The 144,179-nt window shown below is 46.8% G+C and overlaps 3 protein-coding genes across 4 annotated transcripts in view; 2 read left to right on the top strand and 1 right to left on the bottom strand.

Moving 5' to 3' along the window:
• cfi (complement factor I) overlaps nucleotides 1–51,343 on the top strand; it is an 85,037-nt gene extending 33,694 nt beyond the window's left edge. For both annotated transcript variants that reach the window (XM_078407351.1, XM_078407343.1), the window contains 7 exons: nucleotides 9,968–10,075; nucleotides 18,075–18,104; nucleotides 21,559–21,683; nucleotides 33,802–33,905; nucleotides 44,770–45,053; nucleotides 47,821–47,922; nucleotides 50,738–51,343. In XM_078407351.1, the coding sequence (XP_078263477.1) occupies nucleotides 9,968–10,075; nucleotides 18,075–18,104; nucleotides 21,559–21,683; nucleotides 33,802–33,905; nucleotides 44,770–45,053; nucleotides 47,821–47,922; nucleotides 50,738–50,955 (971 nt within the window). In that variant the 3' untranslated portion in view covers nucleotides 50,956–51,343. The remainder of the gene's footprint in view (nucleotides 1–9,967; nucleotides 10,076–18,074; nucleotides 18,105–21,558; nucleotides 21,684–33,801; nucleotides 33,906–44,769; nucleotides 45,054–47,820; nucleotides 47,923–50,737) is intronic.
• A 4,741-nt stretch (nucleotides 51,344–56,084) lies between these two features.
• On the top strand, nucleotides 56,085–84,810 carry LOC144600950 (caspase-6-like). Its single transcript, XM_078412853.1, has 7 exons — nucleotides 56,085–56,186; nucleotides 68,201–68,237; nucleotides 70,030–70,179; nucleotides 72,474–72,550; nucleotides 74,224–74,399; nucleotides 79,388–79,550; nucleotides 83,163–84,810. The coding sequence occupies exons 1-7, from the start codon at nucleotides 56,168–56,170 to the stop codon at nucleotides 83,402–83,404; spliced, it is 864 nt and encodes a 287-aa protein (XP_078268979.1). The 5' UTR covers nucleotides 56,085–56,167; the 3' UTR covers nucleotides 83,405–84,810.
• A 2,981-nt stretch (nucleotides 84,811–87,791) lies between these two features.
• Nucleotides 87,792–143,186, bottom strand: LOC144597768 (calcium uniporter regulatory subunit MCUb, mitochondrial-like). Its single transcript, XM_078407329.1, has 8 exons — nucleotides 142,873–143,186; nucleotides 113,860–113,935; nucleotides 110,924–111,094; nucleotides 108,900–109,004; nucleotides 106,282–106,442; nucleotides 103,700–103,903; nucleotides 100,179–100,295; nucleotides 87,792–89,948 (listed from the first exon to the last, which is right to left on the bottom strand). The coding sequence occupies exons 3-8, from the start codon at nucleotides 111,048–111,050 to the stop codon at nucleotides 89,871–89,873; spliced, it is 792 nt and encodes a 263-aa protein (XP_078263455.1). The 5' UTR covers nucleotides 111,051–111,094; nucleotides 113,860–113,935; nucleotides 142,873–143,186; the 3' UTR covers nucleotides 87,792–89,870.
• Nucleotides 143,187–144,179: the final 993 nt, after the last annotated feature.

Below are 144,179 nucleotides of genomic sequence, written 5' to 3'. Positions count from 1 at the left end.
CACCGCCATTCAATGTGATCAAGACTGATCATTCACAATCAGTACCCCGTTCCTGCCATCTCCCCATACCCCTTGACTCCGCTATCCTTAAGAGCTCTATCTAGCTCTCTGTTGAAAGCATTCAGAGAACTGGCCTCCACTGCCTTCTGAGGCAGAGAATTCCACAGATTTACAACTCTCTGAATGAAAAAGTTTTTCCTCATCTCAGTTCTAAATGGCCTACCCCTTATTCTTGAACTGTGGCCCCTGGTTCTGGGCTCCCCCAACATTGGGAACAACGTTGGGAACTTGGCATCCATTGCCTTCTGTGACAATGAATTCCACTGATTCACCACCCTCCGATGAAAGAAATTCCTCCTCGTCTCCTTTCTAAAGGTATCATAGAAACATAGAAACATAGAAACATAGAAAATAGGTGCAGGAGTAGGCCATTCGGCCCTTCGAGCCTGCGCCGCCATTCAATATGATCATGGCTGATCATCCAACTCAGTAACCTGTACCTGCCTTCTCTCCATACCCCCTGATCCCTTTAGCCACAAGGGCCACATCTAACTCCCTCTTAAATATAGCCAATGAACTGGCCTCAACTACCTTCTGTGGCAGAGAATTCCACAGACTCACCACTCTCTGTGTGAAGAAATGTTTTCTCATCTCGGTCCTAAAAGACTTCCCCCTTATCCTTAAGCTGTGACCCCTGGTTCTGGACTTTCCCAACATCGGGAACAATCTTCCCGCATCTAGCCTCTCCAACCCCTTAAGAATTTTATATGTTTCAATAAGATCCCCCCTCAGTCTTCTAAATTCCAGCGAGTATAAGCTTAGTCTATCCAGTCTTTCTTCATATGAAAGTCCTGCCATCCCAGGGATCAATCTGGTGAACCTTCTCTGTACTCCCTCTATGGCAAGAATGTCTTTCCTCAGATTAGGAGACCAAAACTGTACACAATACTCCAGGTGTGGTCTCACCAAGGCCCTGTACAACTGCAGCAGAACCTCCCTGCTCCTATACTCAAATCCTCTTGCTATGAATGCTAACATACCATTCACTTTCTTCACTGCCTGCTGCACCTGTCCTTTTATTCTGAAGCCCTGGCCTCTGGTCCTGGACTCTCCCACTTCTGGAAACATCCTCTCCACATCCATCCTATCCAGGCCTTTCACTGTTCGATAAGTTTCAATGAGGTCCCCCCTCATCACTTCTAAATTCCAACAGGCTTAGTGTGTGCAAACTCTGATCATATGTTAAACCAATCATTCCTGGGATCATTCTCATAAACCTCCCCTGGACCCTCTCCAACGCAGCACATCCTCAGTTAAGGGGCCAAAAACAGCTCACAATACTCCAAATGCAATCTTACCAGTGCCTTATAAAGCCTCAGCATTACATCCCTGTCTTTATATTCTAGTCCTCTCAAAATAAATGCTAGCATTACATTTGCCTTCCTTACTACTGTGTTGAACTTGCAAATTAACATTTTGGGAGTCCTGCACCAGGTCTCCCAAGTCCCTTGGCACCTACGATTTCTGGATTCTCTCCCCATTTAGAAAATAGTCTACGCCTTTATTCCTACAACCAAAATGCATGACTCCATAATTTACTACACAATATTCCATCTGCCCACTCTCCCAACCTGTCCAAGTCCTTCTGCAGAGTCCCTGCCCTCTCTACACTACCTGCCCCTCCACCTACCTTCCAATCATTTGCAAACTTGGCCACAAAGCCTTCAATCCCCTCGTCCAAATCATGAATATACACTGTGAGGAACAGCAGCCCCAGCACCGAGCCCTGCGGAACTCCGCTAGTCACTGGCAGCCAAACAGAAACAGCCCCCTTTATTGCCACTCTTTGCCTTCTGCCATCCAGCCAACCTGCTATCCATGCCAGTATCTGCCCTTTGGTACCATGGGCTCTCATCTTCCTCAGCAGCCTCACGTGTGGCACCTTATCAAAGGCTTTCTGAAAATCTAAGTAAACAACATCTACTGGCTCTCCTTTGTCTGTCCTGCTATTTACTTCTTCAAAGAATTCCAACAGGTTTGTCAGGCAAGACACGGTACGGCACGGCACGGTACGGCATGGGCGGCACGGTAGCGCAGCGGTAGAGTTGCTGCTTTACAGCGAATGCAGCGCCGGAGACTCAGGTTCGATCCTGACTACGGGTGCTGCACTGTAAGGAGTTTGTACGTTCTCCCCGTGACCTGCGTGGGTTTTCTCCGAGATCTTCGGTTTCCTCCCACACTCCAAAGACGTACAGGTATGTAGGTTAATTGGCTGGGTAAATGTTAAAAAAAAAAAAAAATTGTCCCTAGTGGGTGTAGGATAGTGTTAATGTACGGGGATCGCTGGGCGGCACGGACTTGGAGGGCCGAAAAGGCCTGTTTCCGGCTGTATATATATGATGATGATGATGAAGACCTCCCCTTCACAAAGCCACGCTGACCACAGCCTATTTCATCGTGTGCCTCTAAGTACTCACAAACCTCATCCTTCATAATGGACTTTAGAACCTTACCAACCACTAAAATCACACTAACCGGCCTATAGTTACCATTCTTCTGCTTCGCTCCCTTCTTGAACAGCGGAGTGATATTTGCAATTTTCCAATCGTCTGGAACCACTCTTGCTTCTAATGATTCTTGAACGATCACTAATAATGCCTCAACAATCTCTAAATCCACCTCTTTCAGAACCCTGGGGTGCAGTCCACCCGGCCCAGGCGACTTATCCACCTTCAGCACTTTCAGCTTCCCAAGCACCTTCTCCCTGGTAATGGCCACTCCAGTAACTTCCACCCCCTGACTCTCATGAAATTCAGGCACGTTGCTGGTGTCTTCCACTGTGAAGACTGATGCAAAAAGGTTATTCAACTCCTCTGCCATTCCTTCATTCCCCATTATCACTCCTCCTGCATCATTCTCCAGCGGTCCAATGCCCACTCTTGCCTCTTTCTTGCTCTTTACTGGATAGACTCGGCTTGTACTCGCTGGAATTTAGAAGATTGAGGGGGGATCTTATAGAAACTTACAAAATTCTTAAGGGGTTGGACAGGCTAGATGCAGGAAGATTGTTCCCGATGTTGGGGAAGTCCAGAACAAGGGATCACAGTTTAAGGATAAGGGGGAAGTCTTTTAGGACCGGGATGAGAAAGTTATTTTTTCACACAGAGAATGGTGAATCTGTGGAATTCTCTGCCACAGAAGGTAGTTGAGGCCAGTTCATTGGCTATATTTAAGAGGGAGTTAGTTGTGGCCCTTGTGGCTAAAGGGATTAGGGGGTATGGAGAGAAGGCAGGTACGGGATACTGAGTTGGATGATCAGCCATGATCATATTGAATGGCGGTGCAGGCTCGAAGGGCCGAATGGCCTACTCCTGCACCTATTTTCTATGTTTATTTTTCTGAAGAGACCTTTGCTATCCTCTTTTATATTATAGACAATAGACAATAGACAATAGACAATAGGTGCAGGAGTAGGCCATTCAGCCCTTCGAGCCAGCACCGCCATTCAATGCGATCATGGCTGATCACTCTCAATCAGTACCCCGTTCCTGCCTTCTCCCCATACCCCCTCACTCCGCTATCCTTAAGAGCTTTATCCAGCTCTCTCTTGAAAGCATCCAACGAACTGGCCTCCACTGCCTTCTGAGGCAGAGAATTCCACACCTTCACCACCCTCTGACTGAAAAAGTTCTTCCTCATCTCCGTTCTAAATGGCCTACCCCTTATTCTTAAACTGTGGCCCCTTGTTCTGGGCTCCCCCAACATTGGGAACATGTTATCTGCCTCTAATGTGTCCAATCCCCTAATTATCTTATATGTTTCAATAAGATCCCCCCTCATCCTTCTAAATTCCAGTGTATACAAGCCCAATCGCTCCAGCCTTTCAACATACGACAGTCCCGCCATTCCGGGAATTAACCTAGTGAACCTACGCTGCACGCCCTCCATAGCAAGAATATCCTTCCTCAAATTTGGAGACCAAAACTGCACACAGTACTCCAGGTGCGGTCTCACCATGGCCCGGTACAACTGTAGAAGGACCTCTTTGCTCCTATACTCAACTCCTCTTGTTATGAAGGCCAACATTCCATTGGCTTTCTTCACTGCCTGCTGTACCTGCATGCTTCCTTTCATTGACTGATGCACTAGGACACCCAGATCTCGTTGAACTCCCCCTCCTCCTAACTTGACACCATTCAGATAATAATCTGCCTTCTATTCTTACTTCCAAAGTGAATAACCTCACACTTATCTACATTAAACTGCATCTGCCATGTATCCGCCCACTCACACAACCTGTCCAAGTCACCCTGCAGCCTTATTGCATCTTCCTCACAATTCACACTACCCCCCAACTTAGTATCATCTGCAAATTTGCTAATGGTACTTTTAATCCCTTCGTCTAAGTCATTAATGTATATCGTAAATAGCTGGGGTCCCAGCACCGAACCTTGCGGTACCCCACTGGTCACTGCCTGCCATTCCGAAAGGGACCCATTTATCCCCACTCTTTGCTTTCTGTCTGTCAACCAATTTTCTATCCATGTCAGTACCCTACCCCCAATACCATGTGCCCTAATTTTGCCCACTAATCTCCTATGTGGGACCTTGTCGAAGGCTTTCTGAAAGTCGAGGTACACCACATCCACTGACTCTCCCTTGTCAATTTTCCTAGTTACATCCTCAAAAAATTCCAGTAGATTTGTCAAGCATGATTGGCTAGCCTACCTTCGTATTTCATCTTTTCTCCCCCTATTGCCTTTTTAGTTACCTTATGTTGTTTTCTATAAGCTTCCCAATCTTCCAGCTTCCCACTAATCTTTGCACTGTTACGTGACTTCTCTTTTAGTTGTATGCTGTCCTTGACTTCCCTTGTCAGCCACGGTGGCCTCTTTCTCCCCTTAGAATCTTTCCTCCTCAAAGATCCTGCAACGTCAGAATTATTCCCAGAAATTCCTGCCGTTGCTGGTCCTTTCCAATCAACTTTAGCCAGCTCCTCCCTCATGCCTCTGTAGACCCCTTTGCTCAACAGTAATACTGACACATCCGATTTCAACTTCTCCCTCTCAAATTGCTGGTTGAATCTCATCATCTTATGGTCACTACCTCCTAGTGCTTCCTTTACCTTAAACTCCCTAATCAAATCCGGTTCATTACACAACATTCAATCCAGAATCGCCTTCTCCCTAGTAGGCTCATCTACAAGCTGCTCTAAGAAACCATCTCGGAGGCACTCCACAAATTCCCTCTCTTGGGGTCCAGATTTTCCCAGGCTACCTGCATATTGAAATCCCCCATGACCACCGTAATATTGCCTTTTCCATATTACAGTCAATTATATATCTCCTGACGCTCCTGCACTTCCGGGCCTTACTCTGCTGAGTCCCACTGCTCCTCCCCCTCCTACAGGCAACCTCAGTAGTGATGGGTCTTCCCCTTCCCCCCCTTTTAACCATGTTACCCCGACTACCCCACACCCGTACAGTAGTCCTCACGGCCCCCCCTCCTCTCTGAACACCCACCATCCCACCCCACAGGCCCTTGCCTCAACCTCCGTCCGCACCCCGGCCCTCCACCAACCCCAGCCCCCCCACCCTTGACGTGTCTTCACCATCCCCCCTGACCTCCCCCTTTCTGTTGCGGAACGGTCTGCCCTCAGCAGAGGCCTCACCTTCGTTCCCCTCCGCCCCCACCTCAACGAGTTCCGGGTCCGCCACCACGTGGAGCTCTTCTTCCGTCGCCTCCGTTTCCATGACTTTATCTATGGGAAGGAGTCCTCAACCCCCAGTGATGACCCCCTTCTCCCACCTACACCGATCCCCCTCCTCTTGGACTCCCCAGAACGGCCCTCTACCCTCTTTAGACCTCTTTATTTCTCACTGTCGGCGTGACATCGACCGTCTCAACTTTTCCACTCCCCTGACTGACTCCAACCTCACCCCCTCTGAACGTACAGCCCTCCACTCACTCTGCAGCAACCCCGACATTATCATCAAACCCACCGACAAGGGAGGTGCCGTGGTAGACTGGCGCACTGACCTCTAACGGGCTGAGGCCAGGCGACAGCTCTCACACACCCCCTCCTACTTATCCTTGGTCCATGGACCCCCACAGATGACACCAGGCCATTATCACCCCAGACCATCTCTGATTTTATCACTTCCAGCTGTCTGCCCCCCACAGCCTCCAACCTTATCGTTAGTCGTCTGAAGAAGGGTCTCGAAAAGGGAGACGTCACCCACCCTTTCTCTCCAGAGATGCTGCCTGGTCCGCTGAGTTACTCCAGCATTTTCATTTCATTTTCATTTAGAGATACAGCGCGGAAACAGGCCCTTCGGCCCACCGAGCCTAAGCCGCCCAACGATCCCCGCACATTAACACTATCCTACACCAACTAGGGACAATTTTTACATTTACCCAGTCAATTAACCTACAAACCTGCACGTCTTTGGAGTGCGGGAGGAAACCGAAGATCTCGGAGAAAACCCACGCAGGTCACGGGGAGAACGTACAAACTCCGTACAGACGACGCCCGTAGTCAGGATCGAACCTGAGTCTCCGGCGCTGCATTGGCTGTAAGGCAGCAACTCTACCGCTGTCTGTGTCTGTCTTCAGTGTAAACCAGCATCTGCAGTTTCTTCCCACACACCGATAAACCATAAATTGTTTTCATGCCTATCTTGCTTAACGTTTGCAAATTCAGTTTGAGCTTATAACATATAACATATAACAACTACAGCATGGAAACAGGCCTGTCCGGCCCTACCAGTCCACGTCGACCATTCTCCCTGACCTAGTCTCATCTACCTGCACTCAGACCATAACCCTCCAATCCCCTCCTATCCATATACCTATCCAATTTACTCTTAAATAATAAAATCGAGCCAGCCTCCACCACTTCCACCGGAAGCCCATTCCATACAGCCACAACCCTCTGAGTAAAGAAGTTCCCCCTCATTTTACCCCTAAACCTTTGTCCCTCAATTCTGAAGCTATGTCCCCTTGTTGGAATCTTCCCCACTCTCAAAGGGAAAAGCCTACCCACATCAACTCTGTCCGTCCCTCTCAAAATTTAAAAAACCTCTATCAAGTCCCCCCTCAACCTTCTACGCTCCAAAGAATAAAGACCCAACCTGTTCAACCTCTCTCTGTAGCCTAAGTGCTGAAACCCAGGCAACATTCTAGTAAATCTTCTCTGTACCCTCTCCATTTTGTCGACATCCTTCCTATAATTTGGCGACCAGAACTGCACACCATACTCCAGATTCGGCCTCACCAATGCCCTGTACAATTTCAACATTACATCCCAACTTCTATACTCGATGCTCTGATTTATAAAGGCAAGCATACCAAACGCCTTCTTCACCACCCTATCCACATGAGATTCCACCTTCAGGGAACAATGCACAGTTATTCCCAGATCCCTCTGTTCCACTGCATTCCTCAATTCCCTACCATTTACCCTGTACGTCCTATTTTGATTTGTCCTACCAAAATGCAGCACCTCACACTTATCAGCATTAAACTCCATCTGCCATCTTTCAGCCCACCCTTCCAAAAGGCCCAAGTCTCTCTGTAGACTTTGAAAATCTACCTCACTATCAACTACTCCACCTATCTTAGTATCATCTGCATATTTACTAATCCAATTTGCCACACCATCATCCAGATCATTAATGTAAATGACAAACAACAGTGGACCCAACACAGATCCTTGGGGCACTCCACTAGACACTGGCCTCCAACCTGACATACAATTGTCAACCGTTACCCTCTGGTATCTCCCATTCAGCCATTGTTGAATCCATCTTGCAACCTCACTATTAATACCCAACGATTTAACCTTCTTAATCAACCTTCCATGTGGAACCTTGTCAAATGCCTTACTGAAGTCCATATAGACAACATCCACAGCCTTGCCCTTATCAATTTCCCTGGTAACCTCTTCAAAAAATTCAAGAAGATTAGTCAAACATGACCTTCCAGGCACAAATCCATGTTGACTGTTTCTAATCAGGCCTTGATTATCCAAATAATTATATACATTGTCCCTAAGTATCTTTTCCATTAATTTTCCCACCACAGACGTCAAACTAATAGGTCTATAATTGCTAGGTTTACTTTTAGAACCTTTTTTAAACAAAGGCACAACATGCGCAATGCGCCAATCTTCCGGCACCATCCCTGTTTCTAATGACGTTTGAAATATTTCCGTCATAGCCCCTGCTATTTCTGCACTAACTTCCCTCAATGTCCTATGGAATATCCTATCAGGACCTGGAGACTTATCCACTTTTATATTCTTCAAAAGTGTCCATACCTCCTCTTCTTTAATTCTCCTAATTTCCATCACTACTCTACTTGTTTCGCTTACCTCACATAATTCAATATCCTTCTCCTCGGTAAATACCGAAGAAAAGAAATTGTTTAATATCTCCCCCATTTCTTCCGGCTCAGCACATAGCTGTCCACTCTGACTCTCTAATGGACCAATTTTATCCCTCACTATCCTTTTGCTATTGACATATCTGTAGAACCCCTTGGGGTTTACTTTTACATTACTTGCCAATTATTTTCATAAAGTCAAATTTTTGGCGATTGCATGAGCATTTCAGAGATGAATGTCAGAGAAAGGAGAGTTATTATATTTGTGTCTTTATATGGTTCCCTTATGAGGAAGGATATTCATCCCATTAGAAACATAGAAAGATAGAAAATAGCTGCAGGAGGAGGCCATTCGGCCCTTCGAGCCAGCACCGCCATTCAATATGATCATGGCGGATCATCTAAAATCAGTACCCCCGTTCCTGCTTTCTCCCCATATCCTTTGATTCCATTAGGCCTAAGAGCTCTATCTAACTCTCTCTTGAAGACATCCAGTGAATTGGCCTCCATTGCCTTCTGTGGCAGAGATTTCCACAGATTCACAACTCTCTGGCTGAAAATGTTTTTTCTTCAACTCAGTCCTAAATGGCCTACCCCTTATTCTTACACTGTGACCCCTGATTCTGGACTCCCAACATGAGGAACATTTTTCCTGCATCTAGCCTGTCCAATCCCTTAAGAATTTTAGATGTTTCGATAAGATCCCCTCTCATCCTTCCAAATTCGAGTGAATATAAGTCCAGTCGACCCATTCTTTCATCATATGTCAGTCCCGCCATCCCGGGAATTAACCTGGTGAACCTACAATAGCATCATCAATAGCAAGAATGTCCTTCCTCAAATTAGGAGACCAAAACTGCACACAATTCTCAGCCAGGTCACAAATACTTCCGACACTCCTCCCTTTCCCATCATCTACCCCCAAATTCTGCTGCCCACCTAGACTACAAGGGTAATTGATAGTTGCCAATTTCAGCTAACAATTTGGGGACTTCGGGCATGTGGGGGGAAATCAGAGCATATGGAGCAACCCCACACAGTCACAGGAAGGACATGCTGATTCCACACTGTCAACAGTAGAGATCAGCATCAAACCCAGGGCACAGCTTTGCTATCTGATCCACTGTGCCGAGAAATATCTCCAGTGCAATTAAAATGTAACCAAACAGCGACTGAACGCCATCGTTTAGTTTAGTGATACAGCACAGAAACAGGCCCCTACCGGCCCATCAAGTCCGCACCGACCAGCGATCCCCGCACACTAACATTGCCCTACGCACACGAGGGACAATTTACACTTATACCAAGCCAATTAACCCACAAACCTGTGCGTCTTCGGAGTGTGGGAGGAAACCCGAAGATATAATATATTCCTTTATTCGTTCCCACACCGGGGAGATTGACAAGCAGATCTCGGAGAAAACCCACGCGGGTCACGGGGAGAACGTACAAACTCCGTACAGACAGCACCCGTAGTGGGGATCGAATCTCTGGCGCTGCAAGCGCTTTAAGGCAGCCGGTTTCTCCCGCTGCGCCACCGTTGCCTTAAGCTTGATACCTTTTTTCTCTATTGTTCCAATAGCATGCAAAGGTTCTTACCACTGCAAGGCAGACATATGTATTCCAAACTTTTCCGTCTGTGACGGTGAAGATGATTGTCTGGATGGAAGTGATGAAAAGAACTGTAATGGTAAGAAATAATCTTCAGGATTATTGCATTTTTCAGTAGTTAATATTAGTGTGGTCGTTAGAAATGTAGGCATTCTATCTATTTATCCCCCAGGCTGTTTACTCATGTAGACCCATTCAGCACATCATTGAATTAGCCTTGTACATACAAATGCCTCACTTTTAATCTCCGGTTCTAGCGATTTTAAAGTGGTCTCTCCATTCATAATCAAGTCAAGTCAAGTTTATTTGTCACATACACATACAAGATGTGCAGTACAAAATGGTGGCGCTGCCCTAGCAGCTGCGGCTTACCTGCGGTCCGTTTGTCTGTGTGTTTTTGTTGTTTTTATTGTCTTAATTGTAGATGTGATGTCGTGTTTTTTTGTCGTTGTGTACTATGTGTGTGTGTGGGGGGGGGGACACACTGTAAAATTGTAAATTTGTCCCTTCCGAACGGAGACCCGACCTTTGTTTTCTGGGTGTTGTCTCCGTTCCTGCTGCGGCCTACCATCGGCCAAACTCCTGGAGCTGGCGGCCTCCAGGGCTCTGGTTCGCAGAGCCCGCGGACCGGACACACCAGCAGCGGAGCCGGCCGTCCTCGGAGGCTGCGGGAGCGGCTGCGACTCACCTTCGGCTCGGGACGCGTGGATGCCGACATCGGGAGCTCCGGCAGCGGCAGCGGCAGCGTGTTCACCCGCCCCAGATCGCGGGGCTTGGGTTGGCCCGCCGCGGACATTTCACCATCCGGCGCGGCCTGAAATAGGCCGCGGGATTTTTCTCAGCTCAGTGGGGGCTTCAATGTCGGGAGCCACGACCGCCCCGACGTGCAGCGGCAGCGGCAGCGACAGCGTCTATGCCCACCCCGGATCGCGGGGCTTGGGTCGGCCCGCTGCGGACCTTTCACCGTCTGGCGCGGCCTGGAACGTGGCAACCTCAACAGCCTGACCGCGGGAGAAGACGGCAGGGGAAGAGAAATGACATTCTGGCCTTCCATCGCAGTGAGGAGGTGACTGGAGGAGACTCACTGTGATGGATGTTTCGTTTTGTGTTGGTTGTGGTTGTGTAATTTGCTTATTTTGTTGCTCTTATTGTTGGACTGTGGGTGACGAAATCTCGTCCAAAAAACATGTTTTTTGGATGTCAAATAAAGATATCCTGAATCCTGAAATGAAAGGTCCAGCAATAGAGCAATAAAAATAAACAATTTCACACACAATCACAACCAACACAAACAAAAACAAAAAGAAACATCCATCACAGTGAGTCCCCTCCAGTCACCTACCTCCTCACTGTGATGGAAGGCCAGAATGTATTTTCTCTTCCCCTGCCGTCTTTCGATGCTTTCGAATCCAAAATGCATCCAAAATGCTTTCGATGGTTGAAATGTGAAATAGGGTTAAAACATCGTCTCAATCATCCTTTGAGTGAACCTCTCCTTTCCAGCTTTCTCTCCCCTCTCCCCCCTCCACCCCCCCCCCACCCCCACTCCATCAATCCGAAGAAGGACACCACCTCGAAACACTACCTGTCTATTCCCCCCCAACATACTGGAGTGGCTCAGCGGATCAGTGTCTGAATCGTTGTGTTCCTCCAGCACTTTGGGTTTTTTTCTTCCCGATTCCAGCATCAGCAGTCTCTTTGTGTCTCCCCCCTGCTCTGATGAAAGGTCACTGCACTGAAACATTAACTCTTTCTCTCCCCACATATGCTGCCAGACCTGAGGATGCCTCTGGTTTTACAGCTTTAATTCAGACTCTTGAGTTGTTAGATGGTGACCAGACTCCGCTATCCTTAAGAGCTCTCTCTAGCTCTCTCTTGAATGCATTCAGAGAATTGGCCTCCACTGCCTTCTGAGGCAGAGAATTCCACAGATTCACAACTCTCTGACTGAAAAAGCTTTTCCTCATCTCCGTTCTAAATGGCCTACCCCTTATTCTTAAACTGTGGCCCCTGGTTCTGGACTCCCCCAACATTGGGAACATGTTTCCTGCCTCTAACGTGTCCAACCCCTTAATAATCTTATACGTTTCGATAAGATCCCCTCTCATCCTTCTAAATTCCAGTGTATACAAGCCTAGCCGCTCCAGTCTTTCAACATATGACAGTCCCGCCATTCCGGGAATTAACCTAGTAAACCTACGCTGCACGCCCTCAATAGCAAGAATATCCTTCCTCAAATTTGGAGACCAAAACTGCACACAGTACTCCAGGTGCGGTCTCACTAGGGCCCTGTACAACTGCAGAAGGACCTCTTTGCTCCTATACTCAACTCCTCTTGTTATGAAGGCCAACATTCCATTGGCTTTCTTCACTGCCTGCTGTACCTGCATGCTTCCTTTCAGTTCCTTCTGACAAGTTGTGTTTATTCAATGTCCATTGCCCCTGTCACTAATTCTAACTTCAGCAGACACACTGCAGAAATCCTGGCTGAATTGCAAAGACCACCAGCATCTGAGAAATCAAGACCTCCTATCCTTACTGGCATTTGCAAACTGTGTCCACTATAAATTTTAAGTGATTCTCGAGTACCTGCTCTAAATCTTCTTATAGCCAATTCGGCCTGCATAATATAAGTAGTGATCCCCAATGTATCTCTTACAATTAATGTTAAGGAAACACGTAATGTAGCAAAAGCTATCTGAACGCCATACTCTGAAAAAAATTGTATGGGTTTATATAATTATTTTCTCCCTATTTTACTGTACTGCAGAGAATCTAGTGGGAGAGCTAGTGGGAGAGTCTAGTTCTAGAGGTCTTAGCCTCAGAATTAAAGGACGTTATTTTAGGAAGGAGATGAGGAGGAATTTCTTTAGTCAGAGAGTGGTGAGTCTGTGGAATTCGTTGCCACAGAAGGTTGTGAAGGCCATCAGTGGATATATTTAAGGCAGAGATAGATAGATTCTTGATTAGTGCGGGTGTCAGGGGTTATGGGGAGAAGGCAGGAGAATGGGGTTTGGAAGAGGAGATAGATTGGCCTTGATTGAATGGTGGAGTAGACTGGTCTAATTCTACTCCTGTCACTTATGATCTTATGATCTTATGAATCTAGGCCAGGTCACTCTAACCTCTTAAAATCAAAAAGAAAAACCTGCAGGTGCTGGAAATCTATAATAAAAGCACCCGTGAAATGGGATCCAGCCCATTGTTTTCATAGCTACTTTTACCTCTCTGTGGCTTTAACCTTGCATCTCAAAGGCCTGCTTGCAAAGGTTAAGGAATAAAATGCAATATCTCCTGCCTTCAAACAATGCTTGCCCTCTCCAATTATGCACCTTTCCCTTCTACATGCGAAAGTCTTTTAAGTTATGGGCCACATTACATTACTAAATGGTGACATTAGTTATCCCATTTGCATTAAAATGTTCAGTGAAAACTTTCCATGGCTTATAACCAAGTAACTAGGGTTGCCAAATTTCTCACTCCCAAATAAGGGACAAAAGGTGACGTCACCGCCCCGCGCCCCACGTGACCTCACCCAGCCAGCGGTCACATGCTGCTACTCCACCAATGGCGGCCGCCAGGGCCGGGAGGCGGGTTGTTGCGCAACCTCCGTTAGGCTGAGCCCGGGCCTTCGGGCCTACACTGTCCAGGCATACACTGTCTGGGCCAACACTGTCCGGGCCTACAGCGGCCCCCGGGCCTACAGTGTCCGGACCAACAGTGTCCGGGCCTAATACGGGACAAGGGTGGCCTCGTACGAGACAAACCAATTTAGCCCAATCTACATGATGTCCCGGCTAATACGGAACAGTTGGGCAACCCTACAAGTAACTGAAGAGGAACCCGCCAAATTAATTTCCACTGTACCTCGTACTGAAAAGCTTTTCACTGTACCTCGGTACACGTGACAATAAACTAAACTAAACTAAACAATTTTTGCAGCGATTTTCTGAATACACTACAGGTAGTTCTGTTATAATAGAATCGTGTCATTCCTAAGAAACCTTCTGTTGTAGAAAATTGTGTTGTGAAAGAAGATGTGTCAATGGGGAAAAGGGGGTTAGTTTCAGACTCACAATAACGAAAGGATTTCCAAAAACATATGCTCCTTTAGTAGTGTAGGAAGGAACTACAGACGTTGGTTTAAGCCGATGATAGACACAAAAAGCCGGAGTTACTCAGCAGGTCAGACAGGAATAGGTGAAAAGGAATAGGTGACGTTTCGGGTCGAGAAGATGTGTCACACTTGCCACGCCTCCGGACACTTGAGAGTCTTTGCTCACTCCTTCCCTCAGCTACCGGGAGTTAAACCTGCATTTAATCCCCCCTCGAAACCTCCCCCCATTCGTAACAACGACAGAATCCTCCTCGTTCTCACCTTCCACCCCATCAGCCAGCGTATCCAACAGATTATCCTCCAACATTTCCGTCACCTCCAACGGGACCCCACTACTGGCCACATCTTCCCATCTCCTCCCCTTTCTGCATTCCGCAGAGACCGTTCCCTCCGTAACTCCCTGGTCCACTCGTCCCTTCCTACCCAAACCACCCCCTCCCCGGGCACTTTCCCCTGCAACCACAGGAGATGCAACACCTGTCCCTTTACCTCCCCCCTCGACTCCATCCAAAGACCCAAACAGTCTTTCTAGGCGAGACAGAGGTTCACCTGCACCTCCTCCAACCTCATCTATTGTATCTGCTGCTCTAGATGTCAACTTCTCTACATCGGCGAGACCAAATGCAGGTTCAGCGATTGTTTCGCTCAACACCTTCGCTCAGTCCGCCTTAACCAACTTGATCTCCCGGTGGCTGAGCACTTCACCTCCCCTTCCCATTCCCAGTCTGACCTTTCTGTCATGAGCCTCCTCCATTGTCATAGTGAGGCCCACCAAAAATTGGAGGAACAGCACCTCATATTTCGCTTGGGCAGCTTGCAGCCCAGCGGTATGAACATTGACTTCTCCAACTTTAGATAGTTCCTCTGTCCCCACCCCCTTCCCAGTTCTCCCACTGTCTTCCTGTCTCCACCTATATCCTTCCTTTGTCCCGACCCCCCCCCCTGACATCAGTCTGAAGAAGGGTCTCGACCCGAAACGTCACCCATTCCTTCTCTACAAAATGCTGCCTGACCTGCTGAGTTACTCCAGCATTTTGTGATACCTTCGATTTGTACCAGCATCTGCAGTTATTTTCCTGCATTTAATCTGCTCCCCTAATCTATCACGGTATAAATACCTGAGATCATCACCAAATGGTGCTGATTCATCAGTTCTGCATCCAGTCGGTTTGATAGCAGTTCTGCGTTCTCCGTTCTGAATTCTGAGTTCTGGGTTCTGTCGGTTCCAACTCCATCTCTTTAGTTTCCATTCGAATTTGGATTTTGGGTTTTCTTCAGTACTTCTCAGTGAGCCTGCATTCGAGTCCTTTCCATTTCTGAGTTTAGTTTAGTTTAGAGATACAGCGTGGAAACAGGCCTTTCGGCCCACCGGGTCCGCACCGACCAGCGATCCCCTATTGCACATTAACACTATCCTACATGCACTAGGGACATTTTTTACATTTGCCAAGCCAATTAACCTACATACCTGTACGTCTTTGGAGTGTGGGAGGAAACCGAAGATCTCGGAGAAAACCCACGCAGGTCACGGGGAGAACGTACAAACTCCGTACAGATGGCGCCCGTAGTCGGGATGGAACCCGGGTCTCCGGCGCTGCATTTGCTGTAAGGCAGCAACTCTACCGCTGGGCCACCGTGTCGGTGCTGTGCCTTCTGACAAGAAGGGTCTCGACCCGCCACGCACCTATTCCTTTTCTCCAGAGGTGCTGCCTGACCCGCTGAGTTACTCCAGCTTCTTGTGTCTATCTTGATTCACGTGCTCTCTCAGAATGGAGCGCCTGTTTCTCGAGTCTGGCGACAGGTGTGGGAGTTAGTGCTTCATGAGGAAATGGTGCTTGAAGGTGGAAGGTGGAAGGTGGACAGACAGCAGCTACAACAGTGTAGGTTGCAGCTCCTGCAGTTGCACAGCAAGGTGCAGGTTAGGTTTTCAGGTTAGGTTCACAGGAATAGGTTTTCCAGTTTTAGTTTCTCAGTTTTAGTTTATTGTCACGTGAAATGTGGAAAACCTTTTTTGTTGCGTGCTAACCAGCCAGCGGAAAGACAATACATGATTACAATCGCAGCCATTCACAGTGGACAGATACGCGATAAGGGAATAACGTTTAGTGCAAGGGTATTGGCGTGAATAGGCGTTGGTGGAGGTAGAACTGTGAACCAGAGTGGCCAGGAGGAAGGCTTCTGAAGGGTGGGACGGAGGGGGATGGGATAAGGGAGATGGAAAGTGAAGCCATGGGTGACACTGAAATGAATGTAAAATTAAGAGATGTGTAAGAAGGAACTGCAGATGCTGGTTTAAACCAAAGGTGGACGCAAAACTGCTGGAGTAACTCAGTGGGACAGGCAGCATCACTGGAGAAAAGGAATAGGTGACGTCTCAAGTCGAGACCCTTCTTCAGAGCCTGGAGACAGGGTTCCAAAGAAGGGCCAAGACCCGGCATGTCACCCATTCCTTCTGTCCAGAGATGCTGCCTGACCTGCTGAGTTACTCCAGCATTTTGTGTCTACCTTCGATTTAAGCCGACATCTGCAGTTTTCTTTCTTACATATTTGTCAGGTTAGTTGACCGTGAATGTGCAATCGAACTGAAGAATCTAGGTAGTTCAACAATGTGAGGTACACAATGCTCAAACACTGGTCAAATAAAGCAAAATGGCCTGAATATATTTGTCAAGGTGTTAGCAGAGAAACCAGACAGATTTAACATTTAATTAATCCATCCGAAATAATCATTACAGTTCTCTGTAATAAACACATTGATGAATGATAGTCATGTAGTGATGCTGATTTTAACTCAGTTAGGTAAACACTATTACTAGCTTTCCCTCTATCATTAATGCAGTTTCTTTGTTGTTGGACAAATTATTTCTTAGCAAAGAATGCATCAATTAATTAAGTGCAAAGTGAAACTGCCGGAGGGACTAAGCGAGTCAGACAGCATCTGTGGTGGGAAATGGGCAGACGATATTTCGTGTTGGGATCCTTCATCTATCAGACTGGAGTAGGTCCCGACTCGTAAGACCCCCTGTCCCACTCAGGCGATGTTTTAGGCGACTACAGGTGACTAGGCTGTCGCCACACGGTTGCCGGGGTGTCGCCTGTACGGTCGTGAGTCGTCTCCAAAGAGTCGTTTTTCTGGTCGCCGCTGTATAAAACATTTTCGCCGACTGTTGGTTTGACGCCAATGATCGTAGCTTGACGTCTCCTGACGGGGGCGCTGTCGTAGGTTGGCTCCATGTTGTCGCCAGGTGACGTAGGTTTTCGCCGGTGCTGACTTCGGTGAATTCCATTGGCGACTACCTACGTCAACCCGGCGACAGGTGCCGGCGCCAAAACCGGAGGCCAAAATGAAATGAATTGTCTTCAGTTGTCACCGACACGGTCGTAGCTTGTCGTAGCTGGTCGCGGGTGGACGTAGGTTGACTTCGGTTGTCGTAGGTTGTTGCCTGTGCGGTCGTAGGTTGTCGTAGGTGTGGTCGTAGGTGGACGTCCTAAGTCGCGACGATTGGGTCGCCGGTAGTCGGTAGCTTGCCGTAGCTTGACGCCGACTAGGTGGTAGGTTGTTGTAGCTTGTCGTGGATGTTGTCGTGGGGGGGGGGTCCAGTCGCCGGTTTTTCGGTGACCTGCCTCGACTATGACAGTCGCTGGCAGACGCCTAAAGAAACCCCTAAGTAGGACAGGCCCCTAAGCCAACCTTTCTTACCATCTGAGTTCCTCCAGCAGTTTTTTTTATTTTGCTCAAGATTCCAACTGCAGTTTCTTGCGACTACATCAATTAAATGAAGTATTTGGCAACTTCAGTCCAACATTACGGACTGTTTCTGATTTGGCATTCCGTTCATTGTGTTTGTACCTTTATGTTGTAGAGGCTGTTGTAAATCAGCGTATCTATATTAGAAGTATAAAAAGGCAGCAACTGCACTGTGCTTACCATTAATATATTTATGTTCTTTGTTTTATATAGAAACAAACTCAACAAAAGACCACACAACAGGTAAGCAGAATTACCATTCGTTTTCCAGAAAATGGCGTGAATAATTCCGGTTTTCTTCAGGATCAATTTTTAGTTGAGTTTTTAGTCAGTGACTCAGATAATGTTTCTCTCAAATGAATGACATTATTAGATGCCATAAATCTTGTGCCATGATCTATTGCATTTGTTTTTATTTCAAGTGGCATTTAAAAAAGCTTTTCTGCAATTAGTTTGAGCATAGTTAGCAAGAGATAGATCATCAGCAATGAAGGATTGCAGCTCCAGGTGGGAGGTTCGGCATGTCTCCTACAACTCTCACCAACTTCCACAGATGCGGCATAGAAAGCATTTTATCAGGATCCACCACAGCTTGGTTTGGGAACAGCTCCAACCAAGACCGCAAGAAATTGCAGCGAATTGTGGACGCAGCCCAGACCATCGCACAAACCAACCTCCCTTCCGTTGACTCCATTTGTACCTCACGCTGCCTCGGCAAGGCCAGCAGCACAATCAAGGACCAGTCGCACCCTGGCCACTCCCTCTTCTCCCCTCTCCCATCAGGCAATAGGTACAGAAGTGTGAAAACGCACACCTCCAGATTCAGGGACAGTTTCTTCCCAGCTGTTATCAGGCAACTGAATCATCCTACCACAACCAGAGAGCAGTGCTGAACGACTATCTACCTCTTTGGTGACCCTCAGACTATCAGTCCGAAGAAGGGTCTCGACCCGAAACGTCACCCATTCCTTCTCTCCTGAGATGCTGCCTGACCTGCTGAGTTACTCCAGCATTTTGTGAATAAATACCTTCGATTTGTAACAGCATCTGCAGTTATTTTCTTACATTACTCAGACTATCCTTGATTGGATTCTGCTGACTTGACCTTGCACTAAACCTTATTCCCTTATCATGTATCTATACACTGTGAATAGCTGGATTGTCATCATGTATTGCCTTTCTGCTGACTGGATGGCACGCAACAAAAGCTTTTCACTGTACCTCGACACACGTGACAATGAACTAAACTGAACTAAACTAAACTGTCCCACTGCAACACAACACAACATCTGGCCGTGAGAAGAGGAAGGATGCTAGTGAGCATGGCTTCCATCCTCGGCTTAGAGAGAGCCTTTGTGTTCTTCTGTAACATGGCCTCAGTATAGGGTTGCCAACTGTCCCGTATTAGCCGGGACATCCCGTATATTGGGCTAAATTTGTTTGTCCTGTATTAGGCTGCTGTAGGCCCAGACACTGTAGGCCCAGAGGCCCCTGTAGGCCTGGACACTGTAGGCCCGGGGTCCGCTGTAGGCCTGGACAGTGTAGGCTAACGGAGTGTGTTCGGGGAGCGGGGCCGAGTGTGTTTGCCTAATGGAGGTTGCGTAGCCCCGGGCGGTCACCATTGGTGGAGCGGGAGCACGTGGCTGCTGGCTGGGTGAGGTCACGAGGGAGGGAGCGAGGGAGGGAGGGAGGGAGGGAGGGAGGGAGGGAGGGAGGGAGGGAGGGAGGGAGGGAGGGAGGGAGGGAGGGAGGGAGAGGGGGAGGAGAGGGGAGTAGGGAGTGGGGGAGTAGAGGTTGCTGCACAAATGCAGGAGAGGTTTGGGCCCAACGGGTTCACTTGGTCTAGTTAACTAACTAAATATCCTCATATAGACAATAGACAATAGACAATAGACAATAGGTGCAGGAGTAGGCCATTCAGCCCTTCGAGCCAGCACCGCCATTCAATGCGATCATGGCTGATCACTCTCAATCAGTACCCCGTTCCTGCCTTCTCCCCATACCCCCTAACTCCGCTATCCTTAAGAGCTCTATCCAGCTCTCTCTTGAAAGCATCCAACGAACTGGCCTCCACTGCCTTCTGAGGCAGAGAATTCCACACCTTCACCACCCTCTGACTGAAAAAGTTCTTCCTCATCTCCGTTCTAAATGGCCTACCCCTTATTCTTAAACTGTGGCCCCTTGTTCTGGACTCCCCCAACATTGGGAACATGTTATCTGCCTCTAATGTGTCCAATCCCCTAATTATCTTATATGTTTCAATAAGATCCCCCCTCATCCTTCTAAATTCCAGTGTATACAAGCCCAATCGCTCCAGCCTTTCAACATACGACAGTCCCGCCATTCCGGGAATTAACCTAGTGAACCTACGCTGCACGCCCTCCATAGCAAGAATATCCTTCCTCAAATTTGGAGACCAAAACTGCACACAGTACTCCAGGTGCGGTCTCACCAGGGCCCGGTACAACTGTAGAAGGACCTCTTTGCTCCTCAACTCCTCTTGTTACGAAGGCCAACATTCCATTGGCTTTCTTCACTGCCTGCTGTACCTGCATGCTTCCTTTCATTGACTGATGCACTAGGACACCCAGATCTCGTTGAACTACCCCTCCTCCTAACTTGACACCATTCAGATAATAATCTGCCTTTCTATTCTTGCTTCCAAAGTGAATAACCTCACACTTATCTACATTAAACTGCATCTGCCATGTATCCGCCCACTCACACAACCTGTCCAAGTCACCCTGCAGCCTTATTGCATCTTCCTCACAATTCACACTACCCCCCAACTTAGTATCATCTGCAAATTTGCTAATGGTACTTTTAATCCCTTCGTCTAAGTCATTAATGTATATCGTAAATAGCTGGGGTCCCAGCACCGAACCTTGCGGTACCCCACTGGTCACTGCCTGCCATTCCGAAAGGGACCCATTTATCCCCACTCTTTGCTTTCTGTCTGTCAACCAATTTTCTATCCATGTCAGTACCCTACCCCCAATGTGTTCAGTTCTTGTGTTTAGTTCAGGGCACCATGTTATAGGAAAGATGTTGTCAAGCTGGAAAGGGCACAGATGAGATTGACGAGGATGTTGCCAGGACTAGAGGGTGTGAGCTATAGGGAGAGGTTAAGTAGGCTGGGACTCGATTCCTCGGAGTGCAGGAGGATAAGGGGCGATCTTATAGAGGTGGATAAAATCATGAGAGGAATAGATCGGGTAGATGCACAGAATCTCTCGCCCAGAGTAGGGGAATCGAGGACCAGAGGACATATGTTTAAGGTGAAGGGAAAAAGATTTAATAGGAATCTGAGGGGTAACATTTGCACACAAAGGGTGGTAGGTGTATGAAACAAGCTGCCAGAGGAGGTAGTTGAGGCTGGGTCTATCCCAACATTTAAGAAACAGTTAGACAGGTGCATGGATAGGACAGGTTTGGAGGGGAATATGGACCAAACACGGGACTAAAGTAGCTGGGACATGTTGGCCAGTGTGGACAAGATGGGCTGAAGGGCCTGTTTCCAGGCTGTCTGACTCTATGACTCTTTGACAATGGAAATTCAATGAAAATTGGAAGAGTTGTAAAAATCGCCACACATAAAAATTACATTGGACCCTGTCCCTGCTAAATTGTTTGTAGGAATGGACTTGCATTTCATGTATTACATTGCTGGTAAACAACATGTTAACGTTACCTTTAGATAGGAGCCTACTCAAGTCATCACTCTCCAAACTATCCTGTGGGATTTCAAATTACACAATTGACATGGCAAACGGTGCCCCAAGGAGATCCAAGAGGCTTCTCGGAGGTCTGGAGGCAGCAAAGGTAAAATTAGAAATCTTTATTTTGCTTTAAATTTTCTTTTTTTTTTTCCTCTTACTTTCTGTTCTTAAGATCTCAAGGTAGACAATAAACAATAGGATCATGTGATCCTATTGATAGTTGTGAATCTGTGGAATTCTCTGCCTCAGAAGGCAGTGGAGGCCAATTCTCTGGATGCTTTCAAGAGAGAGCTGGATAGAGCTCTTAATGATAGCGGAGATCTCAAGATCTCGATGATAGCGGAGTCAGGGGGTATGGGGAGAAGGTAGGAATGGGGTACTGATTGTGGATGATCAGCCATGATCACATTGAAAGCATCCAGAGAATTGGCCTCCACTGCCTTCTGAGGCAGAGAATTCCACAGATTCACAACTCTCCGACTGAAAAGGGTTTTCCTCATCTTTGTTCTAAATGGCCTACCCCTTATTCTTAAACGGTGGCCCCTGGTTCTGGACTTCCCCCAACATTGGGAACATGTTTCCTGCCTCTAGCGTGTCCAATCCCTTAATAATCCTATATAATAAGGTAGGTCTTGACTATAATGCAAAGGTGTAAAACGAGACAAGATGAGTTGTCACCCGTGGATGTCACAAGATGAGTTGTCACCAGTTGGACAGTTGTATCATTGTTGCCTCCACTGCTCTCTGTCGCCTCATGGTGGAAGGGAAAGAGTGGTGCAACCAAGGGAACCTGCCTCCCAAAAACGGGATGTAAGCGCTAACATTTCAATCAACTCACCATCGTTGTCAAGGTGCCAACTCTATCCTCTTATTCTGAACAAACCACCACTACTACTGGACTCACTTTTCTCCCTCCCCCCCCCCCCCCATCATTTCTCCACATTCTCCTACATTCGAGGCAAAATCCCACTTCTTTCACCAGACCTACATCAAACCTTACCCTCTTACACCACAGATCAATAATAGTATCACAATATATTATCTGTAACAAGGATACATCGCGATCTTACTTCCATTTTTCTTGCTGAAGATGTTTTACACGAAATTTGTTCCAGGAGACAAACAATATGTCAATGTTGCCTATGGAAAGGAGCCTACTCAAGCATCACTCCCTAAAATATCCTAAAATATCTCGGGTGGCGTAGCGGTAGAGTTGCTGCCTGACAGCGCCTGTGACTCGGGTTCGATCCCGACCACGGGTGCTGTCTGTACGGTGTTTGCAGGTTAATTGGCTTGGTCTCCCCGTGACCTGCGTGGGTTTTCTCCGTGATCTTCGGTTTCCTCACACACTCCAAAGACGCACAGGTTTGTAGGTTAATTGGCTTGGTATAAGTGTAAATTGACCCGAGTGTGTGAGAGATAGTGTTAATGTGCAGGGATCGTCGGTCGGTGCGGACTCGGTGGGCTAAAGTAAACTAAACTAAACCAGAGATGGTTACTGAAGGAGCTTGAGTTTCTCGGCATAATCTTGCCGTTGGCAAACCACAGCACAAGAGGCGGCCTGGTGAAATGATTGGTCCTGATTTATTGGGCGGCACGGTGGCGCAGCGGTAGAGTTGCTGCCTTACAGCGAATGCAGCGCTGGAGACTCAGGTTCGATCCTGACTACAGGCGCCGTCTGTACGGAGTTTGTACGTTCTCCCCGTGACCTGCGTGGGTTTTCTCCGAGATCTTCGGTTTCCTCCCACACTCCAAAGACGTGCAGGTATGTAGGTTAATTGGCTGGGCAAATGTAAAAATTGTCCCTAGTGGGTGTAGGATAGTGTTAATGTGCGGGGATCACTGGGTGGCGCGGACCCGGTGGGCCGAAGGGCCTGTTTCTGCGCTGTATCTCTAAATCTAAATCTGTTACCTTCTCATATATGAAGGTGCAGTGAAAAACGTTGTTTTGCATGTTGTCCAAAGAGACCAGATTTACGATACATAAATACAATGAAGTCATGCACAAATGCAATATGTAGTGCAAATGAAAAAATACAGAGTGCAGAAAATACTTCTCAGCATTGTAATGCAACGGTTCCATGGACTTTATATCCTCAGTTGGGTAGAGGTGAATCGGGCAGAACCCAAGCATATGGAATGACCATTTAGAAGCCAGATAACAGAGGGGAAGAAGCTGTCCCTGAGCCTGGTGATGTGTGCTTTCAAGCTTCTGTACCTTCTGCCGAAGCAGAGAGAAAGAAGGAGTGACTGTCGTGGGACAAGTCTTGGATTATATTGGCTGCGTTTCTAAGTGAATGTGAAGTATAGATGGCGTCAATGGTGGGAGTCTTTAGTTTAGAGATACAGCGTGGAAACAGGCCCTGTCGGCCCACCGGGTCCGCGCCAACCAGCGATCCCCGCACACTAACACTATCCTACACCCACTAGGGACAATTTTTACATTTACCAAGCCAATTAACCTACAAACCTGCACGTCTTTGGAGTGTGGGGGGAAACCGAAGATCTCGGAGAAAACCCACGCAGGTCACGGGGAGAACGTACAAACTCCGTACAGACAGCACCCGTAGTCGGGATCGAACCTGAGTCTCCGGCGCTGCATTCGCTGTAAGGCAGCAACTCTACCGCTGTGCCACCGTGTCGCCCTTGGTCTGGTCTGTGCGACGGTGACGCAGCGGTAGAGTTGCTGTCTTACAGCGCTTGCAGCGTCAGAGACCCAGGTTCAATCCCGACTACGGGTGCTGCCTGTAACGGAGTTTGTACGTTCTCCCCGTGACCTGCGTTGGTCGTCTCCGAGATCTTCGGTTTCCTCCCGCATTCCAAAGACTTACAGGTTGTCAGGTTAATTGGCTTGGTGTAAGCACAAATTGTTCCCAATGTGCGCAGGATACTGTTACGGTGCTGGTCGACACGGACTCGGTGGGCCGAAGGGCCTGTTTCCGTGCTGCATCTCTAAACTAAACTAAACTTTACAGGGTACCTTTATTCAAGAAAAGCACCTGGGGTAAGCCAGGTAATAACAGATGTGGTTTTATAATTTTGTGTCATCGCACAGCTGATTGCCAATAGCGAGCAAATGTTAGTGCCAGGTCGTTGGGCTCTGCAAGATCCTTTACAGTGCGTGTGTCATGCAGCGTGTCACAGCTCAGGAGATGTTCCATAGTCTGGAGGCCCCGTCCACACTCGCAGTCTGCCGTATCGCCAGTGTATCCCCACTTCAGCACGTTCGGTTTGCTCCTCCACATGCCTGTCCGCAGTCTGTTGAGACGGCGCCAGGTTATCCACGGCTGGTCAGAACCTGGTGGGAGTTTCTCAGAGGGATCGATTGCCATGTGAGTGTCTTCCGGAGATTTCTCTAGTCTCTCTTCCCAGAGTTTGAACCTTCTGGACGATGCACTGCAGTCCAGGGGATGGACAGAAGAGAGGAAACTTCTGCGTGGTTTCAAACGCTGAGGTAGCAAAGGGCGGTCATGTAGGGAGGGGGGGCTTTCAGCCTCTGATTGTCTGAGGCGTTCTTTTTGACTGGCTATAGCTCTTCTGATTCCAGGAGGCGCAATGCCAGAGAGTAGGTAGATGTTGTCAGTCTTGGTCGGTTTCATGCAATACAATATAATACAATACTATGGCGAGTCCGGAAACTTGTTGGTTGTAGAAGAAGTTTATTGCAGCCGCAATATTCGAATACAGAGTTAAACAACAAGGTAAAGGACAACCATCAAAAACTTACTGTCTTCTTCGAAGACTTCGCCGAACTAACTATTTCGGGCGCCAAACGCGCACATGACATCGCTGGCCAATCAGCGATGTCGCTCCCTGGACCAATCCCCATGGCCGCGTTCACACGTGACCTCGCTGGCCAATCCGAGGGTTCAACGACCTGGACCATTCTCTATGGTCGCTACATGACCTCCCCCAGAACCCGAGGTGCGGAACCTAGCAGGGAGCCGGATTTCGCGACCATAACGAGTACGGAGAGGGACAGCCTGAACCACAGGAGCCGGGGGTTCCGGACTTGGCGGAACAGCCGGAACGGGAGGTCCTGGAGGAACTACCGGAACGGGGGGTCATATCATATCATCATCATATATATACAGCCGGAAACAGGCCTTTTCGGCCCTCCAAGTCCGTGCCGCCCAGCGATCCCCGTACATTAACACTATCCTACACCCACTAGGGACAATTTTTCACATTTACCCAGCCAATTAACCTACAAACCGGCAGGTCCTGGAGGAACTGCCGGAACGGGGGGTCCTGGAGGAACTGTCAGAACGGGGGGTCCTGGACTGAGCGGAACTAACGGAGGTCGGCCTCTCCTAGGGGTTTGACCGACCAGGACTGGTTGATCCGGATCCAAATGTGCAGGTTTGAGCCGGGACACCGAGACGAGCTCACTCTTGCCGCACATGTCTAAGGTGAAGGTAGCCGTTCCCTTACGCAAAACCCGGAACGGCCCTTGATAGACCCTCTGCAACGGGGCGCGATGGGAATCTTTTCGCAGAAAAACGAACTCACAGTCCTTCAGGGAAGGCGGTTCATGTACCATGGGACACCCATGACGTGAAGTCGGAACTGGAGCCAGGGAGCCCACCCGTTCCCGGAGAGATGCTAACACTGATGGGACTGTAGGCAGCTGGTCTGAAGGGTCCGGAAACAGATCTCCGGGTACTCGAAGTGTCGAGCCATATACTAGCTCTGCGGACGACGCACCGAGATCTAGCTTAGGAGCAGTCCGGATGCCCAAAAGAACCCAAGGGAGCTGGTCTACCCAGTCCGGGCCTTCAAGCCTTGCACTGAGGGACGCCTTAAGTTGGCGGTGGAACCTTTCTACGAGTCCATTTGCCTGGGGGTGATATGCAGTCGTGGGTTGTAACTTGGACCCGTACAGTTCTGCGAGCGCGGCCCAGAGGGACGAAGTGAATTGTGGGCCTCTGTCAGTGGTAATAACTGCCGGGACCCCGAAACGAGCTACCCAATGAAGGGCCAAAGTCCTAGCACAAGACGCTGACGAAATATCAGACAATGGGAAAGCCTCTGGTCACCGGGTGAACCGATCCACTACCGTGAGGAGGTGGGTGTAGCCCCGGGAGGAAGGCAAAGGACCGACCAAATCCACGTGGATGTGGAAAAAACCAACAGCCGGGACCTCGAAATCCTGTACGGGGGGCTGGACATGGCGCTGGACTTTAGCGGTCTGACAGGGAACGCAGGCACACGCCCAACCCGCTACCTGTTTCCGTAGGCCATGCCAGACAAACCGAGCTGCTACCAAAGCAGAGGTGGAGTGGATGGACAGGTGCGCCAGCCCATGAATGGCATCGAAAACCCGGCGCTGAAGGGAGGGCGGTACTACCGGCCTGGGACGGGGAAGAGAAACATCGCACCAGACTTTTGTGCCTTCTGACCCACAAGCTACCTGGGCCAACTTCAATCCCGAAGTGGTGGACTGGTATGCCGAAGCGGTATCCGCTAGAAGCTGTGCCTCCGCAAGCTCTTGGGGATCCACTTCGCAGTCCACCGCCGAAATAGGGGGAAAAGCAGGTCTAGACAGGGCGTCAGCAATGGCATTAAGCTTACCCGCGACATGACGGACATCGGTGGTGAATTCGGAGATAGCAGTCAGGTGCCGCTGCTGGCGGGCCGACCATGGGTCAGACAATTTGACAAAAGCAAATGTTAATGGTTTATGGTCCGTAAAGGCCACAAATGGGCGGCCCTCAAGGAAGTACCTGAAATGACGAACAGCTAAATAGAGGGCCAAAAGCTCTCGGTCAAATGCGCTATACTTCAGCTCAGCCGAATTTAGTTGCCGGCTGAAAAACGCCAAAGGCTGCCAACGGCCACCGACCTGCTGCTCCAGAACCCCGCCCACCGCCACGTCAGAGGCGTCAACCGTCAGGGCCGTGGGGGCGGAGGGGCTCGGGTGGACCAACATGGTGGCGTCTGCCAAAGCTGCCTTAGCTGCTGTAAAAGCCGACTCTGCGGTCGGGGGCCATCGCCGACGAGGCGTCGGGTCCCTGCATAGTCGGTGATCATCCAGTTCACGTCGGGGTCACCAATATGGCGAGTCCGGAAACTTGTTGGTTGTAGAAGAAGTTTATTGCAGCCGCAATATTCGAATACAGAGTTAAACAACAAGGTAAAGGACAACCATCAAAAACTTACTGTCTTCTTCGAAGACTTCACCGAACTAACTATTTCGGGCGCCAAACGCGCACATGACATCGCTGGCCAATCAGCGATGTCGCTCCCTGGACCAATCCCCATGGCCGCGTTCACACGTGACCTCGCTGGCCAATCCGAGGGTTCGACGACCTGGACCATTCTCTATGGTCGCTACATGACAATACAATATATCTTTATTGTCATTGTACAGGGGTACAACGAGATTGGGAATGCGCCTCCCATACGATGCAATAATTTAATTAAACAATAGACAATAGACAATAGGTGCAGGAGTAGGCCATTCAGCCCTTCGAGCCAGCACCGCCATTCAATGCGATCATGGCTGATCACTCTCAATCAGTACCCCGTTCCTGCCTTCTCCCCATACCCCCTAACTCCGCTATCCTTAAGAGCTCTATCCAGCTCTCTCTTGAAAGCATCCAACGAACTGGCCTCCACTGCCTTCTGAGGCAGAGAATTCCACACCTTCAACACCCTCTGACTGAAAAAGTTCTTCCTCATCTCCGTTCTAAATGGCCTACCCCTTATTCTTAAACTGTGGCCCCTTGTTCTGGACTCCCCCAACATTGGGAACATGTTATCTGCCTCTAATGTGTCCAATCCCCTAATTATCTTATATGTTTCAATAAGATCCCCCCTCATCCTTCTAAATTCCAGTGTATACAAGCCCAATCGCTCCAGCCTTTCAACATACGACAGTCCCGCCATTCCGGGAATTAACCTAGTGAACCTACGCTGCACGCCCTCCATAGCAAGAATATCCTTCCTCAAATTTGGAGACCAAAACTGCACACAGTACTCCAGGTGCGGTCTCACCAGGGCCCGGTACAACTGTAGAAGGACCTCTTTGCTCCTATACTCAACTCCTCTTGTTACGAAGGCCAACATTCCATTGGCTTTCTTTACAGCCTGCTGTACCTGCATGCTTCCTTTCATTGACTGATGCACTAGGACACCCAGATCTCGTTGAACTCCCCCTCCTCCTAACTTGACACCATTCAGATAATAATCTGCCTTTCTATTCTTACTTCCAAAGTGAATAACCTCACACTTATCTACATTAAACTGCATCTGCCATGTATCCGCCCACTCACACAACCTGTCCAAGTCACCCTGCAGCCTTATTGCATCTTCCTCACAATTCACACTACCCCCCAGCTTAGTATCATCTGCAAATTTGCTAATGGTACTTTTAATCCCTTCGTCTAAGTCATTAGCTAGTCAGTATTAATTTAAGGAACCCAACGAAACAAATTGTAACAGTTTTAAAACAGAATAAAGTGCAAGTAGGTCTGTGCCGGTTCACTGTGCGATGTGACCATCCGGCTCAGCAGGACCGGTTCATAGCAGCTATGGCCCTGGGGATGAAGCTGTTCCTGAGTCTGGAGGTGCGGGCGTAGAAGGCCTTGTATCGTCTGCCCGATGGCAGAAGTTCAAACAGACTGTTGCAGGGGTGCGAGGAGTCTTTGTGGATGCTGGTGGCTTTTCTGAGGCATCGTGTGCGGTAGATGCCCTCCAAGGCTGGTAGCTGTGTTCCGATGGTCCTCTGAGCTCTATGGACTAGCCGCTGAAGAGCTTTCCTCTCCGCCTCCGTGCAGCTGAGGTACCACACAGGGATGCCATGTGTTAGGATGCTCTCTATGGTGCAGCGGTAGAATGTCGTCAGCAGCTGCATCCACTGATGCAGCGACAGCTTGTGTTTAGCACAGGATCAATCTTCCTTGCATGAGCTGAGCGCTCCACACTGTGCAGGCATACTCGACAGTGGAGAAGCAGAGAGCCAGAGCTGTTGTTCAAATGGTTTCAGAATTTAGAAAACTATTGACGTGGTCACATCAATGGTATTGAAAACACATTCTCAGGCTGAGCAATAATTAAATTAGCAAGGCAGGGATTGTTTTCCAGAAAGATCCCGTCTGACCAATTTGAATGAATATTTTGAAATAACAAAGTGTATAGATGAGGGAATGTGGTTGATGGATTGGGTAAGGCCTTTGACGAGGTCCCACATGAGTGACCGGTGCAAAGGTTTAGTGTCCAAGTTGGCGGTTGAATTCAAAACTGGTCTTGGAATAGAAACCAGAGATACTGCAGCTTCTGCGATTGGAAGCCTGTGATCACAGGGATTGGTGCTGGGAAGGTTAGCATTTGTCATATGCATTAATGATTTAGAAATAAATGTAGGAGCTACATTTATGACTATGATAGCAACCAGTGGTCATAGATAGTCAGAGAGTGATACAGTGTGGAAACAGGCCCTTCGGCCCAACTTGCCCACACCGGCCAACGTGTCCCAGCTACACTAGTCCCACCTGCCAGCACTTGGTCCATAACCCTCCAAACCTGTCCAATCCATGTTGCTAAATTAATTATAAAAAGCCTTGGTGGAGTCCAGGTAATAATTATAAAAAGTCTGAAGAAGGGTCTCGACCCGAAACGTCACCCATTCCTTCTCTCCGGAGATGCTGCCTGACCTGCTGAGTTACTCCAGCATTTTGTGATGTCCAATCCATGTACTTGTCTAACTGTTTCTTAAATGATGGGATAGTCCTAGCCTCAACTACCTCCTCTGGCAGTTTGTTCCACACACCCAACACCCCCTGTGTGAAAAAATTGCCCCTTGGATTCCTATTAAATCTTTTCCCTTCACCTTAAACCTATGTCCTCTGGTCCTCAATTCCCCTACTCTAGGCAAGAGACTCTGTGCATCTACCCGATCTATATCTCTCATGATTTTATACACCTCTATAAGATCTCCCCTCATCCTCCTGCGCTCCAAGGAATAGAGACCCAGCCTACTCAACCTCTTCCTATAGCTCACACCCTCACACACCTGGCAACATCCTCGTAAATCTTTTCTGAACCGTTTCAAGCTTGGCAATATCTTTCCTATAACATGGTGCCCAGAACTGAACACAATATTCCAAACGTGGTCTCACCAACGTCTTATACAACTGCAACATGACCTCCCAACTTCTATACTCAATATTCAGATTGATGAAGGCCAATGTGCCATAAGCCTTTTTGACCACCTGCTACTCGACCTTTAAGGAACCATGCACCTGCACTCCTAGATCCTTCTGCTCTATAACTCTCCCCAGAGGCCTACCATTCACTGTGTAGGTCCTGCCCTTGTTCAACGTCCCAAAATGCAACACTGCGCATTTCTCTGTATTAAATTTCATCAATCATTCCTCAGCCCGCCTGGCCAATCGATCCAGATCCTGCTGCAATCTTTCACAACTATCTTCACTATCTGCAAAACCACCCACTTTTGTATCATCTGCAAACATGCTAATGTTCTCAACCAAATCATTGATGTAGATGACAAACAGTAGCGGGCCCAGCACCGAACCCTGAGGCCCACCACTAGTCACAGGCCCCCAGTCCGAGAAGCAACCTTCCACCATCACCCTCTGCTTCCTTCTATGGAGCCAATTTGCTATCCATTCAGCTATCTCTCCATGGTTCCCGTGCGATTTAACTTTCCAGAGAAGCCTACCATGGGGAACCTTGTCGAATGCCTTACTGAAATCCATGTATACAACATCGACAGCTCTGGCCTCATCGACCTTTTGGTCACGTCTTCAAAAAAGTCTATCAGATTTGCGGTACACGACCACGACTGTGAGACAGTAACATTAGTGTTACTCCATTCCAGTACTGAAAGATTTATTTAGTTTATATCAAGTAAATATTACATAGCCGACACATACTGAAGAAGGGTCTCGACCCGAGACGTCACCCATTCCTTCTCTCCTGAGATGTTGCCAGACCCGCTGAGTTACTCCAGCATTTTGTTGACCTTGGCATGGAATTCTTACCCTCTCACTTCAAGAGAACGATACTCAAATGCGGATTTTAAACATAGACCACAAAATGATGACATATATGATTCACGGCTTTTTTGTCGGAAAAGCCAGGAAACTTTGCCTTCTTTACAAGTCTCAATGTGACATCTGGTAGTTTCATTGCCTTAACCAACCTGATCTCCCGGTAGCTGAGTGCTTCAACTCCCCCTCCCACACCCAGTCTGACCTTTCTGTCATGGGCCTCACTATGACACTGGAGGAGGCCCAAATTGGATGAACAGCACCTCATATTTCGCTTGGGCAGCTTACACCCCAGCGGTATGAACATTGACTTCTCTAACTTTAGATAGTTCCTCTGCCCCACTCTTTCCCCTCCCCCTTCCTTCCCAGTTCTCCCACTGTCTTCCTGTCTCCAACTCCATCCTTTCTTTGTCCCGCCCCTCCCCTGACATCAGTCTGAAGAAGGGTCTCGACCCGAAACATCACCCATTCCTTCTCTCCTGAGATGCTGCCTGACCCGCTGAGTTACTCCAGCTTTTTGTGATACCTTATTTATTCCTATATTTATCTATTCCCACGATGCTTTTGCAGAACATAGCCAGTCATCCACCCATGACAGTGTCAGTTCTCAAACTGTATGTAGAATATGGCAAGCATATACCTGTGGGAAGCATAGTATAGGATGGATCGCAAGTTGGTTTATATTGATGAGCCAAAACATCATGACCACCTGCCTAATATGCTGTTGGTCCTCCGTGTGCCGCCAAAACAGCGCCGACCCGCCGAGGCATGGACTCGACAAGACTCCTGAAGGTGTCCTGTGGTATCTGGCACCAAAGCATTAGCAGCAGATCCTTTAGCAGCACGCCACAAGCCTTGCCGTTTCAGAGATGCTCTGACCCAGTCGTCTGGCCATAACAATTTGGCCCTTGTCAAAGTCGCTCAGGTATTTACCCCTGCCCACTTCTCCTGCATCCAACACATCAACTTCAAGAACCGACGACTGTTCACTGTTCACTTGCTGCCCAATATATCCCACCCCTTGACAGGTGCCACTGTAACAAGATAATCAATGTTATTCACTTCGCCTGTCAGTGGACATAATGTTTTGTGCCACAGTGCAAACATGCTGGATAATGCGGTGGTCTTCTTGTCTTGAGATTGGCAGTCGTTCTTTTTTTTCTTTTTTTCACACAGAGAGTGGTGAATCTGTGGAATTCTCTGCCACGGAGGGTAGTTGAGGCCAGTTCATTGGCTATATTTAAGAGGGAGTTAGATGTGGCCCTTGTGGCTAAAGGGATCAGGGGGTATGGAGAGAAGGCAGGTACGGGATACTGAGTTGGATGATCAGCCATGATCATATTGAATGGCGGTGCAGGCTCGAAGGGCCGAATGGCCTACTCCTGTACCTATTTTCTATGTTTCTATGTTCAGACGTTGACGTGAGTGGACAATTAGAAGATTCCCATGGACGTTGAGATCTGAAATGACCTATCATGTACGAGTCTTGGGAAGGTGGTGCAACCTCACAGAGCCCAAGCTCGACACTGATCTGAATGTTCTCCCTGAGCCCAGGTGCTCCGGTTTCCTCCCATGCCGGAGATGAGCTGCTTGCCTCCTATAAATCTCCTCCAGCGTAGAAAGGTGGCAGAACAATTGTGTGGAGTTGGGAATGCAAGAAGACCAAATTGTAATTAGTCTCGGATTATGTAATTGAATGTTTGATACTCACAGGGAGCCTTGCTATTCTTGCTATTGAGGGCGTGCAGAGTAGGTTTACTAGGTTAATTCCCGGAATGGCGGGACTGTCATATGTTGAAAGACTGGAGCAACTAGGCTTGTATACACTGGAATTTAGAAGGATGAGAGGGGATCTTATTGAAACATATAAGATAATTTCCTCCCACACTCCAAAGACGTGCAGGTTTGTAGGTTAATTGGCTTGGTAAATGTAAAAGTAAAAATTGTCCCTAGTGTGTGTGGGATAGTGTTAGTAGGCGGGGATCGCTGGGCGGCGCGGACCCAGTGGGCCGAAGGGCCTGTTTCCGCGCTGTATCTCTAAATCTAAAGGCAGTAACTCTACCACTGCGCCCCTGATGCGCAAAGTATTCAGTTCGTTTGAAACACGGCGTGATTTAAATAATTGGATTTTGCTAACTTTCTTTTTTTTTCAGATTAACTGTTAAAAAAAAAAAACAAGGAAATTATATTATTTTGTTTCCACAGCGTCAATTTCCATGGCAGATAGCTGTGTATAGCCACAACGTTTTGAATTGTGGGGGAATCTTCATTGGTGGCTGTTGGGTTCTGACTGCTGCACATTGTTTAAGGTATGAAATCCCACCTTCACTTGATCACTCGTTTCATGGAATGGAACACTGGATTGTCACATGCGACAGGGCACAGTGAAATTCTTTGCCACATATAAAAGGGCACTGACATAAAGGGAGCTGACAATGGTACAAAGTACCTCCGCTCCGGCTCCACCTTTGTTCCCTCCCCTCCCCTCCCCTCCCCTCCCCTCCCCTCCCCTCCCCTCCCCTCCCCTCCCCTCCCCTCCCTCCCCTCCCCTCCCCTCCCCTCCCCTCCCCTCCCCTCCCCTCCCCTCCCCTCCCCTCCCCTCCCCTCCCCTCCCCTCCCCTCCCCTCCCCTCCCCTCCCCTCCCCTCCCCCTCCCCCTCCCCCCTGCCCCTCCCCCTGCCCCTCCCCCGCTCCAGCTTCTCTATTTTTAAATTAGCTTCATAACATTTTTTTTTGTACATTACTTTTTGTACATCTCCAACAAGGTGACACCCATTACATCTACCTTTCCAAACGTGATGTCCTCAGCATTCTCCCTGGGTTTCATATGACTGACTTATGGACCCTAACCCTAACCCTAACCCTAAAGGGCGGCACGGTGGCGCAGCGGTAGAGCTGCTGCGTTACAGCGAATGCAGCGCCGGAGACTCAGGTTCGATCCCGACTACGGGCGCCGTCTGTACGGAGTTTGTACGTTCTCCCCGTGACCTGCGTGGGTTTTCTCCGAGATCTTCGGTTTCCTCCCACACTCCAAAGACGTACAGGTATGTAGGTTAATTGACTGGGTAAATGTAAAAATTGTCCCTAGTGGGGTGTAGGATAGGGTTAATGTGCGGGGATCGCTGGGCGGCGCGGACTCGGTGGGCCGAAGGGCCTGTTTCCGCGCTGTATCTCTAAATCTAAATCTAAATCTAAAACCTCAATATACAAACGAGCTCCATAATGGTAGGGCGTTGACATGGATAGAGAATTTGGTTGGCAGACAGGAAGCAAAGAGTAGGAATAAACAGGTCCTTTTCAGAACGGAGTGGAGTGCCGCAATGGCTCGGTGCTGGGACCGCAACTATTTACAATATACTAGACCAAGAGGACCCGTTGGGCCCAAACCTCTCCTGCATTGCTGCAGCACCCTCTCCTCCCCCCCTCCCCTCTTTCCTCAACTCTCCTCCTCCTTCTCCCCACTCCCCCCTTCCCCCTCTCCCTCCCTCCTCCCCTCCTCCCCTCCCCCTCCCCTCCTTTTAAACTTTAAAATGTGAATAACTTTAAAAATATAACACCGATTTCAATTAAACTAAAGTGACAATGGTGAGTAAGGTGGGCCTACAATTGTTGCGCTATCGTGTACCGTTTTGGCTGAAGTTCAGTCACAAACAAGATCAACAAACGAGAGTTTTAGTTTATAGATATTAATTATTTGGATGAAGGAATTAGAAGTAACACTAGCAAGTTTGCAGATGACACAAAGCTGGGTGGCAGTGTGAACTGTGAAGAGGAGGTTAGGAGGTTGCAGGGTGACTTGGACAGATTGAGTGAGGGGCAGATGCATGACAGATGTAGTATAATAATGTGGATAAATGTGAGGTTATCCACTTTGGTGGCAAAAACAAGAAGGCAGATTCTTATCTCAATGGTGGCAGATTAGGTAAAGGGGAAGTGCAACGAGACCTGGGTGTCCTTGTACACCAGTCATTGAAAGTAAGCGTGCAAGTACAGCAGGCAGTGAAGAAAGCTAATGGCATGTTGGCTTTCATAACAAGAGGATTTGAGTACAGGAGTAAAGAGGTCCCTCTGCAGTTGTACAGGGCCCTGGTGAGACCACATCTGGAGTATTGTGTGCAGTTTTGGTCTCCTAATTTGAGGAAGGACATCCTTGCTATTGAGGCAGTGCAGCGTAGGTTCATGAGGTTAATCCCTGGGATGGCGGGACTGTCGTTTGAGGAAAGATTGGAAAAACTGGGCTTGTATTCATTGGAATTTAGAAGGATGAGAGGGGATCTTATAGAAACATAAAACTATAAATTGACTGGACAAGCTAGATGCAGGAAAAATGTTCCCGATGTTGGGGAGTCCAGAACCAGGGGCCACACAGTCTAAGAATAAAGGGGAGGCCATTTAAAACTGAGGTGAGAAAAAACTTTTTCAACCAGAGAGTTGTGAATTTCTGGAATTCTCTGCCACAGAAGGCAGTGGAGACCAATTCACTGGATGAATTTAAAAGAGAGTTAGATAGAGCTCTAGGGGCTAGCGGAATCAAGGGATATGGGGAGAAGGCTGGCACGGGTAACTGATTATGGATGATCAGCCATGATCACAGTGAATGGCAGTGCTGGCTCGAAGGGCCAAATGGCCTCCTCCTGCACCTATTTTCTAAGAATATCATTCAATGTGAAAGTATTTATTCACAAAATGCTGGAGTAACTCAGCAGGTCAGGCAGCATCTCAGGAGATAAGGAATGGGTGACGTTTTGGGTCGAGACCCTTCTTCAGACTGATGTCAGGGGGGGGCGGGACAAAGGAAGGATATAGGTGGAGACAGGAAGATAGAGGGAGATCTGGGAAGGGGGAGGGGAAGAGAGGGACAGAGGAACTATCTAAAGTTGGAGAAGTCAATGTCCATACCACTGGGCTGCAAGCTGCCCAAGCGAAATATGAGGTGCTGTTCCTCCAATTTCCGGTGGGCCTCACTATGGCACTGGAGGAGGCCCATGACAGAAAGGTCAGACTGGGAGTGGGAGGGGGAGTTGAAGTGCTGTGCTACCGGGAGATCAGATTGGTTAAGGCGGACTGAGGGAAGGTGTTGAGCGAAACGATCGCCAAGCCTGCATTTGGTTTCGCCGATGTAAAGAAGTTGACATCTAGAGCAGCGGATACAATAGATGAGGTTGGAGGAGGTGCAGGTGAACCTCTGTCTCACCTGGAAAGACTGTTTGGGTCCTTGGATGGAGTTGAGGGGGGAGGTAAAGGGACAGGTGTTGCATCTCGTGCGGTTGCAGGGGAAAGTTCCCGGGGATGGGGTGGTTTGGGTGGGAAGGAACAAGTGGACCAGGGAGTTATGGAGGGAACGGTCTCTGCGGAACGCAGAGAGGGGAGGGGAGGGGATGGGAAGATATGGCCAGTAGCGGGATCCCGTTGGAGGTGACGGAAATGTTGGAGGATGATTTGTTGGATACGCTGGCTGATGGGGTGGAAGGTGAAATCGAGGGGGATTCTGTCCTTGTTACGAATGGGGGGAGGGGGAACAAGAGCGGAGCTGCGGGATGTAGAAGAGGCCCTAGTGAGAGCCTCATCTATAATGGGAGAGGGGAAGCCCCGTTTCCTGAAGAATGAGGACATCTCTGATGCCCTAGTGTGAAACACCTCATCCCAGGCGCAGATGCGGCGTAGACGGAGGAATTGGGAGTAGGGGATAGACTTTTTGCAGGAGACCGGGTGGGAAGAAGTGTAGTCCAGATAGTTGTGCGAGTCAGTGGGTTTATTCAATGTGAAAGAATGTTGAGCATACAAATGTTGGCTTCTACAAATGACAGAACTAGTTTAGTCTCCCTCCACTTTCAGTCAATATTCTTGCTTATCGTTCTTTGTCACTGTTAATGCCATTTAAAGATGTTGTTAAGTTGGAAAGGGTGCAGAGAAGATTTACAAGGATGTTGCCAGGACTCGAGGGTCTGAGCTATAGGGAGAGGTTAGAAATCAGTCCACAGCAGAAGAAAATAAAGGAAATTAAGTAGATGTCACTAAAGTGTTTCTATAAAAACGGAGGCCATGTACATCCAGGAACTACCTTTAGTTCCTTTATTTCCTTTACCCTTCACATGGAATGTTACTGGAGTATTGTGTGCAGTTTTGGGCCCCCATATCTGAGGATGTACTAGCGTTGGAAAGTGTCCAGAGGAAGGTTACGATAATGATTCCAATAGACAATAGACAATAGGTGCAGGAGGAGGCCATTCGGCCCTTCGAGCCAGCACCGCCATTCAATGTGATCATGGCTGATCATTCTCAATCAGTACCCCGTTCCTGCCTTTTCCCCATACCCCCTGACTCCGCTATCCTTAAGAGCTCTATCTAACTCTCTCTTGAATGCATTCAGAGAATTGGCCTCCACCGCCTTCTCAGGCAGAGAACTCCACAGATTCACAACTCTCTGACTGAAAAAGTTTTTCCTCATTTCCAATCATTCCAGGGATGATTGGGTCAACAAGCAGAGGGCACAGCCTCAGAATAAAAGGACGTACCTTTAGAAAGGAGACAAGGAGGAATTTATTTAGTAAGATTTCTTTAGTCAGCGAATCTACGGAATTCATTGCCACAGACGGCTGTGGAGTGCAAGACATCGGGGGTCTTTAAGGCGGAGATTGGCAGATTCTTGATTAGTAAGGGTGTCATGTGTTATGGGGAGATGGCAGATTGGGGTTGAGAGGGAAAGATAGATCGGCCCTGATTGAATGGCGAAGTGGACTCAATGGACTGAATCGTCTAATTCTGCTCCTTTGACTTATGAAAGCTATTAATTCCCATTTCAATAGCCACACTTCCTTATGGAGTGCTCTTTAATAGTTTGTGGGTATGCGTACCGTGTTCTTTAACACTATTTCAGAGTAAGACAGATATTAGCAGCAAGGGGAGAATCTGTGACAAGGAAGAAAGTGGGACTTCACAGTATTACACTCTTCCTAAATCTTACTGCTTCAAAATTTTATCAATTTTCTCCTGAAAGTCATTCTGTGTGACTGCTAAAGCATTCATCTATGTAAAATACCATTTAGAAATTTTGAATATTCTATAATTTCTATGTTGGTAAAATGTTGTACTGATTCTCAAACCTGATCATCAGGTCAGGCAGCATCTAGGAGAGAGGGAATGGGTGACGTTTCGGGTCGAAACGTCACCCATTCCCTCACTCCTAGATGCTGCCTGACCTGCTGAGTTGCTCCAGCATTTTGTGATGCCTTCGATTTGTACCAGCAACTGCAGTTATTTTTCTGCTCAAACCTGATCAAATGCTTTTAGTCTATTACTTCATCAAGACATCTACTTAATTTCCCTTATTTTCTTCTGCAATCCAACGGTGGACTAATTTCCAACGCGATCTATTTCTTCTTTCTGATCACCCCTCTTCTTTCTGCACTCCAGTAGATAGAGTCCCAGGCTGCTCGAAGTCTCCCTTTGGCTCTGACCCTCGAGTCCAGGCAACAAAGAGTAGGAATAAACGGATCCTTTTCAGAATGGCAGGCAGTGACTAGTGGGGTACCGCAAGGCTCAGTGCTGGGATCCCAGCTATTTACAATATATATTAATGATTTGGACGAGGGAATTGAATGCAACATCTCCAAGTTTGCGGATGACACGAAGCTGGGGGGCAGTGTTAGCTGTGAGGAGGATGCTAGGAGGCTGCAGAGTGACTTGGATAGGTTAGGTGAGTGGGCAAATGCATGGCAGATGCAGTATAATGTGGATAAATGTGAGGTTATCCACTTTGGTGGCAAGAACAGGAAAGCAGACTATTATCTGAATGGTGGCCGATTAGGAGAAGGGGAGATGCAACGAGACCTGGGTGTCGTGGTACACCAGTCATTGAAAGTAGACATGCAGGTGCAGCAGGCAGTGAAGAAAGCGAATGGTATGTTGGCACTCATAGCGAGGGGATTTGAGTATAGGAGCAGGGAGGTTCTGCTGCTGTTCCTCCAATTTGCGCTGGGCCTCACTCTGACAGTGGAGGAGGCCCAGGACAGAAAGGTCAGTGTGGGAATGGGAGGGGAGTTAAAGTGTTTGGCAACTGGAAGATCGCTGACTGAGCGGAGGTGTTCAGCGAAACGATCGCCGAGCCTGCTCTTGGTCTCGCCGATATATGGGAGTCCACACCTGGAACAGCGGATACAGTAGATGAGGTTGGAGGAGGTGCAGGTGAACCTCTGCCTCACCTGAAAGGACTGTCAGGGTCCCTGGACGGAGTTGAGTGAGGAGGTATAGGAATATGTGTTGCATCTCCTGCGGTTGCAGGGGAAGGTACCTGGGGAGGGGGTGGTTTGGGTGGGAAGGGGCGAGTGGACCAGGGAGTTGCGGAGGGAATGGTCTCAATAGACAATAGACAATAGACAATAGGTGCAGGAGTGGGCCATTCGGCTCTTCGAGCCAGCACCGCCATTCAATGTGATCATGGCTGATCATTCTCAATCAGTACCCCGTTCCTGCTTACTCCCCATACCCACTGACTCCGCTATCCTTAAGTCTCGGCAGAAAGCAGAAAGGGGTGGAGATGGGAAGATGTGGCTGGTGGTGGGATCCGTTGGAGGTGGCGAAAATGTCGGAGGATTATGTGCTGCATGCAACGGCTGATGGGGTGGAAGGTGAGGACAAGGGGGACCCTGTCCTTGTTGCGACTAGGGGGAGGGGGAGCAAGGGCGGAGCTGCGGGATATCGAGGAGACCCTTGTGAGGACCTCATCTATAATGTGAGAGGGGACCCCCCTTCCCTAAAGAATGAGGACATCTCAGATGCCCTGGTACGGAACATCTCATCTTGGGCGCAGATTTTTTAAAATATTTAGAGATACAGCGCGGAAACAGGCCCTTCGGCCCACCGAGTCCGCGCCGCCCAGCGATCCCCGCACATTAACACTATCCTACACACACTAGGGACAATTTTTACATATTACCCAGTCAATTAACCTACATACCTGTACGTCTTTGGAGTGTGGGAGGAAACCGAAGATCTCGGAGAAAGCTCACGCAGGTCACGGGGAGAACGTACAAACTCCGTACAGACGGCGCCCGTAGTCAGGGTCGAACCTGAGTCTCCGGCGCTGCATTCGCTGTAAGGCAGCAACTCTACCGCTGCACCACTGACGTAGACATTGGAATTAGGAGTAGGGGATAGAGTCTTTGCAGGAAGCAGGGTGGGAAGTAATGTCGTCAAGATAGCTGTGGGAGTCAGTAGGTTTATACATGACCTCCCAACTTCTATACTCAATACTCTGACTGATGGAGGCCAATGTGCCAAAAGCCTTTTGGACCACCCTATCTACATGTGACACCACCTTCAAGGAACCATGCACCTGCACTCATAGATCCCTCTGCTCTACAACACTCCTCAGAGCCCTGCCATTCACTGTGTAAGTCCTGCCCACGTTAGACTTTACAAAAAGCAACGCCTCACATTTCTCTGTATTAAATTCCATCATCCGTTTCTCAGCCCACCTGGCCAACTGATCGAGATCCTGAATTGTTCAAGCTTATCTCCTGCCAGGCTTGATTTCAGGGAAGTCCCTAAGATAGAGGGTATGCCACTTCAGGCACCTTGGTGCGGATGAATGCAAAATCAAACATTCTGATGCAAAAGAGAACTAAATGTATTTGAAACATAAGAAACATCAATTCAAAATTGCCTTCTGTTGTTTGTACTTTCCATTCAATAAATTTGTGAATGCTCAATTATTAGACCAAAGGTATTTATTCACAAACTTGAAAATCAGGTTGGGCCAGAAATGGGCCGATCTGTGGCACCAATGAATCAGGAAGTGAATGTCTTATTGGATGTGAGGATGTGATGACAGTCTGCCTTTTTATTCACAAAATGCTGGAGTCACTCAGCAGGTCAGGCAGCATCTCGGGAGAGAAGGAATGGGCGACGTTTCGGGTCTGAAGAAGAGTCTCGACCTAAAACCTTGCCCATTCCTTCTCTCCTGAGAGGCTGCCTGACCAGCTGAGTTACTCCAGCATTTTGTGAATAAATACCTTCGATTTGTACCAGCATCTGCAGTTATTTTCTTACAATTATTAGACCAAAATACTTATTTGGCGCCTGATGTATCTGATACCTAACTCACGCTGAAGTTTACTCAGTATTCCACACACTCATACCCTCTACTCGATATATCACAACAATTCACTCACAATGGGGATTGAGCTGCTGAATATCTGAAGGTTGTTGCCAGGTTGTTTAGTTTAGTTTAGTTTAGAATTACAGCGCGCAAACAGGCCCTTTGGCCCACCGAGTCCGCGCTGACCAGCGATCCCCGCACATTAACACTATCCCGCACACACTAGGGACAATTTACACTGATACCGAGCCAATTAACCTGTAAACCTGTACGTCTTTGGAGTGTGGGAGGAAACCGAAGGTCTCGGAGAAAACCCACGCAGGTCACGGGGAGAACGTACAAACTCGGTGCAGGCAGCATGTGTAGTGGGGATGGAACCCGGGTCTCTGGCGCTGTAAGTGCTGTAAGGCAGCAACTCTACCGCTGCGCCACCGTGCCAAGTTGTGTCAGTTTCCTTGAATTCGTGTCTGCGGAAATAATCAAATTCTGTCTCATATGGATGACATCCTCCACTAAAAATACATTCTGCTCAAATATTTAATTTGCCATAATTCTTTGCCACTGGCATTTTCTCCATCAGTTTTTCATTCCGTTAATGGAGTAATGACATAATTTATACCAGCTATCTGGATGCATAGCTGCTGAAGAAGAATGAAAGAATTGATTTTTGCTAATGGAATTAGCTCATGAAGAATATGCATTCATCCGAGCTTTACCATGAACATCAGTCCCATAACTGCTGGTATGCACCGATCAGCCAAAACATTACGACCTGATGAGCCAAAACATTATGACCACCTGCCTAATATGCTGTTGGTCCTCCGTGTGCAGCCCCATACTCAGCAGGGTGCGATGCACTGTGTATTGTGACACATTCCTCCCGTGACCACCATTAACATTTACTGTGACTTGTGCCACAGTAGACCTTCTGTTGGTTCGGATTATAGATTACCCCATTACTGTCCAAATCGATGTAACTCCTATCTCGAATTATTCTCTACAATATTTTCCCTACCACTGGCGTGAGATTCACGGGCCAAAACTTTGCTGGATTCTCTCTACTTCACTTCTTAAACAAAGGCCAGTCAACACCGGCCACTCTCCAGTCTGCTGGGCCCACCCCTGTGGCTAGAGAATAAACAATAGACAATAGGTGCAGGAGGAGGCCATTCTGCCCTTCGAGTCACCGCCGCCATTCAATGTGATCATGGCTGATCATTCTCAATCAGTACCCCGTTCCTGCCTTCTCCCCACACCCCCTGACTCCGCTATCCTTAAGAGCTCTATCTAGCTCTCTCTTGAAACCATCCGGAGAATTGGCCTCCACTGCCATATCTACAGAAGATACAAAGATCCTCGTCAAAGCCCCTGCAATCTCCCCTCTTGCCTCCTTCTATAACCTGGGATACATCGCCATCTGGCTCTGGGGACATATCCACCTTAATGCCCTTCAAGATCCTCAGCACCCCCTCCTTCTCAACCACAAACTGCCCTAACGTATTTGGATTCTCCACACTGTCTTCCAAGTCCTTCTCCTTGGTGAATATCGATGCTAAGCACTCATTTAGCACCTCGCCTACATTCCTTGCCTCCGAGCATAGATACCCATAGAGTCATAGAGTGGTACAGTGTGGAAACAGGCCCATCGGCCCAACTCGCCCATACCGGCCCACATGTCCCAGCTACACTAGTGCCACCTGCCCGCGTTTGGTCCATATCCCTCCAAACATGTCCTATCCATGTACCTGTCTAACTCTTTCTTAAACGTTGGTATAGTCCCAGCCTCAACTACCTCCTCTGACAGCTTGTTTCATACACCCACCACCCTCTGTGTGAAAAAGTTACCCCTCAGATTCCTATTAAATCTTTTCCCCTTCAACTTGAACCCATGTCCTCTGGTCCTCGATTCCCCTACTCTGGGCAAAAGACTCTGTGCATCTACCCGATTTATTCCTCTCATGATTTTATACACCTCTCCTTGTTAAACCTAACGTGCGCTTAATTTTTCTGTATGACTCAGTTTACAACCTCCTCAGTTATCTATGGTTCCCTTACCTTTCCATCCTTATCCTACCTGTGCGGCACGGTGGCGCAGCGGAAGAGTAGCTGCCTTACAGCAACGGAGACCCGTGTTCCATCCCGACTACGGGCGCTGTCTGTACGGAGTTTGTACGTTCTCCCCGTGACCTGTGTGGGTTTTCTCCGAGATCTTCGGTTTCCTCCCACACTCCTAAGACGTCCAGGTTTGTAGGTTAATTGGCTTGGTATGAGTGTAAATTGTCCTTAGTGTGTGTAGAATAGTGTTAATGTGCGGGGATTGCTGGTCAGTGTGGACTTGGCCTGTTTCCGCGCTGTATCTCTAAAGTGAACTAAACGTAACTAAACTAAACTCAATTCCCCCTTACTGGAACACGCTGATCCTGCACTTTAAATGGCTTCCACAGGTCGCCTGCAAACCTACCCGATAACAACTGCTCCCATCTGTCCTCCCTCGTTTCTGAACTAATGACATTGTAACCTGCTTTGAAAGGTAGACACAAAATGCTAGAGTAACTCAGCGGGTCAGGCAGTACCTTGGGAGAGAAGGAATGGGTGACGTTTCGGGTCGAGACCCTTCTTCAGACTGATGTCAGGGGACGGGGTGGGACAAAGGTAGGATGTAGTCGGAGACGGGAAGTCTAGTGGGAGAACTGGGAAGGGGGAGGGGATAGAGAGGGGAAGCAGGGACTACCTGAAGTTAGAGAAACCAATGTTCATACTGCTGGGGTGTAAACTGCCCAAGCTGTTCCTCCAATTTGCGCTGGGCCTCACTCTGACAATGGAGGAGGCCCAGGGCAGAAAAGTCAGATTGTCAGATTGGGAATGAGAGGGGGAGTTGAAGTGCTGAGCCACTGGGAGATCAGGTTGGTTGAGACAGACTGAGCGGAGGTGTTGAGCGAAACTTATTTTGCTTCCCCCCCCCCCCCCCCCCCCCAATATCCAGACCTATCCCTGCTCAAAAAAAAATCTTAAAACTTATGGGGTTGTGCTATTGTTGATATTACTTTTATTCTTTTTTTTCCACCTTTGTTCTAGGCCTTATCAATTATCCAACTACGTTGTAAGAATCGCAAAGTACAATAAAAGAGATATTTCAAAGAGAGAAGAAATTTTACCAGTTGAGGAGATCATTATACATTATAACTACAATCCCAGGACATATGAGAATGACATTGCTTTGTTAAAAGTAGTTCACGTCTTTAAAGATGAAGAATGTATTCCACTAAGTGAAGATGTCCGACCAGTGTGTGTTCCCTGGTCCAATTACCTATTTACACCGAACAAGACTTGCATTGTATCAGGTTGGGGAACAGCTGAAGGTAAATTTATATCACAGCGTTATATGCTAAAATATTCTGAAGGTTTTCCTTCTAAGAAAATGATCATTAATTATTATTTATTTACATCGGCGAAAACAAATGCAGGCTTGGCGATCGCTTCGCTCAACACCTGCGCTCGGTCCGCGTTAACCAACCTGATCTCCCGGTGGCTGAGCACTTCGACTCCCCCTCCCATTCCCAGTCTGACCTTTCTGTCATGGGCCTCCTCCAGTGCCATAGTGAGTCCCACCGGAAATTGGAGGAACAGCACCTCATATTTCGCCTGGGCAGCTTGCAGCCCAGCGGTATGAACATCGACTTCTCCAATTTTAGATAGTTCCTCTGTTTCTCTCTTCCCCTCCCCCTTCCCAGTTCTCCCTCTGTCTTCCTGTCTCCACCTATATCCTTCCTTTGTCCCACCCCCCTGACATCAGTCTGAAGAAGGGTCTCGACCCGAAACGTCACCCATTCCTTCTCTCCTGAGATGCTGCCTGACCCGCTGAGTTACTCCACCATTTTGTGGATTAATTATTGTAAAGCTCTAATTAACAAACCTTCTGCTCGTGCTTTTGTTTCTGAAATATTTCTGATTTTTGCTCCTTCCCTTCAAGCTTACCAACTGGTTTTAAGACGTGTACATCTGAAAGGTTGGGCTTGGTAGCCTTCGAGTCTTAGTAGTGTGTCTCCAATAGAGTTGCCAACTGTCCCGTAATAGCCGGCCCATCCCTTATTTTGGGCTAAATTGGTTTGTCCCGTACGGGACCGCCCTTGTCCCGTATTAGGCCCGGGGGAGGGGGGGGGGCTGTAGGCCCGGGGGGTGCTGTAGGCCCGGACGCTGTAGGCCCAGACAGTGTAGGCCCGGAGGCCCGGGTGCCGCCTAACGGAGGTTGCGTAGCAACCCGCCTCCCAGCCCGGGCGGTCGCCATTGGTGGAGCGGGAGCACGTGGCCGCTGGCTGGGTGAGGTCACGTAGGGCGCAGGCGGGTGACGTCACCTTGGCCCTTATTTGGGAGTGAGCTGGCACCACTCGTCTCCAAGGCTTTATGGTTAACTTTCATTTACGACTTCTGAAGTTGTTCAAAACTTATAAAAGCAAGAGAATTTTAACTTCTTCAGGCTTTACTTCCACAAGCAAGAAAACAGTGTCCCCAACAATAATCTGAAAGTTTACATACAAAGAAAATCACAAATGGTATTCACTGACACTAAATGATAGAGATTTGTAAAAATAAATTAGTTTCTACGCTATATTCTTCTATCAAATCTCCTCTGATTGCCTGCGTTCAGTTTAGTTTAGTTTAGAGATACTGTGCAGAAACAGGCCATTCGGCCCACCAAGTCCGTGCCGACCAGCAATCCCCACATAACAACACTATCCTCCTCTGACTGATGAAGGCCAAAGTGTCAAAGGCCTTTTTGACCACCTTAATTCCAAATGCGGTCTCACCAACGTCTTATACAACTGCAACATGATCGCCCAACTTCTATTCTCAATACTCTGACTGATGAAGGCCAAAGTGCCAAAAGCCTTTTTGACCACTTTATCGACCTGTGATTCGACCTTCAAGGAACCATGCACCTGCACTCCTAGATCCCTATGTTATTCCACTTTCCCATCCACTCCCTACGCACCAGGGCCAATTAGCCTACAAACCTGTACGTCTCTGGAGTGTGGTTGGAAACCAAAGATCTCAGAGAAAACCCACGCAGGTCACGGGGAGAACGTACAAACTCCGTACAGACCGCACCCATAGTCGGGATCGAACCCGGGTCTCTGGCTGTAAAGCAGCAACTCTTCTGCAATGCCACCATGCCGCCCTTCGCTCTTACATACAAAGTACAACACACATGTTCACTCCCGCACACGTGTGTACACACATGCAACATTTGCCCACACACTTTAACACTCAAAAGCACACACACACCGTTGAATGTAGACTGGCCAGCATAAACAAAATCACCCAATAAGCACATAACAAATGTACACACTAATATTCACAAGTGCATAAGCACATTCCAACATACACCGATCAGCCAAAACATTATGACCACTGACAGGCGAAGTGAATAACATTGATTATCTTGTTACAATGGCACCTGTCAAGGGGTGGGATATATTAGGCAGCAAGTGAACAGTCAGTTCTTGAAGTTGATGTGTTGGATGCAGGAGAAATGGGCAGGAGTAAAGATACGAGCGACTTTGACAAGGGCCAAATTGTTATGGCCAGACGACTGGGTCAGAGCATCTCTGAAACGGCAAGGCTTGTGGGGTGCTCCCAGTCAGCAGTGGTGAGTACCTACCGACAGTGGTCCGAGGAGGGACAAACCACAAACCGGCGACAGACAGGGTGTTGGGCGCCCAAGGCTCATCGATGCGCGAGGGCAACGAAGGCTATCCCGTCTGGTCCGAACCGACAGAAGGTCGACTGTGGCACAAGTCACAGAAAATGTTAATGGTGGTCACGGGAGGAATGTGTCACAATACACAGTGCATCGCACCCTGCTGCGTATGGGGCTGCACACGGAGGACCAACAGCATATTAGGCAGGTGGTCATAATGTTTTGGCTCATCAGGTCATAATGTTTCGGATTATCGGTGTGTACACTAAATTAAATAAACTATAGGACAATTATTCAATATTTTCTTAAATCCATTTAAAATAGTTCAGGTATTAAATTGGGGGAACTATTAATATGCACAGACTGTATTAAATAACATGTAATATTTAATTGTAGCGTTGTCATATTGCTCTGTTTTCCACATATAGATGACGTTACGGTAACGATTCTTCGTTACGCCGAGATTGAAATTATTGGAAACTGTTCGGCAATTTACAAATCAGCATTTTTTGAAGGAATGCTATGTGCAGGTAAGATTAAAACTTGAAAATCAGGTTGGGCCAGAAATGGGCCAATCTGTGGCACCAATGAATCAGGAAGTGAATGTCTTTTCGTGCGTAGGATGTGATGACTGTCTGCCTTTTTATTCACAAAATGCTGGCGTAACTCAGCAGGTCAGGCAGCATCTCGGGAGAGAAGGAATGGGTGACGTTTCGGGTCGAGACCCTTCTTCAGACTGAAGAAGGGTCTCGGCCCGAAACGTCACCCATTCCTTCTCTCCTGAGATGCTTGCTGCCTGACCTGCTGAGTTACTTCAGCATTTTGTGAATAAATACCTTCGATTTGTACCAGCATCTGCAGTTATTTTCTTACGCAGTCTGCTTTTTGATTCCTTTGAAAATCCAGCTCCACAGCAATATGTTCACACCGAAACTGCTTCCTGAAATGGCAGCAAACTTTTCAGTTGAAGGATCTAGGGATGAGGAATAAATACTCGTCGAGTTGATGCTGGTTCAGTTGATGAGAATTTTTTAAAAGTTAAAGAGCAAAGATAACGTAGTATAGCAAAAGGGATATGGTCATAGAGTCATAGATTCATAGCGTCATACAGTGTGGAAACACACCCTTCAGCCCAACTCGCCCACACCGGCCAACAATGTCCCAGCTACACTAGAGTCATAGAGTGATACAGTGTGGAAACAGGCCCTTCGGCCCAACTCACCCACACCGACCAACAATGTCCCAGCTACCCTAGTCCCACTTGCCTGCGCTCAGTCCATATCCCTCCAAACCTGTCCTGTCCATGTACCTGTCTAACTGTTTCTTAAACGATGGGATAGTCCCAGCCTCTACTACCTCCTCTGGCAGCTTGTTCCATACACCCACCACCCTTTGTGTGAAAACGTTACCCCATTGCCTATTAAATCTTTTCCCCTTCACCTTGAACCTATAACCTCTGGTCCTCGATTCCCCTACTCTGGGCAAAAGACTGTGCATTTACCCGATCTACACCTCTCATGATTTTGTACACCTCTATAAGATCTCCCCTCATCCTCCTGCGCTCCATGGAATAGAGACCCAACCTACTCAACCTCTCCCTATAGATCACACCCTCTAGTCCTGGCAACATCCTTGTAAATCTTTTCTGAACTGTTTCAAGCTTGACAATATCTTTCCTATAACATGGTGCCCAGAACTGAACACAATATTCTAAATGCGGTCTCACCAACGTCTTATACAGCTGCAACATGATCGCCCAACTTCTATACTCAATACTCTGACTGATGAAGGCCAAAGTGCCAAAAGCCTTTTTGACCACCTTATCTACCGGTGACTCGACCTTCAAGGAACCATGCATCTAGATCCCTATGTTATTCCACTTTCCCATCCACTCCCTACACACTAGGGGCAATTTACAATCTACAAACTCGCACATATCCCAGAGAGAACATGCAAACTCCACACCGATAGCACCCAAGGTCAGGATTGAACTCATGTCTCCGTGAGGCAGAAGCTCTACCAGCTGTGCCATTGTGCCACACTAAACATTTTTACCACTTTAAACATATCTTGTACACTTGGACTGGGCTTCAATGAGAATTGTTCCTCAAAGTTAAAGCCCTGATGTCAGCACATGATTGTTCCCTAGTTGAGTTTCAATTTGATCTGTTCTGCTTCCCTTGCATGCAAATGTTTTACTTTAGTTTAGTCTAGACATACAGCACGGAAACAGGTCCTTCAGCCCACCAAGTCCGCACCGACCAGCGATCCCCGCACACTAACACTATCCTACACTTTTACATTTATACCAAGCCAATTACCCTGCAAATCTGTACGTCTTTGGAGTGTGAGAGTTCTCGGAAAAAACCCACGCAGCTCACGGGGACAATCTCTGTACAGACAGCACCCATAGCCAGGATCGAACCCTGGTCTCTTGCGCTGTAAGGCAGCAACTCTACCGCAGCGCCACCGTGCCGCCCCATTGTTTCCTGACCAAATGTGCTAGTACCTTTACACAACGGCTGTGCTCTAAAGCCCTTTGCAATAGAGCTAAATATGCCTGGGACCATCACACAACTACAGAGCTTTTGAGCTTTAGCCACATTGGCCTAACTATAATATATACATTTTTGGGGGAAAAAATCCTTAGAAATCCAATGAAACTGTGCTATCAGACTGAACGGGATCAAAATGGAACGTGCAGAGTTTCGAGAGCCATGGAGTTTCATAACATGGAACGAAGCAACAAATTTATCAAATTTGGTTTCCTAAAAGCACTACCTACTTTGCTTCTACACAAAAGTTTACAAAGTGCTGGAGTTACTCAGCAGGTCAGACGGGCATCTCTAGAGAATATGGATACAGTGACGTTTCGGGTCGAGAACCTTCTTTTGTCTGAAAGAGGCCCAAAACTTCACCTCTCCATGTTCTCCAGAGATGCTGCCTGAGCTGCTGAGTTACTCCAGCACTCTGTGTCCATGTTCTCCAGAGATGCTGCCTGACCCGCTGAGTTACTCCAGCACCCTGTGTCCATGTTCTCCAGAGATGCTGCCTGAGCCGCTGTTACTCCAGCCACTCTGTGCCCTTCTGTAGTTCCTTGTTCATCCTGAGTTTGCATCCCTGATTCATATATTGTTGTTAATATTCTGCAAATGATTTAATGCTTGCAATTCAGTCTGAAATATCCAGTCACTCAAATTGATCCCGATGTTTCGAAATTCGCCACTAAAAATGAAATATACCATTTTTACTTTAGGTCACCCAAATGTGAGCAAACTTTTGAGTTTAACCTTTTTTAAAGTTTAAGATCTTTACATTTGTTTAAATTTAAATTTTATTTTCTAGGAAAATTGGAAGGAAAAGTCGACTCGTGCAAAGGAGATTCTGGAGGTCCTTTAGTCTGTACCGATGAAAGAAATAACGCCTATGTGTGGGGAATAGTTAGTTGGGGAAAAGAATGTGCTGCACAGGGATTTCCTGGCGTTTACACAAAAGTGTCCCACTACTTTGAGTGGATAGCCAGACATGCTGGTAGACATATTATTAGTAAATATAACAACTGAATGTCTTGTGTCAACTTCAGTTACAGTGGCACATGTTTCCTGCATCTAATTCATCCAGTGTGACTCATGTTTTCATCTGCAAGATTATTAGAACCATAATTAAAGACCATTCAAAAAACGGTCACAGTCACAATCGGTTCTGTGACATTAGGAAGGAGAAAAGATATTGAGATACAGAGGAACTGCTATATATTAACCTTCAGCACTGCTAATAAATACCTGTCCTCACAACATCTTAGTGTCATCTTGCAAAAAAAAAATCAATATTTTCAATATTAAGATGGCTCGGAAATAAAATCTCACCAGATTGATACAAATCAAAATCAAAATCCACTCAACAAAAGTTGGATCAAGATTAAACAATAAACTTGCAAGCTTTCACTCGCTCCCTCTTCGTTCTGTGTGTCAAGTGTATTTTGGTGAATGGTGACTGACCAGAGAGTTTTGAATTGGTAACAGGCCTGAATGTTCATCCATGCAAAGCTTTTGACAAATAATGTTTTCAGTACAAAAGCAAAAAATACTGCAAGCATTCAACAGGTCAAGCCCCATCGGTGAAGAGGGAACGAGAACCAACGCTTCCATTCATGAACCCTTCATTAGCACAGTTTCCCTGGGGATAAGGGCGGTCACGGTGGCGCAGCGGTAGAGTTGCTGCCTTACAGCGAACGCAGCGCCGGAGACCCGGGTTCCATCCCGACTACGGGCGCTGTCTGTATGTAGTTTGTACGTTCTCCCCGTGACCTGCGTGGGTTTTCTCCGAGATCTTCAGTTTCCTCCCAAACTCCAAAGATGTGCAGGTTTGTAGGTTAATTGGCTTGGTAAATGTAAAAATTGTCCCGTGGGTATAGGATAGTGTTAGTGTGCGGGGATCGCTGGTCGGCGCGGACCCGGTGGGCCGATAGGGCCTGTTTCCGCGCTGTATCTCTAAACTACTCTGCCTATGCCTCTCATCTATATACTAAAACTCTCGTTTGTTATCTTGTTTGTGACTGAACTTCAGCCAAAACGGTACACGATAGCATGACAATTTTAGGCCCACCTTACTCACCATTGTCACTTTAGTGATAATGCAAGTAGTTTTATTGAAATCGGTGTTATATTTTTAAAGTTATTCACATTTTAAAGTTTAAAAGGTGGGGAGGGGGAATAGGGAGGAGGGAGGGAGGGGGAAGGGGGGAGTGGAGGAGAAGGGAGAGGGGAGGGGGGGTTGAGGAGAGAGGGGAGAGGACAGGGTGCTGCACCAATGCAGGAGAGGTTTGGGCCCAACGGGTCCACTTGGTCTAGTAGTCTTATATATTTCTATCAGGAGACCCATCAGACTATTATGCAGCAAAAATAAGCCCACCCTTTTCAATCTCCCTCCATAACTAGAGACCCCCATCCAATTAACAAGCTGATGAATCTTCTCTGCATTCTCTACAGCATAGTGTGGTGACCAGAACTGCAGACAACAATCCAAGTGTGGCCTAGCCAGCGTTTGGTAGTTTTTCTAGTTTAGTTCAGCTTTGAGGTACAGTATGGAAACTGGCTCTTCGGCCCACCAGGTCCGCGCCAACCGGTGATCCCTGCACATCGGCAATATCCTACACGAGGGAAATTGTTTTTTAATACACCAAGCCAATTAACCTCCAAACCACGTGGGAGGAAGCCGAAGATCGCGGAAGAAACCCACGCAGGACACGGGGAGAACGTACAAACTCCGTACATACAGCACCCGTAGTCGGGATTCAACCTGAGTCTCCGGCGCTGTAAGTGCTGTAAGGCAGCAACTCTACCGCTGTGCCACCGTGCCGCACGACTTGCGGCCTATATTCAATACCCCGACCTATGAAGGCAAGCTTTCTATGTGTCTCCAACTGAACTGTTTAGTTTAGATTTAGTTTAGAGATACAGCGCGGAAACAGGCCCTACGGCCCACCGGGTCCGCGCCGCCCAGCGATCCCCGCACACTAACACTATCCTACACACACTAGGGACAATTTTACATTTACCCAGTCAATTAACCTACAAACCTGTTCGTCTTTGGAGTAAGGGTGGAAACTGAAGATCTCGGAGAAAACCCACGCAGTTCACGGGGAGAACGTACAAACTCCGTACAGACGGCACCCGTAGTCGGGATCGAACCTGAGTCTCCGGCGCTGCATTCGCTGTAAGGCAGCAACTCTACCGCTGCACCACCGTGACTGCCCTGAGCACTGTATTGCCACTTCCAGGGAACTATTAACTTGGACCCCTTGGTTTCCCTGTTCAAGGATGCACCACCTTACACTTCTCACGATAAAATTGTATTTTCCAATGCTTCGTCTAACTTTCCGTCCAATCTATATTCTGCCTCAGACGTAGATCACTTTCCCCACAATCCACCACACTATCAAATTTCATGTGAAGACAGACACAAAATGCTGGAGTAACTCAGCGGGTCATATCATATCATATATATACAGCCGGAAACAGGCCTTTTCGGCCCTCGAAGTCCGTGCCGCCCAGCGATCCCCGTGCATTAACACTATCCTACACCTACTAGGGACAATTTTTTACATTTACCCAGCCAATTAACCTACATACCCTGTACGTCTTTTGGAGTGTGGGAGGAAACCGAAGATCTCGGAGAAAACCCACGCAGGTCACGGGGAGAACGTACAAACTCCTTACAGTGCAGCACCCGTAGTCAGGATCGAACCTGAGTCTCCGGCGCTGCATTCGCTGTAAAGCAGCAACTCTACCGCTGCGCTACCGTGCTGGAGAACATGGACACAGAGTGCTGGAGTAACTCAGCGGGTCAGGCAGCATCTCTGGAGAACATGGACACAGAGTGCTGGAGTAACTCAGCGGGTCAGGCAGCATCTCTGGAGAACATGGACACAGAGTGCTGGAGTAACTCAGCGGGTCAGGCAGCATCTCTGGAGAGAAGGAATGGGTGACATTTCGGGTCGAGACCCTTCTTCAGACGGAGAGTCAGGGGAGAGGGAAACGCGAGATATAAACGATCCAGAGAGGCATATAACAAATGAAAGGAAGACATGCAAAAAGGTAACGATGATGAAGGACAAAGGCCATTGTTGGCTGTGGACTAGGTGAGAACGAGTAAATGTGAACATGGTCGTAGAGTCAGAGAGCAGGTGGAATCACGGAGGGGAGCAGTGGGAGAGTATTTTAGTTTAGTTTAGTTTAGTTTAGTTTAGAGATACAGCACAGAAATAGGCCCTTCGGCCCACCGGGTCCGCGCCGACCAACGATCCCCGCACATTAACACTATCCTACACCCAACTAGGGACAATTTTTACATTTACCCAGCCAATTAACCTACAAACCTGTACATCTTTGGAGTGCGGGAGGAAACCAAGGATCTCGGAGAAAACCCACGCAGGTCACGGGGAGAACGTACAAACTCCGTGCAGACAGCACCCATAGTCGGGATGGAACCCGGGTCTCCGGCGCTGCATTTGCTGTAAGGCAGCAACTCTACCGCTGCGCCACCGTGCCGCCAGTATGGTGCAGAAATCTCGTCGGATGATGGGTTGTGTGTCTTTGGTTAAGGACAGCTCCTTTCACTGGCCCTGGGCTCTGGGCAGACTAAGTAGAGTCTTTCACCAACATACTCTTCCAACTGCAAACGTTTCTCTCAGAGCAGAGTCCTTTATTGCACGGGAATACGTGACACACCTCCCTCCCCGCGTAAAATCCCTATATGTGTAGGAAGGAACCGCAGACGCTGGTTTACACCGAAGATAGACACAAAATGCTGGAGCGACTCAGCGGGACAGGCAGCATCTCTGGCGAGAAGGAATGGGTGATGTTTCGGGTCGAGACTCTTCTTCAGACTGAGAGTCAGGGGAAAGGGAAATGAAAGATCTAGGCGGCAATTTAGAGAGATATAAAACAAAGAAATGGAAAATATGCAAAAAAGGTAACAATTTTTGCCACCCCCAACAGGATCCCATCACTAGTCACAGATTCCCATCTCCACCCCTTTCTGCCTTCCGCAGCGACTGCCCTCCACAACTCCCCTGGTTAACTCACCCCTTCCCACCCAAACTACCCCCTCCACAGGCACCTTTTCCAGCAACTGCAGGAGATGCAACACCTGGCCCTATACCCCAAGTAACCCTTGCATCCCCTCTCTCTCCGTCCTTCCCCATTCTAGTCGTTGTACTAGTTTCACTGGGTTTAATTGTCTGTATAACTCATTATCAATCAGCCCACGCCCAACAATGGACCACTTCCTTGATCATCGTTGCTTTTTTGCTTATCTTTCATTTCTTTGTTTTATATCTTTCTGTATCACCATCTATATCTCTTGTCGTTTCCCCTAACTGACGAAGGGTCTCGACCCAAAACGTCACCCATTCCTCCTCTCCAGAGAGTCTTATTCCTTCTCTCCAGAGATGCTTATTCCTTCTCTCCTGAGAGTCTTATTCCTTCTGTCCGAAGAATCTTATTCCTTCTCTCCAGAAACGTTTATTCCTTCTCTCCAGAGATGTTTACTCATTCTCCCCAGAGATGCTATTCCTTCTCTCCTGAGAATCTTATTCCTTCTCTCCAATCTTATTCCTTCTCTCCAGAGAATCTTGTCCCTCCTCTCCAGAGATGCTATTCCTTCTCTCCTGAGAATCTTATTTCTTATCTCCAGAGAATGTTATTCCTTCTCTCCAGAGTTCTTATTCCTTCTCTCCAATCTTATTCCTTCTCTCCAGAGAATCGTATCCCTCCTCTCCAGAAACGTTTATCCCTTCTCTCCAGAGATCTTATTCCTTCTCTCCAGAGAATCTTATTCCTTCTCCCCAGAGATGCTATTCCTTTTCTCCGGAGAATCTTATTCCTCCTCTCCAGAAACGTTTATTCCTTCTCTCCAGACACTCCTATTCCTTCTCTCCAGAGAATCTTATTCCTCCTCTCCAGAGAATCCTATTCCTTCTCACCAGAGATGTTATTCCTAGTCTCCAGAGAATCTTTTTCTGTCTCTCCAGAGTTGCTTATTCCTCCTCTCCAGAGATGTCCCACTTGAGTCACTCCCCAGCATTTGTGTGCCCGTCTAGCTGAGTGACAAAGCAGTGGGCCAATTGTTGCCGGAGAGGGGAGGGGAGGTGGAGGGGAGGTGGGTGGAGACAGATCCTCGGCGACCAGGAAGTGGCTTGTCCGAGAGAACAAAGGACACCAGCCAGTGCGCGGTGGTGGAAGAGGCACCGACCGAGTCCCCACTCTTGGAGCCATGGCAGACGCGACCAAAGGTGAGGAGGCTGTGATCCTCGTCCACCGGGACAAGTGGCAGCGGCTATGTGAATGTTTTGTTCCGTGTGGGAAGGGACCGGTTCACACACTAATAATGCTGGAGCGACACAATGAAGCTGTTTGGCAAAAAGAAACCAAAGTTGTTTTTGTTTCCCTTTGCACATTCAGAGAGGGTTGCTGGAAGGAAAGAACTTGCAGGGACTGGGGAGTGGGTGGGCTATGTGGGATTGATTCTATGTCTGGAACTCTGAAGAAGGGTCTCCACCCAGAAACGTCACCCATTTGCTTCTCTCCAGAGATGCTGCCTTGTCCATCTGAGTTACTCCAGCATTTTGTGTCTAACGCCGGCTATCAGTAGCCTTTGGACTATGCACTACTCTATAGAGAAACATAGAAACAGAAAATAGGTGCAGGAGTAGGCCATTCGGCCCTTCGAGCCTGCACCGCCATTCAATATGATCATGGCTGATCATCCAGCTCAGTAACCTGTACCTGCCTTCTCTCCATACCCCCTGATCCCTTTAGCCACAAGGGCCACATCTAACTCCCTCTTAAATATAGCCAATGAACTGGCCTCAACTACCTTCTGTGGCAGAGAATTCCACAGACTCACCACTCACTCTCTGTGTGAAGAAATGGTTTCTCATCTCCGTCCTAAAAGACTTCCCCCTTATCCTTAAGCTGTGACCCCTGGTTCTGGACTTCCCCAACATCGGGAACAATCTTCCCGCATCTAGCCTCTCCAACCCCTTAAGAATTTTATATGTTTCAATAAGATCCCCCCTCAGTCTTCTAAATTCCAGCAAGTACTTCCACTACAGAGTAGTGCATATGTTTTTCTTTTGCAGCACAATATGTAACAGTCTGAACAACCACACTGTGGCCCCCTTGTCAAGTCAAGTCAAGTGTATTTGTCACATACAAGATGTGTAGCCTGAGCTGCTGAGATTCTCCCAGCGGTTTATTTTGTGCACCAAACACAAACAACCCCCCCCCCCCCGTGATCGCTCGGGAGACAGGGCAAGGCACGCCTCCCTACCTGGGCCGATCCACACCAGGTGAGGCACAGGTTCACCTGCGCCTCCTCCAACCTCATCTGCTGTATCCGCTGTTCCAGGTGTCAACTTCTTTACATCGGCGAGACCGAGCGCAGGCTCTGCGATCGTTTCGCTCAACACCTCCGCTCAGTCCGTCTTAACCAACCTGATCTCCCGGTGGCTCAGCACTTCAACTCCCCCTCCCACTCCCAGTCTGACCTTTCTGTCCTGGGCCTCCTCCATTGTCAGAGTGAGGCCCAGCGCAAATTGGAGGAACAGCACCTCATATTTCGCTTGGGCAGTTTACACCCCAGCGGTATGAACGTAGGCTTCTCTAACTTCAGGTAGTCCCTGCTTTCCCTCTCTATCCCCTCCCCCTTCCCAGTTCTCCCACTAGTCTTCCCACTAGACTACGTCCTGTTTTTGTCCCGCCCCCCTCCCCGGACATCGGTCTGAAGAAAGGTCTCGACTCGAAACGTCGCCCATTCCATCTCTCCCGAGACGCTGCCTAAGCCGCTGAGTTACTCCAACATTTTGTGTCTACCTTCGATTTGAGCTTAGAGATACAGTACGGAAACAGGCCCTTCGGCCCACCGAGTCCGCACCGACCAGCGATCCCCACACATTAACACTATCCTACACACACTAGGGACAATTTTACATTTACACCAAGCCAATTAACCTACAAACCTGCACGTCTTTGGAGTGTGGGAGGAAACCGAAGATCTCGGAGAAAACCCACGGAGGTCACGGGGAGAATGTACAAACTCCGTACAGACGGCACCCGTAGTCGGGATCGAACCCGGGTCTCCGGCGCTGCATTCGCTGTAAGGCAGCAACTCTACCGCTGCGCCACCGTGACCGCCCTCTTCACTCTTACCAATTTGTAGAAATTGAAGGCACAATAAGATGATCATTCTGCCCACCTGTCGGATCCAATAATAATTGAATTGTTTTGAATATCTAAATTAATTTAGAATTGAGACAGAAGGTCGAATCAGTCAATATTTCGTCTCGTTTATCGGGCGAAGTGGAAAGGAAGTGGAAAGGAATTCAGGTCAAAGGAAACATAAGTATTGGTTGCTGCTGTGTTGTTATTTATTTTCAAAAGCTATTTGAAGTATTTGAGGCAGATAAATACCCAAACAAGTGTACATTGACAAAGCAGTGCATGCCTCAGAGCTGATAAGTGGCAATATGTGCAAAAGGCTTATGATGAGATATATATACTATGTCACGCTAAGGAAAGTGTGGAGTTCAACTCTCATCTTGTCAATTTGTCTTTTCCATCTTCATTTTTTCACACATTGATGGAACTGTTGAAGGTGAACAAAAGTTTATAATGCTCCCATGATATCTCACCTAGGCTTTTTAAAATCATGTAGAAACAAGGAAAACTGCAGATGCCGGATTACAAAAAAAAAAGACTCAGAGTGCTGGAGTAACTCAGCAAGTCAGGCAGCATCTCTGGAGAACATGGATAGATGATGTTTTTGGTTCAGGGCCAGTCTGAAGAAAGATCCCAACCTGAAACATCACTTATCCATGTCCTCCAGGGATGCTGCCTGTCACTTTGAGTAACTCCAGTACTTTGCACCTTTTACTAGTTCACAATGCAGATTAATCCCAACCGTTTAGGTCACGAGGCCAATCATAGAAAGTTGGCAATTGTAAATGCGACAAAAGAAAGGGGAAATGGTGAATATAAATTATGTTAAAAATAGTTCAGCATGGATTAAAAATGAGGAGGAAAGTGACTTGGTGTGTACCAGAATCACGTCATTCCCATAGTGATGTGACCAGAATTGCCCCCAATATTTCATTGTGTAAAGTTGTACCAAGACTTTCTTGCACATGAATTCAATGCCCTGGCTTTTGATGCCAAACGTCCCTTATGCTGACTGAATGACCCTATTACAAGTACTGTCTCTTGTAGGGATCGTTGGACGTGTGCACTTTGCTCCCCAACACTGCCTAAGCCCCGACCTTTCACAGTGTGTGTATCATCCTTATCTGAGCCCCACCCTCACCAGTATGCATTACCTCACACTTATCGGGATTATATTACATCTGCCATAGCCCTGCCCGATGTACCAGCTAACCAGTGTCATTCGGTTTGTCAAGAATAGAAGAACTTGAAGCAGGAGGAAGCTTTTCGGCCCTCGTGCTTTGCATAGAAACATAGAAAATAGGTGCAGGAGGAGGCCATTTGGCCCTTCGAGCCAGCACCGCCATTCATTGTGATCATGGCTGGCCATCCATAATCAGTAACCCGTGCCTGCCTTCTCCCCATACCCCTTAACTCCGCTAGCCTCCAGAGCTCTATCTAACTCACTTTTAAATTAATCCAGTGAATTGTCCTCTGTTGCTTTCTGTGGCAGAGAATTCCACAAGTTCACAACTCTCTGGGTGAAAAAGATTTTTCTCACCTCGGTTTTAAATGGCCTCCCCTTTATTCTTAGACTGTGTGGGCCACTGGTTCTCGACTCGCCCAACATTGGGAACATTTTTCCTGCGTCTAGCTTGTCCGGTCCTTTTATAATTTTATACGTTTCTAAAAGATCCCCTCTCATCCTTCTAAATGCCTTTAAACACCATTCAGTAAGATTCTCGCTGATATTTTACTTCTGATATTTACTTGCACTAGCCACCTATTGCTTGATTCCTTTCACATCTAAAATTAAAATGATATCTGTCATAAATAGACTTTACACCTGAATTACCCTCGGTTCCCTTGAGAAGGGAATTCCAAACGTTCGCTGTCCTCTGGGTGGGGACATTCTTTTTGTACACAGTCCAGAATAGCCAACACCTGGTTCTAGAAATCACAGCCAGGAGAAACATCATCCTCTGTGTAGGAAGGAACTGCAGATGCTGGTTTAAACCAACGATACACACAAAAAGCTGGAATAACTCAGTGGGGCAGGCAGCATCTCTGGAGAGAAGGAATGGGTGACGTTTCGGGTCTGAAGAAGGGTCTCGGCCTGAAACGTCACCCATTCCTTCTCTCCTGTCCCGCTGAGAAATATCATCCCTCATCATTTCTTCAAGTCCTGTTGAAATTTTATAGACAATAGGTGCAGGAGGAGGCCATTCGGCCCTTTGACCCAGCACCGCCATTCACTGTGATCATGGCTGATCATCCACAATAAGTGCCTTCTCCCCATATCCCTTGACTCCGCTATCTTTAAGAGCTCTATCTAACTCACTCTTGAAAGCATCCAGAGAATTGGCCTCCACTGCCTTCTGAGGCAGTGAATTCCACAGATTTTCAACTCTCTGAGTGAAAAAGTTTTTCCTCATCTCCGTTCTAAATGGCCTACCCCTTATTCTTGAACTGTGGCCCCTGGTTCTGGACTCCCCCAACATCGGGAACATGTTTCCTGCCTCTAACGTGTCCAATCCCTTTATTTCTGCACGATAACTGTTTCATCCTCTCAAGTCAAGTTGTAGGCATTGTGTGCTTAATCACTTTTAAAATCGTGCTGTCGTAGGAATGAATCTGTACTGCTTCCAGCACAAGTATATTCTTTGTGGGGTGGGGAGGTTAGATTTATACACACCATTCCAAGTGTGGTCCCACCAGCACCTGCTATAATTGGATCAAGGTATATGTACTTGGATACTAAAATCCTCACACACAGAATTCTTGTGCATAAAATCATGAGGGGAATAGATTGGGTAGATGCACAGAGTCTCTTCCTCAGAGTAGGCGAATCGAGGACCAGAGGACATAGGTTTAAGGTGAGGGGGGCAAAAGATTTAATAGGAAACTGAGGGATAACTTTTTCACACAAAGGGTGATGGGTGTATGGAACAAGCTGCCAGAGAAGGTAGTTGAGCCTGGGACTATCCCAACATTTGAGAAACAGTTAGACAAGTACATGGATAGGACAGGTTTAGAGGGATATGGACCAAGCGCAGGCAGGTGGGACTAGTGTAGCTGGGACATGTTGGCTGGTGTGGGCACGTTGGGCAGAAGGGCCTGTTTCCACACTGTATCACTCTGTGACTCTATGAGAAGGAAAACATATCATTTGTCATCAGTCTGAAGAAGGGTCTCGACCCGAAACGTCACCCATTCCTTCTCTCCTGAGATGCTGCCTGACCCGCTGAGTTACTCCAGCATTTTGTGATGCCTTCGATTTGTCTTGCTAATGTTTGGTGTACCTGGATGTTAATTAATGGTAATTCTGGTTAAAGGATTTTGAGATCCGTCTGGGTCTGATGAAAACCTTTCCCAAAGGCACAGTACACCATGCCTGCTAGTCATGACTTCTTTCCAAAACAGTCAGTGTTTACATGACTCACTGGAAAACCCCATGAGGGGCAGGGGATAGAACTTGTTTCATTTATAAAATCATATGCCCAACATTTTAAAGTAGCAAGTTAATACAGCAAGTTGAGCGGCACGGTGGCGCAGCGGTAGAGTTGCTGCCTTACAGCGAATGCAGCTCCAGAGACCCGGGTTCGATCCCGACTACGGGCGCCGTCTGTACGGAGTTTGTACGTTCTCCCCGTGACCTGCGTGGGTTTTCTCTGAGATCTTTGGTTTCCTCCCACATTCCAAAGACGTACAGCTAGTCAAGTCAAGTCAAGTCAAGTTTATTTGTCACATACATATACAAGATGTGCAGTGAAATGAAAGTGGCAACGCCTGCGGATTGTGCTAAAACTACAAAACAGAATAGAAAAACATTTTTTAACACAATAAATAAACGAATACAGTAAATTAAATTAGTCCCTGGTGATATGAGAGTTATCAGTCCTGATGGCCTGTGGGAAGAAACTCCGTCTCATCCTCTCCGTTTTCACAGCGTGACAGCGGAGGCGTTTGCCTGACCGTAGCTGCTGGAACAGTCCGTTGCTGGGGTGGTAGGGGTCCCCCATAATGTTGCTGGCTCTGGATGTACGTTATGTAGGTTAATTGGCTTGGTTAATCTAAAAATTGTCCCTAGTGGGTATAGGACGGAGTTAATGTGCGGGGATCGCTGGTCGGTGCGGACCCGGTGGGCCGAAAGGGCCTGTTTCCGCGCTGTATCTCCAAACTAAACTCAAATTCTCCTTGAGACCAAAGGTCAGTCCAGAGCAGATATATCATTCACAAAATTTTCCCTTCAATATTTGAAATGTCGGAAACTTTAATTAACATTTCATAGCAACTAAAATGAAGAAAAACTTTGCATCTGATCCATACTGTGGAGCAAACTTCTATCCTTATTTTGTTCTGCATCATTGTGGAATTTAAAAAGAACAGGTTTTTTGGAAATGATCATGAAGGTCCTTAATTGCAAAATCAGACGCTGATTATTCTGCTGCAGGGAACTTGCTTGATCCTTTAGGCTTTTATTTATTTTTAAATTTATTTTATTTATTTATCTCATAGAGACGTATAAAATTTATAAAAGGACTGGACAGAGCTGGGTGCAGGAAAAATGTTCCCAATGTTGGGGGAGTCCAGAACCAGGGGCCACACACAGTCTAAGAATAAAGGGGAAGTCATTTAAAACTGAGATGAGAAGAAACTTTTTCACCCAGAGAGCTGTGAATTTGTGGAATTCTCCGCCACAGAGGGCAGCGGAGGCCAATTCACTGGATGAATTTAAAAGATAGAGCTCTAGGGGCTAGCCGAATCAAAGGATATGGGGAGAAGGCAGGCACGGGGTACTGATTGTGGATGATCAGCCATGATCACAATGAATGGCAGTGCTGGCTCGAAGGGCCGAATGGCCTCCTCCTGCACCTATTGTCTATTGAATGGCGGTGCTGGCTCGAAAGGCCAAATGCCCTCGTCCTGCACCTATTTTCTATGTTTCTATATTTAGCTTCCTTTCTAAATTTTTATTTATTTATTTATCCCATTTCATTATATTTATTTATTTATTTATTTATTTATCTATCCGTCTATTTATTTATTTGTTTGTTCATTTATTGATTTATTGATTTTATTTTATTTTGAGAGTACCAGCATGCATAGGGAGTAAAGTTCAGGTAAAACGTTTCCTTTTACTTCAATCCACTGGATTATTAAAGGGTAGTAATTATTCTCAAAATGCTGGAGTAACTCAGCAGGTCAGGCAGCATCTCAGGAGAGAAGGAATGGGTGACGTTTCGGGTCGAGACCCTTCTTCAGACTGATGTCAGGGGGGGCGGGACAAAGGAAGGATATAGGTGGAGACAGGAAGGTAGAGGGAGATCTGGGAAGGGGGAGGGGAAGAGAGGGACAGAGGAACTATCTAAAGTTGGAGAAGTCAATGTTCATACCGCTGGGCTGCAAGCTGCCCAAGCGAAATATGAGGTGCTGTTCCTCCAATTTCCGGTGGGTCTCACTATGGCACTGGAGGAGGCCCATGACAGAAAGGTCAGACGGAATGGGAGGGGGAGTTGAAGTGCTCGGCCACCAGGAGACAAAGGGGAGCAATGTCAGTCAGTGGGATAGTGTGCCTTCCTGAGGGCGTGAAGCAGTCGTGTGTCTCTGAATACGTGTTTGGATACTGCTGGATAGGGGGCAATGGTCTCCCAGGGATAAATAGCAACAACAGCCAAATTAGTGGCACGACAATTGTATCTGCTGTAACTCGTGATGGTGCAAAGTCCACCTGAGCAACATCGAGGGGGATTCTGTAGTCGAAGGCACGGACAGGCATTACCGTTGCCTTGACCTGAGACAAAGCTTTGCCTCCTAGATGCCAGGGTGACTCTGAGCGAACCCCGAACATTCTGAAAGTGGAGGGTGAGCAACCAGAAATTGTAGGTTATTTAAAGGTATAAAATGACAGTGAAAACACTACTCTAAGGAGACAATTATCTAAAATAAGGAATACACATACAAGTACATATACAAACAAAAACGTTGTTACGTTCTTCTAAGAAGCATTTGTACCCCTGCGGTGCCCAGCGGTCCCATAAAGAGGCCAAGGTGCCCGTGGACGCCATGTGCTCCCTCTCAAGGGATACGGGGAGAAGGCAGGCACGGGTTACTGATTGTGGATGATCAGCCATGATCACAATGAATGGTGGTGCTGGCTCAAAGGGCCGAATGGCCTCCTCCTGCACCTAGTTTCTACGTTTCTCCCTGGGCACAGACATAAGCCCGAAAGAGGGGCCGGAGTGGAGCCCTCGGCTGTCCACTGCCTTGACCCATCGATGGCCAGCTTGGCCAGACCCAGCAGCAAACTGACCAAGTGATCCCCCGACCGACCTACCCCTCCACCGCCCCAGGTGCCCAAATATCAGAGGCGTGGGGCTGGAAGGTGACCAGAATGTGAGGAGCAGCCCGTTCAAGTAGGCACGGTCACACTTGGACCATCGTGTCCAGTCTGGTCACCCATCTGTGGGGAAGAATGTCATTGAGCTAGAAAGAGTGTAGAAGAGATTCACAAGGATGATACCAGGACAGGAGAGTGTAGGATGGAACTGCAGATGCCGGTTTATACCGAAGATAGAAACAAAATGCTGGAGAGCTTGGGTTAGAAGTAGAAACTGGATAGGCTGGGGACTTGTTTTCTGGAGTGAAGGACATTGAGGAGTGCCTTTGTAGAGGTGTCTAAAATCAGAGATGTATATACTGTGGATGGTCTCTGATTTTTTTTTTCTCTCCAAGCCGAAGAGTCTAAATCTAAAAGGTGTAGTTTAAAGTGAGAGGGGAAAGATTTAAATGGGACCCGAGAGGAAATGATTTCACACATGAAATGTGCTGCCGTTGGCAACAGTGGTATAATTATATTGTTTACAAGACATTCAGACGGGAACATGGATGGGAAAGATTTAGAAGGATACCAGCCAAAGTGGACCCGTTGGGCCCAAACCTCTCCTGCATTGGTGCAGCACCCTCTCCTCCCCTCCCCCCTACCCTACCCTACCCTAACCCCTCTCCAACCCCTCTGCTGTAACTCGTGATGGTGCAAAGTCCACCTGAGCAACATCGAGGGGGATTCTATAGTCGAAGGCACAGACAGGCATTACCGTTGCCTTGACCTGAGACAAAGCTTTGCCTCCTAGATGCCAGGGTGGCTCTGAGTGAGCCCCGAACATTCTGAAAGTAGAGGGTGAGAAACCAGAAATTGTAGGTTATTTAAAGGTATAAAATGACAGTGAAAACACCACTCCAAGGAGACAACTATCTAAAATAAGGAATACACATACAAGTACATATACAAACAAAAACGTTGTTACGTTCTTCTAAGAAGCATTTGTACCCCCTGCGGTGCCCAGCGGTCCCATAAAGAGGCCAAGGTGCCGTGGACACCATGTGCTCCCTCTCAAGGGATACGGGGAGAAGGCAGGCACGGGTTACTGATTGTGGATGATCAGCCATGATCACAATGAATGGTGGTGCTGGCTCAAAGGGCCGAATGGCCTCCTCCTGCACCTAGTTTCTACGTTTCTCCCTGGGCACAGACATAAGCCCGAAAGAGGGGCCGGAGTGGAGCCCTCGGCTGTCCACTGCCTTGACCCATCGATGGCCAGCTTGGCCAGACCCAGCAGCAAACTGACCAAGAGATCTCCCGACCGACCTATCCCCCATCGCCCCAGGTGCCCGAATATCGGAGGCGTGGGACTGGAGGGTGACCAGAATGTGAGGAGCAGCCCATTCAAGTAGGCACGGTCACACTGGACCATCGTGCCCAGTCTGATCACCCATCTGTGGGGAAGAATGTCATTGAGCTAGAAAGAGTGTAGAAGAGATTCACAAGGATGATACCAGGACAGGAGAGTGTAGGATGGAACTGCAGATGCTGATTTACACCGAAGATAGAAACAAAATGCTGGAGAGCTTGGGTTAGAAGTAGAAACTGGATACGCTGGGGACTTGTTTTCTGGAGTGGTGGACATTTAGGAGTGCCTTTGTAGAGGTGTCTAAAATCAGAGATGTATATACTGTGGATGGTCTCTGATTTTTTTTCTCTCTCCAAGCCGAAGAGTCTAAATCTAAAAGGTGTCGTTTAAAGTGAGAGGGGAAAGATTTAAATGGGACCCGAGAGGAAATGATTTCACACATGAAATGTGCTGCCGTTGGCAACAGTGGTATAATTATATTGTTTACAAGACATTCACACAGGAACATGCATGGGAAAGATTTAGAAGGATACTAGACTAAGTGGACCCGTTGGGCCCAAACCTCTCCTGCATTGGTGCAGCACCCTCTCCTCCCCTCCCCTCCCCTCCCCCCCTACCCTAACGATAACCCCTCTCCGCCCCTTCCCCCCCTCCCCACCCCCTCCCACCCTCCCACTTCCCCCTCCCTCCAGCCCCCCTCCCCCTCCCCTGGAGGAGTGATAAGGAAGGAATGCTGATAAACTGGGAAACAAATGTTGACATTGTTCTTGATTTGAAGTAGTTGAATCCTGCAGGTGATGCCTACATGCCTGCCCTCGAGAATATCTTGTCAGTTTACGGCATGGTAGCATAGCGGTAGAGTTGCTGCTTTACAGCGAATGCAGCGCCGGAGACTCAGGTTTGATCCTGACAACGGGTGCTGCACTGTAAGGAGTTTGTACGTTCTCCCCGTGACCTGCATGGGTTTTCTCCGAGATCTTCGGTTTCCTCCCACACTCCAAAGACGTACAGGTATGTAGGTTAATTGGCTGGGTAAATGTAAAAATTGTCCCTAGTGGGTGTAGGATAGTGTTAACGTGCGGGGATCGCTGGGCGGCGCGGACTTGGTGGGCCGAAAAGGCCTGTTTCCGGCTGTATATATATGATATGATATGATATGATATGATACTTTCCACAAAGAGCAAAGTTACGGTTGAGAATGTTTGTTTGATCCAAATTTGGAACAGTTAAATGTTGATCTCGGAGAAAACCCACGCAGGTCACGGGGAGAAGGTACAAACTCCGTACAGACAGCGCCCGTAGTCGGAATCGAACCCGGGTCTCGGGTGTTGAAAGCGCCGCCAGGCAGCAACTCTACCTGTTTGATTTCCCAAAATGCATCATTGCACATTTGTCAGTCCTAGATTCCACCTGCCATTGCTCCATTTAACTTTCCATCTGATATGTAATCTGCTGTAACTTTAGGCGGCTTTCCTCACTGCACAGCACCACTGTCAGTTTTCATGCCTTTTGAAAATTTAGCGGTCGTTACTCCTGCAGTTATATAATATAATAATATATTCCTTTATTCGTCCCACACCGGGGAAATTTACAGTGTTACAGCAACAAAGTGGATAGCAAGAGATCATTCATTATAAATAATAAATAAAAGTAAAGACAAGGATAAATTGTGTTCCTTAGCTGTTATTGTTGACTGGTCTGCTGGGAGCAGTGCTGGTTGTGCAGTCTCACAGCAGCGGGAAGGAAGGACCTCCTATATCTCTCCTTCACGCACTTGGGGTGAAGGAGTGTCACTGAAGGAGCTACTCAGTGCAGTGACAGTATCCTGCATGGGGTGGGAGTCGTTGTCCAGCAGCGATGTTAGCTTTGCCATCATCCTCCTCTCTCCCACCGCCTGTACTGAGTCGAGGGTGCAACCCAGGACAGAGCCGGCCTTCCTGATGCTCCTTAGCATAAAGAGCTGATAAATTGTTGGTATCTTGACTGCTTTATTATATTAAAATGTGCACAGATGACCATGGGAGGTAATTGATTCGTTACCACACCAATTAGTAAAGGTTGAAGGAAAGAAAAGAAGGACCAATTTGTGCTTGGTTTGGTTGTGGTTGAGGGATGCAGTGTGAAAACAGGCCCTTCGGCCCACCGAGTCCGCACCGATCAATCATCCCCTGCACTCTCGTTCTATCTTACACACCAGGGATAATTTACCGAAGCCAATTAGCTCACAAATCCGCACGTCTTTGGAGTGTGGGAGGAAACCGGAGCACCCGGAGAAAACCCACGTGGTCACGGGGAGAAGGTACAAACTCCGTAAACACAGCACCCATGGTCAGGATCGTACCTGGGTCTCTGGAGCTGTGAGGCAGCAACTCTGCCGCTGCGCCACTGTGCTGACGGTAAATTCTTTTCTTTTTCAGATACCAGTGAAGTTGACTTTCCAAGAGACTATCAAAGGTTTGTGACGGTTTTAATTCTAATTATTTTAAAGATGTGTATCCTATACCCTGGACCTCAGTCCATTCCCCAGCTAGACTTGTTGTGCCAATGCCAATAGGAAAATCAACAAAAATCTTCAACTAAATTGAATGACTTTTGTCTGTTGGAAGAAAGTTTTACTGTCTCCAATATTATTAATAATACAAAAATGTTTTTTAAAAAAAGGGGAAACACTATTGTGTTTTGCATCCCTAAAATATCCCCTCCTGTTGTTGTAACACAGGGCTTAATCTGCAGTGTAGATGGGCACAGAGCAATCTTGCAGCAGCAGAGAAGTTTTGCGTTAAAAGCTGTGAAGGAGTCTGCGCAGGCAGTATTGTTATTATGTGGGGCATAGATCGGGTCGATGGTCAGGTTTTTCTATCTTGTAAGGTAGAGGGGAATTAGACGATACTGGTTGAAGGTGAGAGGGGAGAAATTCTAGAGAGATCTGAGGAACAGGTTGGCTGATGATGATAAGGAATGAGCTGCCGGGAGAAGTAGCAAAGGCAGATACAATTACAATGTTAAAAAGATATTTGGACAGGAAAGAAGTAAAGAGAAACTGGATTTAAGGTGGATAGAGAAGGATAAGTCGAGCCAAAGTGCCCGTTTCTAAGCTGCACGAGTGTTAAGACTTTTATTTTCTTAAATCATTTCCATACTGTGGTAAAATAATAGGGTGTAAGAAAATAACTGCAGATGCTGGTACAAATCGAAGGTATTTATTTCACAAAATGCTGGAGTAACTCAGCAGGTCAGGCAGAAACGTCACCCATTCCTTCTCTCCTGAGATGCTGCCTGACCTGCTGAGTTACTCCAGCATTTTGTGAGATAAAATAATAGGGTAGTTATTTGAGATACCAATCACTTCAAAATGGATTGGTATTTCAAAATGATTGATTATTTCAAAACGAAAAATCAAAATGATTGGTATCTCAAAATTATTAGTGCACATCAAAATGCTCAGAATTGTGTTTTTCAGGTGCATTTATCGACTTCTACGAAAAACATGAATTAATTCGTAACTTCTGTTATCTCACGTTTCTGAGCTTTGATTACATTTCTCTTCCTTCGAAGGTAGACACAAAATGCTGGAGTAACTCAGCGGGTCAGGCAGCATCTCTGGAGAGAAGAAATGGGTGACGTTTCGGGTCGAGACCCTTCTTCAGACTGATGTCAGGGGAGGGGGCGGGGCAATGATAGGATGTAGTCGGAGACGGGAAGACAGTGGGAGAACGGAAGGGGGAGGGGATAGAGAGGGAAAGCAGGGACTATCTGAAGTTAGAGAAGTCAATGTTCATACTGCTGGGGTGTAGACTGCCCATGCAAAATATCCGGTGCTGTTCCTCCAATTTGCGCTGGGCCTTACTATGACAATGGAGGAGGCCCAGGGCAGAAAAGTCAATTTGCGCTGGGCCTCACTCTGGTGGTGCAGCGGTAGAGTTGCTGCCTTACAGCGAATGCAGCGCCGGAGACTCAGGTTCGATCCTAACTACGGGCAGCGTCTGTACGGAGTTTGTACGTTCTCCCCGTGACCCGCGTAAATGTAAAAATTGTCCCTAGTGTGTGTAGGATAGTGTTAATGTGCGGGATCGCTGGGCGGCGCGGACTCGGTGGGCTGAAGGGCCTGTTTCCGCGCTGTATCTCTAAATCTAAAAAAAAATCTGCACTTCTCTTCCTTGGTTTCACTTGCCGTAGGTGTTTATTGCATCCAGTCAAATTCACTTTGTTCTTTTTATCGAGTCTGACCCATTATTCTTTGCCACAGTGTTGATGCAATGGATCCAAATGCCAAATACAACATGAAACACAACAGGCGAGGGGTTGCACTTATCTTCAACCATGAGCACTTTTACTGGTATCTGGGATTGCCCAACAGAGGAGGCACGAACGCGGACAGATTGAACCTGAAAAGAAGGTATATCAGCAGACATTTTCTCATTCGCTCATCCATACTTGTTAGGCACAACATGAAGTTTCATGTGCACTGTTTAAATACGTTATTGTTGCTTATTGTCCCTCGTTGAAACTTACTGGATAGTGAAAGCCTTGGACACAGTGGATGTGCGGAGAGGATGTTTCCACTAGTGGGAGAGTCCAAGCCTCAGAATTAAAAGATGTTCCTTTAGGAAGGAGATGAGGAGGAATTTCTTTAGTCAGAGGGTGGTGAATCTGTGGAATTCTTTGCCACAGAAGGCTGTGGAGGCCAAGTCAGTGGATATTTGTAAGGCAGAGATAGAAAGGTTCTTGATTAGTACGGGTGTCAGAAGTTATGGGGAGAAGGCAGGAGAATGGACGGCACGGTGGCGCAGCGGTAGAGTTGCTGCCTTACAGCGAATGCAGCGCCGGAGATTCAGGTTCGATCCTGACTACGGGCGCCGTCTGTACGGAGTTTGTACGTTCTCCCCGTGACCTGCGTGGGTTTTCTCCGAGATCTTCGGTTTCCTCGCACACTCCAAAGACGTGCAGGTTTGTAGGTTAATTGACTGGGTAAAATGTAAAAATTGGCCCTAGCGTGTGTAGGATAGTGTTAATGTGCGGGGATCGTTGGGCGGTGCGGACTCGGTGGGCCGAAGGGCCTGTTTACACGCCTAAATCTAAAAAAATCTAAATCTAAACAAAATGGGGTTAGGAGGGAGAGAGAGATCAGCCACAATAGAATGAGAGTAGACTTGATGGGCCGAATGGCCTAACTCTGGTCCTATCACTTCTGACCTTACGAAGAACCCACGCCACCCAGGTCACGCTCTCATTTCACTCCCGCCATCGGGAAGAAGGTATAGAAAATTATAAAGTCCAGTTTCGGGAACAGATTCTTCCCAACAACCATCAGGTTATTGGACACTATGAACTCCATCTAAACTACGAACAGCCTGGGTTGGGCTCTGTTTGGTTTTACAATATTTTGTTTTGTTTAAAATTTATTAAACTTTTTCTTTCTGTTTGAATACTGTGTTTACAAACTTGTTGTGTTGCTGCTGCAAGTAAGAATTTCATTATTCCATTTTGGGATATTTGACAGTAAAACATTCTTGACTCTTAAATGAAGACGCCTATCATTTGAAAGTGTATTTTAAATTGCAATTTATTGAAATGTGTGTTAAAGATCATAACTGGTTTATGAGGTTAACCTAAATGAGCACACCGATGCCCTTGCTGTGATGAAATGTCTATTTTTTAAATCGCCAGATCAAAGTAATTTTTCAATGCACCATATGTTAATTATTTTTATTGGTTGACTAGGTAGAAACATACAGTTTAGTAAGTGATTGGCCTCCAATTGCAGGGTAATGTCTTTGAATATTATCCTTCTGTAAGAGTGGTAAGATCTTGGTTTGATCTAATTAGTTTTCGTACAGTTGTCAATGTATGATTGTACCTCAGCGTTACAGAGTGACACAGTGTGGAAACAGGCCCTTCGGCCCAACTTTCCAAAGCCGGCCAACATGTCCCAGCTACACTAGTCCCACCTGCCCACGTTTGGTCCATATCCCTCCAAACCTATCCTATCCATGTATATCGAAGTTATACACAAAATGCTGGAGTAACTCAGTGGGCCAGGCAGCATCTCGGGAGAGAAGAAATTGGTTCATTCCTTTTCTCCCGGGATGCTGCCTGACCCACTGAGTTAGGGGGTAAGGTGAGAAGGCAGGAACGGAGTACTGATTGTGAATGATCAGCCATGCTCACATTGAATGGTGGTGCTGGCTTGAAGGGCCGAATGGCCTACTCCTGCACCTATTGTCTATTACTCCAGCATTTTGTGTCTACCTTCGATTTAAACCAGCATCTGCAGTTTTTTTTCCTATCCATTGTATATATTAAACTGTTTCTTAAATGTTGGGATAGTCCCAGCCTCAACTACCTCCTCTGGCAGCTTGTCCCATACACCCACTACCCTTTGTGTGAAAAAGTTGCCCCTCAGATTCCTATTAAATCTTTTCCCCTTCACCTTGAACCCATGTCCTCTGGTCCTCGATTCACCTACTCTGGGCAAGAGACTCTGTGCATCTACCCGATCTATTCCTCAGATTATTATGTTGTACATCCTCGTCAGGGATTAGTGTAGGTAATAACCATCCTTGCATCATGTTTGTTCTTAACTGGGAATTGTTTACAACAAGGAAGATCCTATGGGGATGACTTTCTTAAAACGAAACTACCACAAGGCCACTATGAGACACTCAGCAAATACCTTGTGTATTTTAATAGGTTACAAGCTCTCGGTTTTGATGTGTCTGTGTACGACAACCTCAAATTAATGGAAGTGTTGGAGGTGATTCACAAAGGTAACACTTTTGTCAGATTTGAACATTTTACAATTGTGGGGATTTCGAGACATCCCGCGGCTTTATAGACATTACAGTCGTGGAAACTTCCCTCAACACTGGATTGTGTGTTTAATTAATTAAGCACAATGACTTGGGCTTGCAGTGATAGATCAAGTGAACCCGTTCGGCCCAAACCTCTCCTGCATTGGTGCAGCACCCTCTCCCCCTCCCTCCCCCCCTCCCCCTCCATCCACCCCACTCCCTTCCTCCCCTCCCCCTTCTTCCCCCTCCCCCTTTTCCCCTCCCCCCTCCCTCCACCCCCTCCCCCTCCCTCCACCCCCATCCCCTCCCTCCACTCCTCCTCCCCCTCCCCCCCTTCCCCTCCCGCCGTCCATAACCCCCTTATCCTTCCCTCCACCCCCCCTCCCCCTCCCTCTTCCCCTCCCCCACCCTCCACCCCCCTCCCCCCTTCCCCTCCCCCCAGTCCATAACCCCCCTTATCCACCCTCCACCCCTCCCTCCCTCCCCCTCCCTCCCTAGGAGATAGATTTAAACTTTAAAATGTGAATAACTTAAAAAATATAACACCAATTTCAATGAAACTTCTTCCATTTGCACCAAAGGGACGACGGTGAGTAAGGTGGGCCTAAAATTGTCGCGCTATCGTGTACCATTTTGGCTGTAGTTCAGGAACAAACAAACGAGAGTTTTAGTGTATAGATATTGAATGTTGGAATTGACAGTGTTGCAGCTATTTATCTGGTCATGAAACAGAGGGTCGGGGTCCTTTTCGTAGAACGTGTGGCGTCGGGGACGAAGCCAGGTTTGGCAGTGATCGCACCGACACTCGGAGTCGGGTGAACTCGAGTGATTTCATGTTTCATTTACAAAGACAGGAAAGTCCAAGACCACATGGGGGCGCTGTCCCTCATCATCCATCTTGAGTTGTCCCGGCAGTTCAGTCGTGGTCCTCGCCGCAGTTCATCCTTGCCTTGAGAACTCATCCTTGCGGCTCAGCTTGGGGTTGAAGAGGCGGCGCTGGCAGTCTCCGGGTTATCCTGGTGGCTCGGTCTTTGTCTCTGTGGGCACACTCCCACATTGTCGCCGGGCAGGAAGAGGCACTGGCATCTCAGGCTTGACCCGGCCATTCAGTCGTAGCCTCAGCCTTGACCACACAATGACGCTGACGTTTTCGGGTCAGTCCCAGTGGCTCGGTCTTCCTCAAACCTGCGACGGGAAAATACAGCAAGCAGGGAGGCTTCCCATTTTCTCTCTCTTCCTTTTACCCCCTCTGGCTAAAATGCCTGGGTTTCAGAAGGAGTAGATGTGTAGGAACGAACTGCAGATGCCGGTTTAAACCGAAGATAGACACAAAATGCTGGAGTAACTCAGCGGGACAGGCAGCATCTCTGGAGAGAAGGAATGGGTGACGTTTCGGGTCGAGACCCTTCTCCAGGCTGGTTAGGGATAAGGGAAACGGGGAGATGTTGACGTTGATGTGGAGAGACAAAGAACAATGAATGAAAGATATGCAAAAAAAGTAACGGTGATAAAGGAAGCAGGCCGTTTGCAGGGTGAGAACGAGAACAGTATGAGTGGGTTGTAAAATCTCATTTCAAAAGGTATCGTAAAGACGTGGGTCGTTTATGATTAATGCTTATTTTAAATCTGATTTTTGTTTCCCTTCGTAGTGGCTGCTTCAGATCATTCTGATGCAGATTGCTTCTTATGCATCTTTCTCAGTCACGGCGAGAACAATCACATTTTTGCTTACGATGGAAAGATAAACCTTCAAGAATTAACTGCCCGCTTCAGAGGAGACAAGTGTTCCTCTCTCGTTGGGAAACCTAAAATATTCATCATTCAGGTAGAGTGGATCCACGGATTTTGTAAAAGCGTAAATATTTGAAGCTTCCTCTTTTTCTTACAGGCATGTGAATTTTCCGCGGATTTCCGCGTTTTTTTCATCCATTTTCCGCGCCTTTTGCTTGGTTTCCGTATTTTTCACTTTGCCAAATAAACGGGGAAATCGGATCGAAAAAAAGAGGGGAGAAAAACGATGTACAGACTTGTAATGAACATTAGGGTTCCGCGAGAGGTCGTTAGGGGTTCCACGAGAAATCCCCCCTCCCCCCCCCCCGCGCCCTAGTAGTCTCCCCGAAAATGTGGCATCTAGGCTGGGCAAGGCAGCCAATCTCGACCTCATTGGAACTTCCATGGCTGATCGGTGGGTTGAATTTGCAACCTGCGGCCGAAGCTCTGGAACTCCAGCCCAGCTGGAACCAGCACATCTATCCCCATCGCCGACTTCCTTGGCCAGCTGGATAAACCAGCAAAGCTCTGGAACCAAGAGTGCCAGAAAATCAGTGGTGGAACTGTAATGAGTAAATATTAAATATAGGTGCAAGATTATATAACTAAATTAATTAAGACAGGGTTAAAATATAAAACACAGCAGAAAAGCCAATTACCACCTTTTTGGGCTGATTATCAATTAATGTGCAAATTTCCTTCAAAATGTTATTAGTGTACAGTGACATATTCACATTATTTTGTAATGTCTGTTTTTACTTTGAAATGCACTAAAAGAGGCTTGAAACTGGTAATTTTGTGTAAATTTCACAACTTTTTTGACTCCCGTTGTTCGCCTCGTGCAAGCATTCGGCTCTTTTCCTCTTTTTTTTTTTACCTCACTCACATGCCTGTTCTCAAGATATTATTGATTGTATTTTTGAAGTGTTAACGCTGTATTTGTGATGCTGAATTGATATTAGTTAAATGAGAGAATTCGGTGTGGTATGTCAATCAAGTTCTTCTGCATTGTGCACAAAACTCTCTACACAAACATAAAACGATCATTTATAGTACACCGGCCTTAAAGGAGAGGTGTTGTAATCAGTAAAGCAGCAATCATATAACATTTGAACAGTAAAAGTCAATGAAACTACTTATCAGTCAGCAGATTTTTAAAATATATTTAAAATTAGCCTCTTTCAGCGTTGGGTTATAAATATTTTCTGTTAAATTAAATAAAGTGCCACAATGCCAGAAACCTGGGTCGGATCCTGATCTTGAGTGCTGTCTGTGTGGAGTTTGCATGTTCTCCCGGTCACTGCTTAGGTATCCCCCGGGTGCTCCGGTTCCCACCAACGTCCCAAAGATGCCGGGGTTTTTTTAAGGTTATCATATATATACAGCGCGGAAACAGGCCTTTTCGGCCCACCAAGTCCGTGCCGCCCAGCGATCCCCGCACATTAACACTATCCTACACCCACTAGGGACAATTTTTTACATTTACCCAGTCAATTAACCTACATACCTGTACGTCTTTGGAGTGTGGGAGGAAACCGAAGATCTCGGAGAAAACCCACGCAGGTCACGGGGAGAACGTACAAACTCCATACAGACGGCACCCGTAGTCAGGATCGAACCTGAGTCTCCGGCGCTGCATTAGCTGTAAAACAGCAACTCTACCGCTGCGCTACTGTGCCGGTAATTGGCCTCTGTAAATTATCCCAAGTGTGTTGGGAATGGGTGAGAAAGTAGGATACCAGAACTAGTATGAGTGGGTGTCCAATGGTTAATGTGGGCTCGATGGGCCAAAGGGCACATGTCCAGGCCTTATCTCTAAACTAACTCTGTAGATAGACACAAAATGCTGGAGTAACTCATAAGGGTCTCGACCAGAATTGTCACCCATTCCTTCTCTCCAGTGATGCTGTGATCTGTGATCCAGTGATTCCGCCTCGCTGAATTACTCCAGCATTTTGTGTCCATCTTCGGTTTAAATCAGCATCTGCCGTTCCTTTCTACACTAAATCTGTATATCCGACTCATAAATAGCAGAAACACAGGAGGAAATGTAATTCGTATTATTTGAAATTGGGCTGAATAAAATACGATGGCACACAAAGAATAAATGTGCCCTTCAATTGTTTTGGCATTTGGCTAAAATGACACTGTAAAGATTCCAAAGTTTTAGGAAACTTCAAGGCTGGTCTGTTCTTGAAGATAGACACAAAATGCTGGAGTAACTCAGCGGGACAGGCAGCATCTCTGGAGAGAAGGAATGGGTGGCGTTTCGGGTCGAGACCCTTCTTCAGACTGGTTAAGGATAAGGGAATCGAGAGATATGGACGGTGATGTGGAGAGATAAAGTACAACGAATGAAAGATACGAAAAAAAAGTAACGATGATAAAGGAAACAGGCCATTGTAAGCTGTATGTTGGGTGTAAATGAAAAGCTAGTGCGACTTGGGTGGGGGAGGGACAGAGAGAGAGGGAATGCCGGGGCTACCTGAAGTGAGAGAAATCAATATTCACACCACTGGGCTGTAAGCTGCCCAAGCGAAATATGAGATGCTGTTCCTCCAATTTGCGTTTAGCCTCACTCTGACAATGGAGGAGATTGAGGACAGAAAGGTCAGTGTGGGAATGGGAAGGGGAATTAAAGTGTCTGGCAACAGGTAGGTTCAGGCGGGCTGAGTGAAGGTGTTCCGCGATACGATGGCCCAGTCTGCGTTTGGTCTCGCCGATGTATAAGAGTCCACATCTTGAACAACGGATACAGTAGATGAGGTTGGAGGAGGTGCAGGTGAACCTCTGCCTAAATTGAAAGGACTGTCGGGGTCCCTGGACAGAGTCGAGGGGGGTAGTATAGGGACAGGTGTTGAATCTCCTGCGGTCGCAGGGGAAGGTGCCTGGGGAGGGGGTGGTTTGGGTGGGAAGGGATGAGTTAACCAGGGAGTTGCGGAGGGACCGGTCTCTGCGGAAGGCGGAGAGGGGTGGAGATGGGAAAATGTGGCTGGTGGTGGGATTCCGTTGGAGGTGGCGGAAATTTTGGCCACCTTATCAGCCGTCGTATACAACACATGACCCTCCAAAATTTCCGTGGCCCCTGGTTCTGGACTCCTCCAACATCGGGAACATGTTTCCTGCCTCTAGCATGTCCAATCCCTTAATAATTTTATATGTTTCTATATGATCCCCTCTCATCCTTCTAAATTCCAGTGAACACAAGCCCAGTCGACCCATTCTTTCATCATATGACAGTCCTGCCATCCTGGGAATTAACCTCGTGAACCTACGCTGCACTCCCTCAATAGCAAGACCCTGTACAACTGCAGAAGGACCTCTTTGCTCCTATACTCTGTCTCTGTTGCGTCTGGGGGGAGGGGGAGCAAGGGCGGAGCTGCGGGGCACCGAGGAGACACGAGTGAGGGCCTCATCTCTGATGGGAAAGGGGAACCCCTGTTCCCTAAAGAATGAGGACATCTCGGATGTTCTGGTATGGAACACCTCATCTCGGGCGCGGATGCGGCGTAGACGGAGGAATTGGGGGTAGGGGATAGAGTCTTTGCAGGAAGCAGGGTGGGAAGAAGTGTAGTCGAGATAGTTGTGGGAGTCAGTGGGTTTGTAATAGACGTCAGTCACTAGCCTATTGCCTGTGATGGAGACTGAGATCAGGAAAGGGGAGGGAAGGGGAGATGGTCCAAGTGAATATGAGTACAGGATGAAAATTGGTGGTGACGTTGATGAAGTCCATGAGTTCTGCATGGGTGTAGGAGGTAGCACCGAGGCAGTCGTCAATGTAGCGGAGGTAGAGTTCGGGGATGGGGCCAGTGTACGCCTGGAACAGGGATAGTTCAACGTACCCGACAAAGAGGCAGGCACAGCTGGGGCCCATGCAGATGGCCATAGCTACGCCTCAGGTTTGGAGGATGTGGGAGGAGTGGAAGGAGAAGTTGTTGAGGGTGAGGGTTGAGGCGGAGTAGAGTGTACGTAGAGGGAAATTGTCAGGTTGTCGAAGAGTTCTTGATTGAACAGCAGAGTATGTTTAATTCTCAGTTTTAGGGTGCAATTAACTTTTCAGGAGGTGGCACAGTCAAGAAAGTAATCCCCGGTATTTAGGGATGAGTTGTAATAAGAGACTGGTAAGATTTAGTGTGAAGGAACTGCAAATGCTGAAGATGGACACAAAATGCTGGAGTAACTCGGTGGGACAGGCAGCATCTCTGGAGAGAAGGAATGGGTGACGTCTCTCGATTGAAAATCATGCGAGGTGTGCAATTTTCCAAGAGTGAAAAATGTTCCTTTATAGAGAAGGAATGGGTGACGTTTCGGGTCGGGGGTGGGGCAGGGGGGGTCTCAACCCAAAACGTCACCCATTCCTTTTCTCCAGTGATGCTGCCTGACCCGCTGAGTTTTTTAGCCATGTTTTTTAGAAAAGGTGCATGATCGGATATTTAAAAAATATCTTTATTGAGAATTGTAATGTAAGAATGCTGGAGTAACTCAGCGGGTCAGGCAGCATCTCAGGAGAGAAGGAATGGGTGACGCTTTAAGTAAACCGAGTCTGAAGAAAGGTAATGTAAGAAAATAACTGCAGATGCTGGTACAAATCGAAGGTATTTATTTCACAAAATGCTGGAGTAACTCAGCAGGTCAGGCAGCATCTCTGGAGAGAAGGAATGGGTGAAGTTTCGGGTCGAGACCCTTCTTCAGACTCTGTTTACTCAAAACGTCACCCATTCCTTCTCTCCTGAGATGCTGCCTGACCCGCCGAGTTACTCCAGCATTTTGTGTCGACCAGGATTAATTACCATGCTGGTAGACACAAAATGCTGGAGTAACTCAGCGGGACAGGCAGCATCTCTAGAGAGAAGGAATGGGTGACGTGTCGGGTCGACACCCTTCTTCGGACTGAGGACTTGAACCAGCATCTGCAGCTTTCTTTCCTGCACTTCATCGTCAGCCATGATCACATTGAATGGCGGTGCTGGCTCGAAGGGCCGAATGGCCTACTCCTGCACCTATTGTCTATTGTCTATCATGCTGATGTTCATGGTTTTCCAGGCATGTCGAGGTGACAAACACGATGATCCAGTGATGCCGACAGATGAGGTCGATTCAAAAATGAGTGAAGATTCGGCAGAAAACAAGGTGGTTGTTGATGCAGCAACCGTGCCCACGCTGCCAGCCGGTGCAGACTTTGTGATGTGCTATTCAGTAGCTGAAGGTAACAAAATGCAGCAGATTTATCTCGCACGGTGGCGCAGCGGTAGAGTTGCTGCCTTAACAGCGCTTGCAGCGCCGGAGACCCGGGTTCCATCCCGACTAGGGGTGCTGTCTGTACGGAGTTTGTACGTTCTCCCCGTGACCTGCGTGGGTTTTCTCCGAGATCTTCAGTTTCCTCCCACACTCCAAAGACGTACAGGTTTGTAGGTTAATTGGCTTTGTAAATGTAAAAATTGTCCCCAGTGGGTGTAGGATAGTGTTAGTGTGCGGGGATCGCTGGTCGGCGTGGACCCGGTGGACCGAAGGGCCTGTTTCCGCGCTGTATCTACCATACAATATGATAGAACTTTATTTATCCCAGGAGGGAATTTGATCAAACATTCTCTAAACTAAATTTATTTTATTTGGCTTCATTTGTCCATCCTTCTGTGCTATTTGAAACTTTTCAGACCACAAGATAAACACTCAATGGCAGTATAGAAACATAGATAGAAAATAGGTGCTGGAGGAGTCCATTTGGCCCTTCGAGCCAGCACCGCCATTCATTGTGATCATGGCTGATCATCCACAATCAGTAACCTGTGCCTGCCTTCTCCCCATATCCCTTGATTCCGCTAGCCCCTAGAGCTCTATCTAACTCTCTTTTAAATTCATCCAGTGAATTGGCCTCCGCTGCCTTCTGTGGCAGAGAATTCCATAAATTCACAACTCTGGGTGAAAAAGTTTCTTCTCACCTCAGTTTTAAATGGCCTCCCCTTTATTCTTAGACTGTGGCCCCTGGTTCTGGACTCCCCCATCACTGGGAATTTTTTTCCTACATCTAGCTTGTCCAGTCTTTTTATGATTTTATACGTCTCTATAAGATCCCCACTCATCCTTCTAAACTCCAGTGAATACAAGCCTAGTCTTTCCAATCTTTCCTCATATGACAGTCCCTCCATCCCAGGGATTAACCTCGTGAACCTACGCTGCACTGTCTCAATAGCAAGCACGTCCTTCCTCAAATTAGGAGACCAAAACTGTACACAATACTCCAGATGTGGGCTCACCAGTATCTCCAAAAAAAATCATGTCATAAGTGATAGGAGCTGAATTAGGCCATTCGGCCCATCAAGTCTACTCCACCATTCAATCATGGCTGATCTATCTCTCCCTCCTAACCCCATTCTCCTGCCGTTTCCCCATTAACCCCTGACACCCGAACTAAATCAAAGTACATGAAGATCGCATGACTGTCGTTTTTAGCCTTTCCTCCCGAACAAAAAAATGGTCTCATTGGGGGAAGATCCCAGTTCTAGATTCGCATGAATGACAAGGAACATTCAGGGGAGATTAAAAAGCAAAGATACTAGAGGAACAAGATAGACCACTCGACCCTAAAAACTGTAGTATGTCATGGTGCCATTTTAGTAGGCAGGAAACATGGTCCCAATGTTGAGGGAGTCCAGAACCAGGGGCCACAGTTTAAGAATAAGGGGTAGGCCATTTAGAACGGAGATGAGGAAAATCTTTTTCAGTCAGAGAGTTGTAAATCTGTGGAATTCTCTGCCTCAGAAGGCAGTGGAGGCCAGTTCTCTGAATTCATTCAAGAGAGAGCTCGATAGAGCTCTTAAGGATAGCGGAGTCAGGGGTATGGGGAGAAGGCAGGAACGGGGTACTGATTGAGAATGATCAGCCATGATCACATTAATTGGTGGTGCTGGCTCGAAGGGCCGAATGGCCTACTCCTGCACCTATTGTCTAAACTTGCAGAAACATTTAAAAAGAAAAATAACAAAAATCTGTGAATTGATAGATGAGGTATATCCTGCATTTTAATGGTATCATCACACATACTGTTCCCCCAAAGCACTGATTACACTGCGAGAGGCATAACGGACGGCGGGTTTTGCTTACTAAAATGGCGGGCGTTACGCTTCTTTGCGCACTACACCTCAGTATAGGTGATTTCAACGGAGTGGTTCATCTTGTTCCTCTAGTGTCTTTGATAAAAAGGGAACATGATAGATTCCACCATTACAGAAAGCCTGGTGGGAGAAGGTGCAAGGTTGAAATTTTAAAAATAAATTGGGAAATTAAAGAGATAACATAAGTAAAACAAACAAAAATTGTAAACACATGAAGGGATCGAGGATTTGATATGAAAGAGTGGGGATTGAATATTTTGAGTAATGATACACCCATTGAGATTGTCGGAGAATGTAAAGTACTGGAAAGTAAATTGTCATTTCCAAAACATTTGAGCAGTTCAGAATTCAAGACCAACATGTTCCTGTGAGGAAGAAAGCAAAAGATGGCAGGGTTTGTGAAGCGTCAAAGTGCTGGAGTAACTCTGCAGGTCAGGCAGCATCTCTGAATGCAATGGAGAAGTCTGACAAAGTATCCTGACCCAAAACATCACAATAGTTCCATCTGTGGTTTCTTCTGTCCTCTCCTTAAATAGTGTATGCTGCAGGAACTATCAAATATTGTGTGCTGCAGTGATTCTTCCCCACCCCCACTATTTACAATAGGACTCTTTACTCCATTAAACATAGTTGATTTTAATGATGTGCACTTGGCTACACATCCAACTGAAAATTGTGGCCAAACAATAGTCTTGTATCAATTCTTGTAAAAGATTAGATCCTGCATTTTGAGGGTATAGTCCTAATTTGTTTAGTTTAGAGATACAGCACGTAAACAGGCCCGTGGGCCCACTGAGTCTGCACCGACCAGTGATCCCCACACATGAACCCAATCCTACACTTGGGACAATTTTTACATATCTACCAAGCCAATTAACCTGCAAACCTGTACGTCTTTGGAGCGTGGGAGGAAACTGAAGGTCTCGGAGAAAACCCACGCAGTCACGGGGAGAACGTACAAACTCCGTACAGACGGCACCTGTGGTCGGGATCGAACCCGGGTCTCCGGCGCTGCAAGGCTGCAACTCTACCACCGTGCCACCCTTTACGTGAATCCATAAATTAAACCCACAATCTGGCCATTACCTCAGAATAAAAGTGTGGTTTCACTTGTCACTGTGACATAAACAAATGATTTAAAACAAAATTTACCTATGGAATGTGAACACTGTTGGCAAACTGGCATTTATTGCCCATTGTACACATGCGCTCTACCGGAGTGGTAAGCCACTGCCTTGAACTACTTCATTGACTGTTGACTGAGACAAAAGCAGCATTTTCAGCCTTTGAAATGCCCTTGCATTTTGGTCCTGTGAAGACTCCTGCCCATCACAACGGTGAACCCTATTTCCCAACTAAATTTCTGGAGTTGGACATCCTGCGTATTTTACAGCCTTTCACTTAAGAGCTGCTGGATAATAATGGGCTCGTGGGTTTGGTTTATCTATCATAATGTTGCCTCACTATCTATCATAGTGTTAGATAGACCGCACAAATACCTCAAGAAAAGTGTTTACAAGCAATCTATCGTAATTTAGTTTGTACTTGTCAACTCCAGTCAAATTATTAAAAAAACAAAGGATATTGTTGGAATTTGCTGCTAAAAACGACCATTTTCTTTTAAACCTTTGTATGTTTGAATACAATTTCTTTCTTTTAAGTTAAATCTTTGTGGTCTCAATTTTTGGAATATTTTTCTACTTTAGGCTTCTACTCCCACCGTGAAACTATAAATGGCTCTTGGTATGTTCAGGATCTCTGCACGGTACTGGAGAACTATGGCTCACAGCTGGAATTCATGGAGCTCCTGACGCTGGTGAACAGGAAAGTCTCGTGGCGAAGTGTGCATAACTGTGTTGATCGTACTGCATTAGGGAAGAAGCAAGTCCCCTGCTTTGCCTCGATGCTTACAAAGAAACTGTATTTTAAACCAAAGACTTCAGATTAGTTCTTGGTTCTTGGTCCTCCAAAATATTCCAAATGGAATTGTTTTACTGGACAATAGACAATAGGTGCAGGAGGAGGCCATTCGGCCCTTCGAGCCAGCACCGCCATTCAATGTAATCATGGCTGATCATTCTCAATCAGTACCCCGTTCCTGCCTTCTCCCCATACCCCCTGACTCCGCTATCATTAAGAGCTCTATCTAACTCTCTCTTGAATGCATTCAGAGAATTGGCCTCCACTGCCTTCTGAGGCAGAGAATTCCACAGATTCACAAGTCTCTGACTGAAAAAGTTTTTCCTCATCTCCGTTCTAAATGGCCTACCCCTTATTCTTAAACTGCGGCCCCTGGTTCTGGACTCCCCCAACATTGGGAACATGTTTCCTGCCTCTAACGTGTCCAAAATGGAGGTGGGTTCATCAGCTGTCTGGTTTATCGGGACAAAGCAGTTTTAAAAACAAAAAACAGATTGAACCGTTATTAAACGCAGATTTTAAATGTGAGCTTTTGTAGAACTAATTTTTCTTTTAAAGGACTATTGGAAGTTCAACTCTAAACATAGAGCAGTGAACAGCAAAACTAACATTGTCAAATTGTATTTGATACATTTCGGCCATGATGGTAAATGCTTTACTGTACAATCATAAAATATGGTTTAAATAACTGGTTATCCAAAGGATGTCTTACTCTTCTGTCCAATTGTTAAATAGTTTATATCTGGAATTATGTGCAACTTTAAAAAAAAAATCAAAATCATATAGTTCTACCCTTTTGATTAAACTTGAGTAGTGTGTTGCTCAGTGATAAGGACAATAAACAATAGTAGGCCGTTCGGCCCTTCGAGCCAGCACCTCCATTCACTGTGATTATAGCTCCAATTAAGTTTATAAGAAGTCTTCCGTACTTATGAAGGGCAATTAAATACTAGCTTTTGATATGGTCATGTAGGATCCACATCTACCTATGTTAAATAAGTGAATTTAAAAAAGAAACTTAGGGGGTTTTTTTCATTAAGAAAAGGTATTTTTCTACATATGTTGTTTTTAGATCTGGTGCTTATGCTATTTTCTTCCCTCTAATACTCTTGGGTGCAGCATGGATCTGGTCTCGTATGTGGCTTTACCTTGGTGTGAGCTTTGCTGGTTAGGGAACAATTCTGGTACAGGATCTCAGGCAACCTTTCCATCCCACATGCATGTTTCCTTACTCAGGCTCCTGGTAAACATTTGTGAGGAAGCTAAAGCCTTGAAATCAATTTCCAAAGTAAGTGAACTTGGAATTAATATGAAGTCTATTGTGTATTTTTGTTTAGTTTTCAAGTCAGACGTATTGTGAAGGTTGGTGGTGTTTTACGTGTATAATCTTGAACAATTTTAAATAAATGGTGGATCAATGATCTTGATACTCAATCACAGTTGCATCTTTTAAAGCAAGCTACAAATCAAAAGCGGAGAGGATGTTTCCCACGAGTGGGAGAGTCTCGGACCAGAGGGGTCATAGCCACACAATAAAAGGACGTTCCTTTAGGAAGGAGATGAGGAGGTATTTCTTTAGTCAGTCAAGTCAAGTCAATTTTATTTGTATAGCACATTTAAGAACAACCCACGTTGACCAAAGTGCTGTACATCAGTTCAGGTACTAAGAAAACGAACATACAATGGCACACAAACATAACAGCACATACATAAACAGTTCACAGCGCCCCCTCAGAGGGCCTCAAACGCTAGGGAGTAGAAATAGGTTTTGAGCCTGGACTTAAAGGAGTGGATGGAGGGGGCAGTTCTGATGGGGAGAGGGATGCTGTTCCACAGTCTAGGAGCTGCAACCGCAAAAGCGCGGTCACCCCTGAGCTTAAGCCTAGACCGCGGGATAGCGAATAGCCCCAAGTCGGCCGACCTGAGGGACCTGGAGATAGAGTGGTGGGTTAGAAGATTTTATATATATTGGGGGGGGGGGAAGCCCGTTTAGGGCTTTGTATGTGAATAGGAGGAGCTTGAAGTTGATTCTGTACCGTACTGGGAGTCAGGGGGTGGTGAATCTGGAATTCTTTGCCACAGTGGATATTTTAAAGGCAGAGATAGATAGATTCTTGATTAGTACGGGTGTCAGGGTTATGGGGAGAAGGCAGGAGAATGGGGTTAAGAGGGGTAAGGTAGATTAGCCATGATTGAATGGCGGAGTGGACTTGGTGGGCCGACTGGCCTAATTCTGCTCCCATCACTAATGAACATGAAATGTCAGATACTCTAGCAAGCTTTAAAAGTAATAATCTAAATTTTGGGAGAACATCCAATGTGGGTTATGAAGTTAGATGGTATCCTTGCACGTAACTGTATCCCAGCAAAGTTTTGTCCCAGAACTAAAAGAACTCACTCGGGTTTATGGTTCATTGGCACAAGCCACCATTGCAAATAGGAACAACGAAACAAACGGACCACTCAACCCCATCGTGCCTGATCGCTATTCATCAAGGTCGAGGCTGATCCATTTTATCCCTCTTTTTCTGCACAATTCCCATGATCTCTTGATTCCCTTAATGCCCAGAAATCCGGCGATTCTTTTTAGATTTAGAGATACAGCGCGGAAACAGGCCCTTCGGCCCACCGAGTCTGCGCCGCCCAGCGATCCCCGCACATTAACACTATCCTACACACACTAGGGACAATTTTTTTAACATTTACCCAGTCAATTAACCTACATACCTGTACGTCTTTGGAGTGTGGGAGGAAACCGAAGATCTCGGAGAAAACCCACGCAGGTCACAGGGCGGACGTACAAACTCCGTACAGACGGTGCCCGTAGTCAGGATCAAACCTGAGTCTCTGGCGCTGCATTCGCTGTAAGGCAGCGCCACCGTGCCGCCCATTTTGGATCTCCATTTTGAATAAACAATGACCGAAGGAGAATTTCAAAGATTTCCGCACTCTCGGTGAAGAAAATTCCCTGTTTTGTTACACGTCAGCCAAGGAAGCGTCAAACCTGTTGAGTCCCGTTAAAAAGATTATGTTTCAATTAGTTAACCTCTCAATTCTCCAGGGAACACAGGCCCCCATCTGCTTAGCCTTTCCTCTTGGGCAAATACGTCATCCTTTATGAATCTTTGGTTCTTGTCCTCTATGGACTCTCCTAGTCGGAGTTAGACAGTGTGGAAAAAAGGCCATTCAGCCCACCGTGTCTACACTGCCCAGTGAGCACGCATTTGTGGTAAGTTACTCCAGCATTTTTTAGTCCACCTTTGTATTAATCCTATCTTCTCGTACTAGATCCATAGCCTTCGGTGCCTAGGCAATTCAAGTGCTAATCTCGATATTTAAATGTCAGCAACTCTGCTTCTGCCGTACTGTCAGGCAGTTCTGGTCACCCAGCTATTGCAATGATGTCATGATGCAGAAAAGATTTGCAAGGATGCTACCAGGACTGGAGGGCTTGTGTAACAAGAAGGTTTGTTGGTTCATTGGCCGCTGTAGATTGCCCATAGAGTGCAGGAAATGGATGAGAAGGTGGTACAACATTTTACCAGAGTGAACAGAAATGTACCCTAATCACGTCAATCTATGCCCCCTATCAGTTTTTACTCTCATATTTTTGGTCTACTGTCTATAAACTTAATTATTTTAAACTCTCTGCTTTCCAACCTCCTCTGTTCCATGGAGCACAAACACAGCTTGTGATCTATCCACTAAAGTCTTTTGTGACTAGGAAAGAATGTTGTTCACAAACCCACCACTGGAGATTAAATAGTATTACTAGTTTACTTTAAAGATACAGCGCAGAAACAGGCCCTTCGGTCCATCGAGTCCGCACCGAGCAGCGATCCCCGCACATTAACACTATTCTACACACACACTAGGGACAATTTACACTTGTACCAAGCCAATTAACCTCAAACCTGTACGTCTTTGGAATGTGGGAGGAAACCAAAGGTCTCAGAGAAAACCCACGCGGTCACAGGGAGAACGTACAAACCCCGTACAGACGGCGCCAGTAGTCAGGATCGAACCCGGGTCTCTGGCACTGTAAGCGCTGTAAGGCAGCAACTCCACCGCTGCGCCACCGCTGGGCCACCCTAGGTATTGCAGCAGTGTATTTGAGGTGTGCTAACGTACAATATTGATGACCGTTTGCCTTTTTGCATTCATTTCATAACTATCAAACCTCTGCATTAATATAACTAAAGTACTGCAGAAATATAACTAAAGTAATGACACAGAATACCAAATCATCTAGAGCAAGACACATGCATGCTCACAGATTGCTGTGATAATGGGAGAGCCAAAATATGTCTTCCACAAACTAGAAAAATTAGGAAAGAGCAAGTCAATGAGAGTGCAAAATTATCGCTTTTATTAAGCGAACATTTTGAAGACATCTTTCTTTCTATTTCCACTAATATAAAGTTTCAGCAATGAGACCACACTCACAATTGTTTTACTGCTATAACATAATCTTTATTTCAATGCATTTCAAAGTATTAAGAAACTGATAAACTTTAATAAACATGTATCAAACATATCCTTGTTACCTTCCATTATCATGAAATAATACAACTGGCGGGTCTTATTTGTATTTCTGATTCAGATGAGCCTTTTTTTCCCCCTGAAATATGAATCGGAAAGCTTTCTCAAACATCAAAACCCTGCTTTCCCGGAAAGAAAATCTGATACCCCAATCTAGCGCTTAAAATATAAAAGTAAACATTACTTGGTCAAGAACTCTGAAAGAAAGAGATAGATGAGTGACGAAGATATTCCCGTTTGATTATTAACAGCAAGCATGTCTTCAAAACGGAAAGCAGAATGAGGAAAACAGGGCAATTAATGATGGCTCGTACAAAAGACAGGTGTGTGTTGGGCATGACAGACAACAGCAAATAGGAAACTTCCAGTTTACTATGCAACCAAGTCTTAAAGAAACCAGAACCAAGTTACAACATCAAAAGAAAATGTCAAACTTGTCTCTTTCCAAGTGGGGACTTGTTTGTGATCAGAGAGAGTACTCAAGAAAAAGATTCCGAAGCCATTGCTTTCTCTTCGAAAGGGGGATGAAAAGGCTAATTGTAAACGGGAGATTTTTATGAAGTGCTTTCTCATCATTTCATCTGGCACGAGGGATGGTGCTGATTTCTTTCATAAATAATAGTAATTAAGTGCTATCTTTGGCATTAATGCGGAAGAATGATCTCCAGTTGTCAGCGCCGTTCAAACCCGGAGAATGACAAAAACCTAAATAAAAAATGCACTCGCCTCATCATTTTTGCCTCTTACTAATGATGGATCCAGCTCAACTTTTCCTTTAATTTCCATTGAAAACTAATATAAAACAAGCAACGCAGAAAGACATATTTTAAGTTCTACCTACTGAGTGTTTCGCCCAGTTCTTCTCAAAGCCGTAGCAATTGATATATGCAACCCCCATTTAAAGTACTGTTCTAAAGTGCTTCCCTCCGCATAATACAACAGATAGACATCCTAACCAGATGTTCAAATCCCATGGGAATTGTAATCCATGCGTACAATTAAGGATTACATTGCACCACTGGTTATTCTGCTTCGTAGGTTTCAATTAAAATGAATCACCAAAAAGCCCCTAATCACACTTCAACCCGTCAGATATTTTAACTACCATCTGCGTACAGTCTGTCACAGAGCTCATGGATACGTCCGCTTAAAACTTCCCTCTTAAAACTTCCTTCTTAAAACAAATATTTAACCTTTTAAGACAATTAACCTCTTGTAATCATGCTCACCTGGTCAAGAGATTGTTTTGAGTCACTGTCGTTAACTGCTTCTCGTTCTATTAAAAAGTATTGCTTTCTAGTTAAGGTCTGATATGAAAAACTGCATTTGCAGCAAACCGATCCCAAACGTCAGTGTGTGTGCAGGAGGGGACTGCATAATGCCGGTTTAAACCGAAGATAGACACAAAAGGCTGGAGCAACTCAGCGGGACAGGCAGCGTCGCTGGAAAGAAGAAATGGGTGACGTTTCGGGGTCGAGACCCTTCTTCAGGCTTGGTGAGGGAGTGGGGGCTCGGAGAGCGGTGGGACTGACGGAGTACGACACCCCATGCTGACCCTGCTTCTCAGCGGGCTCCGGCCAACGAGGCTCGAGAGGTGGCAAGAGAAGATGGTGTGCACCACACATAAAATCATACTCTGAAACCAAACTATAGGTTCTAGTTATCATTTCTGCGCACCTCCGGGAAGATGCCTGTCAAATGACCCACTGCTCAGACATGTTGGTGCACTGTGTGGTTCATCAAATAGAAAATTAATTCTCACTGTAGAGAAACGTGAAAGATTATGTCATATGCAGTATGTGCCCACTGATAGGGGCTAATTAGAATCAGATGTGAAGAGAACAGTCTCTGAACAACAGCTGCAGTTGGTGATCGGATTTTGGATACCTGGTGACAAAGAGGTTAATGTCATAAAAACAGTCGCAGTTTACACCTACATCGGTTGTAGAGTTTTAAACGTTGCTGTTTAAGTGTTCAATTGGAAGTTGCAATTGTAAAGGATTCCTCAGTCGTCTGAGATCATGTTCCACCTGCAAGGTAAAGACATTGGGATCAGCAAACCCCAATACTTTGCATCAACGTTGTACAGTTCAAACAAGGACATTGACTAACAGAAACGGAATGCCATGCCCAGAGGAGAAGGAACTGGAATGTTTGACAAAAGAAGTTTGTGCCAATATACGATAGACAATAGGTGCAGGAGGAGGCCATTCGGCCCTTCGAGCCAGCACTGCCATTAAATGTGATCATGGCTGATCATTTGTCAATCAGTACCCCGTTCCTGCCTTCTCCCCATACCCCCTGACTTCGCTATCCTTAAGAGCTCTATCTAGCTCTCTCTTGAATGCATTCAGAGAATTGGCCTCCACAGCCTTCTGAGGCAGAGAATTCCACAGATTCATAACTCTCTGACTGAAAAGGTTTTTCCTCATAACATATAACATATAACAACTACAGCATGGAAACAGGCCTGTCCGGCCCTACCAGTCCACGCCGACCATTCTCCCTGACCTAGTCTCATCTACCTGCACTCAGACCATAACCCTCCAATCCCCTCCTATCCATATACCTATCCAATTTACTCTTAAATAATAAAATCGAGCCAGCCTCCACCACTTCCACCGGAAGCCCATTCCATACAGCCACAACCCTCTGAGTAAAGAAGTTCCCCCTCATGTTACCCCTAAACCTTTGTCCCTCAATTCTGAAGCTATGTCCCCTTGTTGGAATCTTCCCCACTCTCAAAGGGAAAAGCCTACCCACGTCAACTCTGTCCGTCCCTCTCAAAATTTTAAAAACCTCTATCAAGTCCCCCCTCAACCTTCTACGCTCCAAAGAATAAAGACCCAACCTGTTCAACCTCTCTCTGTAGCCTAAGTGCTGAAACCCAGGCAACATTCTAGTAAATCTCCTCTGTACCCTCTCCATTTTGTCGACATCCTTCCTATAATTTGGCGACCAGAACTGCACACCATACTCCAGATTTGGCCTCACCAATGCCCTGTACAATTTCAACATTACATCCCAACTTCTATACTCGATGCTCTGATTTATAAAGGCAAGCATACCAAACGCCTTCTTCACCACCCTATCCACATGAGATTCCACCTTCAGGGAACAATGCACAGTTATTCCCAGATCCCTCTGTTCCACTGCATTCCTCAATTCCCTACCATTTACCCTGTACGTCCTATTTTGATTTGTCCTACCAAAATGCAGCACCTCACACTTATCAGCATTAAACTCCATCTGCCATCTTTCAGCCCACCCTTCCAAAAGGCCCAAGTCTCTCTGTAGACTTTGAAAATCTACCTCACTATCAACTACTCCACCTATCTTAGTATCATCTGCATATTTACTAATCCAATTTGCCACACCATCATCCAGATCATTAATGTAAATGACAAACAACAGTGGACCCAACACAGATCCTTGGGGCACTCCACTAGACACTGGCCTCCAACCTGACATACAATTGTCAACCGTTACCCTCTGGTATCTCCCATTCAGCCATTGTTGAATCCATCTTGCAACCTCACTATTAATACCCAACGATTTAACCTTCTTAATCAACCTTCCATGTGGAACCTTGTCAAATGCCTTACTGAAGTCCATATAGACAACATCCACAGTCTTGCCCTTATCAATTTCCCTGGTAACCTCTTCAAAAAATTCAAGAAGATTAGTCAAACATGACCTTCCAGGCACAAATCCATGTTGACTGTTTCTAATCAGGCCTTGATTATCCAAATAATTATATATATTGTCCCTAAGTATCTTTTCCATTAATTTTCCCACCACAGACGTCAAACTAATAGGTCTATAATTGCTAGGTTTACTTTTAGAACCTTTTTTAAACAAAGGCACAACATGCGCAATGTGCCAATCTTCCGGCACCATCCCTGTTTCTAATGACGTTTGAAATATTTCCGTCATAGCCCCTGCTATTTCTGCACTAACTTCCCTCAATGTCCTAGGGAATATCCTATCAGGACCTGGAGACTTATCCACTTTTATATTCTTCAAAAGTGTCCATACCTCCTCTTCTTTAATTCTCCTAATTTCCATCACTACTCTACTTGTTTCGCTTACCTCACATAATTCAATATCCTTCTCCTCGGTAAATACCGAAGAAAAGAAATTGTTTAATATCTCCCCCATTTCTTCCGGCTCAGCACATAGCTGTCCACTCTGACTCTCTAATGGACCAATTTTATCCCTCACTATCCTTTTGCTATTGACATATCTGTAGAACCCCTTGGGGTTTACTTTTACATTACTTGCCAAAGCAGCCTCATATCTTTTTTTCGCTTTTCTAATTTCCTTTTTAAGATTCCTTTTACATTCTTTATATTCCTCAAGAACCTCATTTACTCCCTGCCGCTTATATTTATTGTATATCTCCCTCTTTTTCCGAACCAAGTGTCCAATTTCCCTGGAAAACGATGGCTCTTTCAAATTATTATTCTTTCCTTTCCACCGAACAGGGACATAAAGACTCTGTACTCTCAAAATTTCACCTTTAAATATCCTCCATTTCTCTATTATATCCTTTTCATAAAACAACAATTTCCATTTCACTCCTTTTAAATCCTTTCTCATCTCCTCAAAATTAGCCTTTCTCCAATCCAAAATCTCAACCCTTGGTCCAGATTTGACCTTCTCCATAATGATATTGAAACTAATGGCATTATGATCACTAGACCCAAAGTGCTCCTCAACACATACCTCCGTCACCTGACCCATCTCATTTCCTAACAGGAGGTCCAACACTGCCCCTTCTCTGGTAGGCACCTCTACGTATTGCTGCAAAAAACTATCCTGCACACATTTTACAAACTCCAAACCATCCAGCCCTTTAACAGAATGTGATTCCCAGTCTATATACGGAAAATTGAAATCACCCACAATCACCACTCTGTGCTTACTACTAATATCTGCTATCTCCTTACATATTTGCTCTTCCAATTCTCGTTCCCTATTTGGCGGTCTATAATACACCCCTATAAGTGTTATAGACAATAGACAATAGACAATAGGTGCAGGAGTAGGCCATTCAGCCCTTCGAGCCAGCACCGCCATTCAATGCGATCATGGCTGATCACTCTCAATCAGTACCCCGTTCCTGCCTTCTCCCCATACCCCCTCACTCCGCTATCCTTAAGAGCTCTATCCAGCTCTCTCTTGAAAGCATCCAACGCACTGGCCTCCACTGCCTTCTGAGGCAGAGAATTCCACACCTTCACCACCCTCTGACTGAAAAAGTTCTTCCTCATCTCCATTCTAAATGGCCTACCCCTTATTCTCAAACTGTGGCCCCTTGTTCTGGACTCCCCCAACATTGGGAACATGTTATCTGCCTCTAATGTGTCCAATCCCCTAATTATCTTATATGTTTCAATAAGATCCCCCCTCATCCTTCTAAATTCCAGTGTATACAAGCCCAATCGCTCCAGCCTTTCAACATACGACAGTCCCGCCATTCCGGGAATTAACCTAGTGAACCTACGCTGCACGCCCTCCATAGCAAGAATATCCTTCCTCAAATTTGGAGACCAAAACTGCACACAGTACTCCAGGTGCGGTCTCACCAGGGCCCGGTACAACTGTAGAAGGACCTCTTTGCTCCTATACTCAACTCCTCTTGTTACGAAGGCCAACATTCCATTGGCTTTCTTCACTGCCTGCTGAACCTGCATGCTTCCTTTCATTGACTGATGCACTAGGACACCCAGATCTCGTTGAACTCCCCCTCCTCCTAACTTGACACCATTCAGATAATAATCTGCCTTTCTATTCTTACTTCCAAAGTGAATAACCTCACACTTATCTACATTAAACTGCATCTGCCATGTATCCGCCCACTCACACAACCTGTCCAAGTCACCCTGCAGCCTTATTGCATCTTCCTCACAATTCACACTACCCCCCAACTTAGTATCATCTGCAAATTTGCTAATGGTACTTTTAATCCCTTCGTCTAAGTCATTAATGTATATCGTAAATAGCTGGGGTCCCAGCACCGAACCTTGCGGTACCCCACTGGTCACTGCCTGCCATTCCGAAAGGGACCCATTTATCCCCACTCTTTGCTTTCTGTCTGTCAACCAATTTTCTATCCATGTCAGTACCCTACCCCCAATACCATGTGCCCTAATTTTGCCCACTAATCTCCTATGTGGGACCTTGTCGAAGGCTTTCTGAAAGTCGAGGTACACCACATCCACTGACTCTCCCTTGTCAATTTTCCTAGTTACATCCTCAAAAAATTCCAGTAGATTTGTCAAGCATGATTTCCCCTTCGTAAATCCATGCTGACTCGGAATGATCCCGTTACTGCTATCCAAATGCTCAGCAATTTCGTCTTTTATAATTGACTCCAGCATCTTCCCCACCACTGATGTCAGACTAACTGGTCTATAATTCCCCGTTTTCTCTCTCCCTCCTTTCTTAAAAAGTGGGATAACATTTGCTATCCTCCAATCCACAGGAACTGATCCTGAATCTATAGAACATTGAAAAATGATCTCCAATGCTTCCACTATTTCTAGAGGCACCTCCTTAAGTACTCTGGGATGCAGACCATCAGGCCCTGGGGATTTATCAGCCTTCAGTCCCATCAGTCTACCCAAAACCATTTCCTGCCTAATGTGGATTTCCTTCAGTTCCTCCATCACCCTAGGTTCTCCGGCCCCTAGAACATTTGGGAGATTGTGTGTATCTTCCTCAGTGAAGACAGATCCAAAGTAACGGTTTAACTCGTCTGCCATTTCTTTGTTCCCCATAATAAATTCCCCTGCTTCTGTCTTCAAGGGACCCACATTTGCCTTGACTATTTTTTTCCTCTTCACGTACCTAAAAAAACTTTTGCTATCCTCCTTTATATTATTGGCTAGTTTACCCTCGTACCTCATCTTTTCTCCCCGTATTGCCTTTTTAGTTAACTTTTGTTGCTCTTTAAAAGAGTCCCAATCCTCTGTCTTCCCACTCTTCTTTGCTATGTTATACTTCCTCTCCTTAATTTTTATGCTGTCCCTGACTTCCCTTGTCAGCCACAGGTGTCTCTTACTCCCCTTAGAGTCTTTCCACCTCTTTGGAATAAATTGATCCTGCAACCTCTGCATTATTCCCAGGAATACCTGCCATTGCTGTTCTACCGTCTTCCCTGCTAGGGCCTCCTTCCAATCAATTTTGGCCAGCTCCTGCCTCATGCCTCTGTAATCCCCTTTGCTATACTGTAATACCGACACTTCCGATTTTCCCTTCTGCCTTTCCATTTGCAGAGTAAAACTTATCATGTTGTGATCACTGCCTCCTAATGGCTCTTTTACCTCTAGTCCCCTTATCAGATCAGGATCATTACACAACACTAAATCCAGAATTGCCTTCTCCCTGGTAGGCTCCAGTACAAGCTGTTCTAAGAATCCATCTCGAAGGCACTCTACAAACTCTCTTTCCTGGGGTCCATTTCCAACCTGATTTTCCCAGTCTACCTGCATGTTGAAATCTCCCATAACCACCGTAGCATTACATTTTTGACACGCCAATTTTATCTCCTGATTCAACTTGCACCCTATGTCGAGGCTACTGTTTGGGGGCCTGTAGATAACTCCCATTAGGGTCTTTTTACCCTTACAATTTCTCATTTCTATCCATACTGATTCAACATCTCCTGATTCTATGTCACCCCTTGCAAGGGAATGAATATCATTCCTTACCATCAGAGCAACCCCACCCCCTCTGCCCACCTGTCTGTCTTTTCTATACGTTGTGTACCCCTGAATATTCAGTTCCCAGCCCTGGTCCTCTTGTAGCCATGTCTCAGTGATCCCTACAACATCATACTTGCCCATGACTAACTGAGCCTCAAGCTCATCCACTTTATTTTTTATACTACGCGCATTTAAGTACAACACTTTAACTTCTGTATTTACCTCCCCTCTCACATCGTTCACAATTGGCCCTGCCCTTAATTTCTTTTCCGCTCTTGAACTTCTGTTCCCATTCTTCCGAGAGTCTTTTGCAATATCTCCTGTATTCCCTTTTACCTCATCTTCATATTCACAATTTGTTAACCCCTCCCCCCCACTACTTAGTTTAAAGCCACAGGTGTCACACTAGCAAACCTGCCTGCCAGAATGTTTGTCCCCCTGCTGTTAAGATGCAACCCGTCCCTTTTGTACAAGTCACCCCTAGCCCAGAAGAGATCCCAGTGGTCCAGAAATCTAAATCCCTGCTCTCTGCACCAGCCCCTCAGCCATAAATTCATACCCTCTATCTCTCTGTTCCTGGCCTCACCAGCACGAGGTACCGGTAGCAGTCCAGAGATAACTACCTTCGACGTCCTACTTCTCAGTGCTTTTCCCAACTCTCTAAACTCCCGCTGTAGCACCTCCTTCCTCTTCCGCCCGACGTCATTCGTGCCCACGTGCACAACGACTTCAGGTTGATCGCTAAACCTTTGTTGCTAAACCTTTCTCATTTCTGAGTTCCACCCAAACAGCCTCCTTAATCGAGCCTTCTAGTCTGTCCTGCCAAAGCACTGCTGTGATATCCTCCCTGACAAGCAATGCAACACCCCCACCTCTTGCCCCTCCGATTCTATCACATCTGAAACAATGAAATCCTGGAATATTTAATTGCCAATCGCAACCCTCCTGCAACCATGTTTCACTGATCGCCACAACATCATACTTCCAGATGTCAATCCAGGCTCTAAGCTCATCCACCTTTCTTACAATGCTCCTAGCATTAAAATATACACATTTAAGGGACCCATCATTTCTTATTCTCAGTTTATTTCTTTTCCCTTCTTTCTCTCCTACATATTGGGTCTGAGTGTTTCCCTTTTCTGCCTCCTGCCTCACACACTGCCTATTAGCTATCTGTGTTTGAGTCCCTCCCCCCAACCGTACTAGTTTAAAGTCTCCGCAGTTATTTTAGCAAATCTCCCCGCCAGGATATTGGTTCCCCTCGGGTTCAGATGCAACCCGTCCTTTTTGTACAGGTCATACTTCCCCCAGAAGAGGTCCCAATGATCCAGAAACTTGAAACCCTGCTCCCTGCACCAGTTCCTCAGCCACGTATTTATCCTCCACCTCACTCCATTCCTATTCTCACTATCGCGTGGCACAGGCAGTAAGCCTGAGATTATTACTTTGGAAGTCCTTTTTTTTAACTCTCTTCCTAGCCCCCTGAATTCTCCTTTCAGGACCTCTTCCCTTATCCTACCTATATTGTTGGTACCTATATGTACCACGACCTCTGGCTCCTCTCCCTCCCCTTTCAGGATATCCTGGACACGCTCAGACACATCCCGGACACCGGCACCAGGGAGGCAAACCACCATCCGGGTCTCCCGACTGCGTCCACAGAAACGCCTATCTGACCCCCTCACTATAGAGTCCCCTATTACTACTGCTCTCCTCTTCCTTTCCCTACCCTTCTGAGCAACAGGGCCGGACTCCTTGCCAGAGGCCCGGGCACCGTCGTTGCCCCCAGTTAGGCTGTCCCCCCCAACAGTACTTAAACAGGAGTACTTATTTCCAAGGGGTACAGCCACCGGGGTACTCCCTAGTCCCTGCCTCTGTTCCTTGCCCCCCCTAACAGTGACCCACTTGTCTACCTCCCGTGGTCTAGGAGTGACCACCTCCCTGTAACTCCTATCTATAACCTCCTCACTCTCCCTGATCAGACGGAGGTCATCAATCTGCCGCTCCAGGTTCCTAATACGGTCCCTTAGGAGCCCCATCTCGTCACACCTGGCGCAGATGTGGATGTCTGGAAGACTATCAGACTCCCAGATTCCCCACATCTGACACCCAGAACAAAAAACTGCCCTGGCAGTCATACTCTCCAAACAAAGCCCCGCGCTCGGTTACTAAACCTACCGCCCGGCCGCTATTCCAACCGCTCCAACCGCCCACCCAAAAGAACTGAGTGATCTCCTGGGAGAGGCGAAAAACCGGATAAAAAACCCAGGCCAATTTGGGAAAAAATCCGGGAAATTCCTCTCCGACCCCAAGCTAGGCGATCGAAACTAGTCCGGGAGATCACACAGGTCTTACTCCTTACTATCCCCACACAATCCCCACACACTACTTCCCAAGCAACACAGCTAGGTGCTGCTTGCTACTGCTGCTTGCTGCTGCTGCTACTGCTGATTGCTGCTGCTGCTACTGCTGATTGCTGCTGCTGCTACTCCTGCTACTGCTGATTGCTGCTGCTGCTACTGCTGATTGCTCATCTCCAACTGCTGATTGCTCATCTCCTACTGCTGATTGCTCATCTCAGTTCTAAATGGCCTACCCCTTATTCTTAAACTGTGGCCCCTTGTTCTGGACTCCCCCAACATTGGGAACATGTTTCCTGCCTCTAACATGTCCAACCCCTTAATAATCTTATACGTTTCGATAAGATCTCCTCTCATCCTTCTAAATTCCAGTGTATACAAGCCTAGTCGCTCCTAGTGCCATACGGAGGAAGGGATGAATGTGGTGGAAGTGACTGAATGGCAAGTTCTGGACAACGCAGCCCTGGCAGTCTAAGCTAAGGGAACGGTGGGGAAGTGAAGTGGAGAGCCATTGTTGGAAGAAACGTTTTAAGTGGGTTGTAGGGCTGTAGAATATAGATTACGAGCAACGAGGAGATTAAACACAAAGTTGTTTGAGATGGAGACTTTTGGATCCTGTTAATTTATACCAATGTCAAAACAGGATGACCAACCTAGGTGGGATCGGATACTAGCAAGAGAATTTTGAGTGAACTGAAGTTTACATATTAGAGGTCGTAGCGTGGTCAGAAAAATAATCATATCTGGAGCAGCCTAGGTTCACGAGGTTAATCCCCGGGATGGTGGGACTGTCATGAGGAATGAGGCTTGTATTCACTGGAATTTAGAAGGACGAGAGGGGATCTTGTAGAAAGGTATAAAATTATAAAAGGGCCGGACAAGCTAGATACGGGAAAAATGTTCCCAATGTTGGGGGAGTCCAGAACCACGGGCCACAGTCTAAGAATAAAGGGGAGGCCATTTAAAACTGAGGTGAGAAAAAAACCTTTTCACCCAAAGAGTTGTGAATTTGTGGAATTCTCTGCCACAGAAGGCAGTGGAGGCCAATTCACTGGATGAATTTAAAAGAGAGTTAGATAGAGCTCTAGGGGCTAGTGGAATCAAGGGATATGGGGAGAAGGCAGGCACGGGTTACTGATTGTAGATGGTCAGCCATGATCACAATGAATGGCGGTGCTGGCTCGAAGGGCCAAATGGCCTCCTCCTGCACCTATTTTCTATGTTTCTATGAGATAAGCAAAGCTTGAATACATTTTTAGCAACTGAGGAACACAAATGGGTAATGTTACAGATGGTGAAGAATGCATTCCTTCTGATGGGATACATGGTCACGGAGAAAATGTTTTGATTAGTTTAATGTAACTAGAGACAGTGAACAGGAAGTGGATTAGAAATGATGGGAAAGGACAAGATTTGTACCAACACCTGAAGACCCTGGTTTATTCTTCCCATTGCTTAAGTGTAATCAGAAAGATGTATTGAAAAGAGAATGTTTCAGACTGAGGGTGATAAAGAGAAATTGGTGATAATTCTACCACTTCTGTAGCTCACAAGTTTGGCTGGTTTAGATTAATTTAGTTTAGCTTCGTTTAGTTTATTGTCACATGTGCTGATGTAGTGAAAAGCCTTTTGTTGCGTGCTATCCAGTCAGCGGAAAGATTGTACACGATCACACATCAAGCCTTGATTAGTGCAGGTGTCAAGGGAGAAGGTGGGAGAATGGAGTTTGGAGGGAGAGATAGATCGGCCCTGATTGAATGGCGGAGTAGACATGATGGACCAAATAGCCTAATTCTGCTCCTATCACTCATGACTAAGCCAACAAACGAGCTACACGGGGTAGACAATAGACAATAGGTGCAGGAGTAGGCCATTCGACCCCTCGAGCCAGCACCGCTCGAAGGGGCAAATGGGCTCCTCCTGCACCTACTTTTTATGTTTCTATGGAACATGAAGTCAACATCTTTGATCAAATTTTCAATGAAAGCTTAGATAGAAATGGAATCATCTGAAATTTTTGACTGTGGATGACAAGCATCTTGTTTGCTGGCAAACAATCTGGAGGAAAAGCAAAGAGAAGACACAGGATAGTGACAGTCGACCTGAGGCCACGCCCAAGACAGCAGCGATTGTGAGATGAGCAGGACAGAATCAAAGAATTCATGCTTTGAATCTAGTGATACCTAACCTCAGCTATCTCTTCCTTGAGACTGTTGTACTTTCCCACGTCAAATCTCCATCTTTTGGCAATCCGATGAAAGTATTTAAGCATTTGTCTGTCTCTTATCTCACCGTATGCACAATCCTTGGGGAAAGAAAAAAAACACAATTTAAGTAAAGTACAAAAATTACACGTAACGCACAAAGCAAAACAAGATAGACACTGAAAATGTTTAACAGTTCACTGTGTGAGTAAACTTCTGGCAATGTCGACATGTATTGTGAATCCTTATTTCCCTAAACTAAGGATAATAAGAGTAAAAGTCTAATGTTAGACATCAATGGCAGATTTCAAGGATCTGAATAGCTCTTTCAAGCGAAACAGAGATTTACAGGCACCTCCTCCAAACTTGTCTACAGCGTTTCGTGCTTGCGATGTGGCCTTCTCTACAGTGCAGACAAAGCCTAGAGTGAGCAACCGCTTTTGCCGAGTGCCTGCACGCGGCCCCCAATGGTCATCTTGGTTCTTGGTTGGTTCTTGGTCCTCCAAAATATTCCAAATGGAATTTAAACTGGAGGTGGCGAAGTATGGACTTATGCAAAAAGGGCTTCTTGGAGAAGAGCTGCCTTACATTTAGTTGCGTCTGGTTAAATAACTATAGTACGGTGAAGACTATTCCATGCTTTAATTTAACTGAGCTCCCAGTTGCCTGTTGTATCAACTCCCCTTCCCACACCAACTGTTGATCCTCGACCTTCTGCAGGCTAAAGCCAAATGTAAAGTCTCTCTCTCTCTTTCTCTCTCTCTCCCTCTCCCTCTCTCTCTCCCTCCCTCCGCAACATCCACACCTGCTAAACAACAATCTATCAATCTTAAAAATTATCCATTGACTTGGCCTTCTGTGGCAAAGAATTCCACAGATTCACCACCCTCTGACCAAAGAAATTCCTCCTCATCTCTTTCCTAATGGAACGTCCTTTTATTCTGAGGCCTCTAGTCCTAGACTCTCTCACTAGTGGAAACATCCTCTCCACATCCACTCTATCCAAGCCTTTCACTATTTGAAAAGTTTCAATGAGCCCCCCCCACCCTCAGTCTTCTAAACTCCAGCATGTACAGGCCCAGTGACGTCAAACGCTCATCATATGTTAACCCACTCATTCCTGGGATCATTCTTGTAAACCTCCTCTGGGCCCTCCCTCTTCAGCACTAGCACATCCTTCCTTAGATATGGTGCTAGATATGGTCCCCAGTCCTTGACCCATCATGAGTGGGAACAGTTTCCTTATATTTAAGCTTTCAAAACCAGTCCTGATCTTGTACACCTCTCTCAAATCTTTTCTCAACCTCATTAGTGTGATGGAGAACCCCACCTCCTCCAGTCTGACCTGGCAGCCCAAATCCCTCATCCCTGGGAAGAATTGTAGTCAATACGTTACATTTCCCCTCTTGGACCTTTGCATTGCAATAGGAGGTGACCGGAACATGGATACCGTACTCCACTTGGGGCCTAATCCGTGTTTTGTATTGATTGAATTGAATTGAATTGAATTACCTTTACTGTCATTCAAAATGAATTGAACGAAAATCATTTGCCACGCAGCCACAACAGTTCAGAGTAAAAGACACAAGACACACAATTTTAACACAAACATCCATCACAGTGACTCCTCCAAACACCCCTTCACTGTGATGGAAGGCAAGAAAATTTCTTCTCTCTTCCCCCATGCTTCTCCCGCGGACAGATAGTTCGACTTCTGCCGAGGCGACCGAGGGCGTGCAGTCCCCGTGTTGTGTTGTACTGATTCAACACAACCCCTATTCCTTTTGACTCTATTTTAGGAATCCCCGGACCCCCATTTGCTGACTAATTGCTGGTCGAGAGACTCAAGTTCACGCCTGACCTGCTTGGATGCTCCCCATGTGAAACTTGCACATTTCACCGAAGGTATCACAAAATGCTGGAGTAACTCAGCGGGCCAGGCAGCATCTCCGGAGAGAAGGAATAGGTGACGTTTCGGGTCGAGACCCTTCATTAGACTCCTGGTACATTTCACCTGTGACTGCATGGGCTTCCTCTGGGTAGTCTAGTTCGCTCACATTCTGAAGTCTGCTTCAGTCTGAACACTTCAGTCTGAAGAAGGGTCTCGACCCGAAACATCGCCCGTTCCTTCTCTCCAGAGATGCTGCCTGTCCCGCTGAGTTATTCCAGCATTTTGTGTCTACCTTCACTCGCAGATTGGTTAGCTATTTAATTGGCTACATGTCAAAACAGAGGAGTGGGAGAATCAGTTGATAAAATTGTGGGGAAGAATAGAAATATGAGATTGGTGTAGGATTAGCGTGATGGTTGATGTGGACTTGGTGGGCAAGAGGGCCTGTTTCCATGTTGTATCTTTTATACAGCTCTTGCGATCTCGACAATGTCTTAATACACTGCTGAAAGTAAGCACGCAAGTACAGCAGGCAGTGAAGAAAGCAAATGGCATTTTAACCTTCATAGCGAGAGGATTTGAGTTTAGGAGCAAGGAGGTCCTACTGCAGTTGTACAGGACCACGGTGAAACTGCACCTGGAGTACTGTGTGCAGTTTTGGTCACCTAGTTTGAGGAAGGACATTCTTGCTATTGAGGGAGTGCAGCGTAGGTTCACCAGGTTAATTCCCGGGATGGCGGGACTGACAAATGATGAAGGAATGGATCGATTGGGCTTATATTCACTTGAATTTAGAAGGATGAGAGGGGATCTTATAGAAACATATAAAATTATTAAGGGGTTGGACAGTCTAGATGCAGGAAAAATCTTCCCGATGTTGGGGGAGTCCAGAACCAGGGGTCACAGATTAAGAATAAGGGGTAGGCCATTTAGGACTGAGGTGAGGAAAAACGTTTTCACCCAGAGAGTTGCGAGTCTGTGGAATTCCCTGCCTCAGAAGGCCTTGGAGGCCAATTCACTGGATGTTTTCAAGAGAGAGTTGGATATAGCTCTTGGGGCTAACGGAATCAAGTGATATGGGGAGAAAGCAGGAACGGGGTACTGATTCTGGATGATCAGCCATGATCATATTGAAAGGTGGTATAAGAAAATAACTGCAGATGCTGGTACAAATCGAAGGTATTTATTCACAAAATGCTGGAGTAACTCAGCAGGTCAGGCAGTATCTCAGGAGAGAAGGAATGCGCGACGTTTCGGGTCGAGACCCTTCTTCAGACTGATGACAGGGGGGCGGGACAAAGGAAGGATATAGGTGGAGACAGGGAGATCTGGGAAGGGGGAGGGGAAGAGAGGGACAGAGGAACTATCTAAAGCTGGAGAAGTCAAAGGTGGTGCTGGCTCAAAGGGCCAAAAGGCCTACTCCTGCCCCTATTTGCTCTGTTTCTATGATTCTACGTCTTGCAATTGTCAAAGATTTACGCATGTACTCCACATCCTTTGAGACCGTGTCATTTATTCTACAGTCATCATTTCTTTTATTCCACCCACAGCCCAAACGTTTAAAGCTTAAAGATTGGAAAATAACTCTAATCACACAATTAATTTAATAGTTACCTGGCGCGTGAGGAGGAAGTATGCGTAAAAGGCCAAAGAAGCCCCATATGTGATGAAGTAGGTGACGGGCTCCATGATATCCCAGGAGTAGACCCACCATGTTAGCCAGGCCAATGCGCCACCTTGAGTGGACAGCAGCCCCAGACCTGTCCACATGAATCGGCTGCATTTAGCTTCAGCTTTCAGGTATAAACGCGACTTCGTCTGGAGGCATGAAAGTTTCAGTTGCTCATTAGTCCACAATTGATCAAGAATAAACATTGTTTTGTTTTGTTTTGTTAACATTTTATTTTGAACATCAAAATAAAATAACAATAAAATGAAATGAACGATAAACCTATATGCAACTCAATGAATAAATTCTCATAAACAACATAAATCAAATTTTACATGTTCAAAATAAAATATACATGAGGAAGTATACACTTATTGTTTCTACCCCTTCTCTGCTACCCATCAATTAATTCACAAACTTTATCTCATCTATATATAGACACACACATATATATATATATATATATATATACACACACAAACATATACATACATACATGCATATATCCATACATATGCCACACACATACATATATACACATATATGCACATACGCAAACATATATATATATATATGCAGTTTATAAACAATTATCTAAATTCTATGTAGAACGTGAATATCACACTGTCAATAAACTGAAACTTAAACGTCTTTGTAGTTTATTAGATTTAAAATGTAGTGCGCAGCAAAGCTTGGCATTTGGCACTAGGTTCTGTAGAGCGCACTAATCCTACAGGTATTTGCATCACGATGTAAAAATACATTACGGTACATGCACGGTTGGCTTAATGAACTGGTTCAGTGGCTGCATTATTAGACAATAGACAATAGGTGCAGGAGTAGGCCATTCGGCCCTTCGAGCCAGCACCGCCATTCAATGTGATCATGGCTGATCATTCTCAATCAGTACCCCGTTCCTGCCTTCTCCCCATACCCCCTGACTCCGCTATCCTTAAGAGCTCTATCTAGCTCTCTCTTGAATGCATTCAGAGAATTGGCCTCCACTGCCTTCTGAGGCAGAGAATTCCACAGATTCACAACTCTCTGACTGAAAAAGTTTTTCCTCATCTCTGTTCTAAATGGCCTACCCCTTATTCTTAAACTGTGGCCCCTGGTTCTGGACTCCCCCAACATTGGGAACATGTTTCCTGCCTCTAACGTGTCCAACCCCTTAATAATCTTATATGTATACTATGTATAATTATCTGGAAATTCACCTAGAGATTCTCTGCAACGGAGAGAGACAAGCCATGAGAGCAGATGGCGTTACATAGGTTGGCTGAGTGGACAGCCAGAATGTCTAATTCCAAAACATAGTGCACATAACCTCGGCTGCCAGCTCATAATTGGCAAATTTCAGACTTATTGAAATATTCAATTCTAATCACAAGTAAATGAAATCAGCCATTTGACTATTAAACACCACAACCTCAAATAAGCTCTGAACAATATAGACTATTATTGTTATTATTGCACTATTATTTTGTTTGTTTTTTAATGTGTACGTATGTGTGTGTGTATGAATATATATATACACACACACACACACACGTATACAGATCATATATATATATATATATATATGTATATACATACATCAAAATTCAGAATTAGAATTACCTTTATTTGTCATCCAAAAAACAAGTCTTTTGGATGAGATTTCGTCACCCACAATCCAACAATAAGAGCAATAAAATAAGCAATTACACAACCACAACCAACACAAAAAAAAAAAAAAAGAAACATCCATCACAGTGAGTCTCCTCATATATATATATACACACACCAGATCAGTCTGAAGGATCTTGACCCGAAATATCAGATCAGTCTGAAGAAGGGTCTCGACCCGAAACGTCACCCATTCCTTCTCTCCAGAGATGCTGCCTGTCCCGCTGAGTTACTCCAGCATTTTGTGTCTATCTTCAATTTAAACCAGCATCTGCAGTTCTTTCCTACTCGTATATATATATATATATATATATATATATACATATGATCTGTATGTATGTGTATATATGAGTTTATGTGTATATATACACACGCACAGAACTTTTTTTCTTGTTTATTATATTGTTTACAGTGCACTATGTTTACATATTCTGTTGTGCTGCTGCAAGTAAGAATGTCATTGTTCCATCTGGGACACACGACAATAAAACAGTCTTGACTCTCTCTCCTGACTCTAATGAATAAACTTGTACCCCTCTCCCAACTGGTCACCCCCCCCCCCCCCCTGAGATGTTCTTAACCATTTCATTTTACTACTATATTCTATTTACCACATACACTATTTACTATATTTCATGGCCAGCAATCACAGATTCTTCAGAGAAGGATTTCACACAGACATTGCCATCCGTAGTTATGAACTTGCTCATTGATATTGAAGCACCTCTGTTGCTGACACCATCAGGTTTGCCACACACAACCTCATTGCTTGGTGCACTGGCTGATGGAAAATCTTTAGCCAAATTAAGAGTTAAGATGCTTAAGAATGGTTAGGCAAAAACTGCTCTAACTTACAGACCTGTTCACAAAATTGTAGCTGATCATTTAGCTCTTCCAGTTTCTCCAGGAGATGCTGTTCACTGCTGAGCTGGTGATTTTCTACATGTAATGCCACGTAAAGCCTTTGGATTAAATCTTTCACATGGTCCATCTCTGCAGACTGCTCGCTGCTTACGTGGTCTATGGCATTGGATGGAAAACATTGAAAAAATAATTAACACGCAAGTCCAAGTAGTCATAAGAAAATAACTGCAGATGCTGATACAAATCGAAGGTATTTATTCACAAAATGCTGGAGTAACTCAGCAGGTCAGGCAGCATCTCAGGAGAGAAGGAATGGGTGACGTTTCGGGTCGAGACCCTTCTTCAGACTGAAGAAGGGTCTCGACCCGAAACGTCACCCATTCCTTCTCTCCTTAGATGCTGCCTGACCTGCTGAGTTACTCCAGAATTTTGTGAATAAGTCCTAGTAGTCAGATCAGATGTGTAGGGAGGAACTGCAGATGCTGGTTTAAACGGAAGATGGACACAAACAGCTGGAGTAACTCAGCGGGTCAGGCAGCATCACTGGAGAGAAGTAATGGATGACATTTCTGGTCGAAACCCTTCTTCAGACCAGTTAGGGAAAAGGGGAAACATGAGATACAGACGACGATGTAGAGAGATAAAGAACAACGAATGAAAGATAGATGTGCAAAAAGGTAACAATGAGAAAAAGAACAATGAATGAAAGATATGTAAATGCAAAAGCAAATATACTTTCAACATATCTTATTATTTGTGGATAAGGTGAATCGTGTGAATTCTTAATCTGATACTAGAATTATTTCAAGTCAAGTCAATTTTATTTGTATAGCACATTTAAAAACAACCCACGTCAGTTCAATTTATTTAATCGTTTCAAGGTATGGAATGTCACAATTTGTTCTGGAATTAATTGCTATTCTTTCAGTGTTAGCCTGTTGTGTAGAGCATCAGTGTGTGGCAGTTGTACTTTTCCAAATGCAAAGCTTTCAGCGCCAAAGACCCAGGTTCTATCCTGACCTCAGGTGCTGTCTGAGTAGAGTTTGCACATTCTCCCAGTGACCACGTGGTTTTCCTCTGGATGGTCTGTTTTCCTTCCAGGTGTCAAAGACGTGTGGGGTTTGTAGTAAAATTGGCCTCTAAAAATCGCCCCTAAAGTGCAGGGAGTGGATACGAAAGTGGGATAACATTGAACTATGGTAAACTGGAATTTAGAAGGATGAGAGGGGATCTTATCGAAACGTATAAGATTATTAAGGGGTTGGACACGTTAGAGGCAGGAAACATGTTCCCAATGTTGGGGGAGTCCAGAACCAGGGGCCACAGTTTAAGAATAAGGGGTAGGCCATTTAGAACGGAGATGAGGAAAAACTTTTTCAGTCAGAGAGTTGTAAATCTGTGGAATTCTCTGCCTCAGAAGGCAGTGGAGGCCAAGTCTCTGAATGCATTCAAGAGAGAACTAGATAGAGCTCTTAAGGATAGCGGAGTCAGGGGGTATGGGGAGAAGGCAGGAACGGGGTACTGATTGAGAATAATCAGCCATGATCACATTGAATGGCAGTGCTGGCTCGAAGGGCCAAATGGGATACTCCTGCACCTATTGTCTATAGCCAATTGTCTATTGTCAACTGCTGATCAATGGTCAGTGTGGATTCGTTGGGCCAAAGGGCCTGTTTCCATGCAATATCTCTTTAAAAAAAAACTAAGCTTCTACTTCTACTTAAACTTGACCCGTAACTAGTTTTCTTTCTGACCTGAAATTAATCCAATCCGACTATAAAGTTTTACATGAACTCTCTCTCCTCTTGCACCATGCCAACATGATTATTTATAATGAGCCTGTAGATAGCCTATCTGATGATACACTGGACATTTGCTGCCCTCAGAGGAGCTGCAGCCACCTGCAGTATCGCTGTTCCACCTAAAAATGAACCAACCCACCCTCAGTGGAGCAAACGAGAAGACCTTGAAGCAAAGAAACAGCAAATATATGCACGTGGTCACGTCCTTTTGCGTACCAAAATATCCCAAAGCACTTCACAGAAACTAACACGATCAAAGGTAGAGTCATACAATACAGAAACGCACACAATGTGTAGTGGAAATATGAACTATTCTTATCCAAATAGTACTGGGTAGCGGATTGATGGAAATGTCCAAGAATCAGATGATTGATCTTTTTGGATTATATTGGAGATGAAGTAAAGGCAAATAAAAAGAGCCAATTCAAATCAACCAGCAGTCTGAAGAAGGGTCTCGACCCGAACCTTCACCTATCCTTGTTCTCCAGGGATGCCGCCTGACCTGCTGAGTTACTCCAGCACTTTGTGTCCTTTTCAGCAGCAGAACAGTTGGGATGGTTTATTAACCACATAACTGACATTGAAAGAGATCGATTTTCCGTATTGAGAAATACTGAGCAATGTATTTTGGAAATTGAGATGGTTCAGTTTTGGGATGATTTATTTTAGAAAAATCAAACAATGAGAATGAGACAGGAGGTCATGTGAATGTCAAAGGGTGGTTTGCTTTCTTTAACAAAGGTTACAAAGATCTCAAAACATCATGAATAAAAATATCTTGTCCAAACTACTGTCGAGAAACTTTTCTTACCTGTTTTCGGAGGCAATACAGAATACTTTGTCTCATTAATAACTAATTGAAAGTTATTTCTTAGCAGAACAGACATTGAAGTGGAGGCAGAAACTCTGGTGCCATCTGCAGGAAAACAATAACACAATTGAAAGCTAAGGAAAAAAAACTGCAGATGCTGGACCAAATCGAAGGTAGACACAAAATGCCGGAGTAACTCAGCGAGTCAGGCAGCATCTCGGGAGAGAAGGAATGGGTGACGTTTCGGGTCGAGACCCTTCTTCAGTCTGAAGTCCCGCTGAGTTACTCCAGCATTTTGTGTCTTGGTTCTTGGTCCTCCAAAATATTCCAAATGGAATTTAAACTGGAGGTGGCTACACAGCATGCACGGCCAAACACAAACAGCAGTCATAATAGAACAGCATTGTTGACCCTACTGTGGAAATGCAGCATCTCAGCCCACAATTTCACTCAGGCAAATGTATTCCCAACACCCATAGCTGTTCGATACACACCTAGGCAGAATTCACACGCTAAATTTACATGCGTCAAAGCATATCCACACAAACTTGCTTGTTAATTAATGGAGATTGGCACGATTCATGAGAGTTGAGACACATACCTGGCTGGCTGACAAGAGACAATATGGTGAATCCGATCAGATATCTGCCTTGCACCACAGAATACATTTATAAACTGAAGGGCTTCTGACTGCGTATTTACATCTATTTGCCTTTTTCATGATAAGGCACAATATTATCTTATAATATTGTAAGATTGTATTGTATAATATTGTACTTACAATATTATCTTATAATATTAAAATATCTTATAAGGCGTAATATGGATCTTATAGAGACGTATAAAATTATAAAAGGACTGGACAAGCTAGATGCAGGAAATATGTTCCCAATGTTGAGAGAGTCCAGAACCAGGGGCCACAGTCTAAAATAAAGGGGAGATCATTTAAAACTGAGGTGAGAAGAAACTTTTTCACCCAGAGACTTGTGAATTTGTGGAATTCTCTGCCACAGAAGGCAGTGGAGGCTAATTCACCGGATGAATTTAAAAGAGAATTAGATAGAGCTCTAGAGGCTAGCGGAATCAAGGGATATGGGGAGAAGGCAGGCACGGGTTATTGATTGTGGATGATCAGCCATGATCACATTGAATGGCGGTGCTGGCTCGAAGGGCCAAGTGGCCTCCTCCTGCACCAGTTTTCTATGTTTCTATATTATCGTCGGAAGATGTTATCTTATAAGTGAAAATTGGTTCAACACATTTCTTGACAAGATTATGTGCAGGTTTCTGTACTGAATGCATGGAATCTGCAGGGAGGGAAAGCACAGGAACCATGCACCTGTTTTCCCTGGTGGGAGAGTAGTGGAGTCAAAAGCTGCAAGTTCCCAGGCGTAGTCATCTCTGGTGATCTATACGATATGATAGAACTTTCGAGAGAAAACCCACGCAGGTCACGGGGAGAACGTACAAACTCCGTACAGACAGCACCCGTAGTCGGGATCGAACCCGGGTCTCTGGCGCTGTGAGGCAGCAACTCTACCGCTGCGCCACCGTGCCGGGTATTGAGGATCAAGCATGAATATACCGAATGGTGGATAAAGCTTGATTTTTTTTAGATTTAGATTTAGAGATACAGCGCGGAAACAGGCCCTTCGGCCCACCGAGTCCGCGCCGCCCAGCGATCCCCGCACATTAACACTATCCTACACACACTAGGGACAACTTTTTTACATTTGCCCAGCCAATTAACCTACATACCAGTACGTCTTTGGAGTGTGGGAGGAAACCGAAGATCTCGGAGAAAACCCACGCAGGTCACGGGGAGAACGTACAAACTCCGTACAGACGGCGCCCTTAGTCAGGGTCTGACCCGAGTCTCCGGCGCTGCATTCGCTGTAAGGCAGCAACTCTACCGCTGCGCCACCGGGCTGTATAATCTACTCTGCTCTTCCACCTGTATAAAAAACAAGCAGAATCTGCACTCATTATAAATGTAGCTTCCAAATGGACCGTTTAATAATCACCTTCTGAAAGGATTGCAATGTTGCTGATGCCTTGATCTTCATCCTTCACGTCCCGCAGAAAGTTTCCAACGTCCATCAACAGAGGCTTTACAACAAACTGGCAGCACTCTTTTCTGGAGGGGAGCATGATGGAGATTACCGTGAACCTATTTTTGCATTCGACAGTCACCTCTGGAAAATAAAACGCACAATCATTCACAAATTGCACTTTCATTGCGTTGAACACATGGTGAAATATCATTGCCTATTACGTCAGCATCATAGAACAAAGTCAGCTTTTAGTTAGCTGTGTAATCCTGGAGCTAATTTGAAAAATAAAACACTCAATCTTTCTCCCTGGAAATGGGCTGGAGCCATGTTCAGAACGGAGTTTGTACGTTCTCCCCGTGACCTGCGTGGGTTTTCTCCGAGAACTTCGGTTTCCTCCCACACTCCAAAGACGTACAGGTTTGTAGGTTAATTGACTTGGCAAATGTTTTAAAAAAATTGTCCCTAGTGGGTGTAGGATAGTGTTAATGTGCGGGGATCGCTGGTCGGCGCGGACCCGGTGGGCCTAAGGGCCTGTTTCCGCGCTGTACCTCTAAACTAAAACTAAACTAAACTGTTCAAGTAGATCAAGGAGCCATTTATGAAACTAAAGTTAACCAGCACAGCCCTGCCAGTGGAGTTTCCACTGCCAGAGGGCAGTCTTTGATTCTTAATATACTTTCACTACCCATATAAACATGTGCAGTTCAGTCACTAATTTATGCTTGGGGCAAACACAAAAGCACCTCAAATAGTATTAAAAAGGAACGAGGATTCTAACTGCAAAATTGAAGAAAAACTATAACACACAGGAAAGCAAGGAAAAGGAGAAATTTTCTGAAGGCTGGTATCCGTGATTGTTATCAATCAGACTTCTTTTGGTTATAACAGTTGGTTGGACAAGGATGAGAACAGATTTGCTTTTACATTAGAGCGAATGAGCTGTTATTTAGGTATTACACAATGCCAGACTGAGAGCCCCTGAGTGCCAGCGGATGGGAAGACCTTGATTTAGTGTCTTTAGTGTTAAGGAAGACCTTGTTTAAGTCGGCACGGTGGCGCAGCAGTAGAGCTGCTGCCTTACGGCACCAGAGACCTGGGTTCAAACCCGTCTATGGGTGCTGTCTGAACGGAGTTTGTACGTTCTCCCTGTGACCGCGTGGGTTTTTCCCCCGAGATCTTCGGTTTCCTCCCACACTCCAAAGACGTACAGGTTTGTAGGTTAATTGGTTTCATGTAAATGTAAATTGTCGCTAGTGTGTGCAGGATAGTGTTAGTGTGCGGGGATCGCTGGTCGGTGTGTCCTTGGTTGGCCGAAGGGCCTGTTTCCGCGCTGTACCACTAAACTAAAGTAGTGAAGTCTGACATTTATAGAGTGGTTGAACAAGGAACTGTAGATGTTGTGGGCACACTGCAATTTTTATACATGCAATTTCTATTTTAATGAAACCAATGTAAAAAACAGCTTCTCAGGCCAATCCATTCGCCAGAATCGAAACTCCACAAGTGGCAGGGCAAGCACAGCTTGTAAACATTTTTCTTCTACTGATTGATTCATTGCATTTCATCAAGCTTTGTGCAAATCTAAATTATTTACAATGCAAGTTCTATTTTCTCTATAAAGAATTGGTTTAAGTAATTTAGTGAACATCAAGTTGAACATGTATTCTAAAGCCTGAAGAAGGGTTTTGACCCAAAACGTCACCTATTCCTTTTCTCCAGACATGCTGTCTGACCTGGTTACTCCAGCACTCTGTGTCCATGTTCTCCAGAGATGCTGCCTGACCCGCTGAGTTACTCCAGCACTCTGTGTCCATGTTCTCCAGAGATGCTGCCTGACCTGCTGAGTTACTCCAGCACTCTGTGTCCATGTTCTCCAGAGATGCTGCCTGACCCGCTGAGTTACTCCAGCACTCTGTGTCCATGTTCTCCAGAGATGCTGCCTGACCCACTGAGTTACTCCAGCACTCTGTGTCTACGTTCTCCAGAGATGCAATTTTTCAGGAATGAAGCATATGCAAACAGAGTGGAGAATATTGAGTGACACAGACACCAATGACAATACAAAACCAGTTTGGACCTGGTACCCTGCCATACAGTGCTGTCATGCTTGTGATCACAGCAAATGTTCCAATCTGGATTAGCTGTGAGACAGAATCAGTAACAGTAGGAAATCCTTATGTGTCATAAACACAATTTTAAGTCATCTGCTGCTTAAATGGAATACAAGATCATTAAATGAATAATAAAGAGTTGCTGGTAGACACAAAATGCTGGAGTAACTCAGCGGGTCAGGCAGCATCTCGGGAGAGAAGGAATGGGTGACCTGCTGAGTTACTCCAGCATTTTGTGTCAACCTTCGATTTTAACAAGCATCTGCAGTATTTTTCCTACACACCTTGGAGCACCAGAGACCTAGGTTGGATGCAAGCAAATCTTCTTGCCAGTTTTTTGAATACAGTCAACGCTGATAATTCTTCCACAAGATATCTATATACTAAAACTCTCGTTTGTTTGTTTGTTTGTTCCTGAACTACAGTCAAAACGGTACACGATAGCGCGACAATTTTAGGCCCACCTTACTGACCGTCGTCCCCTTGGTGCTAATGGAAGAAGTTTCATTGAAATCGGTGTTATATTTTTATAAAGTTATTCACATTTTAAAGTTTAAATCTATCCCCGAGGGAGGGACGGAAGGGGGGAAGAGGGAGGATAAAGGGGGTTGAGGGGGATGGAGTGGGGGAAGGGGGGAGGGAGGGGAGGAGGGAAGGGAGGAGAGGGAGAGGGGAGAGGGAGGGGAGAGGGAGGGGGACTGGGGGAGGAGGAGGGGGTGCTGCACCAATGCAGGAGAGGTTTGGGCCCAACTTGGTCTATAAACTTAAATCATTCAAAGTAGACCATTCACTTACCATCAGATGAGACGAGAGTGCTGTAAAGGGCCACTGTGCATTGTCTCAGTTGGAAGCACGATTCTGAATCCTTTTGCTGCAGAACATAAGAGATTGTATGAAACAGCTTGTAACAAATGCAAAAGAAAGTATGCTCTTCGTTGCTAAGATTAGAGTGGACTTCTGAGAGCGCATGATTTAAGAACATTTTAAAATTTGGATTGAATGATGGTGAGATAGTATGACAGTCATCTATATACTAAAGCTCTCGTTTGTTTGTTTGTTTGTTCCTGAACTACAGCCAAAACGGTACACGATAGTGCGACAATTTTAGGCCCACCTTACTCACCGTCGTCCCTTTGGTGCTAATGGAAGAAGTTTCATTGAAATCGGTGTTATAGTTTTAAAGTTATTCACATTTTAAAGTTTAAATCTATCTCCTAGGGAGGGAGGGAGGGTGGTAGAGGGAGGAGGGGGGAAAGAGGGAGGATAAGGGGCTTGAGGAGGAGGGGGGAGCGGGAGGGGGGGTATGGAGGAGGGGGAGGGGAGAGGGGGAATGGGGAAGGGAGGAGGGGGGATGGGGAAGGGAGGAGGGAGGGAGGGAGGGAGGAGGGGGGTAGGAGGGAGGGTGCGGGGGGGGGAGGGAGGAGAGGGGGAGGGAGGAGGGAGCAGGGGGGAGGGTGGAGGAGGGGAAGAGGGAGGGGGTGGGGGGAGGAGAGGGTGCTGCACCGATGCAGGAGAGGTTTGGGCCCAACGGGTCCATTTGGTCTAGTAAAAAACTAAAGGCCAAATGTCAATGAGATCTAAAGGACCGTGCACACAGCAAATGCCAGTGTCATTTTGCAATGGGAGTTGTAGCGGTGTGGGTGTCCGGATCTGAAATAAGGCTAGACGCCAGGCGAGTACCGAGAAGTCTTTTAATAATCATTCAAGCATCCACACACCACGAGACAGACAAAGGACGGATCTAAACCCCCTCCGGGAACCCCCTTAGCCTAGGGGCCGTCCCCAGACCTGTCCATCCAGTGTTGAGGGGGATAAACCCAGGGAGCGACCTAATCCCCAGGGACTAATCCACAGAGTAGAAATTTCATCTCATGTCAGTCTTCAATGTTCCTTATTGTGAGACTGTGACCACTGGTTCTAGCCATTCAGATAATCTGCCTCGACACTGTTAAGTGTTGAATTTTGTATGTTTCAATGTTTTAGTTTAGTTTAGAGATACAGCGCAGAAATAGGGCCTTCGGCCCGCACCGGCCAGCAATCCCCGCACATTAACGCAAGCCTACACATACTAGGGACAATATACACATACCAAGTATACAAACGCAAGCCAATTAACCTACAAACCTGCACGTCTTTGGAGTGTGGGAGGAAACCGAAGATCTCGGAGAAAACCCACGCAGGTCACGGGGAGAACGTACAAACTCCGTACAGGCAGTGCCCGTAGTCGGGATGGAACCCGGGCCTCCGATGCTGCAAGCACTGTAAGGCAGCAACTCTACCGCTGCGCTACCGTGCTGACCAATGAGATCACTTCCCATTCTTCTAAACTCCAGTGTACTTGCTGAGTTTCTTTCTATATCACTGCAAGTAAACCTGCTAAATATTTTCTCATACAACATAACCAACAACCCCGGAATTAATGTGGCGAATCTCGGCAAGGAAAACAGACTTACATTACTGTAAAGATAGACACAAAAATCTGGAGTAACTCAGCAGGACAGGCAGCATCTCTGGAGAGAAGGGATGGGTGACGTTTCGGGTCGAGACTCTTCTTCAAACTTACTGTACATCGGCGAAACCGAGCGCAGGCTCGGCGATCGTTTAGCTGAACACCTCCGCTCAGTCCGCCTTAACCTACCTGATCTCCCGGTGGCTCAGCACTTTAACTCCCCCTCCCATTCCCAATCTGACTTTTCTGTCCTGGACCGCCTCCATTGTCAGGGTGAGGCCCAGCGCAAATTGGAGGAACAGCACCTCATATTTTGCTTGACTAGCTTACACCCCAGCGGTATGAACATTGACTTCTCTAACTTCAAGTAGCCCTTGCTTTCCCTCTCTCTCCATCCCCTCCCCCTTCCCAGTTCTCCCACCAGTCTTACTGAGTCCGATTACATTTTATCTCTGTCCCGCCCACTCCCTTGACATCAGTCTGAAGAAGGGTCTTGACCCGAAACATCACCCATTCCTTCTCTCCAGAGATGCTGCCTGTCCCGCTGAGTTACTCCAGCATTTTGTGTCCACCTTAGACATATATTACAGATGCACTCTCATCGTGTATAGTTGCAGCAAGATATCTTTACCATTATACTCAGACTCTCTTTCTACAAATACCAATTCCCTTTTGGCACAGTTGCTGCCTTTCAGCACCAGAGCCCCAGGTTCGATCCTGACCACGGCTGCTGTCACTGCAGAGTTTGTACGTTCTCCCCGTGAGCAGGTGGGTTTTCTCCGGGTGACAATAGACAATAAACAATAGACAATAGGTGCAGGAGGAGGCCATTCGGCCCTTCGAGCCAGCACCACCATTCAATGTGATCATGGCTGATCATTCTCAACCAGTACCCCGTTCCTACCTTCTCCCCATACCCCCTGACTCCGCTATCCTTAAGAGCTCTATCTAGCTCTCTCTTGAATGCATTCAGAGAATTGGCCTCCACTGCCTTCTGAGGCAGAGAATTCCACAGATTCACAACTCTCTGACTGAAAAAGTTTTTCCTCATCTCCGTTCTAAATGGCCTACCCCTTATTCTTAAACTGTGGCCCCTGGTTCTGGACTCCCCCAACATTGGGAACATGTTTCCTGCCTCTAACATGTCCAACCCCTTAATAATCTTATACGTTTCGATAAGATCCCCTCTCATCCTTCTAAATTCCAGTGTATACACCGGGGGTGTCCCGGTTTCCTCCCACACTCCAAAGACGTGCAGGTTTGTAGATTAATTGGCTTCTGTAAATTGCCCCTAGTGTGTTGGATGCAAAACTGGGATAACATACAACCTGGGTGATCGATGATCGGCATGGACATGGTGGGACATCCGTTCCCACACTGTATCTCTAAACTAAACTCCAAACTAAACTAATTACCTGCAGAACTTGGAGGCTCAGATCCCTTGGAACAACGCCTTCCAATCCTGCATGATTCGATTCTTTCACCAAAGAGGATTATCTCATATCTTTCTGCATTGTGTTCCATCAAGCACAAGATGCTCAAGGCACAAGGTATCCATTAAATAAATTAGTGATGTTTATGCTTTGGGAGTTTAAGGTTATACTGCACACAGTCCACTCTCATTATTACGAACTCCTTTATAATGGATTTTCGTTATAGCAGATGGAGTGTGTCCACAATAATCAGACACCATTGTCTCTTTAAGAACACAGGCTGCTCGTTACACTGCAAGAGGTCATCGAAATTGGCAAGTAATTGCTACGATCGACACTTCTGCGATGATACTCAAGTAAACAATGTAACAAACAGCCCTCGTGCGTGTGTGTGTGTGTGTGTGTGCGCGCGTGTGTGTGTGTGTAGGAAAGAACTACGGCACGGTGTAGGCATGGTGGCTCAGTGGTAGAGTTGCTGCCTTACAGCGAATGCAGCGCCGGAGACCCGGGTTTGAGCCTGACTACGGGCGCCGTCTGTACGGAGTTTGTACGTTCTCCCCGTGACCTGCGTGGGTTTTCTCCGAGATCTTCGGGTTCCTCCCACACTCCAAAGACGTACAGGTTTGTAGGTTAATTGACTGGGTAAATGTAAAATAAAATTGTCCCTAGTGTGTGTAGGATAGTGTTAATGTGCGGGGATCGCTGGGCGGTGCGGACACGGTGGGCCAATGGGCCTGTTTCCGCGCTGTATCTCTAAATCTAAATCTAAAACTGCAGATGCTGGCTTAAACCGAAGAAAGACACAAAATGCTGGAGTAACTCAGCGGGACAGGCAGCATCTCTGGAGAGAACAGACAGCCCTCTACTATTTTTAGCTTGTAGTAACAAAAATAAATTTTCAGCTATTAAAAAGAATTTTGTATTTGAAAACAACGTGCTGTTTCAGGGAATGACCAACCTATTCGTTAGAGCGGACAATCGGCAAAAACTGACACCATTTACCCCCCACCCCCCCCACCCATAGTCCGTTATAACGAGGGTGATGTGTATTCCCGTTTTGTTAATCCTCCCAAAATGCACCAGCCCACAATTTGCAGGACTAAATTCCATCTGCCACTGCTACAAAATCATTCATGTCATTCACAAGTTACAGGAGTAGAATTAGGCCCATCGAGTCCACTCCGCCATGGCTGATCTCTGCCTCATAGTCCCGTTCTCCTGCCTTTTCCCCACAACCCCTGACCCGTTCTTATCAAGAACTTGTCTATCTCTGCCTTAAAAAAATCCACTGACTTGGCCTCCACAGCCCCCTGCGGCAATGAGTTCCACGGATTCACCACCCTCTGACTACAGAAGTTCAATAGACAATAGGTGCAGGAGCAGGCTATTCGGCCCTTCGAGCCAGCACCTTCGAGCCAGTTCCTTCTCATCTCCTTCCTAAAAGAACGTCCTTTAACGGAACGGTGACGGAATTTCGTCCAAAAGGCATGTTTTTTTGGTGACAATAAAGGCTGTTCTGATTCTGATTCCGACCCTTTAAATCTGAGGCTGTGGCCTCTAGTCCTAGACTCTCCCACTAGTGGAAACATCCTCTCCACATCCACTCTATCCAAGCCTTTCACTATTCTGTACGTTTCAATGAGCTCCCCCCTCATTCTTCTAAACTCCAGCGAGTACAGGCCCAGTGCTATCAAACTCTTCATATTAACTAACTAGGGCATCACCTGTGATGTGAGGCTTTTTACTATCATGTTCTGGATTATCTCTACTTCCCTTCTTTAACAAAATAACACCATTAGCTACTCTCCAGACCTTCGGGGCCGTGCCTGGGGCGAGAAAGGATACAAAGATCTTCATTAAGCCCGTGCAATCTCCTGTCTTCTGCCCCTAGAGCTCTATCTAACTCTCTCTTAAATCCATCCAGTGATTTGGCTTCCACTGCCATCTGTGGCAGAAAATTCAACAAATTCACAACTTTCTGGGTGAAAAAGTTCCTTCTCATCTCAGTTTTAAATGGCCTCCCCTTTATTCTTAGACTGTGGCCCCTGGTTGTGGACTCTCCCAACATTGGGAACATTTTTCCTGCATCTAGCTTGTCCAGTCCTTTTATGATTTTATACGTCTCTATGAGATCCCCTCTCATCCTTCTAAACTCCAGTGAATACAAGTCTAGTCTTTACAATCTTTCCTCAGATGACAGTCCCGCCATCCCAGGGATCAACTCTCTCAGTAACCTGGGGTAGATCCCACCTGGCCCTGGGGACCCACCTTAATGTTTTAGTTTAGAGATACAGAGCTGAAACAGGCCCTCCGGCCCACTGCGTCTGCACCTACCGGCGATCCCCACTCATTAACACTACCCTACACACACACACACACACACACACACACACACACACAAGGGCCAACTTACATTTATACCAAACTAATTAACCTATAAACCTGTCCGTCTTTGGAGTGTGGGAGGAAACCAAAGATCTCGGAGAAAACCCACGCAGGTCACAGGAAGAAGGTACAAACTCCGTACAGACAGCACCCGTAGTCGGGATGGAACCCGGGACTCCGGCGCTGCAAACTCTGTAAGGCAGCAACTCTACCGCTGCGCCACCGTAACGCAGACGTTACCGTGATGTTAGAGAACCAACATCGCCTCCTCAATCTCAAACCGCCCCAGCTTATCAGTACATCCCACATTGATCTCACTTTCCCCCACTTTTTCAGTCTGAAGAAGGGTCTCGACCCGAAACGTCACCCATTCCTTCTCTCCAGAGATGTTGCCTGTCCCGCTGAGTTACTCCAGCATATTGTGATACCTTTGATTTGTACCAGCATCTGCAGTTATTTTCCTACTCACTTTCCCCCACGTTCTTCTCCTTGGTAAATACAGATGCAAAGTACCTGTTTAGTATCTTGCCTACATCCTCTGACTCCAGCATAAAACCCCTCCTCTTTCCTTAGTGCTCCCTCTCACTCGTTTTGCTTTTAACTTATGTATAAAATGACTTGGGATTTTATTTTATCCGACTTTCCAATGACATTCTGTGGCCCCTTCTAATTGCCCGCTTGAGTTCTTTCTTGCTTGTTTTATGTTCTTGAAAGGTCGGGTGTGATTTATCTTTCTAAACTTTATATAGGCGTCTTTTATCTTTTTGACCAAATTTACACCCTCACTGGTCATCCCAAGTTTCCTTACCTTGCCATTCTTATCACTCCTCATTACTGCAACGCGTTAGTTCTGAACTCTGATCAGCTGGCCTTTAAACGCCGTTCTTATGTCTGACGTGGACTTGCCCAATAACGTCTGTTCTTAGTTTACTCTCTCTCGCTCCCAACTGATAATGTTGTAAGAAGTGAACTGGAGACCCTCGTTTAAACCGAAGATAAACACAAAATGCTGGAGTAACTCAGCGGGACAGGCAGCATCTCTGGAGAGAAGGAATGGGTGGCGTTTCGGGTCGTGACCCTTCTTCACACTGAGAGTCAGGGGAGAGTGAAACTAGATCTTTCAGGAGTAGAGGAGGGCAATCGATTCAATTTGAGATACCAGCCATTAAGACAGATGTGTATAGCAATTCATTCTTCCCTCGCACAATTAAAGCATGGAATAGTCTTCACCCTACTATAGTTACTCAACCAGACGCAACTACATTTAAGGCAGCCAAGAAGCCCTTCTTGCTTAAGTCCATACTCAGCCACCTCCAGTTTAAATTCCATTTGGAATATTTTGGAGGACCAAGAACCAAGATATAGAAGAACCAAGATATAGAAAAGGACAGATCAAAGCAGAAGGTGATCAAGGAAATGTAGAATGATTCATTGTTGGATTAGGAGAAGGTGACAACAAAGCATATAATCATAACAATCATAATCATACTTTATTAGCCAAGTACGTTTTGCAACATACGAGGAACTTCATTTGCCACACAGTCATAACAATAAAAAGCAACAGGACGCACAAAATACATTTTAACATGAACATCCCCCACAGTGACTCTTCCACATTCCTCACTGTGATGGAAGGCGAAAAAAAGTTGAATCTCTTCCCTTCTTTGTTCTCCCGCGGTCGGGGGCCTCGAGCCTTCCGTTGACGGGACGATCGTGACTCCCATAGCCGGCGATGGACCTTCCTCTTCAGGGGCGATCCAGCTCCTGCATGCGGGCTAACCAAAGTCCTATAGAGCTGCATCATGATTTTCATGATGTGGGTTGGGTGGGCATTGGTGGGATGGGGGGATGGCATGATGTTTGTAGTTTGGGGGAGGGTTGGTGGAAGGGACATGGGGTAGATGGTGATGGCATGATGTGTGTGGGGGGTTGGGGGAATTGATGGTGACATGATGTGGGGTGGTGACATAGTGTGAAGGTCGGGGGTCTCGAGCCTTCCGTTGACGGGACGACCTTGACTCCCGTAGCCGACGGCGGGCCTTCCTCGTCGGAGCGATGAAGCTCCTGCATTGGTGGGGGGGGGGATCTCAGCTCCCCTGCACCGGGCGATCGGACCCAGGTCGGGGCTATTGAACTTCGTGCGGCTATGGAGCTTCCCGACATCTGTCTCAACCCGAGACTGCGAGCACCTTGATGTTAAAGTCCACCGGCCGCGGTTGGAGCGTCGATCCCAGGCAAGGAATCGGTTCCGATGGTAAGTCCACGCCCCGCAGTGGGGCTCAAATCCCCAGGCAAGGCCTCCAGCTCCACGATGTTAGGCCGCAGAGCGACCGGAGATACAACCCGCAAAACAATCACATCTCCGGCAAGGTAAGAGATTGGAAAAAAGTTTCCCCCGACCCCCACCCCGACATAAAGCAAACCAGAAAACACCAACACATACTTTTAAAACTCGCTAGAAATAACAAAAGAAGAGGAAAAGGACAGACAGACTGCAGGCGAGGCTGCCATCGCTGACGGCGCCACCTGGTGGAAGCGGTAACATTAATCTGTAGGACATTGAAACTAGTAGGAAAATGAAGGTGGGGGAGGGACAGAGAGAGAGAGGGAAAGCCAAGGTTACTTGCAGTTAGAGAAATCGATATTATAGTCACACTACTGGGTTGTAAGCTGTCCAAGTGAAATATGAGGTACTCATATATATGAGGACCTGTTTCCATGTTGGACTGCTCTATTGCTCAGAACCCAGAGAACCATGTTGAAAGTAAGTGTAAGAAAATAACTGCAGATGCTGGTACAAATCGAAGGTATTTATTCACAAAATGCTGGAGTAACTCAGCGGGTCAGGCAGCATCTCAGGAGAGAAGGAATGGGTGACGTTTCGGGTCGAGACCCTTCTTGAGACCCTTCTAAAGAAGGGTCTCGACCCGAAACGTCACCCATTCCTTCTCTCCTGAGATGCTGCCTGTCCCGCTGAGTTACTCCAGCATTTTGTGTCTGTCTTCGATTTAACCCAGCATCTGCAGTTCCTTCCTGGGTTTATTGTTATGATGTACATTCACTATCTGTCGAATCTCAGTTACTCCAGCTTAAAATGTTGTCACGGTTGCAACACCCTGTGGTGCAGTCAGCAGGTTTGGTGTCTCCTGTTATTCTATACACGGTCTTCACATTTAGCTCATCACTATTTCACAACCAGCTCATGACCAATGGTGCCCACAGCAATACAGGGAAGCGTCTGGCTCTGGCTCCACTCTCTCAAGGGTCATTTCGGCAGGCTAATAAATGCAGTGCTTGCCAAATGCCACCTCATCACAAATGAATTAATGAAATATTCGTAACGATAGTTCACCTCCCAAAACGTTCTAACAAAACTTCAGAACACAGCAGAATAATATTTTTGCCAGACCATCAAAAAACAAAATTTAAGAAAATGATTGTAAAACCTTATCAGATCTAGTACTTCCTGGCACTTTCTGATATTGGCACGAGCTTGCTTTTCGACCACATACTGTGCAAGCATACTTCCTGTTTTCAGCCACACTATCTGATAATCTAAGTCAAAGCTGCTCTTTCCTCCCAATCCCATCAGTAGACATGTTGTTCTCTAACTATTTCTAAACCATTTATGAAAAATAAACTGCAAAATCCTTCCAGGATTATCAAGTCCAGACATTCTTATGCGCGCACAATACTAGACCACATGGACCCGTTGGGCCCAAACCTCTCCTGAATTGGTGCACCACCCTCTCCCCCCCTCCCCACCCCACCCCCCCCCTTTCCCCCTCCCCTCCCTCCTCCCCTCCCCTTCCCTCCACCCCACCTCCCCTACCCCCAACCCCACTCTATCCCCAACAACCCCCCTTATCCCCCTCCTCCCTCACTTAGGAGATAGATTTAAACTTTAAAATGTGAATAACTTTAAAAATATAACACCGATTTCAATGAAACATCTTCCATTAGCACCAAAGGGACGACGGTGATTAAGGTGGGCCTAAAATTGTCGCGCTATCGTGTACCGTTTTGGCTGTAGTTCAGGAACAAACAAACAAACGAGAGTTTTAATATATAGATTTACAGCAAATCATTAGAAATATTGCTAGAAACATTTTGGAAAGGCACAATTTTTTTTTCAAATGCTGCCTAAGTATGCAAAATCCTTTCACTGGGCGGCACGGACTTGGAGGGCCGAAAAGGCCAGTTTCCGGCTGTATGTATATGATGATATGATAAAGCTGCATTCTGAAATAAACTTGATTAGGCATTTCATTTATGCAATTCACTTATGCAGAAAAAATCCACATGATGATTCAGCTATTACAGCATGACCCATATGCCTACGTTTGGTCCATGGTTCTGTCTGGCTTCGTTGAAGCACCACTGAATGAAAGCTGTTTTGTCCGATCTACTTATACCAGGACATCCTTCCTCACAATACCTGTATATATCGATCAGCACACTAATTTATGGGCACAAATCTGACAATATTTATCATTCCATTGCCTTTGTCACCTTGTATTTTTAAAATTCCGAGTGTTAGAAACTGTTCCAAGCTGATTGTTTATAAATAATACATTTTACTGACAGAAACCCATCAAAATACCTAAAAGATTAGATGATTAACTTTTAACTGCCAGGTCACAGTTCTGAAAAAGCTGGCAAGAGTACAGAGAAGATTTACGAGGATGTTACCAGGACTAGAGGGTCCGAGCTATAGAGGTCGAGTAGGCTGGGACTCTATACCCTGGAGCGCAGGAGGATGAGGAGGTGATCTTTTCGAGGTGTCTAAGATCATGAGAGGAATAGATCGTGCAGATGCACGCTTGCCCAGAGTACGAGAATCCAGGACTAGAGTACATAGGTTTGAGATGAAGGGGAAAGGATTAAATAGGAATCTGAGGGGTAACGTTTTCACACAAAAGGTGGTGGGTGGATGGAACAAGCTGTCAGAGGAGGCAGTTGACTATCCCAACGTTTAAGAAACAGTTAGACAAGTACATGGATGGTGCCTGTCCCACTGAGTTTCTCCATCACTTTGTGATCTACCTTCGATTTAAACCAGCATCTGTAGTTCTTGCCGACACATACATGGATAGGACAGGTTTGGAAGGATATGGACCAAACGCAGGTAAGTGGGACTGGTGGAGCTGGGACATCTAGGGCATAGTCACAAAATGCTGGAGTAACTCAGTAGGTCAGGCAGCATCTCTGGAGCGAAGGAATGGGTGATGTTTCGGGTCGAGACCCTTCTTCAGACTCATAACCTGGGACATGTTGGCCAGAGTGGGCAAGGTGGGCTGAAGGGCCTGTTTCCACACTGTAGCACTCCATGGCTCGATGACTAAAAGCACATCGAAGTACTTTTAAAATGTGATGAAGTTGCCCACCTCAACCATCCTTACAATCAATGATTCCAGACTCTGGATGGCAGTCTTTGTTCATCTCTCCTCTCATCCTTCTATCAATTACTTTAAATCTGTATCCCCCTGGTCTTTCAGTTCTCTGCTAAAATAAATAGATTTTACTTATCTCAGTTGATCACAATCCGTCTGAAGAAGGGTCTCGACCCGAAACGTCACCCATTCCTTCTCTCCTGAGATGCTGCCTGACCTGCTGAGTTACTCTAGCATTTTGTGAATAAATAACCTTCGATTTGTACCAGCATCTGCAGTTATTTTCTTACACAATCCCAATTAAGTCTCCTGTCAACCTCCTGCATTACAAAGAGGCAACCCTAAAGCAAAACAATGCCAAGGCCTTTTTAAACTACCTTATCAAACCACTTATTCACCATTTACTCTCCATTTTTTTTTTGCTCCTCCACAATAGTCAATATCTTCCAACTCTTAGTTTCTTCTTTTGCCTGGTTGCACCTCCTCAAAGGTTCTGACATGACTTGTCTGCTTTAAATTCCATTTGCCACTGCTCTGCCAGAATATTAGGGTTCTCAAAGCTTCTTCCTCACTGTTAGCCACAAGATCATAAGTGATAGGAACAGAATTAGACCATTCGGCCCATCAAGTCTACTCCGCCATTCAATCGCGGCTGATCTATCTCCTCCCTCCAAACCCCACTCTCCTGCCTTCTCCCCATAACCTTTGAGACCCGTGCTAATCAAAAATCATCCTCTCTCTCTCTGCCTTAACTATATCCACTGACTTGGCCTCCACAGCCTTCAGTATCAAAGAATTCCACAAATTCACCACCCTCTGACTGAAGAAATTCCTCCTCCTCTCCTTCCTAAAAGAACATCCTTTAATTCTGACGCTAAGACCCCCAGTCCTGGCTTTTAAGATGCTTTTGGATAAGCACGTGGAAATGCAGGGAATAGAGGGATATGAATCATGTACAAGCAATAAGATCAGCTCAGGTAGGCATCCCGTTCGACCCAGCCATTGTGGACCCGAGCCTGTGGTGCTCTATGAAGAAGGCTCAATGCAATCATGCAGGCTTAATACAATCTAAGATCGAATAATAACACCTTCTGTCTTCTAGACAGTACTTTTACAACCATTGCATCAGAGAGACAGTCTCTCGCCTCACCTTTTTTTTTATAGATGACCATATACGAGCGACCTTTGATTTACTACGTTCTGCCACAGGCTTCTCATTGCTTACTATCAAAACCACACACAGTTCTGAATACCTTTAGCCAATCTTCCCAAAAGGCTCTGTTCTGAAGTGAACAACCCTGCTTCTCACAAAATGCTGGAGTAACTCAGCGGGTCAGGCAGCATCTCAGGAGAGAAGAAACGCTCCCCCTGACATCAGTCTGAAGAAGGGTCTCGACCCGAAACGTCACCCATTCCTTCTCTCCTGAGATGCTGCCTAACCTGTTGAGTTACTCCAGCATTTTGTGAATAAATACCTTCGATTTGTACCAGCATCTGCAGTTATTTTCTTACACAACCCTGCTTCTCAGGTTTCTCCACACCAATAAAACTACATTTCACTGAAACCATTCCATTAAATCTCCTTTGCACCCTTTCGAAGGCATTAAGAAATTTCCAAAAGTGAACTTCACAGCGTTGGACATATTGAATCTAACCAACAACACCCACGGTGGCTCGGTGGTGCAGCGGTAGAGTTGCTGCCTTACAGCGCCAGGGACCCGGGTTCGATCCCGACTACGGGTGCTGTCTGTATGGAGTTTGCACGTTATTCCCGTGACCTGCGTGGGTTTTCTCCGAGATCTTCGGTTTCCTCCCACACTCCAACGACGTACAGGTTTGTAGGTTAGTTGGCTTGGTATAAATATAAAATTGTCCCTAGTGTGTGTAGGATGGTGTTAGTGAATGGGGATCGCTGGTCGGTGCGGACTGGGCTGTTTCCGTGCTGTATCTCTTAAGTAAACTAAACTAAACCAAACAAGGGTTGAGCATATCCTCCTCACTCTTGTACACTATGGGGTAAATTAAAACACACTCAGAACATTGTTGTTTCTCCCTCACTCCTTTCCCGACGGGCAGCGGCAGGGGCAGCTGCTTCACCCGCCCCGGATCACGGGGCTTGGGCAGCCCGCTGCGGACGTTTCACCGTCCGGCGCGGCCAGGAACGAGTAACTACAACAGCCTGACCGCGGGTGAAGACGGCAGGGAAGAGAAAGGACATTCTGGCCTTCCATCACAGTGAGGAGGTGACTGGAGGAGACTCACTGTGATGGATGTTTCTTTCTGTTTCTTTTTGTTTGATTGTGTGTGTTATTGCTTATTTTTATTGCTCTTTTATTGCTTTTATTGTTCTTGTTGTTGGACTGTGGGTAATCTTTCATTTCACTGCACATTTATGTGTGTGTGACAAATAAACTTGACTAGACATTATATTCCACTACTCACTTCGCTTATCTATTTGCCGTCATCAGTGCTGTACTTACTATTGTCGGAAGGAAGTGCAGATGCTGGTTTAAATCGAAGATAGACACAATAAGCTGGAGTGACTTAGCGGGACAGGCAGCATCTCTATCTCGGGTCGGGTCTGAAGTAGGGTCTCGACCCAAAACATCATCTACTCCTTTTCTCCAGAGATGCTGTCTGTCCCGTTGAGTTGCTCCAGCTTTTTGTGTCTATCTTCTGTCCTCCCTATTCATTGTTTCATGTCATCGTGCAACACGGAAATTTTACAATTGGTCCCTCATCCAAATCATTCAGACAGTGAACAGCTATAGACCAAATATTAATTCTAGCGACACCACGCTCATCATCACAGCCTGCTTGCTTGAGAAGGACCTGTTCATTCCTCCATTTTCTATCTATTAACCTTTTCTCAACCAATGCCTGTTGTCATCTCCTTCATTGCTGCAGTGTCAGATAACTTAACTCAATCTTTTACTTGTGATGTTATAACTATATGGAACTCCTTGTAGTTGAAGTACGTGGAACCTCCATTGGGTGGACACCCGATGGCCACATGCTTGCCGTCCACTGCTCCACATGTGTTCTGGAAGCTCCAACTGGTATCAAAGCCCTGCGCCACTCTCTTACCACTCATCTGGTGTAGTAGGGCAGTCCATGACTTCAACTTCATCAGCATGATGATGGCCTCACAGGTCTCTTGGAGAGCCTTGCTGATGGTGTTGTGGGCCACAAGAAAGCTGTAGGAGAGGCTCTTGTAGGAGTCTCCTGATGCCAGGTAGCAGAGGGTGATGGCTAGGCGCAGGCCTGGTTCCAGTGGCTTCCTCATGAAGGTCTTTTTCTCCAGGAGAGGGCCCGCCCGTGCCTTCAGCTCGTGAGGCAGCTCAGGGGGGAGCCTAGTGAAGTTTATGAAGGCAGCCTCATCTTCTTGTTCAGTCATCAGGTTGTCATACTGGCCCAACCTGGGTCTCTTCAGGGACAAGGGCTTCAACCACACAGACCTCCTCTTGGGCTTCTTCCCCATTCTTCTTATCCTTCTGTCTTTAAGCATGAGAGCCGCTGCAAGCAGCAGGGCTTCGTCTTCTTGCGAGAACAATGCCCTCTGATGTTGCTCCGTAGTAGTGATGATGCAGAATGATTGGAAAACCTACCCTACACCCTCTTTTATAGGGAAACTGGGTAATTCCATTGTTTTGGAGGCCAAAATGACGTGAATTGTCTTCAGTTGTCGCCGACAGGGTCGTAGCTTGTCATAGCCTGTCGCGGGTAGACGTAGGTTGACTTCGGTTGTCGCCTGTGTGGTCGTAGGTTGTCGTAGGTGTGGACGTCCTAAGTCACGACGATCGGTTCGCCGGTTGTCAGTAGCTTGCCGTCAACTAGGTGGTAGGTTGTTGTAGCTTGTCGTAGACATTGTTGTGGGGGGGTCCAGTCGCCAGTTTTTCAGCGAGCTGCTACGACTATGACAGTCGCGGGCAGTCGCTTAAAAAAAATCCTAAGTGGAAGAGGCCCTTAAGGCAGCAGCTCTACCGCCGCGCCACTGATTAGTGTAAATGGGTACTTGATGGTGATTGTGAACCTGTTTCCATACTGTGCGACTCTGTGACTACTACATCACCCAGAGCAGCTCTTGCTCAAAAAAGGTCAAGTTACAAGCAGACGTATAAGATTATTAAGGGGTTGGACACGTTAGAGGCAGGAAACATGTTCCCAATGTTGGGGGAGTCCAGAACCAGGGGCCACAGTTTAAGAATAAGGGGTAGGCCATTTAGAACGGAGATGAGGAAAAACTTTTACAGTCAGAGACTTGTGAATCTGTGGAATTCTCTGCCTCAGAAGGCAGTGGAGGCCAATTCTCTGAATGCATTCAAGAGAGAGCTAGATAGAGCTCTTAAGGATAGCGGAGTCAGGGGGTATGGGGAGAGGGTAGGAACGGGGTACTGATTGAGAATGATCAGCCATGAATGGCGGTGCTGGCTTGAAGGGCCGAATGGCCTACTCCTGCACCTATTGTCTATTGACACGGTGGGCCGAAGGGCCAGTTTTTGCGCTGGATCCCTAAAGTCTAGAGTCTAGGCAAGTCTCTTTTACGGCAGCCATTATTGTGGGCATTTCTGTTCGTTGCAGAGAGTGCCATGCCAGTCATTACATTAATAAAAGCTGTGCAAATCAAAGGCACACACCCCAAATACTCAATGTTAGTGAAAATTTGATAATTAAAGTACTACTGTATTAATTCAAGCTCAGAAATGTTTAATAATAGATCTGAATAGAATCATTCATTGTTATTAGATTATTAATATTTTATATTGTTTGAGTTCAGACTTTTTTTTTTAAACAGGCATTTGAAGTCTTTGAATGGTTTCAGTAATCTTGGCCAAGTGCTTTGACCAGTTGTGAAAGTATTTCTGGGACAGGCTCTCTCCATTGACTGCAGGATGGAACAGAGATCGTCACGGTTTTGCTGATCAAGGGTGGCCTTTATGACAGGCAAATGCCGGGTGCGACCACAAGCTGTTATGATTGTAGATTACACCCTGTGCACAACTGAGCCAGGCTGAGAGGTCATAAAGCCATAAATGATAGGAGATTAGGCCATTCGGCCCAACAAATCTACTCCGCCATTCAAACATGGCTGATCTATCTCTCCCCCACCTAACCCCATTCTCCTGCCTTCTCCCCATAACCCCTGACACCCGTACTAATCAAGAATCTATCTATCTCTGCCTTAAAAATATCCACTGACTTGGCCTCCACAGCCTTCTGTGGCAAAGAATTCCACAGATTCACCACTCTCTGACAAAAGAAATTCCTCCTCTTCTCCTTCTGAAAGGACTGTCCTTTAATTCTGAGGCTACGACCTCTAGTCCTAGATTCACCCACTAATAGAAACATCTTCTCCGCGTCCACTCTTTCCAAGCCTTTCGTTATTCGGTACGCTTTAATGAGGACCTCCTCATTCTTCTAAACTCCAGCGAGTACAGGCCCGGTGCTATCAAACTCTTCATATCGACTAACTAGGGCATTGCTGACAGCTTTGCTACTTGCTTGGGGACTAGCTGGATAGGGCAGCGAGGGTCAGACGGGCAGAGAGACAAACTCTTCTGCCCAACCCGTCCATACCAACCAAGATGCCTCATCTAAGCTGGTCACATTTACCTCCCCTCTCGACTCCATCCAAGACCTCCCCCCTCGACTCCATCCAAGGACCCAAACACTTTCCAGGTGAGGCAGAGGTTCACCTGCACCTCCTCCAACCTCATCTACTGTATCCGCTGTTCCAGGTGTCAACTTCTCTACATCGGCGAGACCAAGCGCAGGCTCGGCGATTGTTTCACTGAACACTTCCGCTCAGTCCGTCTCAACCAACCAGATCTCCCGGTGGCTCAGCACTTCAACTCCCCCTCCCACTTCCAATCTGACCTTTCTGTCCTGGGCCTCCTCCATTGTCAGAGTGAGGCCCAGCGCAAATTGGAGGAACACCACCTCATATTTCACAGGTAGTTTACACCCCAGCGGTATGAACATTGACTTCTCTAACTTCAGATCGCCCTTGTTTTCCCTCTCTCTCTCCATCCACTCCCCTTTCCCAGTTCTCCCACTTGTCTTACTGTCTCCGATTACATTCTATCTTTGTCCCTCCCCCTCCCTTGACATTAATTTGAAGAAGGGTCTCGACCCGAAACGTCACCCGTTCCTTCTCTCCAGAGATGCTGCCTGACCCGCTGAGTTACTCCAGCATTTTGTGTCTACCTTCGATTTTAACCAGCATCTACTGTTTTTTCCCACACAGAGAAACAAACCCTTCAGCCCAACTTGTCCATAGCAACCAAGGTGCCTCGTCTAAGCTGGTTCCATTGACCAGGGTTTGGCCCATGTCAGAGGGTAGACGTTGAACTGAAATGGAGTCGCTAACCTCCAGACCTGAACAATCTGCTGCACCGTCGTACAACACCACGAGTGACGACACAAATAAAGAGGAAGGATCGGACAGGTTTGCAGTGATATGAACCAAACGCAGGCAGGTGGGACTAGTGTAGCTGGGGCAAGTTGGGCCGAAGGGCCTGTTTCCACACCGTATCACTCTATGACTCTAAGGAGTATGGTGAGCGGGTCAGGACTGAAGTTATTGCCGAAATTTAATGGAAGGAAATTAAAGCTAATTCCAGTCTGGAAATCTGTCGGAAGGAATTGCAGGTGCTGGTTTAAACCGAAGATAAGACACAAAATGCTGGAGTAACTCAGTGGGGCAGGCGGCATCTCTGGAGAGAAGGAATGGGTGAGACACCTTCTTCAGTCTGGATGTTGAACAATCTGACATCAGTGAGAATGGCAGATGGTGGAAAAGGAACAGAAAAGCCAGCTTTTAATTTACAGTCGAAGTGACATGAACATAATTCTGCATGCTGGCTGAAAAAAATAATGCAAAGCATATACAAATTACTTCTTTGTTGAAAGCATGCAAATATTCTCAGGCATGTTTATTCAACCTGGAATTAAATCTATCTTAAAGAAATCGCTGAGAAACTGCTGGCAGCAAAACAGGGTTGACCAGTTTGACAAGATTTATATCAATCTCCGAACACAGAAAATGAATTAACAGATTACCAGCAGAGCTCGTGAGAAGGCCACTTCACCCCCCCCCCCCCCCAGCAGGAAGTGCACAGAGCACACATTGACAACACACCTGGATACAGTTGGCGCTTTCAAGTACTTGGCAGCGTGACATATTCTGATGGCTCGCTCGACTGGGAAATATCATCCAGAATCAGCAAGGCCAGTTAAGCACTTGGTCGACTCCAAGCACGAGTGTTAAACCAGCCACAGCATCAAGCTGCCAACTAGGCTGAAAGTCTATAACGTTGTCGTACTCTCACCAGTACGACAACGTAAAAAACAAAAAATATCACCCATTCCTTCTCTCCAGAGATGCTGCCTGTAACTGAGTTACTGCAGCATTTTGTGTCCATCTTTGGGTGCTGTGACAAGTGTGCAATGTTGGTGTTGGCCCGTGGTAGATGACGATCGCATGGTTGCGCAGCCTCATGTCTTGCGGGATCGAGGGTGCCTCACGAGTCCGATGTGCGAGGCATGGGGGCACATGAAAGCCGCTGTGGGGGGGGGGGGGGGGGGGGGGGGATATAGGGCTTGCAGCCTTCCACCTGCCTCTGGCACTAACGAGTCGGCTTCGGCGGTTGTCTTCGACACTGCTGACTGCCTTCCCGGTGGTTGTACGCTAGCCAGTCCTGTCGCAGGCGTGGATTTCCAGTTCTGTTGGGACTGGTTCTGCATGCTGGAGGTGGCCCGACGCAGTCTTTGAACCGTTCCTTCGACCCTGGGTTCCTTTGACCGTGACAGAACTCCGTACAGGAGTTGACGAGACACGCGGTATTTATCCATCCAGATCACATGGCCTGTCCATCGAAGCTGGGCCTTTATGATCATTGCTTCGATGCCAGGTCACGGTGGTGCAGCGTTAGAGTTGCTGCCTTACAGCAAAGGCAGCGTTGGAGACCCGGGTTCCATCCCGACTACGGGTGCTGTCTGTACCGAGTTTAGACGTTCTCACGGTGACTTGTGTGGGTTTCCTCCGAGATCTTCGGTTTCCTCCCACACTCCAAAGACGTACAGGTTCGTAGGTTAATTGGCTTGGTAAATGTAAAAATTGTCCCGAGTGGGTGTAGGACAGTGTTAATGTGCGGGGATCGCTGGTCGGCGCGGACCCGGTGGGCCGAAGGGCCTGTTTCCGCGCTGTATCTCTAAACGAACTAACCTAATCAGTCCTTTATTCACAAAATGCTGGAGTAACTCAGCAGGTCAGGCAGCATCTCAGGAGAGAAGGAATGGGTGACGTTTCAGGTCGAGACCCTAATCAGTCCAGCATTTCCATGTTGGTCACCCGGTCTTGCCAGCGAATGCCCATGATGGACCGCCGAGAGCACATGTGGAATTTGTCAAGATGGCGGGTGTGTCTCCTGTACAAGGTCCGTGTTTCACATCCATACAGCAAGCTGGTGAGAGTACAACAACGTTATAGACTTTCAGACTAGTTGGCAGCTTGATGCTGTGGCTGGTTTAACACTCGTGCTTGGAGTCGACCAAGTGCTTAACTGGCCTTGCTGATTCTGGATGATATTTCCCAGTCGAGCGAGCCATCAGAATATGTCACGCTGCCAAGTACTTGAAAGCGCCAACTGTATCCAGGTGTGTTGTCAATGTGTGCTCTTGGTGGTGCTGCTGAAGAGCCTGGGGCTGGCTGGGGGAGGACTTCTGCCTTGCCGAGACTGATATTAAGACCAATCTGCTGTGCCCCTGTGCCAATATTTACACAGTAACACGCTAAAAAACGTCAGGCATGGGTTACAACACTGTGAGGCCCTCTCTCGCTGCTCCCCCTCTCTGATTCCTACTGTTCACTTAGCAGGTCTTGTCACACATCCACCTCTTTTCCAGCTTTGGAAACATAGAAAATAGTAACAGGAGGAGGCCATTTGGCCCTTCGAGCCAGCACCGCCATTCATTGTGATCATGGCTGGTCATCCACAAACAGTAACCCGTGCCTGCCTTCTCCCCAGATCCCTTGATTCCGCTAGCCCCAGGAGCTCTATCTAACTCGCTTTTAAATTCATCCAATGAGTCGGCCTCCACTGCCCTCTATGGCAGAGAATTCCACAAATTCACAACTCTCTGCGTGAAAAAGTTTTTTCTAACCTCAGTTTTAAATGGCCTCCCCTTTATTCTTAGACTGTGTGGCCCCTGGTTCTGGACTCCCCCAACATTGGGAACATTTTTCCTGCATCTAGCTTGTCCAGTCCTTTCATAATTTTATACGTCTCTATAAGATCCCCTCTCACCCTTCTAAACTCCAGTGAATACAAGCCCAGCCATTCCAATCTTTCCTCATATGGCAGTCCCACCACCCCGGGGATTAACCTCAAGCTTTCCCCCCACCTCCCCTACTACAATCAGTCTGAAGAAGGGTTCCAACCCAAAATGTCAGCTACCCTTATCCACCTCGAAGGTGCTGCCCGACCCACTAAGTAACTCCAGCACGTTGAGATTTTGTTTTTGTAAACTAGCATCCACAGTTCCCGGTCTCGCGGTTAAAGCATTGCTCTTTTATATTTACCACTAATTCAAAAATCATTTTAAAGTACAAATATGATAAACTCAAATAGAATGAGAATGTTTTGGCAGACCCAAGGCCCAGTGGCAGAGAGAGGTAAGCTACTTTTTCCCAGTCAACCATCTGTAGTCTCTCTGTATTAAGAACAATTTGGCCACAACTCACCCGACTATCGAATCTCTCTTTTCATTTTGAGTAAGATGTGTTGATTTAAGGCAATGTGCAACAATATCAAACAACATTTAAAGGAGCCAGTAATCTCAAGGCCCAACCTGCAACCTGCATCTCAAAACAGAAAATGCTGGAAAGAGAAACAGAACTTGAAGATTCTTCTCCAGAATGGTGAAAATTTAGAGATAGGAGACAGAACAGTAGCGCACAGGACTGGGCCCTTCAGCCCACCATGTTTGCGTTGAACATGATGCCAATTTAAACTAATCTCATTTGCCTGTACATGATCCATATCCATCTATTCAGTTTAGTTTAGAGATACAGCGCGGAAACAGGCCCTTCAGCCCATGCCGACCAGCGATCCCCGCACACTAACACCATCCTACACACACTGGGGACAATTTACATTTACACCAAGCCGATTAACCTACAAACCTGTACGTCTTTGGAGTGTGGGAGGAAACCGAAGATCTCGGAGAATACCCACGCAGGTCATGGGGAGAACGTACAAACTCTGAACAGACAGCACCCGCAGTCGGGATCGAACCTGGGTCTCCGGCATTACAAGAGCTGTAAGGCAGCAACTTTACCGCTGTGCCACCGTGCCGCCCATTGCATTCCTTGCATTTCCTTGTGCCTATCTCAAAGCCTCTTGCATGACACTATCGTATCTGCTCCACCACCACCCCTGACAATGTGCTCCAAGACCCCACCACTCTCTAAGCAAATACCTTGCCTTGCTCATCTCAATTAGACTTTCCACTCACCTTATAGCTTTGCCCTTTGTTGTTGGTCATTTTCACATTGGGAAAAAGGTTCCGACTGTCTACCCAATCTATCCTTTCTAGCTTCTGCCAAATGGCGCTGCAATCTCATTTGCCCTCTCCCCAACATCCAGACCTATCCCTATTCAAAACAATCTTAAAACCCATGGATAGGGAGGAACTGCAGATGCTGGTTTAAACCGAAGATAGACCCAAAAGCTGGAGTAACTCAGTGGGTCAGGCAGCATCTCTGGAGGATAGGACTAGCTCCAGGGATGCTGTCTGACCCGCTGAGTTACTCCAGCTTTTTGGTATAAACCGATGGAGTTGTGTTCACAAACCATAAACCAGAAGAAAAACAAACATTTAAGGTGCAAAGAAAGACGGGATACTGGAAGACAAAAGAATGCCTGTCACAGATGGAGAACAATGGGAGATAGAGCTCGGAGGGATTAAAGTGGAAGTCAGATGGAGGTTGAAGTGACAGTCAATTGGAAGCACCACGTTGTGCTTGCAAACTGAACAGATGTTTTTACAATACAGTCGCAATCCTGATTCGGTTTCTCCAATGGAGAGAACACATTATGAGCAATGATTACAGAATGTTAAATTGAAAGAAATGCAAAAACTCATAGCTTCATTGGCAAAGGGAGAAGCAAAGATTGGCTCTGGCACCATGACACCAAAAACAAGCTCAAGAACCAGTGTTTCATTACACAAATCAGCCACTCGGACCCAATGTCAAAGTGAACAATTTCAAATAGTAGGCTATTTGAACAAACTTTGTGTCTATCTCCTAGTTCTCCACATATTTCCACCTCTTTAGAAAGGCATTGGTCACTCATTATCCGTTACCAGTTTTCACCCGGCACCATCCAGCCTTTATGGTGCGCTGTAAACGGCTCGATCGTAATCATGTATTGTCTTTCTGCTGACTGGATAGCACGCAACAAAAGCTTTACACTGTACCTCGGTACACGTGACAATAAACTAAACTGTAAACGGTAGCGAATCAGTAGTAAAGAAAGCAAACTCAATGCTAGCGTTTATTTCGAGAGGGCTTGTATACAAAAACAGGGATGTAATGCTGAGGCTCTATAGGGCGCTGGTAAGGCCGCATTTGGAATATTGTGAGCAATTTTGGGCACCATATCTGAGGAAGGATGTGCTGGACCCGGAGAGGGTCCAGAGGAGGTTTACAAGAATGATCCCAGGAATGAGTGGGTTAACATATGATGAGCGTTTGTCAGCACAGGGCCTCTACTTGCTGTAGTTTAGAAGAATGAGGGGGGGACCTCATTGAAACATACAGAATAGTGAAAGGCTTGGATAGAGTGGATGTGGAGTGGATGTTTCCACTAGTGGGAGAGTCTAGGACTAGAGGGCACAGCCTCAGAATTAAAGGACGTTCTTTGGAAGGAGATGAGGAGAAATTTCTTTAGTCAGAGGGTGGTGAATCTGTGAAATTCTTTGCCACAGAAGGCTGTGGAGGCCAAGTCAGTGGATATTTTTAAGGCAGAGATAGATAGATTCTTGATGAGTACGGGTGTCAGAGGTTATGGGGAGAAGGCAGGAGTTAGGAGGGAGAGATAGATTTGCCATGATTGAATGGCGGAGTAGACTTGATGGGCCGAATGGCCTAATTCTACTCCTATCACTTATGACCTTATATACAAACTATCTTTGAGGATAAACTTGAGTTTGCCATATCTGAAGGCACTTTGTTCGGAAAGTTTAGGGGAAAATTGAGAATGGGCAAGGAAACAGATTTTGTCCATTTTAATTAGCAGTGGAATTAAAATTAGTTGAACAAAGCCATATTGCAAGTAGAGAAAATAACAATGAGAATAATGAAAATAAAGATCACATTTTATTGTGCTCATTCATATTCTTCATCAACCCTGCAGATCTCCCAAATTAACTAGTAACTAATATTTACCACACACCTGATTCCAAGAATTTTAGGGAAAAAAAACTGTGCAGTGCTGGTTTAAATCGAAGGTAGACACAAAATGCTGGAGTAACTCAGCGGGTCAGGTAGCATCTCTGGAGAGAAGGAATGGGTGATGTTTCGGGTTGAGACCCTTCTTCAGACTGATGTCGGGAAGGGGTGTGGGGGTGGGTCAAAGATAGGATGTGGTCGGAGACAGGAAGACAGGTGGGAGAACTGGGAAGGGGGAGGGGATAGAGCGGGAAAGCAGGGACTATCTGAAGTTAGAGAAGTCAATGTTCATACTGCTGGGGTGTAAATTACCCAAGCGAAATATGAGGTGCTGTTCCTCCAATTTGCGCTGGGCCTCACTCTGACAATGGAGGAGGCCCAGGACAGAAAGTTCAGACTGGAAATGAAAGGGGGAGTTGAAGTGCTGAGCCACCGGGAGATCAGGTTGTTTAAGACAGACTGAGCGGAGGTGTTGAGCGAAACAATTGCCAAGCCTGCGCTTGGTCTCGCCGACGTAGAGAAGTTGACATCTGGAACAGCAGATACAATAGATGAAGTTGGAGGAGGTGCAGGTGAATCTCTGCCTCACATGGAAAGACTGGTTGGGTCCTTGGATAGAGTCGAGGGGGGAGGTAAAGGGACAGGTGTTGCATCTCCTGCGGTTGCAGGGGAAAGTACCTGGGGAGGGGGTGGGAAATGACGAGTGGACCAGGGAGTTACGGAGTCTCTGCGGAAAGCAGAAAGGGGAGGGGTTTGGAAGATGTGGCCAGTAGGGGCACCTCCACTTGGCTGACAAAACTCCAAGACAAGGTTTTGGATAGGCAACCTGTCTGTCTATCAACTTACACAGGTAGATTGATGCGCTGTTACAATTATCCACTCAAATGGGATACATTAAAGAAATAAGAAAGGCGAGAGAATTGAAAATTGCGAACATTGTCAACTTCTTTGCTAGTAGTGAAATGTCACCTAAGATCAGGGGAACATGACCAAGAGGGTTCATTTGTCACATGCACTGGACAACAAGAACAACAAATTTCGTACGTGCTGCAACTTTTCAGGCACATTAGATGCAACAACGATAAAGATGTAATAAATTACCCATGAAGGAAATTGTGGAGAATGAAGGGATTTCACTGCAGTGTAGGCTGTGCTTCGAATGTTAAGATTAATGTTGGGACTTGGGTATAGAGAACGTTTTACTCCTTCGCCAAGCTGAACAAGATTTATTGCGGCAATGCTTGATGCCTTGCACGAGATGGTACAGTAGCAAAGTGTGCCAATTCAAAGATCATTGAATTATGGTGATACCATTGAATGGTTGACTCAAAGGGCCACATGGCCTCCTCCTGCACCTATTGTCTATTATAGCTGCTGGTTTAAACCAAAGATAGACACAAAAAGCTGGAGTAACTCAGCGGGTCAGGCAGCACCTTAGGAGAAAAGGAATAGGTGATGTTTCATATCGAGACAACTTCTTCAGATAGCTAAAGATTGTTACCAATGCAGACAATCATGTGGTGTGATGGGTGATAGAAACAGAGCAAATAGGTGCATGAGTAGGCCATTCGGCCCTTTGAGCCAGTACAGCCATTCAATACGATCATGGCTGGCCATCCAACACCAGTACCCCGTTCCTGCTTTCTGCCCATATCCCTTGATTCCGTCCATAAGAGCTACGTCTAACTCTCCCTTGAATACATCAAGAGAGAGAATACATTGGAGTGACATGATGTGGGAGTGGGGAGGGGAGGGTGTTGATATGGATGTGGGAAGGTGCAGACATAATGTGGGACTATGCAAGTACAATGCAGACAATCACACTGATCCCTCCCAACCTGAAAATTCCTTCCTTTCAGATAATTAGCTAACTCCATTTTGAACTTATCACAAAATGCTGGAGTAACTCAGCGGGTCAGGCAGCATCTCTGGAGAGAAGGAATGGGTGACGTTTCGACCTGAAACGTCACCCATTCCTTCTCTCCAGAGATGCTGCCTGTCCCGCTGAGTTACTCCAGCATTTTGTGATACCTTCGATTTGTACCAGCATCAGCAGTTATTTTCGTACACCATTTTGAACTTTATCATTGAATCTGCCCAACCGCTGATCCCAGGAGCATGCTGCAGATCTTAAACACTCCCCGCACAAGGCTTTGCCCCATGTCAATAGACAATAGGTGCAGGAGTAGGCCATTCGGCCCTTCGATCCAGCGCCACCATTCAATGTGATCATGGCTGATCATTCTCAATCAGTACCCCGTTCCTGCTTTCTCCCCATACCCCCTGACTCCGCTATCACATCCGAGTCTTCCGCCGAGCACTATCATGTCACTTGACACTTCCACTGGTGATCTATTTGACTCAACACTTCACAATTTTCAATGGCTCCATCAGATCACCTTACAATCTCCCCCGTTCCAGGATATCCATTTTCCTTGCAATTATTTGAAATCTCTCATTCCTGAAACATCACCCATTCCTTCCCTCCAGAGATGCTGCCTGTCCCGTTGAGTTACTCCGGCATTTTGTGTCTATCATTTTAGTATTTCTTTTGCACTAACTCAGAAGGCTTTACAAAATGCTGGAGTAACTCAGGTCAGGCAGCATCTCAGAGAAGGAATGGGTGACGTTTCAGGTTAAGACTCTTCCTAGTCTGAAGAAGGGTCTCGACCTGAAACGTCACCCATTCCTTCTCTCCTGAGATGCTGCCTGACCTGACGAGTTACTCCAGCATTTTGTGATACTTTTGATTTGTATCAGCATCTGCAGTTATTTTCCTACAGAAGGCTTTACATGTTTGCTTAAGGAGGGCACCTAGATATATTGACATAATACTCCTATTGTGGTAACCCCCCCCTGCATTCCCTCTCTCTCCATCCCTCCCCACCCAAGTCCAATCAGCTTCTCGTTCTCACCCAGCACACAGCTAACAACGGCCAGTTTCCTTTATCATCATTACTTTTTTGCATATCTTTCATTCGTGTGTCCAATATCTCTCTACATCACCGCCTATAACTCTCATTTCCCTTTCCACTGACTAATCCCATAAACTTTTATTATCTTCTCTCTCACTCTGCTCTGCCACTTTCATTGAATTCCACACATACGCCTTCAAGGAAAAGATTTTTCTCAGAGTTTTCAAGACGTGAAATGTTTTACCGGAAGCTAATTCCAAAAATTGTTTTTGTTTTGGATAAATGGGTAATGAGCTTACACAGCCAATGGCAAAAAGCTAGGAAGTGAAATGAAAGACGTCTTTTTCCACAAAACCTAACACAGGGAAGGCAAGCTGAATAGCATTTCCTAAGGATGCAATTTACTAGTTCTGTGAAATGTCTGGTTGCTTCGATACACACAACGATGCTGGACTTTTGTGTACTGTGCCTCGTTTACCAATGTAAGGCATAACTAATTTGAACCATGTGAAACAATGCCACATAAGCTATTGCCAGAACAGGGAGGTGTCAACGAATAAACATTCATTCCCGAGTCATACCTGCGACTAAACACGTTCTCCTTGTTAAAAATAAAATAAATTGACATTTTCTGCACCTCCAACAGAATCCAGCTATTACTCATATAATGATGGGCTTAATCCTCTTTCTCTGACAGCACCACCCAACAAAACGATAAATCACCAGTCCCTGGCGCATTTTAAAGATTCTAAAGCACATGTAGTGCTCTTATTATTTCAATTTTTGCACAGGTCTGCAAACATCAAAAGAATCTAAGTTGATGGTGGAAGGTTGCTTCTCGGACTGGAGGCCTGTGACCAGTGGTGTGCCTCAGGGTTCGGCGCTGGGCCCGTTACTGTTTGTCATCTATATCAATGAATTGGATAAGAACATACAGGGCAAGATGAGCAAGCTTGCAGATGATACAAAAGTGGGTGGTTTTGCAGATAGTGAAGATAGTTGTGAAATATCTTGAGCAGGATCTTGATCGATTGGCCAGGTGGGCGGAGGAATGGTTGATGGAATTTAATACAGAGAAATGTGAAGTGTTGCATTTTGGGATGTCTAACATGGGCAGGACCCACACAGTGAATGGCAGGCCTCTGGGGAGGGAGTGTTATAGAGCAGAGGGATCTAGGAATTCAGGTGCATGGTTCCTTGAAGGTGGAGTCGCAGGTGAATTGGGTGGTCAAAAAGACGTTTGGCACATTGGTCTTCATCAGCCAGAGTATTGAGTATAGAAGTTGGGAGGTCATGTTGCATTCGTATAAGACGTTGGTGAGGCAGCATTTAGAGTATTGTCTTCAGTTCTGGGCACCGTGTTATAGGAAAGATGTTGCCAAGCTGGAAAGGGTACAGAGAAGAGTTACAAGGATATTGCCAGGACGAGAGGGTCTGAGCTATAGGGACAGGTTGAGTAAGCTGGGTCTTTATTCCTTGGAGTGCAGAAGGATGAGGGGAGGTGATCTTATTGAGGTGTATAAGATCATGAGAGGAATAGATCGGGTAAATGCACAAAGACTCTTGTGCAGAGTAGGTGAATTGAGGACCAGTGGACATGGGTTCAAGGTGAAGGGGAAAAGATTTAATAGGAATCTGAAGGGTAATCTTTTCACACAAAGGGTGGTGGGTGTATGGAACAAGCTGCCAGAGGAGGTCGTTAACGCAGGAACTTTCCCAACATTTAAGAAACAGTTAAGACAGGTACATGGATAGGACAGGTTTGGAGGGACATGGACCCAAACACGGGCAGGCGGGACTAGTGTAGCTGGGACATGTTGGCCGGTGTGGGCAAGTTGGGCTGAAGGGCCTGTTCCCTCACTGTATCACTCTATGACTCTATATGAAAACAAAATAATTTGATTGCAAAAAGACGTACTTTTCCCCCTTCTGATCTGCAGATACCAAACGATTAACTCGCCACCATGCTGCTATACTTGCACTGGTGCTATTCGAGAAGCTGCCCGTTCAAGTGGAATGCAAACAGCATGCCCAGTTCTCACCGTAAAAGAATTCTCTCTACATGCAGCTAGTAGTGCTCCCTGAGCTGTGTATTGCTGGCACACATCAGTTGCTTTAAAGTGGGGTAATACCTTTACATATGCAAAGGGTGGTCGGTGTTCCCGAGGGGTGTCCGTGTATCCGAGGGAGGGAGGGTTCGTGTACCAGGAGGTGGGGTACCCGGGTGTCCGTGTACCCGAGGGAGGGTCCGTGTACCAGGGGGAGGGTGTGTGTACCAGGGGGAGCATCTGTGTACCCTAGAGTATCCGTGTACCAGTGGGAGGGTCCGTATACCTGAGGGAGGGTCCCAAGGACATATGTGTACCAGGGGGAGGGTCTGTGTACCTGGGTGAGGGTCCCAAGGGTATCTGTGTGCTGGGGGAAGGTCTGTGTACCCAAGGGAGGGTCTGTGTACCCAAGGGTATCCGTGTACCCAAGGGTATCCGTGTACCAGGGGGAGGGTCTGTGTACCCAAGGGAGGGTCTGTGTACCAGAGGGAGGGTCTGTGTACCCAAGGGTATCCGTGTACCAGGGGGAGGGTCTGTGTATCTGGGGGTGGGTCCCAAGGGTATCTGTGTACCTGAGGGAGGGTCCGTGTACCGGGGGGGGGGGGGTGTGTGGGTGTCCGTGTACCGGGGGTGTCCGTGTACCGGGGGGGGGGGGGGTGTCCGTGTACCGGGGTGTCCGTGTACCGGGGTGTCCGTGTGTCCGTGTGCCAGTGTGTCCGTGTACTCACCGCCGGTGTGGGCGCCGCCCGCAGGAGCGGGAGCAGCGGCCGGAGACGGGGCCCGGGTCAACAACATCGTCCGCCCGACACCCGCCGGCCCGGCCCGGCCCCGGGGACAGACGGAGAGAGAGGTGAGAGAGAGGGAGGGAGGGAGGAAGAGAGGGAGAGGTGGGAGAGAGTGAGGGAGAGAGAGAGGGGGGAATGCGGGAGTAGAGGGAGAGAGGTGAGAGGAGTGAGGGAGTAAGTGAGAGGGAGAGGCCGCCGTCACCCGGCGCCGAAGACCCGCCCGCCCGCGCCCGCGCGCTGGCCGCCCGCCAACTATCAGCCCGCGCGCCCGCGCCCGCGCGCTGGCCGCCCGCCAACTGTCAGCCCGCCCGCCCGCGCCCCCGCCCGCCAACTGTCAGCCCGCCCGCCCGCGCCCGCGCCCGCCAACTGTCAGCCCGCCCGCGCGCGCCCCCGCCAGCCAACTGTCAGCCCGCCCGCGCCCGCGCGCGCTGGCCGCCCGCCAACTGTCAGCCCGAGACAGACTGAGCTCCACCGCCCACAGTCACTGCCCCCCCCTCCTCCTCCTCCTCTCTCCCTGTCTCCCCCCCCCTTCCCTTTCCCCTCCCCTCTCTCCCATCCCCCTCCCCCTTCTTTCCCCTCTCCCTCCCCTCTATCCCACCTTCCCTCTCCCTCTCCTCCCCCTCCCCCCATCCCCTCGACCCCTCTCTCCTCTCTCCCTTCCCTCTCCCCTTCCCCCTCTTTCCCTTCTCCCTCCCCTCCTCTCCCCTTCCCTCTCCCTCACTCCCCCCTCCCCAACTCCCCCCCTCCCCCAACTCCCCCCCCTCCCCCAACTCCCCCCCCACCCCCAACTCCCCCCCCTCCCCCAACTCCCCCCTCCCCCAACTCCCCCCCTCCCCCCAACTCCCCCCCTCCCCCAACTCCCCCCCTCCCCCAACTCCCCCCCTCCCCCAACTCCCCCCTCCCCAACTCCCCCCCCTCCCCCAACTCCCCCCTCCCCAACTCCCCCCCTCCCCAACTCCCCCCCCTCCCCCAACTCCCCCCCTCCCCAACTCCCCCCCCTCCCCCAACTCCCCCCCCCTCCCCAACTCCCCCCCCCTCCCCAACTCCCCCCCTCCCCCAACTCCCCCACTCCCCCAACTCCCCCCCCTCCCCCAACTCCCCCCCCTCCCCCAACTCCCCCCCCTCCCCCAACTCCCCCCCTCCCCCAACTCCCCCCCTCCCCCAACTCCCCCCCCTCCCCCAACTCCCCCCCCTCCCCCAACTCCCCCCCCCTCCCCAACTCCCCCCCTCCCCAACTCCCCCCCTCCCCC

The sequence above is a fragment of the Rhinoraja longicauda genome, chromosome 1, assembly GCF_053455715.1.
Source record: "Rhinoraja longicauda isolate Sanriku21f chromosome 1, sRhiLon1.1, whole genome shotgun sequence".
Classification (NCBI taxonomy): domain Eukaryota; kingdom Metazoa; phylum Chordata; class Chondrichthyes; order Rajiformes; family Arhynchobatidae; genus Rhinoraja; species Rhinoraja longicauda.
The sequence above is the reverse complement of the archived record's forward strand: the minus strand, read 5'-3'. Positions and strand labels throughout refer to the sequence as shown.

What these genes read in the sequence shown, in the direction of transcription:
- LOC144597768 (XM_078407329.1), bottom strand. Translation starts at nt 111,050, where the DNA reads ATGCTCCCCTCCAGAAAAGAGTGCTGCCAGTTTGTTGTAAAGCCTCTG. An exon ending in TGTATTGCCTCCGAAAACAG is followed by an intron (nt 106,443 to 108,899) that starts GTAAGAAAAGTT and finishes CCAATGCCATAG; the next exon opens with ACCACGTAAGCAGCGAGCAG. An exon ending in TCAAGGAAGAGATAGCTGAG is followed by an intron (nt 89,949 to 100,178) that starts GTTAGGTATCAC and finishes TTTACCTTGCAG; the next exon opens with GTGGAACATGATCTCAGACG.
- LOC144600950 (XM_078412853.1), top strand. An exon ending in TTTCCAAGAGACTATCAAAG is followed by an intron (nt 68,238 to 70,029) that starts GTTTGTGACGGT and finishes TCTTTGCCACAG; the next exon opens with TGTTGATGCAATGGATCCAA. An exon ending in AGATTGAACCTGAAAAGAAG is followed by an intron (nt 70,180 to 72,473) that starts GTATATCAGCAG and finishes GTATTTTAATAG; the next exon opens with GTTACAAGCTCTCGGTTTTG.